Below are 127,564 nucleotides of genomic sequence, written 5' to 3' on the forward strand. Positions count from 1 at the left end.
TTCCAATTTCAGGAAATGTGTCAATCATCAAAGTTACCTGAGAACAGCAAATAACCAAGTTTTTAAAGTCACTAGTCTTAATGTTACGTAGGGTAAGTTATCTGGCCTTTTGACTATTTTAAAGTGCATTGGCTTTATCAGGGTCTTTTTTTTTTTTCTTTGATTCTAAAAACTTTTTTTCACTTCATGCTTGTGTTTTGGATAGGTTAGCCTATCTCAGTTAGATGAGAAATACATATGTATTTTAATATATAAATTTAATTTTAGATCATTTAAAATATAAATACATAAATTTATATGTATATATAAAGTTTATATATATATATAAAGTTTGGGGATTTTCATAAAATTCTAGCAAAAAACATTGTCCATTATACTTTAAGAGAGTGAATATTATGGCATATGAATTATATGTCAATTTTTTTAAAAATGCTTGTTACACTATTTAGTGTCCGTTATCAACAGGAGCCACATGATAATGGCTTAATAAAAATCTGGAACCTTTAATTCCTGCTAATTTAAGAATGCAGGCATGTTAGAATAACTTAAATATATCATGAATTTGTCCCTTAGATTTTTCTCTCTTTTAAATATCAGCTCTCAATTGACCACTGGTTACATGCTAGATCCCAATAATTTCATGCTTGAATTCTTTAAAATATACTGATTTATTATGGCAAGTGCTTGATATAAGACACACAAGTAGGAGGTGATATCAGCAGGATGGGAGAATAGAGAGCACTAGATTCTTTGTTTCCCTCCCACTAAATTAACAATATACAGACCAATTTCCTTTGTGAGAAATCCAGAAGCCAGTTAAAGAGCTTCTACACCACATGCAAGCATGAAACCAGCTATAGCAAAGCCAGCAGAAAAAGACATGGCACCCACTTTTCAGAGCTCTGCCCCCTGGCATTGCATGATTGGGGGAAACTCCCAATGCCCAGCTTCTTCCAAGGGAGGGAAAATGTTAGAAAATATACCCCACAGGCTGGCTTTTTCGGGGGCTGCTCCATGGGGTGATTTCTCTTTTGCCTGTCTCAGAGGGCACACTTCTAATCTCATTGATGAAGCCAGCATTACCCTAACATCAAAGCCAAACAAAGAAAATAGAACTACAGGCTAATATCCCTTATGAATATAGATGCAAAAATCCTCAACACAATACTAACAAACTAAATCCAATAGCACATTAAAAGAGTTATACACCGTGACCCGGCGGGATTTATTCCTGGACTGCAAGGATGGTTCAACATACAAGAATCAATCCATGTGATTCACCACTTCTCTGAAGAGGACATTCAAATGGCCAATTGGTATATGAAAAGATGTTCAACATCCCTAATCATCAGAGAAATGAAAGAGCCACTAAGAGATATCATCTCACACTTAAGATGGCCATAATTTAAACAACAGAAAACAACAAATGCTGTAAAGGATGTGGAGAAATTAGAACTCATGTGCGATGCTAGGAATATAAAATGGTACAGGTGTTAAAGAAAACAGTATGGAAGTTCCTCAAAAAATAAAAAATAGAACTATCATGTGACCTATTATTCCTACTTCTGGGTATTTATCCAAGTGAATTGGAAACAGAATTGGAGACAGAGAAAAAGAGAAATAAAAAGACACAGAGTCAACAGAGGTAACAATTCCATTGCAGAAGGGGGTAGGGGGAGTTAAGAACCTTATTTATATTCTTATAAGTCAGAGACCATGTGATTTCCACACAGAAAAATGAAGTTTGGCTTTGAATGTACTTTGATGATATCTTCTATTAGATATGTTCAACCTGAAAGAGTTTTGTGTAGCTCAACAAAAGAATGACAGATACGGATTTTTTGCAGCCCTCAGATCCTCAGAATCCTAGAATATGTATCACAACGAAATTTAAGTAAATTAATATATTATCAAATTAATAAATTAGAGGGATTTAACATTAGATTTTAGTTTTTAAAGGGCTAAAAATTTCATATATGTACTTATTCTTCTGTAAGTAATCATATTTCTAATATGCTTGATACAAACCATCTATATGTTTATTTTTAATTTTTAATACTAGATAATTTGTGGTGTCTGCCTCCCCTGGCCACAGCTGACTAGCCTAAATGGTAGACACAGTTCCAAGTGGCAGGATACTAAGTTGTCCAGGGATCCATGACTAAAAATAGCCTACCTCAAAAATTTAAGTCAAATATTGAGAAAAATTTGAGTGGATGCCATGACGTAGAGAAAAGTCCAACAAACTGTAGCTCTGTGCAGCCCAAGGTTTGAGGGAGCCAGAATTATGAGTCTAAGTGTTTCTGGAGGGTTGTCTCAATTCATGAATAAAAGAGTAAAAATTCAATTTGCCATGTATTTTAAGATACCCTTTAAAACTGGCACAGAGCTATTAAATATACATTTAAGGCATTGTATAATATATACATCTACTTTTCATTCTGCCTTTGAAAATACACACTGTTCCAAACCATACTTAAATGTCAGGAAATTCCTCCTCTCAATCCTGTTTTACTTTTTATCTTCTTTTAAATATGTAAATCCATATTAGAGATAAATGGCAAAAAAGCCTAGCAAAAGGGCTAACATAAACTTTATAGATAGACTTTTTACAAGCAATGATTTTATAGAATTATATAGAAATTGTTTTATTACGGAATCCACCAAAAGGCTATTCTTACCAACCGATGTTTGTTCTACATTTTGCCAAGATTATGCAAAAATGTCCCTCACCTACAATTTATATATAGAACTCATCTCTGCTAAACTGCTTAATAAGCCAAATTTGTCCTTGGCAACTTCCCCTGCCACTCTCTTGCTGCTGCCTTGCCATATCCTTTATACTTTCCCAATCCTTAAGCAATTGCTCTAGGATTTTCCTGACAATACTTTCCCCTTAACAAAATGTAGTCGTGCTGGGCGCAGTTTGATTGTGGGTTTAGGCATCTAATAAATATGATTTTACTTAAAGGATTGATAAGGAATAACAGTTTCAAGTGTAAGCCTTCTAGACCATGCCTAGGACTGAAATGATCTAACTGGAGGACAACTGGGTGCAAATTTCAGGCAGCATTTGGGATCCAGAAGCTTTTGGTTTACTCACAACACATAAAGATAAACATGCAATCTATGCTTAGGTTACACAATCTTAAGTACTGAAAAGAACAGTAAGATATATATTTGAAACACGATTTCTCAGTTATCTGTGTATGATATATGGAACCTTCTTCTTTAAATCAGAACATTCATTAAAGCTGTTGAACATGATTTCAGTATCACTAGACTTCTAATGATTTTATTGAGGGCTTTCCATGAACATGAGATGTAGAAGCTGCATGCAGGAACAGATGTTACGGTTATACCGAAGCCTGAAGACAGCCGAGCACAGATACACAGACATGGACTGTGCACTTAGCCTTGGTTCAAATCATTGTTATTTACTAGCTGTATGACCTCTGGCAAATGTCTTCACCAATTCAAAGTTCAGGTTCCTCAACCATGAAAAGGGACATACTAGTAGAGAATTATGAGGATTAAATGAGAAAATACATACAAAGCACTTGTCTGGTATAGTCTAAGTACATAAGAACTCAATATATGTTAGCTACCATTATTAATTAGTAGATTGTCTCATGAATATGTCTTTGACGTTTACTGTTAGTAGTGGCTTTGATTTTTTTTAAGCTAAAAAAAATAAAATAAAGCAGTACTGATTTGACTTAGTATGTTCCAGTTACTTTATTCAAAGTGAAAATGACTTTTTTTCTGATTAAAAAAATACATATTTATTGACATTCAAATCATAAAGGAAATTATAAAGCAAAATGGAAAAAATCAGTGAAATCTATACATGCAGAGAAATACATTATTATGTTAATGACATTTCTTTTATTTTCCAAAAGCAGGATTAATCTACTATCTGTGTCTTTCTGTTTTTGAAATATAATTGTAGAGCTCTTATTTCATAATAGTTTCTATTCATAAACTAGCCATAAAAATGTAAAAGTAACTCTTTTTTTGGGGAAGCAGAAAGAGTAGAGGTAAAACACCTGACACGATCTGCCTGTGTTCAAATGCCAACTTTACCACTTACTAGAACTATCATCTTGGGTAAGTCACCTAGGCTCCGCATCTTAACTTCCTTATCTGTGAAGTAGAGTTGTTATAAGGATTAAAGGAGTTATAGATAAAGTACTTAAAATAGTACTTGGTACATAGTAATACAAAAGACTTAACTATTGTTATAAAAGGTCAAAGGTACCTATGATATGTTGTTATATAAATATAAAGCAGCTCATAGAACCAGTTATGTGTATTATTCCACTTGTATAAAGAGAACAAAGTACACAATAATATATCTATTTATATATATAGATAGATAAGCATAAAAATATTTATCTTTTTTTTTTAATTTTTATTTATTTATGATAGTCACACACAGAGAGAGAGGCAGAGACACAGGCAGAGGGAGAAGCAGGCTCCATGCACCAGGAGCCCGACGTGGGATTTGATCCCGGGTCCCCAGGATCGCGCCCTGGGCCAAAGGCAGGCGCCAAACCGCTGTGCCACCCAGGGATCCCCATAAAAATATTTAAAAGATGATAACATTAAACTGTTAACATGCTTATCTCAGGAAGAATTTTCACTGGCTCCATTATAATGCTGCAATGTTTTACAAACCTTATGTAAGAAATCAATAAAAACAGTCCATTTGAAAAATGTATTTTTTTGGAGTGGAGAAAATATAAAGAAAATAGAGGAAAATAACAAAACTCTTGGTTTTCAGAAAGATGACAATAGTTATTAGTTCTTCCTGCTATTCCAGGAAAAGAGAGTTTAGATCTTACAGAGAACTAAATTCACTATTAGTGGAAGTATATTATAGTAAACCCAAAGTTATAATTTCTCTTTACTAAAGAGACATTATTTTCTGTGATTTCAAGAAAAATATTCAAAAGAAGAAAACATTTAAGTACCTTTAAAATTGCTAATAAACATCCCTAGGGTTATTAAATTTAATAGAGAGGGGGCTGAAGCATAAACAGGAAAGTGGCTGAAGCATAAACTAAACAATCCTATTTCCCCTTTATTTTACTGGGTCAAGACAAGAATGCCACATCCAATTTGAAACACCTTTAATGTCTAAACTGTATATGTTCTGTCTAATTTATAGAGGAAGAACGTCTATAAAATTTTAAATCCTGAAGCAAAGTTTCCAAATGCTGTTTAATATTGAATGACAGCTTTTCTGAGAATGAATACAGGTTTAAGTGAGAATATGCAGTACTCATGCAGAACAGGACAGCCTAAAATGAATCATCAACCTGGTTATTAATATTATTTTGTCTAATGTACAGACTGTGCTTTCAGTATTTCACAAAAATACACCGTGGCCTGAGCTGAAGTTTTAGATTTAAAAATATTAGCTCTTGGATGTTATACACACCATTTATGTCCAATATGAACTCTCTCAAATGTTACCAGTTACATATAATATCCCAAATTTCTGACCTATGCTGATGACAGATCACCATCTATTGTGATGTCATCCAGTACTGTATGGTACTAGTTCATATGATATTTTTTCTGGCTACAGTTTAAAGGGCATTTCCTGTTTGTGGAGTAAAGCCTACCACATTATCAAAATATGTAACTGAAGGATCACAGTATGACCTCCTGTGATTTTATTTCTGTATTGTTGCCTTAAATAGCGATGAGTAAATCTTCTAAATTATGTCGTAAGACTTCTTGTCCAAGAAGCAATATATTCTGCAATCTCATTGACAAAATTGTTAAAAGACCATCCTTGCAGTTTTTGGGACAGTGGGGATATCACTGTTATGAACCTAGGATTTACAGAACCCTGGCAAAAATTCTGAGGTATGTCGACTTGGATGGGTTTGACATACTACTCTCAGATTATATTGCATTTGTGGAAAAATCAGGATACCGTTTTGAACTAAATTTTAATCTTGAATTTACTGAAATATGTGTGAATACAATTCTGTACTGGGTATTCGCCAGAAAAGGTAATCCTGACTTTGTGGAGTTGCTTCTCAAGAAGACAAAGGACTATGTTCAAGACAGAAGTTGTAACCTGGCACTGATATGGAGGTAATAATCTCATACTTTCACCATAAAAGGAGAAAAATTGCTTTTTAGATTATATTACTACTTTTTTTTCTAAAATGAACATGCATAGTGGCTATATATAGATAAGGAATCCTGACTTGATTGCTCATTCATTTGTTCACTCCTTTATTACTTCATTATTTATTCAATAAATGCTTCCTTATACATACATTATTATGTGCCAATAAATTTCTAGTGGTTCTGCTCTATAAAGTTTACATGTTAGTGCTCAAGGTAAGGGCATGTTAGACAACTTAGATTTCTTTTACTAGACAAAGACATTATTTTGGGTAAAACTGTGATCTCTTCTTCTTGGAAATATTAATAATGCTAATACTAATACATATATCTATAATACGTACATAAAATGACTTTCAAGTAGAATTCAGAATACATATCCATATTCACTCAGTAGTAGTTATCAAGCATAATAATTCACTATTTGTATGTTAAACATTGATAAATTTGGCTCCAAAATCTCCATGATTTAGCATAATGAAGTCAGGTACCTGATTCAGTCTGCTATAGAACCAAATTTTCATGAAGTCTGAAATGTCAGTCTAGCTAATGAATACTACTGGGGATCATACAGAATGAAATATTTAATGTGACCTCTTTGTACAAAAAGTCAAAAATACAGATTCTAAAGTTACCTAGTTTGCACTGACTCTAATTCATGCTACAATTTTAAGTACTGGTTTGACTAGAACCAATGTGCATTTGTACGTAAGAGGCACTGTACGAGCTAGGCACAATGATAGGTGCATGTATGCACTAGAAAACAAGGCAGATAAAATCAGTTCGAGACTAAACCAATCTACATTCTGCCTGAAGCAGAGTTCTCTTGATTGTGTATCACTGTGATCCTGGAGAACCACTAGATTGCTTTCCTTAACGATCACCCAAGTACCTGAACTAGTAACTGTGGTCTGGAATATCAGTAAATACAACCCCCAAAAAGCACTTTTTGGTTGTTTTAAGGACCATTATATCTGTAACTATAGCGAAGAGCAGCTGCTTCTGAGTATCACTAGCTGGGTTAAGTAACACCTATGTGTGTCCCTGGCAGGTCCATGGGAAAGAAAAATGGAATAAAACAGAGGAAGAGAATATAAATTAAAAAAATTCTTAAATGGGAAGCAAAAGGGGAAAACTGAAAGGAGAGGAAGGAAAATGAAACAAAGAGAAACACATGCTGGGTTATGATACAGTGCCATTAACAACTGTCTTAAGTGACAGTTCTAAAATGAAGAAATTTTGACTTAGATACATCCACAAGGTAAAACACATTACTAGTCAATTCTATGTACCACAACATCATCTAGATCTTTGAGACTCATAGTTTTATTTAGATTCAGATGAGGCCTAAGAGTTCACTAGCAAACTTCCACCCTGGGCAACATCCTTACATCAACCATCCCTGGCTGATGCTCATACGGTCTCTGCTTGAACAACTCTGGTAGCAGTTACCTATTTTGTGAGGTAAACCATTCCTTTCCCCAAGGACCTGTTTCCCAGCTATACGTATCCTGTTTCCCTCAAAGACTTTACCCAGTCCCATGACTTTAGATATTATGTATGTGCCAATGACTCCCAGTCTTTCTTCCAGCCCTAACCTTTCCTCTGAGCTCCAGATTCCTTCTATATAAAGTTGTCTACTCAACATCTCCACAAAGCATCTCAAACAGAAATAATATTAACCTAACTCATTCTCTCCCTGTCAAACTGCTTCTTCCCCTGAATTCCCTACCTGATTAATAGCCCCTTTTGTTCTATCCTGTTGCACAAGAGAGAAATCCAGAATTTATTCTTGATTCTTCTCTTTCTTTCATCAACACATTAGCAAGTCCTTTTGACTTGTCTCTAAAACATATCCTAATTACACTTTTCATTTCCTCCATTTCCAACCTAGGTGAACCACATTCATCTCTTGCCTCCACAACTGCTATAGGCTGCCAAAGAGCCTTTCAGCTTCCACTCTTCCCTCTCAACCCCTGTAATCTATTCTTGACTCAGAAGCCTGAACGACCTTATAAAAATGTGAAATATGTTACATCACCTATGCTTAAAATCCTCCAAATCTTTACCACTACAAGTGGAATTAAATTCAAACCCTATACTCATTTTTTAAAAGTCCTACATGAGGGGCAGCCCAGGTGGCTCAGTGGTTTAGTGCCGCCTTCAGCCCAGGGCGTGATCCTGGAGACCTGGGATCGAGTCTCACGTCAGGCTTCCTATATGGAGCCTGCTTCTTCCTCTGCCTGTGTCTTTGCCTCTCTCTCTCTCTCCTCTCTGTGTATTCTCATGAATAAATAAATAAAATCTTAAAAAAGAAAAGTCCTACATGATCTGGTCTCTCACTATAGTAACAAAATACAATCTCATATCATTCTCCCCCTTGAACACTATATCCCAACCACACAGACCTGTTTCTTGAACATCTTCCATTTCATTCCTGCCTGAAGGTCCTGTAATGACTGTTACCTCAAAGTGAAATAAGTCAGACTGAGAAAGACAAATATATGATTTCACTCATATATGGAATCTCGAGAGCAAAACAAAGGAATAAATAGAGAAAAAGCAGAAACAGACCCGTAAATACAGAGAACAAACTGATGGTTGCCAGAGGGTAGGGGGGAGAAAAGAGGGATGGGCAAAATGAGTGAAGGGGAGTGCGAGATACAAGCCTCTAGTTATGTAATGAACAAGTCATGGGAATAAAAGGCGCAGCATAGGGAATGCAGCATAGGGAATGATATCGCAATGGTGACAGATGGTAGCTATGCTTGTGGTGAGCACAGTATAACCTGTAAACCTGTTGCGTCACTGGGTCATACACTTGAAACTAATGTAATATTGTGTGTCAACTATACTCAAGTTTTTAAAACTAGAATTAAAAAAATAATAATACAATAATAATAACTGATCCCTCTGTCTGGAAATCCCTTCACTCAGATCTTCCTAGGACTAGTTCTTTTTTATCATCTGGAACACACTATAAATGTCATCTCTTCAGAGAGGACTTTTCTGGCCTCATCATCTAAAGAAGTCATTCATTCAGTGTCATAGCACTATTTTTATTGTCTGCACATCAATCACTATATGCTCATTTGCTATTGCTCTTTTTTTTTCATTGATTTCTTTGTTCACTATCATTAAAAGTAAGCTCCATGAGAGAAGAAATCCTGACTACTTCCTCAACATTGAATCCTCAGCACATAGAACTATGTAGATACATGCAACAGCTCAGTCAAGAATTTGTTGAATGAAAAACTGAATTTTTATGCAGCTTTATTAGATTCTTACTCATCATGCACTGAAATCTGTCTCCATTTCTCCAGTTCTGCCTCCAGAGCTATGGAGAACAAAGTCTATTTTCTCTCCCAAGTGAAGACCTCTCAAATATTTGTCCTCATAATGAATACCTTGTTTCCTATTATGACCTCATAATGAATACCTTAAGTTTCCTATTATCTGTTGTTTATTCCTACAGCAGCATTTTTGTCACCTTCCCCAGGATATACTCCAATATGATACTTTCTCCATTATAATAATGAAGTATCTAAATAGGTCCCTGGATGAGAGAAGATAGAACTAACGAGGGAAAGGAACTTAAACCTGTTCATTTTTTTACAACAAACTTGCAATCGTAATCTAAATGCCATTGTATGATATACCATAAGTGGTTAAAGAGATGATGTCATTCAGTTAAGATAATCATTTATTAAGCATTTCCTTAAGTGCCAGGCACTATGTTACTTTTTGGGAATTCAAAAACAAAACAGCCATATTTCCTGATTTGCAGGATCTCACAGACTAGTAAGTGAACCATAAACATTATACTATAAGGGCAAAAATAGAAGCATGTGCTGGTAGAAAGAACAGAGAAAGAAGTTGTTAACACTATTGGAAAGCAGCAGATATCTGAAAAAGCTCTCTAGAGGATTCTTAAACTGATTTTTAAAAGATGAAAGGGAGTTTTCTCTTCCTTTCCCTTGAAGAAATAAGATCTAGGCAGAGGCAGGATGACTAAAACCAAAGGAGATAACAAACAACATGTTGATTCTAGGGATTATAGACAATTCTGCAACTGCTAGAAAGTAAGATAGGAAATCAGGTAGTAGTAAAAGATGAAGCCTGGAAGTGAAAGTGTGAAGTACTTTGTAGGACAAACTAAGGAATTTGAAACTTACACCATGAATGATGCCTAACAGTGAAGGTTAGACTTGTAGTATGAAAAGATTCATCAGTGCTCATTTGAAGACTCAACTGTAGGAAGGGAGCCTGGGACTAGAGGCAGGGAGACCAGTTAGTAGACTGCTCAGACATTCCAGGTACGGTGGCAGCTCCAGAACCTGAACAGAAAAAGAACTGTGGGAAGCAATCTTATTAAAAAGAAGTAGGCGACTGGAGAAGTTGCTTGACACTGAATTTGCATAGTAGGCACTCTGTGCTAACTTAGCTTCCATGTGTATTTATAATAGTTTTAGGGAAAGAACTAATTCTGCTCTGCCACCATCTTCTCCCAACTTCTGGCTATTCTTTGATACCACAACTGTCCAGGTAAAACATAAAGAGAACTTGAATAGCAGTAGAGGAAAGAAGAGATATTATTAAACAGAATAACAAAATAGCGAGTGATTAGAAGCAGACCATCAAAAAGAGAGGAGTTAATTTCAAATTTCTAAATTTTAAGACTTGTTGATAGCTGTATTAGTTTTCTCCTGTTGTAACAAATTGCCACAAATTTAGTGGCTTAAAATGATACAGATGTATTATTTTTTTAGTTCTGGAGGCCAGAAATCCAAAATGAGCCTACTGGGCTAAGATCAAGAGGTCAGCAGAGCTAGTTCTTTCAAGAGGCTCTACAGAAGAATGTTTCCCTGCCAGATTCTAGAAGCTTCCTGTATTCCTTGGTTCATGGCCTCTTCCTCCATCTTCAAAGCCAGCAGTGTACAGTCATAGCTCCTTCACTGGCTCTGCTTCTCTTGTTCTCTGACACATCTTAGAAGAGCCTTTGTGGTTACACTGGGTCCACTTGCATAATCTCCCATCTCAAGATCCTTACCCTTAATTACATCTGCAAAATCCCTTTTGCCAGTATGAGAGGCCATTATTCAGCCTACCACAATGGTCATGCCACAAATCTATCACGATTATTACAGAGGACTTAAAAATTCAGTTTGGGACATAAGAGTTTGCATTACCTAAGGGATAGCATCATCCTTGATGTCTCTGTCTCTTACATTCCACATCTAATCTGCCTGGATATCTGTTGGTTCTGCCTTTAAACAATATACAGAGATCTGACCATCTCTTCTGCTATTGCCTTGTACTCAGTAACTTTCCTCTTCCGATCCCATAACAAATTCTCAACAGAGGTAAGATCATGTTGCTTTCCCATTCAAAATCTCCAATGACTCCTCCATTCCATTTAGAGTAAAAGATGGAAGTCCTCTCAGTGATCTACAAGGCTCCACATAATGATATCCCATTATCTCTGTCCTTGTTTCCCACTACTCCTCACGCTTTTCATTCTTTCAGCCACGATGGCTCCCTTACTCTTCCTTCCCTCACCACTCCAGGAACACTGCTTCCTGAGGATCCTCAAATAAATATCTTCTAAATAAATAACTAACTAAATCCTAAATCCTAAATAAATAACTTCTTTATCTCTTTCTTCTTTATTCAAATGTTACCTTTCAGAAATGCCCTCTCCTATCATCCTATTTAAAATTGTAAAATGTCCTCGTACATCTGTCCCAACACTTCCATACTTCCTATTCTGGTCTATTTTTTTTTTCTTATCAAATCTTCTGACATATTATAAAATTTGCATTTTGCTATGTTCATCCTGTACTGTTTCCCCTCACTACAATCCAAGCAGGTATCTTTGTTATGTTCACTCACATATCCCAAGCGCCTAAAACAGTACTTGGCATGCAGTATCCATTCAATAAATATTTGTTGAATAAATTAATAGACAGTAATTGAAGTTATGGTCATGGATGAAATTGCCTGAGAACAAAAAATCAAAAGAAAATTAGTCAAAAGACCACATATTTACTTAAATGTTAAGGGCAGAGAAAGAGGAACCAGTAAAAGATGGTTGAAAAGGAACAGCCAAAGAGGTAGGTGGATAACTGGGAGAAAATAGCCCTACTAAGTTAGGATAAAACATGGTTCCATTAAATATCAGACATAAAATTATGACAAAGGATCTCTTAAATTTGGTGGCTAAAAACTAAAAGATAAGTAGTAGGAAAAAATAGAAATAATTAGTATAGCTACAAAACTGAATCATTCTCTGCATGTCTATATGGAAATATTATGCCCCATTTCATAACCATATATGACAGGTTTTCAGATACAGAGGGTTCAGTTCATTAACTTCACATTTAAAAACTAATTCTTGCTGTGCTTGCCTTACTCCATCCATATAAGTACTGTTATAATTAACTGTCAGTACAGATTAAGCAAATTTTGGTTTACAGTAACATGCTCTTTAAACATGAGGATTAATCATGTCACTTGGGTACAGATTAGACTTTTAAATCTCATTTTAAGCCTATTTGGGTTTTGGTTATGTTTTCAACATTTTTGGCCCAAAATTACTTCTAAAGGTAATATCAATCTTAATTATTTTAAAATTAACTAATATCTATAAATCTTACCGAGGATCACTTATGGTATCTTTGTCCCCTAAGACTCCTGAATTCCTATACTTAAAATACTGCTAGTCAAATATCTTAAGAGTGAGCAAGATCAGAGGTGGTTCAAGATGGTAGGAGAATCCTGAACTTCCTCCAATGAACCCAACAAATCTACATCTATATATGCTACAATTCCCCCTTAAAAAAAAAAAAAACTAGCTGAACAGATCCTCCACAGCAAAAGATTAATAGACTGGAGCACCTGGGTGGCTGAGTCAGTTCAGCGTCCAACTCCTGATTTTGCTCAGGTCATGATCTTAGGGTCCTGAGGTCAGAGCCCTGCATGGGGCTCCATACTGGGCCTAGGGCTTGTTTAAGATTCTCTCCCTCCCTCTTCCTCTATCCGTCCCCATTCCCCTCAAGAAAAATAAAAATAAAAAATAAAAATTATTTTATTTTTTAAAATAAAAAATTAAGTGGGCCATATTAAATGGGCTGGGGAAGCAGAGACATGGTCTAGCCAAAAACCCCACCCCCAGCATGCCAACCCACAATTAGGAGGAGTTGAGAGGGATCTCACAAAGACAGAGGCTCTCCCTGAGAAGCAAGGTGTTTATGTCCCACATCAGACACTCCAACCCTTGGGGCCTGCACTGGAGAGATGAGCCCCCAAAACACCTGGCTTTAAAACCAACAGAACTTATGTTCAGGAGAAATAGTGCTGTAGGAAATGGAGATAATACTCTTAAAGTATCCACAAGTAGACACATTCACTTTGGGACCTAGTACAAAACCTAACATTATACCTAATGAATACCTAATCCTAAGATATTTGCCAGAAGGGCAAAGCCTGTTGAAGCTCTCTAGGAACAAAGGCATCTTTTCAGCATTCTCTTTCTTCTTTCCTGGTGCTGGCACAGGAAGGTACCATCTTTGCACTATCCCTCTACCTTACTGCCTACAAGAAACTCACTTCATATGTAAGGACACACACAGACCAAAAGTGAAAGGTTGGAAGAAGATGTTTCAGGCAAATGGAAATCTGCCCACCCATCCCAATAAGAAAAGCTAGGGTAGCTATAGTTATATTAGATAAAATAGACTTTAAAATAAAGATTGTAATAAAAGACAAAAAATGGGCATTATATACAAGTAAAAGGGTCGATCCCAATAATAAGATATAACATTCTGCATTCAACACAGAAACATCTAAATATATAAAGCAAGTATTAACAGACCTAAAGGCAGAAATTGACAGCAATAAAACACTAGAAAGGGGCTTTAGTATACTACTTACATCGATGCATTGACCATTCAGGCAGAAAACTAATAAGAAAGTATCCTTAGAAGCTCAACTTTATGGTCAACTAATATTCGATAAAGGAGGAAAGACTATCCACTGGAAGAAAGACAGTCTCTTCAATAAATGGTGTTGGGAAAATTGGACATCCACATGCAGAAGAATGAAACTGGACCACTCTCTTTCACCAGACACAAAGATAAACTCAAAATGGATGAAAGATCTAAATGTGAGACAAGAATCCATCAAAATCCTAGAGGAGAACACAGGCAACACCCTTTTTGAACTCGGCCACAGTAACTTCTTGCAAGATACATCCACGAAGGCAAGAGAAACAAAAGCAAAAATGAACTATTGGGACTTCATCAAGATAAGAAGCTTTTGCACAGAAAGGATACAGTCAACAAAACTAAAAGACAACCTACAGAATGGGAGAAGATATTTGCAAATGACGTATCAGATAAAGGGCTAATATCCAAGATCTATAAAGAACTTATTAAACTCAACACCAAAGAAACAAACAATCCAATCATGAAATGGGCAAAAGACATGAAGAGAAATCTCACAGAGGAAGACATGGACATGGCCAACATGCACATGAGAAAATGCTCTGCATCACTTGCCATCAGGGAAATACAAATCAAGACCACAATGAGATACCACCTTACACCAGTGAGAATGGGGAAAATTAACAAGGCAGGAAACAACAAATGTTGGAGAGGATGCGGAGAAAAGGGAACCCTCTTACACTGTTGGTGGGAATGTGAACTGGTGCAGCCACTCTGGAAAACTGTGTGGAGGTTCCTCAAAGAGTTAAAAATAGACCTGCCCTACGACCCAGCAATTGCACTGCTGGGGATTTACCCCAAAGATTCAGATGCAATGAAACGTCGGGACACCTGCACCCCGATGTTTCTAGCAGCAATGGCCACAATAGCCAAACTGTGGAAGGAGCCTCGGTGTCCATCGAAAGATGAATGGATAAAGAAGATGTGGTCTATGTATACAATGGAATATTACTCAGCAATTAGAAACGACAAATACCCACCATTTGCTTCAACGTGGATGGAACTGGAGGGTATTATGCTGAGTGAAATAAGTCAATCGGAGAAGGACAAACATTGTATGTTCTCATTCATTTGGGGAATATGAATAATAGTGAAAGGGAATATAAAGGAAGGGAAAAGAAATGTTGGGAAATATCAGGAAGGGAGACAGAACATAAAGACTCCTAACTTGGGGAAACGAACTAGGGGTGGTGGAAGGGGAGGAGGGCGGGTGTTGGAAGGGAATGGGTGACGGGCACTGAGGTGGACATTTGACGGGATGAGCACTGGGTGTTTTTCTGTACGTTGGTAAATTGAACACCAATAAAAAATAATTTAAAAAAAAAAAAAAGACTCCTAACTCTGGGAAATGAACTAGGGGTGGTGGAAGGGGAGGAGGGCGGGGGGTGGGTGTGAATGGGTGACAGGCACTGAGGGGGGCACTTGATGGGATGAGCACTGGATGTTATTCTGTATGTTGGCAAATTGAACACCAATAAAAAATAAATTTATTATTAAAAAAAAGAAAGTATCCTTAGTTGACACATTAGACCAAATGGACTTAATAATATATATAATAATATATAATAGTTATATATATATATACATATATATATACATATATATGTATATATATACACACACACACACACACAGAATATTGCATACAAAAGCAGTAAAATACACATTCTTCTCAAGTGTACATGGAATATTCTCCAGGACAGATTATATGTTAGGCCATAAAACAAGTCACAATAATCCAAGAAGATGGAAATCATATCAAGTATGTTTTCCAACCACAATGGTATGACATTAGAAATAAATTATAAGAACACTGGAAAAAATCACAAATATATGGAGATTTAAAAATGTGGTACTGAACAACCAATGTGTCAACAAAGAAATGAAAGAAATCAAAACTTATCTTGAAATAAATTAAAATAGAAATACATTTTATCAAAATCAATGAGATGCAGCAAAAGCAGTTCTAATAGGGAAGATTATGGTGATACACACCCACCTAAAAAACAAACAAACAAGAAAAGCTCAACTACACTAACTTTATGCCAAAAGGAACTAGAAAAAGAAAAATAAAGTTCAGTTAGTAGAAAGAAGGAAATAAGATCAGAGCAGAAATAAATGAAATACAAACTAAAAATAAAATAGAAAAGATCAATGAAACTAAGAGCTGGTTCTCTGAAAAGATAAACAAAACTGACAAACCTTTAGCCAGACTCAACAAGAAAAAAAATCAGAAATGGAACAAAAATTAACAACTGATACCAAAGAAATACAAAAAGATCATTAGAGACAATTATGAACAAGTATACATCAACAGATTCAACAACCTAAAAGAAATGGATAAGTCCTCATATACATATAATCTTCCAAGACTGAATTGTGAAGAAACACAAAGTCTGAATAAGCCAATTACTAGTAAGGAGATTGAATCAGTAATCAAAAACCTCCCAACGAACAAAAGTCCAGGACCAGACAGCTTCACTGTTGCGTTCTACAAAATATTCAAAGAAGATTTAATACCTATCCTTAAACCCTTCCAAAAACTGAAAAAGAGGAAACACTTCCAAACTCATTATACAAGTTCAGAATTACCCTAATGACAAAACCACATGTGGACACTGCAAAAAATAAAATTACAGGCCAATATCCTTGATGAACATGGATGCAAAAATCCTCTACAAAATATTAGCAAGTCAAATTCTGCAATATATCAAAAGGAGGATCATACACCATGATCAAGTAGGATTTATTTACAGGGATGAAAGGATGGTTTAATACCTGCAAAACAATCAACATAATACACATTAAAAAATGAAGGATAAAAATTACATGATCTCAATATTTGAAGATAAAACATTGACAAAATTCAACATTCATTTATGATAAAAACCCTCAACATAGTGGGTATAGATGGAAGGTACTCCAACATCATAAATACTATATATGAAAAACCCACAAATAATATCAAACCCAATGATTTAAGATCAGGAACAAGACAAGGAGGCCCACTCTCACCACTTTTATTCAACATACTATTAGAAGCCCTAGATAGAGCAATTAGGCAAATAAAACAGAAATTAAAATAAATTTAAAAATAAAATAAAGTATATCCAAATTGGGAAGGAAAAAGTAAAACCGCCACTATATATAGATGACATTATATTATATATAGAAAGTCCTGAAGACTCCACCAAAATAGCTAAAACTAATAAATTCAAAAGTTGCAGGTATAAAATCAATATACAAAAATCTATTGTGTTTTTATATACTAACAATGAATTATCAGCAAAATAAATTAAGAAAACAATCTCATAAAATACTTATGCATCAAAAGAATACAATATTTAGAAGCAAATTTAACCAAGGAGGTGACAGATCTGTACTCCAAAAACTCTAAGACACTGATGAAAGAAATTGAAGAAGACACAAATAAAGATATTTTGTGCTCATGGATTGGAAGAATCAATATCATTAAAATGTCCGTATCACCCAAAGCAATTTACTGATTCAATAATCTGAACCAAAATTTGAATGGCAGGAACACCTCGGTGGCTCAGTGGTTGAGCATCTGCCTTTAGCTCAGGTAGTGATCCCAGGGTCCCACATCAGGGTCCCCACAGGGAACCTACTTCTCCTTCTACTTATGTCTCTGCCTCTCTCTGTGTCTCTCACAGTTAAAGAAATGAAATCTTTTAATAAAATTTTTGAATGGCCTTTTTTCACAGAATTAGGACAATCCTAAAATTTGTTTTGAATAAGAAAAGATCTTGAATAACAAAAGATCTTGAATAACAAAAGTAGTCTTGAAAAAAAAGATAAAAGATAGTAATCACAACAGCATGGCATAAAAATAAGCATACAGATCAAGGGAACAAAACAGTGAGCCCAGAAATAAACCCATGCAAATATGGTTAATTAATTTTATGAAAAAAAAAAAGACAAGAATATATAACAGGGAAAGGATGGTCTCTTCAAAAAATGATGCTGGGAAAATTGTCAGATGCAAAAGAATGAAATTAGACCCCAATCTCATACCACACACAAAAATTAACTCAAAATTGGCTGAAGAAACCATAAAACTCCTAAAAGAAAACACAGGAAGTTCCCTGACATTGTTCATGGCAATATTTTCTGGATCTGACTCCAAAGGGGGAAAAAAATGTCCATTCAGATTCTCTGCCCACTTTTTAATAGAATTTTTTTTTTATTGAGTTGATGAGTTCTTTATATATTTTGGATATTAACCCCTTATTAGATATATCATTTGCAGATATTCTTTTTTCCACTTAGGTTGCCTTTTAATTTTGTTGCTGGTTTGTTTCCTTCACTGTACAGAAGCTTTTTCATTTTTCATTTATTTTTACTTTTGTTATCATTGTCTTGTTGGGTCCAAAAGCCACAAAAAAAATTTTAATTACATGTACATATTTTTTCCTGGATAACAGTAAAAAAAATCAACAAATACTTGTCTACTTCAGGCTAAGCATTATTCTAGGCATTTAAGTATTTATTTATTTATTTATTTATTTATTTATTTATTTATTTATTCATGAGACAGAGAGAGAGGCAGAGACACAGGCAGAGGGAGAAGCAGGCTCCACGCAGGAAGCCCGACATGGGACTCGATCCCTGGTCTCCAGGATCACGCCCAGGCCAAAGGCAGCACTCTGCTGAGCCACCCGGGCTTCCCAGCATTTAAGGATATAATAGCAGATTCAACAGACAAAAATTGTTGCCCTTGTGGAGCTTACACGTTTATTTTTTTGCCCGTCTTGCCCACTCATTTATTTTGAAGATGAGAAAATGAACGATTAGTAATGTTAAGTTATCCAAAATGATATGGGCTTAATGGAGACCTGTGCAAAGTCATGAGAAGAGGAAGGAAAGTCAGGTCATCAAAGAAGTCTCCACAAAAGAGCTTATTAAACGGAGTCTAATATGAGGAGCAAGACTTGTCCCAGAATTGAAAAGGGATAGAAAGAACATATACAAATCAAAGAACTGTGAAAAAGTTGGATGCAATGGTGGCTTGGGAAAGCGAATATACCTGTAAGCAGGACAGGGAATCCAGAAGGAGAAGGGGTTTAGTAAGAGTTCATTTTGGGATATATATTGGATTTATGAAAAAGATGGGATGTCTCAGGCAATACTGATCCAGAGAGGATTCCAACAGAGAATGTCTATATTTATATATGGAAATTAGAAGGATACGTATAGTAACACTGGCAGCGTTACAACAAAAACTCAACTTAATTTCTAACATGCTACTCTGAACTACACCATACTATTTTTTTTATCATGAAATCTTGGTGTTTCAACACTCAATGAAGCTTGGGAGATATACTAGTTGGTCTAGTGATTTTTAAACTGTTCCCTTTGGAGCTCCTGACAAGGGAATCACACGGGGGAGGTTTTCAGGACTTCTCTCGACACACTTCACCCAGAGAACATTTCTAACACAAAACATTCTTTTTGTATAGCTAGTTTAGGTGTAACAATCCTCCAATGCTGCTTTATGCTTGTAAATGAAACATAACTTCTAATCTTTTTATTGATTAACACCTGCTAATCCTTCAAATCTTAGCTCTAGGATAACCTATAAACAATGGTTATTCCACTGCCTCTCCTCAGTGCTTCACAGTATACCAAGCATGTTTCTATCATAGCCATTATCATTTTGTATTGTATTATTGAATTACTTGACCATTTCCCTTACTAGACTGCAATAAGGTTCTTGATATAAAGGACTGTATCTTTCATCTCTGTGTATCTAGCACTCAGTACACCCTGGGCAAGCAAGTGTTAAATCAATTAATGAGCAAATGAATACATAAATGCATAAGGAAACTAAGATTCAAAGAGGCTGACTGATCCAAAATCATAGAGCTAGTTAGGAGAAACCAAACCTAGAATCTAGAACCCTTAAATTACTCCATTTTTATAGCATTATATTGTGTTGCCTCCCCTCATTAATTAAATATATCCTATATTAAATTCCTTTTTCTTTTTTTTTAAGATTTTAATTATTTATTCATGAAAGACACAGAGAGAGGCAGAGACATAGAGGGAGAAGCAGACTCCCTGTGCGGAGCCCGATGCAGAACTCGATCCCAGGAACCGGGATCATGACCTAAGCCAAAGGCAGGCAATCAAACACTGAGCCACCCAGGAGAAACTCCTTTTTGAATAATGCTCTCCTTGCTCTGCACAGTTGTTCAAAACCAGTATTTATAGTTTGTGTGCTGTTCTGAAAAACATATTAGTATCTTATTAGACCAATCAAAAGAATTCCAGAGACAAAGGATCATAAATAAAATTTCCCTTTCTTTAGTCCTAAAGCCATTTTTATTTGGCTAAATCAAGACTTGATAATATAAAATCTTCTGTGGTTAGCTATGCAATGTCCTATCTACACATTGAGACCAGTACATTAGCAAACATAAATATCTATTAAATAATTGCAAGGACCACATAAAATCAGAAAAAAAATAAAATTTTCACTGCTTAAACCTAAAAATACCAATTCTAATTTTATTAAAGTAAAAAATATATAGAATTAAGATAGTTGCACTTATTCCTTTCTCATCTAATCTCCAAACTCAATTCATGACTGACCAAGATGATGTCACAAGCATCAAAATAGTCACATAATTTTATTCTATTAATAAAGTGAAATTTAAGAGAGTGCCTTTTTACCTTCTCTGTTTTAAATTTTCCAGAGCTACATCAGTTTTCTAATACTTGTTCTAATGACAGCAGGATTTCTCCAGTGAGCAACATAGCTACTACCACTAAAAGCAAACACTTTCCATCCATTTAAATCTTTCTTTGTTTTTACAAGTGCAAAGTTTAAATGTGTAATAGGAATTTTCTTATTAACTTCCAGTTTGGTCTACATTCATGGGAGTAGAAAACTCTTTTTAGGGCACCCCAGGTGGCTCAGCGGTTTAGTGCCACCTTCGGCCCAGAGTGTGATCCTGGAGTCCTGGGATCGAGTCCCATGTCGGGCTCCCTGCACGGAGCCTGCTTCTCCCTCTTCCTGTGTCTCTGCCTCTCTCGCTCTCTGTGTGTCTCTCATGAATAAATAAATAAAATCTTAAAAAAAAAAAAAACAACCTCTTTTTAAGACATAAAGGTAAAAGTGCATTAAAAGCTATTTAAGACATTTAATACTTAAGAGAATACTATTATTTTCCCATTACTGTTAAGACAACTTACAATTCTTAGCTCTGTATTCAGTGAAGCTTTTGTTTGGTCCACAGAACTTTTACACCAGTGTACTGTCCAAGCCCACTAAGTGGCATCACACCTCTACTCTACGTAGCTCAGACAAGACAATCTAATATCTTAAAAATACTCCTGCAATATGGAATCTTAGAAAGAGAAAAAAATCCCATCAACATTGTGATAACAATATTGCTCTACCCTTCAAGAGTGAGAATAATGGTTGATCATGAATTGGTAGACATCCAGGAAGATGCCAAAACATGTTTAGTGCTGTGTTCCAGAGTGCTTTCTGCCATTTCAATCAGGGAAATAGAGGTAAGCAAAATATTATTCTTGGGTTTGGGCTCAAATATTGATCAATTTTAAGATAAAACTGTGAGACAAGAATGAATTTGATTTTTAATCTATGAATTATATCCAGTGAAAAATTAATAATTGAGTGTAGGCTTATAAATTAAAAATAAGTAAAATCTAAATTATCTTGAACATTAGTCCCTTATTTCATAATCTTGTCTTCTAAATAAATAATTTTAAAAGTTAAATTTATGGTTTATTTTAGTAGTTACTAAGTAGATGTATCTTATTATTATATTCTGATTACACAATAACCTGTGTTTATTAGGATCTCTAGGTCTTAAGAACACCCTAAATAAAAATTTAACAGAATTCTTTACAGTACAGTATTTTTAAATGAGTTGCATTTCTCCTCACAAATACATGCCAAGATATTAAAACATAAAGACTTAAAATATTTGTGCAATTGAAAATATCCATTCCTCAGTTTTGTGAGCAGAGACTATTTCATATACCCTAGCAATGATCCCAAGCATTGAGCTAAATACTTGGTGATAAGGTACTAAACATATACCAGATATTCTTTGAATAGCTTAGTACTGAATAAATAATTTTAAAATATTATATATTGGGATGCCTGGATGGCTCAGCGGTTGAGCCTCTGCCTTTGGCTCAGGGCTTGATCCCAGGGTCCTGAGATAGAGTCCTGCATTGGGCTCCCCAGGGGGAGCCTGCATCTCCCTCTGCCTGTGTCTCTGCCTCTGTCTCTCATGAATAAATAAATCAGTCTTTAAAAAAATTATATGTCATTTAAGTACCATATGGTCTACAGATTATAGGTTCTACTGCAGAAATAGCTCTGTAATACAGCAATGTCTTTTAGTCCTAAATCAACTTAATTAACATTTAGCTTCTAGAATTAAATCTTTAAAAAGGGGTACCCTAACTGAAACTTAAAAATTTATCTTTTCATATAGACAAATCTATCAGGATTTTTTTTTAAGATTTTATTTATTCATGAGAGACAGAGAGAGAGAGAGAGGCAGAGACACAGGCAAAGGGAGAAGCAGGCTCCATGCAGGGAGCCCGACGTGGGACTCCATCCCACATCTCCAGGATCATGCCCTGGGCTGAAGGCGGCGCTAAACCGCTGAGCCACCTGGGTTGCCCCCTATCAGGATTTCTTATGGTTTTGCAGCACAAAGTTTTATTCTACAATGTTTGGAATCACCTAGGGGGCCTTGTAGGATTTATGTTGTCTGTGCCTAATCTCAGACGAACTGAATTAAACTTTCTGGAGTAAAACCTCAGCATTCATATACTTTAAAGTTTCCTGGATAATTCTGGTGTATAGCCAACTTGACAACACTACTCTGGAAGGAGAAGCTGATAAAACATAAGTGTGTGATCTGTCTAAAATAAAAAACATATACACATTCATAGTTGTAAGAAATAATGTTTTGTGTCCTTAGACATATTATTTAAACTTTATATATCACTGTGAGAAATAAAAGGCAAATAAAAATACTTGCCTCAGATTAAAAAAAAAAGCTTTGTAAAAAATATAAGGGTTATATAAACTTAAGATCTATTTTCTGAATTAAAATACAAAATAAAAATGCTAATAATTTGGAATAAACAATGATTAATATTACAAAATTAAAATATTTCCTCTTCAGACGCAGCTAAGTTTAGGAAGACGCCCAATTATTTCTAATTGGCTGGACTACATTCCTTCAACAAGATACAAAGATCCATGTGAACTATCACATCTTTGCAGAATAACCATTAGGGCTCAACTACTGACCAACAATATGCTCCCAAATGGAATATTTTCACTTCAAATACCGGTTCGTCTACAGAAGTACCTGAATTTAGAAAGTTAATACACATCTTTCTCCTGAGTTCTTTAAGGATACTCACCATTGTATGGTTTAGAAGTTAATAAACTATTAACTTCATGCAAAATTTTATTGCACTGAATATTTCATTAGAAAATATAATTTCACAGGACACCATAAATCAATCCATTTTAAATCAGTATATGGCTCTGCCCATTACCTTTCTATACAGTGGAACAAATTATATGCTTTTTGTTATATTTTAGATTTACCCTTCTAATCCACTCTTAAAAGTTTTTTTTTGTGTTAGAGCATTATTGTTATCTGTGGAAATTTTGGTCATATTAATGTTCTGAAGCTCCTACCATTAGTGTGTTCTAAGCTAAGTAAATATTTTGTATTGTGTATTCCTATTAACAAGTATATTGAGTTCTTTTGCAAATAAAATGTTGTGCTTGGTGGTAAGGAATAGTTAAGGAAATTAAGATGTGATCCCTTCCTTGAGAAGCCATAGTCACAAATTATACAAGGTAAAGAATTCGTCAACTAAAGGATGGGGGTCAGGAGGAGGATGACAGAAATGGATAGTATTTGGAAATAACTAGCCCCAAATAACAATATGGAGCTTTGGTGTTTTGGTGTGTGATACTTCTAAGTACTAGATCAGTAGTGCTTTTTAAGTTGAGATATAATTGACATGTAACATTATATTACTTTCAGGTATATAATAACATGATTCAGTATATATATATATTGCAAGATGATCACCACAATAAGTCTAGTTAACAGCCACAATCATACATAGTTACAACGTTTTCCTTGTGATGAGAACACTTAAAATCTACTTTCAGCTACTTTCAAATATGCAACACAGTATTATCAGGCACAGAAATTTATTACCTTAAAAAATAAATTTTATTCTACTCCAATTTTTTAAGCTCTTCTTGAGTTAAGTAGGGTAGTAGACTATTCTCTATATAAATAAGTGGTCAAACTGCTGCAATACACAGAAGAGAACTGGGAGATAATTTTTCACAGGTTGCTTACATTTCTGCCTGTCTTATAGCAGAGGCACTGTCTTACATTTAACTACCTTTTTAAGGATGTTTGTATAATGAACAGCCTTGGAAGACAGTGATAGTGTCTCCCTCTGAGCAGAGGCAGGTCTGTTCAGTCTAGTATAATAAAGAATTATCTTCCTCTGGAAAAATAAAGGTTGAGCAGGTCTGCTAGAACCTCATTAATAAAAGGGTTTCCCTAGCTTGGGGTTCCTCAGCCATAGTACAAATCCACTGTACACATATCTAACTGGACCACTCCATGTCTCAGAGGATCAGGATACCTGAAACCAACACAAACAGGAAGCTCATGGTGCATCATGCACCATTAGCAATTAAGTCTTTTGTTTCTGACTCAAGAATCTTCTATTTTCTGATGACAAACATGAAACAGCAAACTGAACTGCTAGTTTGCAAGTAAGGTAAAAGTCTCAGATCCTTCACAGATTTTTTTTAATTGAGGTATAACTGACATATAACATTATATTAATTTCAGGTATATAACACAGTCAACATTTGTATATATTGCAAAATGATCATAATAAGTCTAGTTAACATCCATCACCATACATAGTTACACCTTCACGGTTCTTGACAATGAAGATGTTTCCCACCTCATCATTATCTATTTTAGGATCCATTTTGGTAGATTATGGCACTTACTAGCATTTTCATTGTCTACCTGCAATCTGGAGACTATCAAAATTTCGACAATTTATAGGAAAAGGGTTACAGTAAGATAAACTGTGTAATTTAAATTCCTAAAGAATAGAATAGAAAAAGCAAAGCAATAACTACTAGATCATTTGCTTTTCCTTTCCTTCCATTTTCATTCCTGTGAGGTACAAATGCATTATAAGACTGAATTTATATACTTAACTAAAAGTACATTTAATTATAATTGAGCCTATTTTAAGCTCAATTCATAAATATATAGGAAGTCCCTACTACTACACACAATTTATTAACATTTGAATTTTTTTAACATTTGAATTATTTTAACACTAGCACATAAGATAGTGATATAATTTGGTTTAAAAAGTCAGAACAGCTTTTGCTTGCTAAAGAATTAACAGAATAGCTTTAAAATTATAAAATGCATTACTCACTACATACCTATTAGAATGGCTAAAAATTAAAAAAAAAAACTGATAATGCCAACTGCTAGAGAACATGTGGGATATTCTCGTCCAAGGCTGACAAGAATGCAAAATATAAAGAGCCACTTTAGAAAATAGTTTGGTGAATTCTTATGAAGCTAAATGCATAACTTATAAAATGACAGAGCCATTCCACTCCTATTTAGCCTATGGAAAACCTAAAACTTAACACTCATACAAAAATCTATACAAGAATGTTTATAACAATTTCATTCATAATCACCAAAAACTGGAGATCCAATTGTCTTTCAATGAGTATATGAGTAAACTATGGTGCAAACCATGAAATACTAGTCAGCAATAAAAGAGGACAATGACGTGGACAAATTCTATGAAATATTATGCTGAGTAAAAGAACCCAGTTTCAAAAGATTCCATGCTATATTATTCCATTTGTTGGACATTATGGAAAAAATAAAACTATAGTGATAGAAAGCTTAATTTCCAGTGATTGCTGGGTTAAATAAAGTTAGGGGTCAGGAAAGGACCTGACAATAAAGGGACAGCACTAAGGGAATGATGGGAATGTGATGGAACTGTCTGGTATTTGGTGAAGAAACTGATTGTCAGGGTGGTTCCATGAATCCATATATGTGCTAAAATTCATAAAATTTTACATTAAAAAAGTTAATGTTATTGTATGCCAATTTTGAAATATACAAATGCACTACTTTCTAGGCATCAGTATAAGCTGCCTTTTTCTTCTGCTCCCACATTCCTTAACTCTGGACTTGAAAAAGAGTACTTTATGAGAGGAGAAAGGTGGAACAGACTAAAAAAGTGACTTTGGGGTGGAAATTAAAAGAATCTGTGACAACATTATGAACATTTATCTTAAAAGGCTGGATAATGAGATAATGATCTATAATTTTAGAGAAAGGCAAAGTGAAAAGGTACTGAAGAGTAAATAGACCTTAAAATTAAAGAATGAATTGTCTCTCTAGTATTCCTTTCTATTCTATGGTGCCATAACATAATAATTATATCTTCATTTAATTTGCTTTTTTGTATATTTTGGCTACACACAAAATGATTGAAGAAAAAGTAATTTAATTTTAAGAATATATAAACCTATTTTAATTTCAGTATTCTAAACCTAAAATAAAAGAGATTAATCAACTGGCTACAGTTTATGCATCAAAAGATTTAAATAATGAAAAATTTCTTAAAAGTCTGGTGGAATCTAAAATTGGGGTTAAATCTAAAGGGAACTTAATATATGTAAGGAAATGATATTCTGCATATTTAATACTTTGCACTTATGTCTGCATGCCTGCTTTTCTCCCACTGCATGCTCCCCTTCTGCTTTTTATTGCTTCTTCCCTTTTCTTCCCAATCTGTCATGCCCTTTTCATACCCAGTGCTTTTAGAAATTTGTTGCAAACCTAAATTATCTAACTACTTTTAGGAATGACTACATAAAATATAACTCATTTCAAAGACTGTGAGTTAAAACATGGCTAATGGTCAAATTCAAAATATTGTGGTACTTTGTAAAACATGACAATAGGGAATATAAGTAGTCTAATGGGATGTTTAACATGTATCAAATTTAAATACGAATACTAATTTATATTTACAGTTCAAAAAAGTATGTACGTCATCCAAATTACAACTTTTTCAAAATATCTTACTACTTAGAATTTAATAAAGCAAAAAATACTAGATTTCATAAAATATGCATACGTTAACAAAAAACAGGACCCTAACCAGTCTGTGAATATATTTTTTTGGCCAAATCACTATGAATTCTCCAGCTTACTGAATGTATACCCTGAGTTCCAGATACTTAATTGTCCAAGAAAAGAATAACTTCCCTATCTTGGCCCTTTGTGGTGAGATAATAAATAAGCCATCTAGTGAGATGGAATTGTAGACATAAGATACTTGAGAAGACAACAGCCCTGCTCTTTACAGTTACTGACCAACTAACTGATTGTCTTCCATTTTCTTATGTCCATTTATGAAACAAGAATGACCTTCAGGTAAACTCTGAAATCGTGGTATAAGCCACATGCCTATGGAAAAATAGTTCTATAAAATGCTTCCTGAGCCAAATGAATCAATATTATCTTTTGGCTGCTTTGGTTACTCGCCTAAAAAAGATGACCAAAAATGAAACTTGGAAAAGAGTTTGGTGAGTAGAAAATGGAATGCCTGGTATTTGGAAAACTGAAAGAGTGGGTGATGACAACTCCCCCTTCCAAAAAACATTTTCTGAATTACAAAATATCTGTTTATTATCACTCTTTATAACTATACTCAATGTCAAAAAGAATAGTCTAAAATTTCCAGTATTGTTCTAACAAACTTCATAAGCATGGAATTCTGGGGTACTAATTAAGAAATTATTGAGTCATAGGGTCTTACTGCTTCAGAAGAGAGTGCAAAAAGAACTCACCTATGATTGGAAAAAAAAATATTTTTAAACTAAGGTATTTACAATAACATTTTAAACCATAACTTGTAAGTATAAATACACCTAAGACTTAATAATATGAATTTTCATAAATAAGAAAAAAACTGTCATGTTACACTGACATTGTTCTAACATAAAAATCAGTCCTTTTAATGGTTCTCATGTTAAGTTATAACAAATATTTTCTTATACACAATATATAGATAATTATGAGGTTAATATAATGTAATTTTCCATTAAGATATAAAATTTAGCAAGTATTTTCTTTTGCTCTTAGGAAAAATGAATTCTAGCTTCCCCATATTGAGATATATTATTTCATTATTACATGATGTGAATTGTCATTCTTCAGTCTTTCCTGAAACTTGTTCAGCCCTGGAAAAATCTGTTTCATACTTCTTTTTGAGATTACTTAAATACATTCGTAAACTGTCTGGATCCAATTGAGAATTTCGAGCAGTTTGAACAAGTCTAGTAGCTAGATGGTACACAGCTCTCTGTCTTTCCATCTCAGGGGTACTCCTTTGGTTTTGCTGTTATTGAAAAAATATAGATAAAAATTAAAATATGATTACTATGACTTTGTTTTAAAATTTTAGCAATTTTCTCTTTCCTTTCATAGAAATACAGAACCCAAAGGCAACTAGTTCCTTTGGTTAAGTCAATTCCATCCAACTAGCAAAGAATATACCAGAAAAAATAAAGAAATATTGTTTTGAAAGAATAAAATTTTTCATGAATATTTACTACTTTATGACATATTCTTATATTCTTGAAATCGCTTTTCAATGAAATAAGTCTGCCAAATAGGTCAAATTTCTTACTTAACATAATAGTTCATTGCTATGCAGTACTCATTTTAAATGTCCCCCAAGTGTACTACTCTTCTATCTCCTACTTTAATTCCCCCAACAGACAAACTGGTGGACAGAACGGGTCAACAGTAAATTGCTTGTCTCTCAAGAGATTTCATACATAGAAACTACTAGGGTCTAAGACAATATACTGCCTGAGGGGTAAATTCATTTTGAAAATAAGCACCATAAATAGCTACTTGAAATTATGCCAATTCTTAACAAACTATCCTTAGAATGCCCAAGAAATAATGTTTAAAACAGGAATTTTCTAATACTTATGAAGACCTTTAGATATTCAGTCTTTGAATAGTACTTCAGAGATAGGAGTACAGCTGGAAAATTCTTCATCCACCTCATTTCCTGAGCTAGACAGGAGAATTAGCATTTTCAATCTTAACGGTTAAAGTCAGTGAATTTCCCTTTACTAAGGGAAATAAAATCCCTCCAACTCTTTCTCAATAGAAAGTAATTCAAGATATTTTTCTTCTTTCACTGTAAGAAAAATGAATACAACTCCATGAGGAAGATTACCATATATTCACCCACCTATCTATTTGATACACTGAATGATCAACTATCAGTTTATTATCTAAATAACAAACACTTACTGAATATCTATTATCATCTATATTCCAGGCCCCAAATCTTGTGTTTATGTCTATGGGGGATACAAAATTTTCTACCTGACATGATAATGGAACACAAGAGGCTCAATGAAAGAAACACATTATTATAGTGAAAGAGACATATTCATAAGCAACTGATTAAGGTAATTGTAAGTCTCATGAGAGAGATTCAAAATTCTAAGAGGAAGGGGAACTCATTTCCAGCTCTAGTCAAGAAAAGCTTAAGTAAGATGGAATATTTGGAATGACTCAGTGGATAGAATGTAGAATGAAGGGCATTCTGGAGGGAAGAAACAGCTAGAGAAGACACATTAGAAATCCTGGTACACAGGTCAAAATGATGAAATGACAAGAAAATGTGGCAGAAATATAGGTTACAGTTAAGTAGTGAAATGTTATATAAGGTTATTTAAGGGGTAGTAAACAAATGGAGATAATAAAACAGCAGTTAACAAACGTTAGTGTGTTTAAGAATCATCTAAAGACTGGTTAAAAAGGTAAATTCCTAAGCCACAGGAAATCCTCGAAAATCTAGGATAGTCCCTAGTATCGTGGGTGATTCTAATGTAAGTAATTCTAAGACAGTATTTTGAGAAATATTCATAGAAAACTTTTAACACTAGGCTAAGGAGTTTCACCTTAATTTGGTAAGAAACAACCAAAAGTTTCTGAACAAAGAAACATGATAAAAGTTTTGCTTAGGAGACAATCTGGTAGATGTTTATAGGATGGATTGAAAAAGAGAGAGAATCTACTGCATAGTCCTAATGAGGAGTGATTAAGGATTCAAAGATGATTCTAATGGGTCACTAGGAGATTTGGAAACACAAAGAAATGAAAAGATTTTTCAGATTATAAATTTAATTTTGCTCCTTATAGTAAAGAGTAAAAACATAAATTGAGATTTCAAGAAGAAATACAGACAAAAATATATAGATTCAAAGTTAAGAAGTGAAAATGGAATCTAAGGAAGGGATAACCTCACCAAGAATATAGTTTTAAACACAGAAAGAAGGGCAAAATCTTAGAGAAAATTCCATTTAATGAGTGAAATGATAAAAAGTACTAGTGAAATACATAAAAATAAATTCAAAATGGCTGAAGACCTAAATGTGAGATAGGAAACCATCAAAATCCTAGAGGAGAATACAGGCAACAACCTCTTTGATCTCAGCTACAGCAACTTCTCACTAGACATGTCACTGGAGGTAAGGGAAACAAAAGCAAAAATCAACTATTGGGACTTCATCAAGATAAAATGCTTCTGCGCAGCAAAGGAAACAATCAATAAAACTAAAAGGTAGCCTACAGAATGAGAAGATATTTGCCAATGACATATCTAATAATGGGTTAGTATCCAAAATCTATAAAGAACTTATTAAACTCACCACCTAAAAAACAAATAAACCAGTTAAGAAATGGGCAGAAGACATAAATAGATATTTCTCCAAAGAAGACATCCAGATGACTAACAGGCACATGAAAAGATGCCCAACATCACTCATTACCAGAGAAATACAAATGAAAACCGCTATGAGAGATTCCATATCACATTTGTCAGAATGGCAAAAATTAACACACAAGAAGCAAGAGGTGCTGACAAGGATGCAGAGAAAGGGGAGCCCTCCCCTACTGTTTGCAGGAATGCAAACTGGTAAGGTGTCACCACCTTGGAAAACAGTATGAAGGATACTCAAAAAGTAGGAAATAGAACTACCCTTCAAACCAACAATTGCACTACTAGGTATTTACCCAAAGGATACAAAAATACACATTCAAAGGGCTACATGCAGCCCAATTTTTATAGCAGCAATATCAACAATAGCCAAATTATGAAAAAAGCCCAAGTGTCATTGATTGATGAATGTATAAAGAAGAGGTTGTATATATATACAATGGAATATTACTCAGCCAAGAATGAAGTCTTGCCATTTGCAAGATGGATGGATGGATGAATGTATGGGACTAGAGTGCATTATGATAAGCAAAATAAGTCAGCCAGAGAAAGACAAATATCATATGATTTCACTTATATGTGGAATTGAACAAACAAATACAGGAGGGAGTAAGAAAAAAGAAAGAGAAGAAAAACCATAAGATATTCTTCACAATAGAGTACAAACTGACCGTTGATGGAGTGAGATGGAGGGGGGTGGGTTAGATGGGCGATGGGTATTAGGAAGGTGCTTATTATGATGAGCACTGGGTATTGTATATAATGATGAATCACTGAATTCTACTCCTGAAACCAATATTGCACTGTACGAATTAACTAGAATTTAATTAAAATTTTGGAAAAAAAGAAAAAGCACTGGTGAAGAAAGAAAAAAGGGGTATTTAGAGGTAGGAAAATGAAGACATCCAGGAAAGGACAATTCCACAGTAGCCAAGACAGGGAAGAATTATTAAAAGGAAAGGAGGGACAGTATCAAATATCACAGAGAGACCAAGGAAGATAAGAAGTGGGAAAAAAAAGGCCTTAAGAGTTTATTATTAATTGGTATTTTACAAAGTTTCATTGGTGTGATAACAAGAGATCTAGTTTGCAAGTGGAATATGGAAGAAGTAGTTATTACTCTTAAGAAGTTGGCAGTAAAAAGCAGAGATGTTATCTTTTGAGAAGTAAAATAATAAAGAAGGATCTCTTAGGAAAAAAACCTAAGCATATTCATTAGAAAAATAAAAACCAGTGAAAAAACAATAAGGATGCAAAAAGAAGAATGGGAACAAGGGGTGCCTGGCTGGCTCAGTTAGTGGAGCATATCCTGACTCTTGATCTCAGGGATGTAAGCTCAAGCCCCACGTTCAATACAGAGAAATCCTTAAAAAAAAAAATCTTAAAAAAAAAAAGGGACATCTGGATGGCTCAATCAGTAGGACACGTGACTCTTGCTCTCAGTGTTGTGAGTTCCAGCCCCATGTTGTTGTGTAGAGGTTATTTAAAAAATAAAATATTTTTAAAAAGAGAGAAAAGAAACTGATGAAGTTATATTTTATTGGTTATGGAAAGAAAGAAGGTAGAAAACTTAACCTCAAATAAGTTGAAAGGTAATCTCTTCCTCTGAGATAGAAAGGAAGAAAACTGGGTGAAAAACAGAAATTCCAAAATAGAGTTTTTAAGGACCAAAAGTTCAAGGATTCATCAAGATAGCCTCAAGCCTCTCAAAAAGTATAGGAAGTGAATTTTCTATAGAGAGTGAGGACATTGAGAGTTTAGGAAGAGTAGAAATGTTCTGAAAGAATTGAGGTAAAGGAACTATACAGATCAATAAAAGGGGGAAAATTACCCAATAAAATATTTGACTAAAGGTAGAATATATGAATTTGTAGTAGATAAAGTTACTTGCCTTGAATATATTTTGAGAATCATTATTAGGAAAGCTAAAGCCTCGAAAGCAACTGGAGAAGGCTTGTCATAATTGGAATTTGGCAAGATGAAGCCTGAGGAACTAGGTAAAGCACAACACTGCCAAAATTAAAGGATTAAAAGGATTCGAATGGCAGATTAGGCAAGTCAAGTCATAAAGTCAGTTCAGGAGCTCAAGAGACTGAAGGGATACAATAAAAATTGAAAGCAGGTTAAGAAAGAGCAAAAGACAAAGGCAACTGTTACTACTGAAGAAGATCTCCTAATGCACCTACCTTAGTTTGCTAAACACACTGCATTCTTAAAACATAAAGCAACCTGATATTAAGAAAAAAGGTTTCCAAATTTTGAGTCAATAAATTTGAGTTCAGTGTTGAATCTACTGCTTCCTAGCAAAACACTTAACCTCTGTGAACCTCAGCTATAAAAATGTGAGTAAAAAAACACAGCTTTATTATTAATATTATATTATAAAGACCTAACTGCTTCATGGAGAGTCATGAGGCTAATATATGATAATGGATAAGAGTTTTTTTTTTAATTTTTTTTATTGGAGTTCAATTTGCCAACATATAGTATAACACCCAGTGCTCATCCCACTAAGTGCCCCCTTTAGTGCCCATCATCCAGTCACCCCAACACCCCACCCACCTCCCTTTCCACTACCCCCTGTCCATTTCCCAGAGTTAGGTGTCTCTCATGTTTTGTCACCCTCACTGATATTTTCACTCATTTTCTCTCCTTTCCCCTTGATTTCCTTTCACTAATTTTTATATTCCCCAAATGAATGAGACCATATAATGTTGGTCCTTCTCCGATTGACTTACTTCACTCAGCATAATACCCTCCAGTTCCATCCACATCGAAGCAAATAGTGGGTATTTATCATTTCTAATGGCTGAGGAATATTCCATTGTATACATAGACCACATCTTCTTTATCCATCATCTTTTGATGGACACCGAGGCTCCTTCCGCAGTTTGGCTATTGTGGACATTGCTGCTAGAAACATTGGGGTGCAGGTGTCCTGGCGTTTCACTGCATCTGTATCTTTGGGGTAAATCCCCAGCAGTGCAATTGCTGGGTTGTAGGGCAGGTCTATTTCTAACTCTTTGAGGAACCTCCACACAGTTTTCCAGAGTGGCTGCACCAGTTCACATTCCCACCAACAGTGCAAGAGGGTTCCCCTTTCTCCACATCCTCTCCAACATTTGTGGTTTCCTGTCTTGTTAATTTTCCCCATTCTCACTGGTGTGAGGTGGGATCTCATTGTGGTTTTGATTTGTATTTCCCTGATGGCCAGTGATGCAGAGCATTTTCTCATGTGCTTCTTGGCGATGTCTATGTCTTCCTCTGTGAGATTTCTAATCATGTCTGTTGCCCCTTTCATGATTGGATTGTTTGTTTATTTGCTGTTGAGTTTAAAAAGTTCTTTATAGATCTTGGATACTAGCCCTTTACCTGATAGGTTATTTTCAAATATCTTCTCCCATTCTGCAGGTTGTCTTTTAGTTTTGTTGAGTGTTTCTTTTGCTGTGCAGAAGCTTTTTATCTTGATGAAGTCCCAATAATTCATTTTTGCTTTTGTTTCCCTTGCCTTCATGGATGTATCCTGCAAGAAGTTGCTGTGGCCAAGTTCCAAAAGGGTGTTGCCTGTGTTCTCCTCTAGGATTTTGATGAATTCTTGTCTCACATTTAGATATTTCATCCATTTTGAGTTTATTTTTGTGTCTGGTGTCAGAGAATGGTCTAGTTTCATTTTCTGCACGTGGCTGTCCAATTTTCCCAGCACCATTTATTGAAGAGACCGTCTTTTTTCCAGTGGATAGTCTTTCCTGCTTATCGAATATTAGTTGGCCATAAAGTTGAGGGTCCACTTCTGGATTCTCTATTCTGTTCCATGGATCTATGTGTCTGTTTTTGTGCCAGGACCACACTGTCTTGATGACCACAGCTTTATAGTACAACCTGAAATCTGGCATTGTGATGCCCCCAGCTATGGTTTTCTTTTTTAATATTCCCCTGGCTATACAGGGTCTTTTCTGATGCCACACAAATTTTAAGATGATTTGTCCCAACTCTCTGAAGAAAGTCCATGGTATTTTGATAGGGATTGCATTAAATGTGTAAATTGCCCTGGGTAACATTGACATTTTCACAATATTAATTCTTCCAAGATACTAGCCAATAGGATCCAACAGTACATTAAGAAGATTATTCACCATGAGCAAGTGGGATTTATCCCCGGGATGCAAGGCTGGTTCAACACTCATAAACAATCAACATGATTATCATATCAACAAGAGAAAAAACAAGAACCATATGATCCTCTCAATAGATGCAGAGGAAGAATTTGACAAAATACAGCATCCATTCCTGATCAAAACTCTTCAGAGTATAGGGATAGAGGGAACATTCCTCAGCATCTTAAAAGCCATCTATGAAAAGCCCACAGCAAATATCATTCTCAATGGGGAAGCACTGGGAGCCTTTCCCCTGAGATCAGGAACACGACAGGGATGTCCACTCTCACCACTGCTATTCAACATAGTACTAGAAGTCCTAGCCTCAGCAATTAGGCAACAAAAAAAAATAAAAGGCATTCAAATTGGCAAAGAAGAAGTCAAACTCTCCCTCTTTGCAGATGACATGATACTGTACATAGAAAACCCAAAAGACTCCACCCCAAAATTGCTAGAAATAATACAGCAATTCGGCAGTGTGGCAGGATACAAAATCAACGCCCAGAAATCAGTGCCATTTCTATACACGAACAATGAGACTGAAGAAAGAGAAATTATGGATAAGAGTTTTTAAAAACTCTTGATCTCACAACCATGACCTGAGCCAAAATCAAGAGTCAGACACAGCTGACTGAGCCACCCAGGCACCCTGTGAATTTTAATGCTTACTTTATAGAGTTTTATTTTCCCATCATAAAGTTAGTGTTAACTATAAGTACTATAGGAACTGAACTGTTTAACTTTGTCTATTATCTTATTAGTTAAATTTGTTGGGAAAGGTTGAAATAAACCAAACCAAAAAAGTTGTGCAAAATAAAAAAAGATTTGCCTTATTTAAAATTAGGTTTTTATTTTAAATGTTTTAATTACCAATATTATTATACACTTAGATACAACACCACTATAAAAATGTACACTATGGGATCCCTGGGTGGCGCAGCGGTTTGGCGCCTGCCTTTGGCCCGGGGCGCGATCCTGGAGACCCGGGATCGAATCCCACGTCGGGCTCCCGGTGCATGGAGCCCGCTTCTCCCTCTGCCTATGTCTCTGCTTCTCTCTCTCTCACTGTGTGCCTATCATAAATAAATAAAATTTAAAAAAAAAAATGTACACTAAAAGTATTTTCTTGAATAGGAAATCCAATTCTTATTGCTTAAAAGTTTCTTACCAAAATTTGTCTGGTAATTTGAGCTGTGATTTCTTTGGCATCCAAGACAATTGATGGTGGGAGTGATGACACCTCTGCAGCTTTTAATCCTAAAATTATATATAATGGGGCTTCAATGTTGTTATTGCAGGTATTATGTTTATTTTAAGCAGTAATAATATTTTCTTCACAGATTTAAACTTCTATTATACAGGCATTTCCAAACTACTTAACAATTCTCAAAATTAAGCTTTCCAAAGTTCTAGATGACTAAATATAGAATATACAATTTCCTAATTATAAGATTTAATTAGTTGCCTAAGACATGACAAATTAGAATATCAATTACCTCTCAACATACCTCTGAGACAGTAGGGAAAACATGACAGGGAAAAGAAAAGGGGTAATTAGAAAACTAAATAATAACAACGAAATTGCAACTACAAATGCAGTTGGTTAATAAAAGATCAAAGGATATGAACTTTCCAAGGGAGGGGAGATAACCCTAGTCATAGAAATAACCCTACGGTGAACGTTCACCTGACTAACAGATCACTAAGAGAAAGATTTCTCACAAGATATAACTGTAGATGACTACTCTTCATGAAAATTCCAAGTACTACCTAGTATCCTCATGTTCCCTAAGCTTAATTTTATTATATAAATGCCACATAGGCTTTCTACTGTGTGCTAACAGTTTATTCCATGTACTACTTTAGAGGCAGTAGAAACAACACTTACACATTTATTGAGAAGTTATTAATTGCTAGGTACTACGTTAAGCAGTTTATATTTAATAATTCATTTAATCCTCAAAAGCCCTACATATATGGAAAACTATCCCCATTTAATAGATGAAATTAAAGTTTATAAAAATTAAATATCTGATACAAACTAAGTTATGCAGTTGATTTCCTATCTCAAATAGCAAATCAAAGATGCTTCCTTCCCCCCTCACAAGGGTCACATTCATAGCTAAAATAATTTTAGGAACTTTATATGTATAGATCAGTTAAAAATTTTCTGAATCAGTGAGATTTTATACATGTCACATAATGATTTAGATAGAAAATATCTAATCAAGTTTACAAGTATCATATATGGTTTGATAATACAGTCCCTTTTAAGACTTTAGATTATGTAGTTCCCTGCATCTGAAGAAAACAGATGTTATTGAAAAGTGTGTAAGAAATATACAATTTCCAATTCATTTGTGACTTGCAAATATAAGCTAAATTATGTTTTTCTAAGAATAGAAACTAATACTTCTGGGACTTTCATGTGTTGTAATTCTACATAAGTATTGGTTAATATAAGTTTAAATATCAGCTTATATGCATAAAATCTGAGCTTGACACAGAAAATACAGTCTTATAGCATAAACACTGAAATGAATGACAGGAAAAGTTGCTTAGCTTGATAGCCAAGTAAAGGGGAGAAGAATTATGAGAATATGTAGAGTTTCAATAGTTATTACATAATTTCTATATGCAATACCGTAATTTTTCTCTTCTGTGAGTCCCTTACAAAGTTTGTAGGTATACAAGATTGCTTCTTTATTTCTTGAAGTGTCCTTTACATGCTGAACTTCAAAATGCATGTTTTCTACATTAGGATACAGGGCCTCTATATGACATAGTTCCAGGAAATGCGTAGCAAACAGTGTAAATGCCTAGAATATATAACAATGAATGTCAGTATTTTTTAAATGAACTAGAAAAAAACTTTGTTTGATTTTTCAACTAGCTTGGCAGAGATGTAGGAATGAAACTAATAATGGTCAATTCATCTCAAATGTTTGCAAATTTATATTCAATGAAAGAAACATGTTTATTATGTTTACACATCACATATATGTTACATTACAGGAAAGAGAATAAACTTAAAAATAAAATCCTAAAAAAATATCAAAAGTTGAGGCTTACCAGAAATAAAGCTGTTAAGGTAATCATTTATTAGAAAAGTAATCTACAAACAAAATCACAACATTTCTTTCAACTTTTAAAAAAATCTTTAGTTTAAAAGTAGCTTCCCATCATATAACTATTTTTTGGAAAGTACAATCAATGGTTTGTCTTAGGTATTCGAATCACAAAGGTTTTTATTTTTTATATTTGCTTTGTGTTTGGGTTAGGTACTTAGAAGGAAAAAAGAAAAGACTGAGAATAATGTTTAGGACAATGATTCTTAAACTTTAGTAATCCCCTGAGGAGCTTGTTAAAGATGCAAATTCTTGGTACTTATCCCTCCCACCCCACCTCCGCCCCAGAATTCTCAATCAATAGTTGTAATGTGGAGTCTCAGGAAACTACATTTTCCAGAAGTATTTTAGGTGACATTGATGCAGATGGTTCAAGTGACTTATGACCAGCACACGGTTTCCAGTCCTGAGCTACTAAACTAGATAGAGATACGAATAATTGATTATGTTTTAATATATTACCAGGAAAATTATAAATATGTGATAAGTGGAAAAATAAAATGTTAAGATATTAAAAAGAAAATATTTGGCCTGGCAAATAGCTGATGTCATGTAAGGTGGGTGGAAAGATGTATAGGACAGAAAAATGAAAAAACTACTTAATAAACAGGAATATAAAATCAAATTTATAAAGCAACAGGAAAATATTTAGAAATTCAGTAAACCATTTAGAAGCTAAGGACCATGTTCATAATAACATTAATATCTTCAAAATTTGTGTCAAACCAACTATTACTCTTTACTACCAGAAATAGAGTCATCAGTATCTTTAAATCTAATCAGATTAGAGGTGAAGTGGGGGCACCACGGTGCAGAGACCCGAACGCTAGCTAAGAGGATGCCAGTGGCTGTGGGGACCTACTGACAGTCCCAGCCAAGGTGCTTCAACCGCATGAAGATGGGCTTTATGATGAGCTGTGCAGTGGGCATGGCAGCTTGCATGCTCTTCAGTACCTTTTCCTGTCTCAGGATTGAAATGTGAGATTGGGAGCCGATGGGTGGCATCAGAAAAAACATGATGTAGAGTGGGCACCATTAGCGTATTCATGGCCATTAGGATGGACATCCAATACTAATCAGGGCCATGGTTTTTTACTATATCTACCCTTTCCCACCAGTCCCAGACATGCACTATAATAAAACAAGTCTGAGTAAAATAATGAAAATAAAATAAATCTAATCAGACTAGAGAGTCAATTCCAGAAATCCCAGATTTGATTCAGAAAATTCATCCTTAAAATTTTGTTGCTCTAGAACCACTCTCAATACCAAAATCTGTAATAGTCAGGCTTTTCCAGAGAAACAGAATAGGGTGTGTGTGTGTGTGTGTGTGTGTGTGTGTGTGTGTAGAGAAAGAGAGAGATTGATTGATTTACTATTAGGAATTGGCTCATATGATTATGGAGGGAAGAATCCCCAGGTCTACAATCAGCAAGAGCCCCAGGAGAGCCGATGCTGTCATTCCAGTCTGAGTCTAAAGGCCTCAGAACCAGAAGAGCAAATGGTGGTATAGTTTTGGTCCTAATGCTGGCAGGCTCAAGATCCAGAAAGAGCTGACGTTTCAACTCTAGTCCAAAGGCAGGAAAAATGATTCTCGACTGAAGGCAGTCAGGAAGTAACCCTCTAACTCCCAAGATGGTCAGCCTTTCCGTTCTGTTCAGGTATTCACCTGAGCCCCACTCAAAATTGTTTGGATGAGAGGAGCTGGAAGTCATGGACATAGAGCAGATGTGAGCCAGGGTGCCTATGCACACGCGAGCACACTCCTGGCCGGCCCAGGCCCACTGTGGTAGGGGCTAGAGGAGGTGCAGCATTGGCCACACTCTTCTAGCAAGGCGGCCCTGGTGGTGTGATTGAAGGCATGCCCTGATGTGGGCTCGAGGCCACCATTCCTGGTCCTCCACTGTGACTGTGTATGCGACCCCGCAGAGGCAGGTTGGCCTTACCTCTCATGGACGACTAGAGAAGATAGGCATCTGACTTTGACTCCGATGATGTACCCCTTGCCCTCCTTCTTCTTGGCACTGCCCCAACCCCACATTGTTCCAGGGACCAGTTCCTCCCTTACTTCCCAAGTTCCTGGCTGAAATTCATGAATACACAGTATGCTAACAGAGGATCCTATTACCACTGGCCTTTCTCCCTCAGTCTATGACATGATATGTCAACTCAAGTTTGAAGTCAGAGAAAATTGTGATACCAATAGCATTGTAACTCAGAGGGATGAAGTATGCTGGAAGACAATCACAGACTCTGGGATTTATATAGGATCAGGCCAGGGTCTGCATTACAGGGAAAGCCTGAGGCTGCTGGGCCCTGTGTGTAAAGCTGGTCCACTCACATTTGTTATCTCTGACCAAGGGGCAGTTTGAAATTCAATATACACCATGGCTGTAATGGAAAGCTTTTGCAGAATTATTTCTTGAAATATTTGATGCTTTGGAAAGTCTTCAATCTCCTGCTATTTCTCTTAGCTTAATGAAACTGACAGCATGTTGAGAACAGGCTTTGGGTGATATATTTTTTCCGAATGGCAAGGAATGCCCCTTTCTTTTATTTACTTTTTTGAGAGAGAGAGAGCATGCCATGGGGGAGGGGGCATAGTAGCAGCAGAGGAGAAGGGAGAGAATTCCAAGCAGCAGACTCCCCGCTGAGTGAGGAGCCCCATTCAGGGCTCTATTCCAGGACCCTGAGATCAGACCTGAGCCAAAATCACGTCAGATGCTCAAGTGACTGAGCCACTCAGGTACTCCAGGGATGCCCCTTTCTTCTTTTAAGAGATCTGTTTGCATCTAAGCAGCTTGCTCGGGTCTTCGGGCAGTCCGTGGTGGAAAAGTCTTCATTGGATCTCTATGTGGACTCAACCTACATAACATCTTATGGCATGGGTTTGCATCCCATCAAGAAATCCCTTCGAACTACTGTTCAGTGATGATACTGTTGACAGTGGGATTGGGTCAGCTGAAGAGTTACTTGCAACAAACTAAATTTCCATTGGCATACCGACCTTTCATAGCTCTTACAAACCTTTTGGCTATTTTGCCTGACGTTACTTCTGAGGTACTTTCAATGTTAAAAGAAGTGATGAAGAAATACACTCTTATATTTAAAATCATGTTGCCATACTGAGAAGTTGCATTAATCAAGCCAAGTCACACAGGTTTGCCGATGGTGCATGCTGTTATTGACACAGCTAGAGATGGGACTTAGGAGAGTTTTTGCCATTAACAAATGTCCACAAGACTTCTGATTGCTGAGTCAACAGCTCTTTATACCACCTGTGAGGAAATATTGGCAAAACACTTGAATGATGGTAAAAATCAATCAAATTCCTCTTTTCCTTGGAGAGCCTGCAATGGAATTTATTTGGGATTTCCTGAACCATTGAGGAGGGTCCCCATAGAAGAGATCATTTAAGCCATGGGAAAATCAACTTACCCAAATTTCCAAAAGAAGCAATAAATCAGTTGCTTGCATTTTCCATTGTACTTTTACTCAGATTCATTGACGAAGATCTATTAACAATGTTTAAGGAAAAAGCAGTGATAAAACAATTGGTTCGTTTTGCAGAAGACTACAGTGGTCTCTTCCATCCAGTTTCTTAGCTTAAAAAACATGCTGAGGGACGCCTGGGTGGCTCAGCAGTTTAGCGCCTGCCTTCGGTCCAGGGTGTGATCCTGGAGTCCCAGGATCTGGTCCCGCGTCGGACTCCCTGCATGGAGCCTGCTTTTCCTTCTGCCTATGACTCTGCCTCTCTCTGTCTTCTGTGTCTCTCATGAATAAATAAATAAAATCTTTGAAAAAAAAAACATGCTTATCTGTGAGAAGGCATCATTAGAGTTTGGCCCCTCCTGCCTTTGCCTGAAGAAGCTGAGGAAGCAACCAAATTAGAAAGTAATTCTGAAACAAATGCCTGTGGCTCTTTAATTACAAATATCATGTATGAGCTGTATCACCATATGAGAATCATTGTGTTGTTAGTGACCTGGACAGTCTTCCCACTGAGAAGTGGCCCCAGGTGATCTGCCAATTCTGTGGCACCCCCGTCCCAACTTTGTTCTGTCTCAGAACCATTCTCCAAGTTTTCACTGGGCTTCAAAACATCAGCACACACTGCACCCACATGTGCAGCCAGCTTGCTGCCTCTGTGGAGCTGAGATACCAGCAGTGGGTAGAAAGGGGGTTGTGCTCCAGGCAAAGGAAGTAGTAATAAGCTTCTGTCTCCTGTGCTTTACCCAATTTTATTGCTGATTGCACTGGAATTGGTCCACATTCATGTAGTTCATGGAAAAAATACTAATGGGTATCAATTCTTAAAGCTCTTACATTACAGGGAGAACATGATAGCTTACACCAGCCAGCAGAAGAACAAGTGGAACAAAACTATCAATCTTACATGTACAGCCCTGTTTAAAATCTGACTTTTACTGAGAAGAAACAAATGTGAATATATTTAGTCAAGAAATCCACAAGTATGGGATGTCTGGGTGGCTCAGTGGTTGAGAGTCTGCCTTTGGCTCAGGGAGTGATCCCAGGGTCCTGGGATGGATTTCCGTATCAGGCTCCTCTCAGGGAGCCTGCTTCTCCCTCTGCCTGTGTCTCTCATGAATAAATAAATAAAATCTCAAAAAAAAAAAAAAAAAGGAATCCACAAATAAGGGAGTCTTATGAAAATACTTAATAAGTCAAGATGCTTTTGGCTACATCCAAAACCAAAGCCCAAATAGGCTTTGCCAACAAGGAAATTAAAAGTCCAAAGGCTGGGTGGATTCCAAGGTCTGACTGATGAGAGATGAAGTTCCATCTCTTTGTTGCCTTCTCATGTGCTGTTCCTGAGTTTGTATGAACCTCAGGGTGGGTTCCCTCCTGGAATCAACTGGCCACAGAAGTTTGATCCCTCCATTATTATAGTGTCCATAGGAGGGGAAACTTTTCACCCAGATGTCACCCAAAAAACTCTTGAAAACTGTCACTGTGGTCAAGACCCTGCCTCCTGTACTCACTAGCCAAGCTGGGTAGGCATCCACTCCTGAGCCACCACTGGGGCACAGAGAGAGAGCTTGGGCCAATCTGGCCTCATCCCTGGAGCTGAGAATAAGGTTGGGTGATCTAGATCCCATAGGATAGAGTTGAGAAGAAGCAGCTCCTGGAAGGTATGGTGGGTCGACAGGTGCCAGGCAGCAAGACTGCTGGTCAGTGGGTAGTCAGGAAAGCAGGAGACCGGACATGTGTCTGGGTATGGAGGGTTACGTACAGGAGCAGGGAGAACTGGGGGAGTAAGGGTCAGGGGTACAGCTGCCCCAGTCCAGCTCGGAGAGCCAAAGTCTGAGATTCTCAAGAGCTCACTGGTCCCCTGGAATTGTCTGGAACATCTGGAAAGCCTCTGCTGTCTCAGGTGGCAGCAACAAAGCCAACAGCTCTCAGGATCCCCTTTGAGGCTGTCCTGGACCCCAGGTCTATCTATGCACTAGGCCTCACACAGTGAATCATGGCCTCTTCTCTACCTTCCAAACCTCCCTGGCAGGTTTTAGCCCACAGCCCTCCAAGGAAGGGCATTCATCATGTGTATTTCTGGCTTCTCTGCTGTCAGAGAACAGTACCAAGGAAACCATAAAGGAAAGGGATGGCGCTGTGGGATGACAGATATTCTAGCACGTTCCATCCACTCCTTTGCCAACTCAATAACTACCACCCCCTTTTAAACTAAACTCCTTGGTAAAAACAGAGAACACTGAGCTTCTTTCCCTGTAATGCAGCCTTCTCTCATCCAAGTGTAGACCCCAAATTCCATATGTCATGTTTCTGCTCCTGGGACATGTTCTTTTACAGTGTCTCCACTGGACTCTAATTTAAATGATTTATAGGATTAACTACTCTTAACCCTCCTTATGTTGGAGCTGTAATGGAACAGAGGAAATAAAAATTGATATTTACCAAGCAATCTGCTTTACTCTGTCTACCAGTTCAAATACAAATCTCATTCAGAAACCCTTACAGATAAACTCAAAATACTGCCTGACAAAATGTCCAGTACTCTGTAGTCCAGTCAGATTGACATACAAAATTAACCACTGCATATACTAACTAGCTCTTAACCCTAACAAGTAATACATGTATCTTATTTCTATGAGAAATTCTGATCGACTGACATAGATTCAGTATTTTACAGACTAATGTTATCTCAACATTACTTTTGATTTATCATATATCTTTCAAGTATAAGTAAGATTTTTCTCATTCTCTATAATAAATCATTATGGACTGTCATTTAATATGAAGATCATCATCTGAGGGATATTTCAAGGTACTTCAAATATGGAAAAAATATTTTTAAGTTTTTTCATACGTGTATATATTTTGAGTGATCATCTAAAAAGATATTTTACAAATTAGCTTAATAAAATAGAGCAAAAATCATAGTCTGTTTCACTTGATTTGTGAAAGATTTGTTTTCCTTAAAGAAATGAAATCTTAGTTGGATAAGTAAAATAAATTTTTTATAAAGTGACCTCAGATGCCTAGTGTTTCACTTCATGTTGTGACATCATAGTCAATGTTATTATCCATGGAGACAATTATTGAAATGTTTTCATGTTTTGCTCTTTAATTTGATTATATTAAAGCTAAATGATTGGTTTTGAAATTGTTTCTTGATTTCCTCCTTTGTCTACATCATGAATATCATACTAGCTGTTCCTGCTTCCATCAGAAATGAAGTAATAGGGCAGCCCGGGTGGCTCAGAGGTTTAGCACCGCCTTCAGCCCAGGGCCTGATCCTGGAGACCCAGGATCGAGTCCCACATCAGGCTCCCTGTATGGAGCCTGCTTCTCCCTCAGCCTGTATCTCTGCCTCTCTCTCTCTCTCTCTCTCTCTCTCTCTCTCTCCCTCTCATGAATAAATAAAATCTTAAAAAAAAATGAAGTAACAAAAATATAAATGCTATGGTATGCTTTTGTTACCTAAAATTGCTTAAAGAGCTATTTGTAGGTGCCTGTAAAATCCAATCATGATAAATATATAAAGGATACATCAAGGGGTGCCTGGGTGGCTCAGTTAGTTGAGCATCAGACTCTTGGTTTCCACTCAGGTCACTGACTCACAGTTGTGAGATCAAGCCCTAAATCATCTCTGCACTCAGCAGGTTATCTGTCTCTTCCTTTGCCCCTCCCCCTGCTCACACATGTGTGAGCTCTCTCACTCTCAAATAAATAAATACTTTTTAAAAAAGGACTCAAAATTAATACACTTAAAAGAGAAGAATACCTTTAAGCTCAGCAGATATTCACAAACAGCATAACAAATGCCAATACCTTCTTCTGTACTGGTACCTCTGCCAAGTTCATCAATTAATATGAGTGATTTGTTATTAGCATTATGTAGAATATATGCTATCTGAAAAATATAATTTTAATATTATTCATTGTAACTAAACAGCTGTCACTACCATTTTTAGAAATGAGGAAAAATCTAGTCATACTCTTTATTGGTTCATCCGAAACATTTTTTATAAAGATATCCAGCTGAGTAGAAACTAACACATTGCTTTTCTTCTAAAAAATCTCATGACTAATAATTTCAACAGAACAGCTGATATGTATATAAACAGACACACACATATGTGTATGAGACAACACAGAGTAAATGACCATTATCTAAAATATGCATATTTTAGATACAGTGAAATAAAACTAAGTATGTATTAAATGCTTAAGTAAAGCACAAAAATGGTTATTTTCTTCTCCACAGATGACTGATCAATTGTCATAAAATACTCAAAACTATTTCTCAAGTTGCTATTGAGATTGCTATCTAAACAAATAAATTTAAATCCATGCTCAACAAAAAACAAGAATTGACAGAAATGCTCCTTCTCCACTGAAGAGTATTACCCTCTCTCTCAAAAAATATAATTAAACCCACATTACGTACTGACACAATAGTATTTCACAGCCATTTTACCTTTCTATAGGACTAAGCTTTTTGAGAGCTATGACCATTTAAAAATACACCTTGAGGATCTAGTATTTTGCTATATTGTCCCACAGATAATACAAACTAAATAATTATGTAAGAGTCATATACAGTGGCACAAATAATAACTATTCTTTCCCTATCTACAAAAAGTTATCCAGCTCTACAGTGATCCATTAATTCCCACCTACTGAAGATAGCCCAACAGCTATAATGAATACCTTTAGCCCTTCAAGTCTATTTGATATTTGCTCAGATCAGAAAAACAGTTATGGAAAGTGAAAATTCTAAAGGAGTGCACAAGAAGGATGATTTTTAAAAGCATTCTAACACAGTAATCTTTCATTTTAAAATCAAACCTAAAAGGAACAATAAGATACGATGCAAGATGGTCCTGAACAGGTCATTGTTTTCTGAAAGACTTTTCTATATTCCATACAAGAACATGAAAGCATGGTTTTTTGTTCAACAGCACTAGCTTTTTCTTTAAAACCATATTTTTCGAAGAAATCTTCCATTTCCACATAAGACAGAAATTAGAAGCTGTCTTTGACTGCCCTCTGGCTCTTGCAGAGGAATATAAGCACAGCTGCATCTTTTAGTATAAGGATACTATCTTACATAATAATTGACTATTAGTGGAAGAATTTAACATATGTTTAACATGAGGAAAGTCTGGGTACCTCTTTCATTTCCTTCATGAATGTTGATGAATTTGTTTCAATATCATCATCGGTACTGATTCTTGTAAAAATCTGTTCAGCAATTCTAAAGGAAGAATATTCTGCTGGAACATATGATCCTGTAAAATATAAGGTCAATGTAAATTGAAATGCTTTTATAAAATATAAGTACTAATATTTTGTACTTTTCACTAACTCAGATTATTTATTAGCCTAGCTAAGGATTACATAGTAGAAAGATCACTGGATATAGTTAGACGACATGGCCCAGGTTCTGTCATTTATCGTACATCCTGGGGCAGCAAGTAGACTCTCCCAGTCTCATCTTTCTCACATATAAATGGAAATACTTGCCTTTACTATTAGACAAAGCTATATTCAAAATAGGAAAATTCGAAGGAAATGTTTATGAATCTCAAGTTGATAAAACTGTTACAGAATGATGTATTAGGAAATATCTGTTATTAGACATGTACAGAAATATCCAGAATCAGAACGAAAACAGAACATAATTTTTTTTAAAAAGGTGAGTCTTCATCCATGAGACTTTTTCTACCTGAGAAGTTATCATGTTAACCAATCGAAAATATTCACCTTTTTTTTTTAAGATTTTATTTATTTATTCATGAGACACACAGATACAGAGGGAGGCAGAGACACAGGCAGAGAGAGGAAGAAGCAGGCTCCACGCAGGGAGCCCGACGTGGGACTCGATCCCGGGTCCCCAGGATCACCCCTGGGCCAAAGGCAGGCACTAAACCGCTGGGCTACCAGGGCTGCCCAATATTCACCTTTTGAAAGCAAATCAACCTGATTAATACACTTACCTCTATATAGATTGGGACATAAGAGGCATTCTAAAATCCTAAGAGGATAAAAATATCAAGCATATACAACAAAATGGTGAAATAATGGGAGTGAAGAAGCAAAACCCTGATTATTCCAGGATTTAAAACCAAAATAAGGATGAAGAACAGGATCAGTCTCTAAGGGAAAAAGGAATAGCAAGAAAAGAAAGCAAAAGCTAGGATAATACTAATAAAAATAAAAGTAACAATAATAACAATAGTAATTATAATGATGGCACCTCCAAAAGCAGATCTCTCAAATACAGCTTTCTCACAGGATTTCCAGAAAGATAAAATGGGAAAATAAACGTTAAAGTACCAAGGAGAGGATATAGCATATATAGTACATGTTTGTACCTTCTCCTTAGTTCATTTATATTTACCTCCACCAAAAAGGCTCTCAACATTTTTAAATATAAATTATTATAGAAGCCCCCCCCACCACTGATATTCTGGTCGGCTCCTTCTCTAACAATACATCGCCAGAAGAATCTGTGTGAAAGGCAAATCCAATCACGCCATTCTCTTATTTAAATTTCAAGATAGCTCCCTACAGATTTCTGGATAAAGTTTAATCTCTTCAGTGAAGTACCTAAGACCCTTCATGATCTGGCTCCTGCGCATGTCTCTGGCTTTATATCCTATCACTCCTCACAGCCACTGTTCGCTCTACAAAGAAATAAAGACTTCTGTGCTTTAGAACACATTCTTACCTCTACCTAGAAACGATCCTTCTTTCTCATACCCTTCCCTACGTCCACAGTATTTTATTTACATTATCTTACTTAATCTTTACAGTAATTCTTAGAATTAGGTACTATTACAATTTTCATTTACAGGAAAACTAAGGAAGCTAGGTAACTTGCCTAAGATCACAGAGCTAGTAACTAGACAAGATAGGTCTAGTTTCAAAGCCTATATTCTTAATTTCCATGCCTCTCAAATTCTGTTTATTTAAGGTCAGATTATATGAGATATTGTATATACTTTTAGGTATTTTAGAGATTTAAAATGAGTGACAAGAGAATTAGAATAATTTTCTTCTAATATTTCAGGGGCTATTATTAAAAGACATTAAGTTATTCTGTGATGCAGAGAAGATAAGAATTAGGACTAATGAGTAAAAATTATAAGAAGTCAGATTTCAAATCAGTGTAATGAATGCTCTAACAATTAGAGATGTTCAACAATTGCATAGCCCCCCCCCTTTTTTTTAAAAGACAGGGCTCCTCTTAACTATTCTAATAGAAATAAGATTACCATCACATATGAATTAGATAGTATTATTTAGAAAAGCAAGGAAATTAACTATGTCCTTTTTTTCTTTTGGTCCTTTTCATTCCAATGCAACTATATACCCAATAAAATATTTACTCTTCACCAATTCACCTCTGATTTTCTTTCCCAGTAGTAAGGGTAAATCTGCACTGTATCACCAATATTATTTTTTTTAATATTTTATTTATTTATTAGAGAGAGAGAGAGAGAGAGAGAGAGAGAGAGAGGCAGAGAGACACAGGCAGAGGGAGAAGCAGGCTCCATGCAGGGAGCCTGACATGGGACTCAATCCCACATCTCCAGGATCAGGCCCTAGGCTGAAGGCGGCCCTAATCCGCTAAACCGCCGGGGCTGCCCTGTATCACCAATATTATTATTGCTGTATTCCCCTTACAATTTGTTACATTAGGCCAGGGTTTCTCAACCACCGCACTACTAACATCTTGGGATGGATAATCTTTCTTACGTGTGTTGGGGGGAGGGAGGAATGTCTTGTGCATTTTAGGATGTTCAGCAACACTTCCGGACTCTACATTCCCCTTAGTTGTGACAACCAAAAATGTCTCAGACTTTGCCAAATTTGGGGGGCAAGAGTGGAGTGGGGGTGGGACCAAACTCATCCCTGGTTAAGAATCACGGTTTTAGGGCAAATCATCTCATTTCCGATTCATAGAGTTCTCAAGGTACCCCAGTTTTCAGAGCTAAACTGTGCCTCTTTTTTTTTTTTTTTTTTTTATGATAGTCACAGAGAGAGGAGAGAGAGGCAGAGACATAGGCAGAGGGAGAAGCAGGCTCCATGCACCGGGAGCCTGATGTGGGATTCGATCCCGGGTCTCCAGGATCGCGCCCTGGGCCAAAGGCAGGCGCCAAACCGCTGCGCCACCCAGGGATCCCCTAAACTGTGCCTCTATACCAAGAAATAAATGACAATGTTGAGCCAATGACAACTTTATATGTGTGAGTATGCACACATAATGTGTTACTGTATCAAGTGCTGTGCCCGAGTTACTGGTAGCCCTTCAATTTAGTAAAAGATGTTTCTTTCCCCAATGTTAAAATTGGGGGAATTAATAACATGGGTTATTAAAAGCAGCAGCTTATCCTACTTACTTCACTTCTCATAAGAAAGTTTGGTTTTGAATCAGAAATAATGATATGATTCAGTTTAGTAATAATTGATACAACAGTAATAGTTATAGTAAGGTAGTTTTTGTTTCTGTTACATCTTACAAAAATTTTAGTACAATGCAATCCAAATTGGATGTTGCTTAATCAATAGCAAACATTAAAAGTTATGGTCTACAGAACAGACCCTATTATACTTTTAGGTAAGAAAACCTACTCCAAACTGTTTTGGTGTTACTTAGGCACCGGAATCTAAAATATTAGGCATAACACATTTCAAATGGGGAGAAGAATTGCTAAGTATAAAGTAAAGCCATAACTTACCAATCTGGGCCATAATCTGACAAAGAGCAATCTGTTTTAAATATGTGGATTTCCCACTCATATTAGGTCCAGTTATGATCAAAAAATTACTTCCTTCTGTTATATAGGTATTGTTGGCAATAGGTTTTTCAACAGATATTTTTTCAAGAATGGGATGCCATCCCTGCTTGATTGCTAAAGTATCAGTAAATTCTGGCCGAACTAAAAAAAGAAAAAAGGTTTTGTAAGATTAATATATTTATGTTTAACAGTCTGTGTGGTATATATGTGGGATTTTATTAGGGTCAATTTGGGACAATAACATTATTTTATCCTAAATCCCTCTAGATTATAACTAATGCATTCTATTTTTTTCTTAAAGATTTTATATATTCATGAGAAATACAGAGACGTAAGTCAAGGGAGTAGCAGGCTCCCCGTGAGAAGCCTGATGCAGGACTCAATCCCAGGACTCCGGGATCACGACCTGAGCCAAAGACAGATGCTCAACCACTAAGCCACCAAGGAGTCCCTGTAACTAATGCATTCTAATCACCATCACAACTTTTTTTTTAATTATTTATTTATTCATGGGAGACAGAGAGAGAGAGAGGCATAAACACAGGCAGAGGGAGAAGCAGGCTCCACACAGGGAGCCTGACATGGGACTCGATCCCGGGACTCCAGGATCACGCCCTGGGCGGAAGGCAGCCACTCAACCACTGAACCACCCAGGCATCCCACCACCACAACTTTTATTCACTTCCAGGGAACACTATGGATTTAGTTCTTTGTCATTGTCCTGGGCTCCAAAACAGCAACATTTTCAGGTTTGTATAGATTAAAAAGAGTCAACTAACCACTGATATACTTTTTTTTTAAAAAAAAAAAAAAAAGGGAGAGTGCAAGATGGGGGGAAGGAGGAGAGGAGGAGAGAGAATATCAAGTAGACTCCCCACTGAGTGCTGAGCCCAACACAGGGCTCAATCTCATAATCCTGAGATCATGACCTGAGCCAAAATCAAGAGTTGGATGCTTAACAACTGAGCTATTCAGGTGCCCTGATAATACTTTGAAAATAATGCTTAATTGCCAAAACTACAAAATTGGACATTTACTCAATCCCACCTTAAGCATTATTTCAAATTTGGCATAATTAGCTTTTCAAGTGAGGTATGGATATTGAGTAAAACCAAATATGTCCAGACCCTTACAGAAATTTTGTTAAAAGGGATACCCAGATGACAGACAAAACAGATGCAAAATATTTTGTTAATTTAAAACACAAATAATGATTAGGTCTCTATGAATTCCTTCCAAGGTAAAGGGAGGAAGATGGCGTAGGGACAAGTAAACACTAAAATCCTACACGCCTTTAGAGGAAACACAGGTAACTCAAAAGCATTCATTATAAAAAAGAGGTTCGTTAGAAAAAAAAATTTTCAATTACTTTAAAAGTATTTTTAAACACCCAAAGACATTATTTATAGGTTTGAAGTTTCAGGATAATCCCTCACAAATTAAGATGAAGCAACATCAAATACCTTAACAGTCAAGAAAACTATTAAAATAGTTGATCCTTAAGGTAAGGTTTTGACCCCGAAGGAGACCTAAAAGACTAGAAACTTTTGGCTTATAAGATACCAATTGAAAAAGTTAACATTTCCATAAGAAATATAAAAATATTTTTAAAAATCTTTGTAAGATCATTATTTCCCATTGACACTGTATTTGAGAAATGCTACTGGAGATTTTAACTAGAAATTTCAATGTTATTAATGACATTAAGCCCACAATTATTCAACCTTAATTATCACATACTAATTTCATAAATTTGCATATAGGAGTATGGTTATTACTGATAAGTTGGATAAGAAATTTCAAGGGGTTAACTTGAAATATTCATTTAATATTAGAATATTACTTAACATTTGTATTCAAGGGTTACAAAAGACTTGGGATACAAAATTATATGATACAATCCCTTACCTTGAGATACTCACATCTCAGAACATTAGAAAAATGTTCATTTTGGAGATTCATTTCTCTCATCTATTAGTTACAGTGCTTCCAATGAGTCTTCAGATTTGAACTTTATCTATTTGGATCATTGTCATTTCCACCAAGAAGGCAGTTTTTCATTCTTTCCTATTTGGGGAACCTTTAAAGTTTCTTGCAGTATTTTCTTTCTCATTTGTTAATTTCTCAGTAAACAATTTTCTGACTTTTAAAATAAATTTTAAGGGTAATTTTACTTTTTCTATTCTATATCTTGGTCTAAGACCATAAGCAAGAGACCATATTTAAGGTAAAAAAAAATAAAAAAAGCAAAACATTCAGAATTGTTATGTAAAATTGCTTGAATAGAATATAAATTTCAGTATGCAACATATTTATTCCAAAGAAAGTAACTTACCATAGTCAGAAAGAGTGCAGGCATGAGCAAATGACAGTAGCATATCCAGCATCGACACAGTGTCAGATAGTTTATATAAGCAATGAATATGTTCATAAATCTCACTAAGCAGTTTGCACACAATCCTGAAAGCATATGTTTGGAAGTCAGGTAATGCTTTAAAGACTGACATACAATGTAATTGGAAAGCAATATCAAATTCATTGCCTAAGGCAAAGTAGCATTCACAGTTCCGTTGCACACTACAGATAAAGTCTATTGCTCTTCTGCCTCATTTTAGAGATGAGGAAATTGAAGTTCCTTGAGTTCACAGCACTTGTAGCCAGAATGCACCTTCTGGTATTTTAACACTACATTTTTGAAGTGACTGCTGTTATTAAATACTAAAAGAAATTAATTTTCATTAATAAAATTATTTTTATAAGTCAAACAAGATCTCCCTATACTTCAAACAGCTTCCAAATGCTAATAATTTTGCGTTTTTTGCAAATGTTAAATTCAATGGAAAAGTTACTATTTTGTTTCTCTCTCACACACACACACGCATCCTAACAACAGAATTATTTAGGCTTTTATGTGGCAGTTATTATACTGTGACATAATATAAAAGGTTTTCCTTGCAGCCCATGGCTGGCTCAGTTGATAGAACATGTGACTCTTGGTCTTAGAGTTCTGAGTTCAAGCTCCATACTGGGTGTAGAGATTACTTAAAAATAAAATCTTAAAGGGTGCTTAGGTGGCTCAGCTGGTTAAGTATCTAAGACTCTTGATCTCAACTAAGGTCTTGGTCTTTCCCTTACTAGTAGAAATACATTCCCCAAACCTACTATATCTCATAATCTCTGTGGTTCATGCCCTGAAATTGTTTTGAAAGTTAAAAATTTATCTTTATAATCTCAGCTCATCAATTATGAATGATCTTTTTTTGCCCCTGCCCATGTATGAAATATGAAATATTTCATATTTCCCGATGTACGGCTACTGTTCCATGAACAGCAAAAGACTGGCAATGGATACACACACACACACACACACACACACACCCCTACATACATATGCCATGAGAAGTTGAGTGCTTACATATCATAAGAAAAGAATAAACTGAATCAAGCCCAAGATAAGCCCATGATGTGCCAAATTCAACATCATGGTGGAATGCATACTACAGAACTATCACATAAATGATGTGTTTTTGTTTTGTTTTGTTTTTGCGATTAGATTTGCCCTGAATCTTCTGTGAGGCTGAGTGATCACAATCACAGTGAGATTTTTAAAGTTTTAATTGCTCTTCCAGGAAATGTTCTTTACTTGCTAACATTCATAATTTTACAATTTTCTGCAGTCAGACAAAAAGCCAATTAATGAAATTTATTTCAGTGCCTCAAACTGAACCACTGTAATATTCAAAAACTTCAAATGTGCTTACATATAAGTCATGTGATAGATTTCTCTCAAAGATTCTTGACATCTTTCATTCATTTTAATTAAGTCTGCTGATGTAAAGGTGTAAGAATTTTTCACTTTGGATATCTGCTGGGAAATTAACAAACAAATGTCAAGATGTATGTACATTCCTATAAAATAAAACGTAGAGATTTTAAACAATATAAGTATTTAGGTTAATTACTTTAATTTTTGAGATAAATGATCACAAATAAAATCTCTAATAATGTCTGCAAAAAAGAAAAGATCACGCCTAAAGTTAAAGCACTTAACTTAACCTACTGTATTCCACAACTATTTGAAGAGGTCTTAAAATAGCTCTGCAGAAATGTCAGACAATACATCTTATTACCAAGTACTATGCATGACAGGTATCAGTAATTTTCGCTCCACCTCTGACCTATCTTAGCCCTTGCCCCATATCTGAACCTCACTCAATTTCTAATCCCATTACTGTGTCTCAACCCATTCTTTACTTCATCCATCGCCCATTACCTGGTAATACAGTGTGTATTTAAAAACTCTAAAAGTTAAATGGTTTGTTTTGTCGAAAAGTACTCCTTGAGAGCAGAGAAAGCAAAATCAGAGTAGGTTAGACTTTCCCAAACTAGTATATCATGGAGACATTTTGTTAATATGTATTTCAGGAAAAATATTTCCCTGGTCCAAGGGTTTAGCAATATTGGATTTTAAAATGTTAGCAGATTTATTTCATGATTTTTAAACCTTTAATAGGCAAGTGTGCATTGAGAACCACTTACAACAGGAGACGGTACAGTATTTTCCAAATTCCTTTAATCAAAAATATCTTTTGAACTTTTTTTTTTTTCATTTCCCTTTTTTTACACATACCAAGGTTCCAGAACTGTGGAATGCAATGTTTGATGTTTCAAAAAAAAAAAAAAAAAAAAAAGTTCTACCTCACCCTTAGATTAGTGTAACTGTTAGGTGGTTTGACAGGAGTAGGAGAAGCAATACACAGAACATTCAGAAATTTGGATGTAAAATTCAAGGAATGTCTGAAATATGCAAAATGTAATTCTGCAAAATCAGAAATAATAATTTCCAAACCAAAATTTCAAAATGAACCTTAATAAATTCTGAAGGAAGTTGATTATTTGGTAGGGCTGTACAATCTATAGTCATCTGGATGAAAAATCCTCGAGCAGAGCTAAAACTTGTCCTCAAAGGAAGATTATATTTTTCTGCAAGCTGTGATATCATTCCTAGTGACCAGAAACAAGAAAAACAAAAAGAATTTTAATGAGAAAATTACTCTGTTTTTTAAAAAATCACTTTTTTTTTTTACTTTATATATAAACAGGAAGGTCTTGTTAGTATTTTAAACTGTAAAGACTTTTATTTTTTTATTCTTTTTTTGAAGAATTTATTCATTCATTTGAGAGAGTGAGCATGAAAGAGAGATAGCTCGAGCAGGAGTAGAGGGAGAAGCAGACTCCCCACCGAGCAGGGAGCCTAACATGGGACATGATCCCAGGACTCTGAGATCATGACCTGGGCTGAAGGCAGACACTTAACCAACTGAGCCACCCAGGTGCCCCAAACTGTAAAGAATTTTAATGTCTAACGTATATAGTGGTCAAGTATTCTTTTAAGAAAAAGATTGGTAGTACAAAGTCAGTCATTTTGACAGGTAGTTTGAAAGTAAAAAAACTATAAAAATTAAAATAAAAAACTAAACTAAGACTATTTTATACTCTCTGTATTAGAATATTAGATTTTTTCATTTGTTATTCATTCAAGTTTTTTGAAAAGAGAATCATATGAATTATTATAATCATTTAGTTCAAAGAAATTCTCTCTATATAACATTATTGCAAAACAAAAAATTCCAAAAAGAAAATGGTGATTCAACAAATACCTAAAAAATCTAAATCTTCCTATCAACTCCAAACTTATCAGAGTTCTAAATTTCTATTTTTAACTTGATGACCAAAAATGCTTTGAACATTACTTGTTCAAATTAACATCTTTATTCCTCAAAATAGTTCCTCCAACAATTTTCCTGCTTCTTTCAGCAATACACCACTCTCAGGCTAGAAATTTCAATTAGCACCAATTTCCCTTTACCGTGGCCATAACTATTCAATTATTAGCTCACCATCTCTTCCTTCAACCTCTGTGTTTCTCTCTTCTCATGTACAGGGCTATCACTGAAATGCTTTGTTAACTTCTAATAGTTTAAAATGGTTTCCCTGTCTTCATTGCTCCACTCAGATTCATTCAACCTACCTTGATCAATTTCACTCCACAGAGCAAAAATATCTCTGTGCTTCTTCATTCACTTAGGGAAAAAACCCAAACTCCCAGCCTCCAAAGACTAAATTCTGGTGACTAGTCTCATTTCTGATCTTACTTCTTAGAATAGGGAATGCCCTATTCCATCCTTCTAACCAGTTTCCTTCCTATGCCTTGAGGTTCAGTTTGTACCATTGCCAACAGGTAAAATTCCTTTCTTGGCTATCCAATCTACTAGAAACATTTCCATCCTCTATGCTTCCACACCCAATCACTCTCTGACCTCTCTAACATATTTTTCATCATATATCTTATGCCCATGTGATATTTCATCGGCTATGTGATTGATATATGCACCTATCTATACATATAAACTCACACAAACATACGTGCACGTGCATGTGTGTTTCTTTCTTGTCTATCTTCCCTACCATAACATAAGCTCCAGGACGACAGGCATTTTGTCTTGTTCACTATATATTCCCTAGTACCTGAAACATTGTCTAAATTTACAAGAAACTCCATAAATTTGTTAAATGAATTACTGTACTTGCTCAAATGCTACACCTCTGTCTCTGAAACCACTTAATGATGATAGTCTGCATTTTTCAACTAATTTATACACAATGTTATATGAAGGTAAACAAATATCTCCTGGTCTTCAGGTAGCTATAGGTTTGAAGAAACTCTATATTTAAGTTTGGAGAAAAGAACAGACATATTATGATAGAGATACTTATTTTTAAAATAATATTTTAATATATTTTAAATGACAATATGTGTTACCTTATCTGTTTTGGTAATAAAAATTTAATTAAAACAAGCATGACTAGTTATCACCAGCAGAAAAGCACAATATGTTCTAAAAAGGTTTGATTTCTAAAATTAAAAAAAAAAAACAGAAAAATAGGCTGAAGTAATTAAATCACCTGCTATGTCATCTACAATCTCTGTATATGTTCTTCTAGCTATGTCAAGAAATTCATTGATGTTGGATCTCACTGCATAGCACTTCTGAGTCCTCATGTTTAGGCATCCTTTCATGTATCTTGTGTCATCATTAATTACTGTTTTAATCTTTTCAAGTATGATTCCAAACCTAAAAAAGAACATTATAGGCAATAAAGCAAGCAATCATTTTAATTCACAATCTGAGTCACAGTTAATGATATATTTTCTTGGAATAATATAATTTTAAATATAACAACATATTTTCTTGAAATCTACTGAATATTATTTTGAAAATGAATACTTCAGTTATATATATCTTACGTAAGTTAGAACCATGACTATGTCAATTTTAAAATATTTTGCCTAAAGTAACATGAAGCCACCAAGAACAATTCTATAAACTGCTAATAAGAAGATATCCCAAATTATACCCTCTGACTCTGTGTCTATGAGTATAAAATAAATTCCTAAAGAACTATTATAAAAATTCTGGCTTCATGTTCATTGACTCAATCAACATTTACTTATACCATGTATGATCACTATTGTAAGTGTTCAGATTCTAAGAAAAATTAAATGTATGGTCCTTGCCTCAGGTGGGGCCAAACAGACTAAACACATATTGTAAGACAGTGTAACAGAAACTTCACAATAATCCGTAATTAAGTGCAGTGATCATGCAAATCAAAATCTGGTAACATCTATTTTCCTAACCTTCTGTTTTATTCTGTTCTGTATTTTATTTGTAATTCTATTTTTATTAACCTCAATTTGTGGCTCACAAAAGATGTGAATCCTGAATCAATAAAATAACAGTTCTTAAGTATCACAAGTCTTTTTGGTCAAAAAGGTGCTATTGCTAAAAATGATATTAAAATTAAACCGTATTTAGATCTCTTATTCAATATTTCTACCTACTATTTTTTTGTTACATTAGGCCTTTTATGATTTACAAAAGAGAAATATGTACTTTTATACTTGCCCATCTTTCCATGGGGAATGGCTAAAAAAAGAAATATTAAAGTTGCATATTTCAATTTTTAATACTATTCTAATTAGTATTATTTGTGCCTAATAACACAAATACTCAATGTGCTGTTACCCTATTTATGGGTATTTATAAGATGTAATGTATAATTAGGACTTTGATGAATAGTTTAAAGGTTGTTAACCAGAGTTCAAGTAATTGTTCTATTGATTACAGTTAAGAGTCCTTAAAATCATTTATGATCAGGAAGAAAGGAATAATTAGCACGGATATTTTATTAACAGTTGAGGGACAAAGACCTTTTATCTTCCAAGGAACCACAGTAAGCTCTTAATAAAGGTGTGTTGTAGTTCTTCAGAGCAATCTGTGAAAAAATACAGTTAAAAATAATAAATTATATTACTACTTAAACACGGCATTTTACATTTGTCTAATACTTTACAGTTTACCAAGGGTTTTCTTGCTTCATCTTCTCATTTGTGTACTCATAAAAGATATTTTAGGTATGTAGGTAGGACAAATGGTACCTTTCCCATTTTCCAGATAAAGAGCTAATAAAGGGCTCTTCTATCCATTGCTTTACTATTATGGCTTTTTCTTATTTCTCAACTAATTCTTAGCATTCAACTACTTATTAGAGGTAGGTATTTAAATAGCTATTGTTGTACATTTAGAGTACTCTACATGTAATTCCAAAACTTGGGTTTTAAATATACATGAAACTAAAAAAAGTACTTTGCATATTTACAAATAGACCAATTTCTTTCTCCATTCTTACATGGTAAAAGTAGAGGTTTAATTTTGCTTAATGGGAACTACGAGTGGTTACTATTTAAATAAATAGAAACATGAGGAAAACACATTTAACCTTTTTAAAATTAAAAAAAAAATTTTCATTTAAGTCAATTAGCATTCAGTGTATTATTAGTTTCAGAGGTAGGGTTTAGTGATTCATCAGTTGCATATAACTCCCGGTGCTCTCATTACATCATGTGCCCTCCTAATGTCCCTTTCCCCTACCCACCTCCCCCCACAACAACGTTCAGTTTGTGTCCTATAGTTAAGAGTCTCTTATGGTTCGCCTCCCTTTCTTATTTCATCTTATTTTATTTTTCCTTCCTTTCCCCATGTTCATCTGTTTCTTAAATTCTACATACTAGTGAAATCATATGATATTTGTCCCTCTGACATTTCACTTACTGCAATACCCTTTAGTTCTAGCCACATCATTACAAATAGCAAGATTTCATTCTTTACCATGGCTGAGTAATATTCCATTGTATGTATGTATATGTGTGTGTGTACATATATATCCATATATATATATATATACACATTGTGGACATTGTTGCTATAAACATTGGGGTCCATGTGTCCCTTCGAATCACTATATTTGTATTCTTTAGATAAATACCTAGTAGTGCAATTGCTGGGTCATTGGGTAGCTCTATTTTTAACTTTCTGAGGAATCTTCATACTGTTTTCCAGAGTGGCTATACCAGTTTGCATTCCCACCATCAGTGTAAGAGGGTTCTTCTTTCTCTGCATTCTCACCAACATTTGTTGTTTCCTGACTTGTTAAGGTATTTCATTGTGGTTTTGATTTGTATCTCCTTTATGCTAAGGATGTGAAGCATTTTTTCATGTGCTTTTGGGCTACATGCCTGTCTTCCCTGAAGAAATGTCTATTCATGTCTTCTGCCCATTTCTTGACTGGATTATTCAGTTTTTGGCTGTTGAGTTTAATAAGTTCTTTATAGATTTTGGACAATATCCCTTTATTTGATATGTCATTTGCAGATGTCTTCTCCCATCCCATAGGCTGCCTTTTAGTTTTGTTGACTGTTTCCTTTGCTATGCAGAAGCTTTTTTTTTTTTTAAGATTTTATTTATTTTTTCATGAGAGACACAAACACACACACACAGAGAGAGAGAGAGAGAGGCAGAAACACAGGCAGAAGGAGAAGCAGGTTCCACACAGGGAACCTGATGTGGGACTCGATCCTGGGACTCCAGGATCATGCTCTGGGCCGAAGGCGCTAAACTGCTGAGCCACCCAGGGATCCCCAGAAGCTCTTTATCTTGAAGTCCCAATAGATCATTTTTGCCTTTGTTTCCCTTGTCTGTGAAGATCTGTCTAGCAAGAAGTTGCTGCCGCTGAGGTCAAAGATGTCACTGCCTGTGTTCTCTTCTAGGATTTTAATGGATTCTTGTCTCACATTTAGGTCTTTCATCCATTTTTAGTTGCTTTTATCACTACATTTTCCTTTTCTCCCCTACTTAATACTACATCACAAGCATTAGAAACTCGTAATAGTATAAATTTTTATTAAGTCATAGTATTTCACCATCTAGAAAACAGTCTCTTCCCCCAGTTATTAGAGTTCTGTGCTACTTATAATTTCTTACTAATATAAATAATGCTGCAATGACCATAACTAAGCATAAATCCTGGTCAGTATTTCTTAAAAGTTCTTTTTGGACAGATTTCTAGTAGTATAGCTGCATTAAAAGATAGATGTTATAAAAAAAAAAAAAAAGATAGATGTTATAAAACTTCCCCATGAAGTATGTACAATTTGTACTCCTACCAGCTGCCTATGAAGTTGTCTGTCTCACTGTTCTCTCAGCAGTAAGTTGCATCCATTAAAGGAAAAAAAATCTTTACTTCTTTAATATATAAAAAAATGACTTTAATTTTTATTTCTTTGATTAATAGTAAGGCTGAACATTTTTGGTATTATTTATTAACCCCCTTGACTTCCATTTTGGGGGTATTTTCCATATTTCTATTGGTATCCCAGTACTCTCTTATGAAATTTCATGAGTTTCATGACAGAAATTAATATTTTATCTGTCAAATGTAATAAATTTTTCCTTTCTTTGGCCTTTACTTTGCTTCGGACATATCAAAGCTTGAAATTTGTGATTTATCAAATCTATCAATTTGGGGGGATGATTTATTATTATACCTCTTTCATTCTAAGAAAGATGACATTTTTTATTTTTATTTATTTATTTTTTAAAGATATTTATTCATGAGAAACAGAGAGAGATGCATAGACACAGGTAGAGGAAGAAGCAGGCTCCATGCAGGGAGCCTGATGTGGGACACTATCCCGGGAATCCAGAATCACGCCCTGGCCTGAAGACGGCGCTAAACTGCTGAGTCACCCAGGCTGCCCAGATAACATTTTTTAAATCTTTTGCCAAAATTACTTTATTAGAATGAACTCTGTAACAAAATTCTTCCAAAAAAGTAATGAAAGTAACAAAATACTTTTTCCTTTAAAAAAGCAGTTCTTCTTCCTCATCACCTTAATTTTTAAAAATATTTTGGACAGGGGTTCCAGGCTAGCTCAGTCAGTAGAGCATGAGACTCTTGATCTCAGGGTTGTGAGTTAGAGCCCCATTTGGGTGTAGAGATTACTTAAATAAATATATATTAAAAACGTTTTGCATAGTATAGTATTTAAAAATAGATGAGAAAATTACATCAGAGATATTTCAGGTAAGAGTCATCAATGAATATTTAAATCATTGAGTGAAAGTTTAATGGATACTGACATAGTCTAAAAGTATCACTCCACAGATTACAGTGAAGAATATGATCAAAGTTAGTATCACCAGAATGAAGAATGACATCATGTGCCTCCTGATGTGATGTACTGAAAAAGATACAACATTGCTCATAAAGTATTACTGCCAAATATGTAAGCTGAACTTAATCATGAGAAAATAATCATACAAATTGAGGAATACTCTATAAAACAACAGATACTCTTCAAGATGTTAATATCATGAAAGACAAAGAAAGGATAAGAAACTTCCAAGATGAAAAGAGGTATAAAGAAATGACAGTAAGGGCACCTGGGTGGCTCAGTCAGTTAAGAGTCTGCCTTCACTCAAGTCTGATCCCAGACTTCTGGGACTGAGCCCCACATAAGGCTCCCTGCTCAGTTGGGAGTCTGCTTCTTCCTCTCCCTTTACCCCTCCCCCTGCTCATGCTCTCTCTCTTCCTCATTCTCCCTCTCTCAAATAAATAAATAAAATCTTCTTTAAAAATGACCTAAAATATAATGCATGGTCCTGGACTGGACCCTGTATCAAGAAAAAATCCATAAAAAACATTATAAAAACAATTAGAAAATTTTGAATATGGACTACACATCATATAATAGTATTGGGTCAATGTTAAATACCCTAAATTTTTAAATAATTGTGGTTATGTAACAGAATATCATTGTTCTTAGGAGATATACACTTTAGTATTCAGGTATTACAATTTTTAAATATTTAATAAGAATAAGAATAATAAGGACATAATATGTAGTGTGTGCTGTGTGTATGGAGAGAATCTGGGAATTCATTATACTATTCTTGTAACTTTATCTAAATTTGAAATTTTTAATATTTTTGAATTGAAACAAAAAGTTTTTAAAAAATTGACGTTAGTCATGTTTTATACAGTATACACCCACATAGCTTACCTTTAGAGGATCCACAAGTTCCAAGGTATGTTTTAGGTATATTAAATTCGTTATCTTTGATTCAGCTGCATTAACCTATTAAGATAAGGAGCCAAATGCGGACAGCATAAATATATGAGAATGCATTTTCCTCCTGAACACTCTACACTTATCATATTCATACTTTTATATATCAACCTAGCCAGTATGCCACCCTATACAATAGTTAAAATTACTGACCCATTATTAATAAGCCTAGTGTACTAGTTTCCTGAAAGTCTGACAATGAGAAGAGTTCATCTCATTGTGTCCAAATTCCATTTCTACTTCAGTTCCTCAGGTCCAGCTTAATCTATAGTAGTGATAGGAGATACAGTTCAATCCTGAGCAGTACCAAGACTAACTGAAAAAAGTACAAAGGGTATTTGTGAAAGATGATATTCGAAAAGCTGAATCTGACTTTTCCAGGTAGTTACAAAATGCCTCATTGGCTCCTGTTTGTGCAAGGAAAACCATTTTCATAATTCAAGTTATCCAAATTAATTATAATTTTTCAAAACAGAGCAACATCAGCACTCAAAATTTTATAAATAAACTTTTAAAAATCAAATTGTACTATCTCTAGAAACAAACAATGGAATTAAACCTTGGGAAATGAAGACTGTTTTGTGAGTGGACAAATATACCAATACTTATTGATAAGGAGTTTTAGAATAGTACATTATGATATAATATACTTGATAAAGTGCTCTTTCTTTTTGAAATCTCCTACCTACATTCCTATTGCACAATACCTGGACTGACAGTATGAGCCAATTTAGAAGAAATACCAAAATAAATGTTGTCAGCCCCAAACAAGTTACTCTGCAGACTCTCTTACAATGGATCTCTGAAACTGGAACATTAAAAATAAATAATATTCACCAAACAGAAGACAATTATCATCCCTATTACTGAAGGAGAATATTTTTTTTAAATACCAATTTACCCTTGAAGAAGAACAAGGTAGAAGGACTAACTCTAATGAATATTGGTATTAGTACATGATAAAGTTAGAGTAATTAAGAAACTGTGGTATTAGCACAAGGACAGACAGAACAACCAATGGAACAGAATAAAGAGTCTAGAAACAGACCCAAACATATGATTTAATCCAAGCATTTGATTTATAACAAAGATTGACTATAGAGTAATGAGGAAAGGACAGTTTTTTCTATAAATGGTGCCAATAAGATTATGAATCTATACAAAAAAAAAAAAGGAAATGTGGCCCCTTCCTCACAGCACATACAACTATCAATTCCAGATAGATTACAGATCTAAATACAAGAAATACAACAATAAAATATCTGGAATATAACAAAAAAGAGTATCTTCAATAGCTGGAGTGTTCTAACAAACTTTTATAAATTTGATAATTAATTATCTGACATACATTAACCACAGGACCAAAATAATGCCCAAAGTCATTTATATCTCCCCCATAGTTTGGCTTTTGTGGATACACAATTTATCATATTACAAACCCTGCAACCACAAACTCCAATATCTGTGTTTTGCTTCCTACTAGTAGGGGACATTCCCACTTAATAACTACCCACTACTGTAGTAATAAAGACTTTTGTGATGTTTTCCCCTCATTCCTTCTGGCTCCTGACCATGTGACCCTTTATGGCATGATCTCTCCTCTCAGAAATTTTAAGTAATAAAAATTGTTTTAATGGCATCAGCATCTCCATGTCATCACTTAATCATCTCCATAAATTAAAATCCTACGGGTACAATCAAGACATTGGGGTAGGTGAAGACTTCTTATGCAAGATACAACAACCACTATAAAGGGAAAAAATAAACTAGACTAGATTTAAATTAAGAACTTCTAGTAAGTCAGACAGAGGAAGATAACGAAGATCTTACTTACATGTAGAATCTAAAAACAAATAAAAAACCAAGCTCATACATACAGAGAACAGAATGGGGGCTGCCAGAGGCAGGGGTAGGGAGTGGGTAAAATGGAGAAAGGAAGTTAGACGTTCAGTTGTAAAATAAGTAAGTCATGAGGATGTAATGGAAAACATGGTGAAAATAGTTAATAATATTGTATTGCATATTTGAAAGTTGCTAAGAGAGTAGATCTTAAAAGTCCTCATCACAAGGAAAAAAAGTTTATGTGTATAAGACGAATGTTAACTAGACTTACTGTGGTGATCATTTTGCAATACATACAGATACCAAATAATAATTAAAAAAAGAAATTCTATCCACCAAAAGGCACCCCTGACCCAGGACAGGTTCTCTAAAAGCCAACTCTGAGAAATCAGAATTTGAGGACAAATAACTCATTGGAAAAGTAATAAGTACAGGTAAAATAAGGAAGGAAGGGCACCAATACAGGATACTGCATGGTACTGTGGCTCATTCCTGCTGAAGACCTCTAAGAGATGGTATTGAGTAAGCTTCAGAAGCTATCTCCAGGGGCAGCCCCGGTGGCTCAGCAGTTTAGCGCTGCCTGCAGCCCAGGGTGTGATCCTGGAGACCCAGGATCGAGTCCCATGTCAGGCTCCCTGCATGGAGCCTGCTTCTCCCTCTGCCTGTGTCTCTGCCTCTCTCTCTGTCTCTCTCATGAATAAATAAATAAAATCTTTAAAAAAAAAAAAAAAGAAGAAGCTATCTCCAGAGGTAAAGAAAATGGTGTATTTATTAACCAAGTCCTGTTTGGTATTAGTTAAGACCTACTGCTGGGCAGTCACTTCCTGATTACCCTCCAGTTTCTCATATGGCTGGAGAAGTCCTCAGTCAGAGTTCTCGCTGCTTGCCATAAGAAGCCTTCCCTGTACGAAACTGAATGCCGAAGGGATGTGGGTGGAACAGCAACAGCATCTACTCCCAATACTGAGTAAAAAAGTCAACTACAAAGTGGGAAAAGAGGTGTGCAACACAGAGAACCAACAAAGGAGTTATAAAAAGCTCTATAAACCAAACAAGAAGACAACCCAATAGAAAAATGGGCAAGAAAATGAAGCTTTCACAAAAGAAGGTATTCTTAATATACATATGAAAGGTTTCCCAACTCATTAACAGAAAAATGCAAATTAAGAGCACAATGAAGTACCACTAGCTACCAAAAGCCATGGCTAAAATTTTATTTATTTTTTTTAATTAATTTTTATTGGTGTTCAATTTACCAACATACAGAAAAACACCCAGTGCTCATCCCGTCAAGTGTCCACCTCAGTGCCCGTCACCCATTCCCCTCCAACACCCGCCCTCCTCCCCTTCCACCACCCCTAGTTCGTTTCCCCGAGTTAGGAGTCTTTATGTACTGTCTCCCTTCCTGATATTTCCCAACATTTCTTTTCCCTTCCTTTATATTCCCTTTCACTATTATTCATATTCCCCAAATGAATGAGAACATACAATGTTTGTCCTTCTCCGACTGACTTACTTCACTCAGCATAATACCCTCCAGTTCCATCCACGTTGAAGCAAATGGTGGGTATTTGTCGTTTCTAATTGCTGAGTAATATTCCATTGTATACATAGACCACATCTTCTTTATCCATCATCTTTCGATGGACACTGAGGCTCCTTCCACAGTTTGGCTATTGTGGCCATTGCTGCTAGAAACATCGGGGTGCAGGTGTCCCGACATTTCATTGCATCTGAATCTTTGGGGTAAATCCCCAGCAGTGCAATTGCTGGGTCGTAGGGCAGGTCTATTTTTAACTCTTTGAGGAACCTCCACACAGTTTTCCAGAGTGGCTGCACCAGTTCACATTCCCACCAACAGTGTAAGAGGGTTCCCTTTTCTCCGCATCCTCTCCAACATTTGTTGTTTCCTGCCTTGTTAATTTTCCCCATTCTCACTGGTGTGAGGTGGTATCTCATTGTGGTTTTGATTTGTATTTCCCTGATGGCAAGTGATGCAGAGCATTTTCTCATGTGCATGTTGGCCATGTCCATGTCTTCCTCTGTGAGATTTCTCTTCATGTCTTTTGCCCATTTCATGATTGGATTGTTTGTTTCTTTGGTGTTGAGTTTAATTAAGTTCTTTATAGATTTTGGAAACTAGCCCTTTATCTGATATGTCATTTGCAAATATCTTCTCCCATTCTGTAGGTTGCCTTTTAGTTTTGTTGACTGTATCCTTTGCTGTGCAAAAGCTTCTTATCTTGATGAAGTCCCAATAGTTCATTTTTGCTTTTGTTTCTTTTGCCTTTGTGGATGTATCCTGCAAGAATTTACTGTGGCCGAGTTCAAAGAGGGTGTTGCCTGTGTTCTCTTCTATGATTTTGATGGACTCTTGTCTCACATTTAGATCTCTCATCCATTTTGAGTTTATCTTTGTGTATGGTGAAAGAGAGTGGTCCAGTTTCATTCTTCTGCATGTGGATGTCCAATTTTCCCAGCACCATTTATTGAAGAGACTGTCTTTCTTCCAATGGATAGTCTGTCCTCCTTTATCGAATATTAGATGACCATAAAGTTCAGGGTCCACTTCTGGGTTCTCTATTCTGTTCCATTGATCTATGTGTCTGTTTTTGTGCCAGTACCACACTGTCTTGATGACCACAGCTTTGTAGTACAACCTGAAATCTGGCATTGTGATGCCCCCAGATATGGTTTTCTTTTTTAAAATTCCCCTGGCTATTCGGGGTCTTTTCTGATTCCACACAAATCTTAAAATAATTTGTTCCAACTCTCTGAAGAAAGTCCATGGTATTTTGATAGGGATTGCATTAAACGTGTAAATTGCCCTGGGTAACATTGACATTTTTACAATATTAATTCTGCCAATCCATGAGCATGGAATATTTTTCCATCTCTTTGTGTCTTCCTCAATTTCTTTCAGAAGTGTTCTATAGTTTTTAGGGTATAGATCTTTTACCTCTTTGGTTAGGTTCATTCCTAGGTATCTTATGCTTTTGGGTGCAACTGTAAATGGGATTGATTCCTTAATTTCTCTTTCTTCAGTCTCATTGTTAGTGTATAGAAATGCCATTGATTTCTGGGCATTGATTTTGTATCCTGCCATGCTACCAAATTGCTGTATGAGTTCTAGCAATCTTGGGGTGGAGGCTTTTGGGTTTTCTTTTTTTTTTTTTTTTTTTTTTTTTGCTTTTGGGTTTTCTATGTAGAGTATCATGTCATCGGCAAAGAGGGAGAGTTTGACTTCTTCTTTGCCAATTTGAATGCCTTTAATGTCTTTTTGTTGTCTGATTGCTGAGGTGAGGACTTCCAGAACTATGTTGAACAGCAGTGGTGAGAGTGGACATCCCTGTCTTGTTCCTGATCTTAAGGGAAAGGCTCCCAGTGCTTCCCCATTGAGAATGATATTTGCTGTGGGCTTTTCGTAAATGGCTTTTAAGATGTCGAGGAAAGTTCCCTCTATCCCAACACTCTGAAGGGTTTTGATCAGGAATGGATGCTGTATTCTGTCAAATGCTTTCTCTGCATCTAATGAGAGTATCATATGGTTCTTGGTTTTTCTCTTGCTGATATGATGAATCACATTGATGGTTTTACGAGTGTTGAACCAGCCTTGTGTCCCGGGGATAAATCCTACTTGGTCATGGTGGATAATTTTCTTAATGTGTTGTTGGATCCTATTGGCTAGTATCTTGTTGAGAATTTTTGCATCCATGTTCATCAGGGATATTGGTCTGTAATTCTCCTTTTTGGTGGGGTCTTTGTCTGGTTGGTGGGGTCTTTGTCTGGTTAAAATTTTAAAAATAATATTAGGTTTGGCAGAAGAGTTAACGGGAATTCCCATACACTGCAGGGAGCCTGATGTGGGACTCGATTCCTGACCCTGGGATCACAACCTGGGCCACCCAGGCGTCCCCCTGGATAACATTTTAATTAAACCTTGAGAGACCCTATGCAGAGAGTCAAACTAGAAAGTTCATAGACTCCTGACTTTTCAGAACTGTGAGATAATGAATACATACAGGTTTGTTGTTGTTGTTGTTGTTAAGATTTTATTTGTTTATTCATGAGGGGCAGAGACATAGGCAGAGGGAGAAGCAGGCAGGGAGCCCAATGCAAGACTTGATCCCAGGACTCTGGAATCACACCCTGAGCCAAAGGCAGACATTCAACCACTGAGCCACCCAGGCTTCCTAGCACGTGCAGTTTTAAACTGCTATGGTTGTGGTAATTTGTTATGCAGCAATAGACAACTAACAGAATCTCTTTGCAACTTGCTTCTTCAAAGCCAACAAGAGAGACAGTCTCTCCATGAGAACTGGGAGACAATTCTCTATGGCTTTTTGCATTTTTGCACATCTTCTGAGCAGAGGCACCGATTGTCTTTGTTCTGGATAGTCTCTTCAAAGACATTTGTATGGTGAATAGCCTTGAAAGATATAGTGTCTCCTAGAGCAAAGCTTGAGTATGCTTACAGTCTTGGATGATTAGGATGGTATCTCCCTTCAGAACAGCCGGCAAACATTCTTATTGTCTAGTATAAAAGATTCAAGTTCCCTAGGCTCTGCAATTCTCTCCTGCAACACGCTGCATGTGCAGGTTTCACCTGGCCCTCTTCACATCACTCTGTAGGAAATGGAGTTTGGGGAATCAGTCTAAGAAAATGCGAATACTCTAGCTACTTCTTGTTCTAAATACTAAAGTCCTGTTTCTTGAATCAGGAGTCTTATATCTTCAGTCAGCATCTATGAAATTGGCAGGCTAACTTGTTAGCTTCAAGTAGGGTAATGAGATCCCTTGGAGTTTCTTGTAATACTAAGCTGTAATTGCTTTTTTTTTTTTTTTACCCAAATCTCACATTGGATTATAAATTCCTTTGGATTAGAGACTTACTTCTTATATCCCTACCACTGTTGCAATGCTTAGTAAAATAACTTGTTAAATGAATTAAAGAAAAAGCCATGTATTAGATACTCTATATGGCAGTCTGAAATCAATGCGGAAAAAATTACAAGTTATTAAAAATAAACCAAAGGGAGGCAACCTGGGTGGGTTGGTCGGTTGAGGGACCAACTCTTGGTTTTGGTTCAGGTCATGATCTCATGACCCATGAGATCAATCAAGCCCCATGGTGGGCTCCGTGCTCAGCAGGTAGTCATCTGCTTAAAGATTTTCTCCCCTGCCCCTCCCTACTCACACACATGCTGCCTTTCTCTCCCCCCTCAAAAAAAAAATAAATCTTAGAAAAAATAATAATAAAGCAGAGAAATTTGGGCAAAAACTTAGGAAAACTTGCTTTAAAAAAAAAGGTTTAAATAAGTCTTTTTTTTTTTTTTTAATTAAGTAAACTCTACGCCCAATATGGGGCTTGAACTCACAGCCCTGAGATCAAGAGTGGTGGGCTCTCACTGAGCCAGCCAGCTGCAGCAGAAAAAACAGTTTAATGTCAACATTTTCAAATGTTAGAGGAAGTATTTTGAATGTTTATAATGGAAAACAAAGCATTCTTTGTGTAATATATTAAAAGTAAGGTTATAAATATTATATAGAAAGAAAATACATTCAGTTTATCAAAATAAGAAACTTAAGTTTTATTCTCAGAGAATATTTATGATCTAGAAAACACCATTTTCTAAAATCAACATTCTTAAGTAGAAAGTATAAGAACTCATGTTAGGCAAACAATTCCTTACTGGAAATTTTCAGAGAAAATTTAGTTCATTTAGAAGTTTAAGATAATCATATAATTCAGCCAACAGAACATTTAGTTCATTCACAATTTTTAGAAAATCATGCAATTTAACCAGCACAAGTCTGAACTAAGTTAGCAAATATTGTGTTTAATTAAGAGATATATGTTTATATCAAATGAGGAAAGAGCCTAATTTAAAGTATATCTCCAGATGGTTAAGAAAACAGCAACTAAGAAACAGTATAGGGAATTCTGAAATTCATGAATCATGTATGAAGTCAATATATTGCTTACGGTTCCTCAAAAGTTAGTAAATCTGAAAAGTATTCTAAAAGCCTCTACAAAAGACAGATGTGCTAACTATGAAAGTATTTACAGCTATGACTAGTCCCTCCAAAACTAAAAAGGATGGGAAGTAACAGACTATTAGCTATGGATCAGTTATGACTGATCCTTAAAAGCCTTATGGAACTAGCTATCTACTGCCTTTTCTGGACAGGAAAAAAAGATTCCAGATTCTCAGCTTATAGAATTACATTAAACTGGCCCAGCTAACTTTTCTAAAGTCTGAGAGTCAAAGTGATCACAAAAGCTGGCTAATCGGGACCCCTGGGTGGTTCAGTGGTTGAACATCTGCCTTCGGCTCAGTGTGTGATCCTGTCCCAGGGTCCTGGGATCTCACATTGGGCTCCTCTAGGGAGCCTGCTTCTCCCTCTGCCTATGTTTCTGCCTTCCTCTCTGTGTCTCTCATGAATGAATAAATACAATTTTTAAAAAATCTGGCTAATCATGGATATTTCTGAGAGAGCTAGTTGGCCAAAATGATGTTTCCTTCTTAATATAAACAGAAAAGGTCTAATGCAAAAAACATGTATGTTACTAATTCTTATAGCTAGTGACACTAAATTATGTAGCTGTATGGTTGTATAATATTTTACATTACACAAGTTTATAACAAAGAGACTAGTCTCAGGTAATGGTTGATTCTCTACTGAATCCTTTTTCTATAAAGGACATGGTTAGCACAATAATAACTTGAATAGGATCTGAGGCTTAAATGGTATTATATTGTTAATTTCTTTATTTGAAGGTTTATTGTAGTTGAATAGAAGAATATCTTTGTAAGAAATTCTAATGTATTTGAAAGTGATAGAGCATCATGTTGGCAACTTACTCTTAAAATTTTACAAAGTTAGTTTTTTTGTAATATACATGCAAGTTTTCTGAAGGTTTGAGATTTTATTTAATTTTTATTTTCACATTTTTAATTGGTTGAAACTGAAAGATCTTATATGCTTCCAGAGAATGGAAGGGGGGAAAGTCAGTCATATCCAAAATTGAGGAAACCTCAATGGTTTCAACTTCTCAATAGGAACATTACAAGCTACAAGACATAGAGAAGTGCCCCCAAATTCTGAAGGAAAGTTATCTTGTGACCAGAATTCTATTTCAGCTAAATTATCAATCAATTATGAAAGAATAATAAAACATTTCAGAAATGCAGTCTCTTTCTCAGAAAGTTACTAGAAAATGTGCTCCACAAAAGAGAGTAACCAAAACAGAAGATGACTTGGGACACAAAAAAACAAAAAACGCAACGTAAGAGAAACAAAGAAAAATGCTCAAGAGAAACCTAGGGTCATTGCAGTATACTAAGCAAAGAGGGGCAACCAGTCCAGATTGGAACAGGCAAAAGCTTATGGGGGAAATGGAAGAGATATCTTCAAGAGGTTGAAACTGACTGAGTAGCTGCAGTGAATAAATAGACTGAGAGCATATTTTAAATATACTAAAAGGATATTTAGATAATTGGTAGGAATATCTATAAAGCACATGGTAAACCATACAAATACAAAAAACAGTTATTAATTCTGGGGAAAAAAACACAAAAAGTTGTGTAAGTTCAACTCTGTGTAGCATGGATAATTTTAACAATTTTGATCTAACTAAAATTATGTCATAACCCTACTGTGTGATAAGAGGTAAGGAAATGTCCATGTGGGAAAAGAGACCAAAGAGAGCTAAAAATTCATCCTCCTGTCAGGAACTTAACACATAATGTCAAAGGATATCATCAAGAAAGTGAAAAAATAACCTAAATAGGGCAGCCCCGATGGCACAGTTTAGTGCCACCTGCACCCAGGGTGTGATCCTGGAGACCTGGATCGAGTCCCACACAGGGCTCCCTGCATGGAGCCTACTTTTCCCTCTGCCTGTGCCTTTGTCCCCCCTCCCCCGTCATTCATGAATAAATAAATAAAATCTTTTTAAAAACTAACCTAAATAATGATAGAAAATACTTGCAAATCATATATCCAAAATAAGGGACTTATATCTAGAATATATAAAGAACTATTAAAACTCAATGCTAAAAAGACCAACAACCCAATTAAAAACTGGAAAAAGTGGAAAAAGTGGCTCAGCTGCTTGAGTGTCTAACTCTTGATTCTGGCTCTGGTCATGATCTCATGAGACTGAGCCCTGCAGCTGGCTCCAGGCTTGGTGTGGAAACTGCTTGAGTTTCTTTCCTCTCCTTCTGTCCCTCCCTGCATGCACTCTCTTTCTCTCTCTCTCTCTCTCAAATAAATAAATAAATAAATAAATAAACAATCTTTTTAAAAATTAGAAGAGGATATGAATAAACATTTCTTCAAGGAAGATATACAAAAGACCAATTAGCACACAAAAAGGGGCTCAGTATCATTAGTTACCAGGGAAATGAAAATAAAAAATGAGAGATATTGTTCATTCCCATTAGGATGGCTAGAATCAAAAAGTCAGATATTAACAAGTGTGGACAAGGATGTAGAGAGAGCAGAAACCTCATAAACTGCTTGATGGCAATACAAAATGATACAATCATTTTAGAAAACAGTCTAGCAGTTGTTCACACAATTAAACATAGAGTTATCATATGACCCAGCAATTCTACTCCTAAGTATATATCCACAATAAATGAAAACTTACATCTATACAAAACCCTGTCCATAAATATTCATAACAAAACATTCATAATAGTCAAAACTGGAAATAACTCAAATGTTCAACTGATGAAGAGATAAATGAAATGTGCTATATATATATGCAATGGAATATTATTTGTCAATAAAAGTAATGATATATTAATAATATGCTACAATATGAGTTAACCTAAAACATTATGCAAAATAAAAAAAGCCAGTCACTAAAGACTACATATTGTAGGACTCCGTTTATATGAAATGTCCAGAAAGGACAATATATAGGGACAGATAGTAGATTAGTAAAAGCCAAGGACTGACCAGGGAAGAAGGTGGAGAGAAATGGGATGTGATCGCTAATGGGTACAGGTTTGCTTTTTAGGGTAATGAGAATGTTCTAAAATGGACTGTAGTATTTTTGATACAACTCTGTGAACATACTAAAAATGACTGATTTTTACAATTTAAACGGGCAAAGTGCAGATTTTGTGAATTCTATCTTAATATAGCTGTTATATTTTAAAGTAATGAACTGTGTGGGATATACATAGATGTAAAATGTATGACAAAAATAGTCCAATAAGAAGGAATGGGGAATGGTAGCATACTACTGTAAAGTTATATTCTGTTTATTTCAGCTTTATTGAGCAATAAGTAACAGATAAAATTGTAAGATATTTAAAGTATACATCATGGTGATTTGATATGCACATACATTGCAATGAATCCCCCCCACAATTAGTCACCTAAACATTCATCTCAGTTTTTTTTATTTTTTGGTGAGAACTTTTAAGTTCTACTCTCTCAGTAAATATCAATTATACAAGATAGTGTTACAACCTATAGTCACCATGTTTTACATTAGATCCTCAGACTTTATTCATCTTATAGTTGAAAGTTTGTACCTTGTACCAATTTCTCCCTATTTACCCCACACCCTAGTTCCTGGCAAATACTTTTCTAGTCTCTGTTTCTATGAGTTTGGTCTTTGTGCATGTGTTTGCAATAACCATGTATACATGTATCATGTGTGTATATACATATTCAGATTTCACATGTAATCCATACCATTCATTTAAACTTCATATATAACTGATACTATGCAATATTCATCTTTTTCTGTCTGGCTTATTTCACTTAGCATAATGCCCTCAACGTTCATCTAAGTTGCTGCAAGTGGCAGGATTTCCTCCTTTCTCACAGTTGCCTAATATTGTATTGTCTGTGTGTATGTATGTACTTGTGTATGTGTGTTACATTTTTTCTATCCATTCGTACATCAGTGAACATAAGTTGTTTCTGTATCTTGGCTATTGTGAAGACTTTCCTGATGATTATTGATACTGGGCACCTTTTCATGTACCTACTGGCCATGTACATGTCTGCTTTGTCAGTTCTTCTGCCCATTTTTAAATCAGATTGTTTTCTTGCTATTGAGTTGTAGGAGTTCTTTACATATTTTGAATATTATCTCCTTATCACATGAGTTGCAAATATTTTCTCCAATTCTATAGTTGCCTTTTCATTTTTTTGATCATTTCTTTTGCTGTGAAAAATAATTTAGTTTATCTTTGCCTCTGCTGCAATAGTGAATGATTTTACGCCCCGTGTGAGGTGATGTTATATTACCTGAAAGTGGACTAAATTCCGCTAAAGATGTATCCTAGAAGTCCTAAAGCAACTGCTAAAATATCAAAATAATGAATTCTATCTAATCAACAAAGGATACAAAATGGGGTCATAAAAAATACTCAATCCCAAAGACGACAGAAAAAAAGGAAAATGGAAACATGAAATAAACAGAAAAGAAGTAATATGATGGCAGATTTAATTAAAACACATCAATAACCTCATTAAGTCTAAATGAAATAAACACCTCAATTAAAAATAAGATATTCTGATTAAATACAAAGGACCCCAAAATATGTTGTTTATAAGAAACCCACTTTATTTTTTTAATGTTGTTATTTTTTTCTTTAAAGATTTTATTTATTTGACAGAGAAACAGAGAACACAAGCAGGGGGAGCAGCAGGCAGAGGGAGAAGGAGAAGCTGGCTCCCTGCTGAGCAAGGAGGCCAACTCAGGACTCAATACCAGGCCCTGAGGTCATGACCTGAGCCAAAGGCAGACACTTAACCAACCGAGCCACCCAAGTGCCCCAAGAAATCCACTTTATTTATTTATTTTTCATCATAAATATTTTTATTTCAATGTCTTCCTTAAGGTTGGAAGTCCTCATCCTTACCTATTAAGTACCTCCTTTTATATATATATATATGAATTTATTTTTTATTGGTATTCAATTTTCCAACATATAGAATAACACCCAGTGCTCATCCCATCAAGTGCCACCTTCAGTGCCCATCACCCAGTCACCCTCACCCCTTACCCCCCTCCCCTTCCACCCCCCCCCCCGCCCCGTTCGTTTCCTAGAGTTAGGAGTCTCTCATGTTCTGTCTCCCTTTCTGATATTTCCAACTCATTTTTTCTCCTTTCCCCTTTATTCCCTTTCACTATTTTTTATATTCCCCAAATGAATGAGACCATATAATGTTGGTCCTTCTCCAATTAACTTATTTCACTCAGTATAATACCCTCCAGTTCCATCCACGTCGAAGCAAATGGTGGGTATTTGTCATTTCTAATGGCTGAGGAATATTCCATTGTATACATAGACCACATCTTCTTTATCCATTCATCTTTCGATGGACACTGAGGCTCCTTCCACAGTTTGGCTGTTGTGGACATTGCTGCTAGAAACATCAGGGTGCAGGTATCCCGGCATTTCATTGCATCTGTATCTTTGGGGTAAATCCCCAGCAGTGCAATTGCTGGGTCGTAGGGCAGGTCTATTTTTAACTCTTTGAGGAACCTCCACACAGTTTTCCAGAGTGGCTGCACCAGTTCACATTCCCACCAACAGTGCAAGAGGGTTCCCCTTTCTCCACATCCTCTCCAACATTTGTGGTTTCCTGTCTTGTTAATTTTCCCCATTCTCACTGGTGTGAGGTGGGATCTCATTGTGGTTTTGATTTGTATTTCCCTGATGGCAAGTGATGCTGAGCATTTTCTCATGTGCTTGTTGTCAATGTCTATGTCTTCCTCTGTGAGATTTCTATTCATGTATTTTGCCCCTTTCATGATTGGATTGTTTGTTTCTTTGCTGTTGAGTTTAATAAGCTCTTTATAGATCTTGGATATTAGCCCTTTATCTGATACGTCATTTGCAAATATATTCTCCCATTCTGTAGGTTGTCTTTTAGTTTTGTTGACTGTATCTTTTGCTGTGCAAAAGCTTCTTATCTTGATGAAGTCCCAATAGTTCATTTTTGCTTTTGTTTCTCTTGCCTTCATGGATGTATCTTGCAAGAAGTTACTGTGGCCAAGTTCAAAAAGGGTGTTGCCAGTGTTCTCCTCTAGGATTTTGATGGATTCTTGTCTCACATTTAGATCTTTCATCCATTTTGAGTTTATCTTTGTGTATGGTGCAAGAGAGTGGTCTAGTTTAATTCTTCTGCATGTGGAAGAAATCCACTTTAAATATAAACACACAAATAAGTTAAAATAATGGTAAAAACTGTATCATGGAACACATCAAAAGAAAGCTGGAGTGGATATACTAATATTAAACACAATAGATTTCAGAGCAAAAAAATATTAATGGGGAAAGGATTATTTCATAATGATAAAGTGGTCAATTCATCAACAAGACATAGCAATCTTAAATGTTTATGTACCTAATAACAGAGCTCCAAAACACTTTTTTTTTGTTGTTTAAATTCAATTAGCCAACCTACAGCACATCATTAGTTTCAGATGTGGAGTTCAACAATTCATCATTTGTGTATAATATCCAGTGCTCATGACATCACGTTCCCTCCTTAATGCTCATCACCCAATTACCCCATCTCCCCACCTACCCCCTCCGGCAACCCTCAGTTTGTTTCCTATAGTTATGAGTCCCTCATGGTTTCTCTCTCCCTCTAATGATTTCCCATTCATTTCCCCTCCCTTCCCCTATGATCCTCTGTGCTGTTTCTCATATCCCACATAGGAGTGAAATCATGATAACTGTCTTTCTCTGTTTGACTTATTTCGCTCAGCATAATATCCTCCAGTTCCATCCATGTCAGTGTAAATGGTTAGGTATTAATCCTTCCTGATGGCTGAGTAATATTCCATTGTACATATATACCACTTCTTCTTTATTCATTCATCTGTCAATGGACATCTCAGCTCTTTCCATAGTTTGGCTACTGTGGACATTGTTGCTATAAACATTGGGGTGCAGGTACCCCTATGGATCATTACATTTGTATCTTTGGGGTAAATACGTAGTAGTGCGATTGCTGGGTCATAGGGTGGCTCTATTTTTAACTTCTTGAGGAATCTTCATACTGTTTTCCAGAGTGGCTTTACCAGTTTGCATTCCCGCCAACAGTGTAAGAGGGTTCCACTTTCTCTGCATTCTCACCAACATCTGTCATTTCCTGCTTGTTAATTTTAGCTATTCTGACTGGTGTCAGGTGGTATCTCATTGTGGTTTTGATCTGTATTTATCTCATGCTTAGGATGTGGAGTAATTTTTCATGTGTCTGTTGCCCATTTGTATGTTGTCCTTGGAGAAATATCTGTTCATATCTTCTGTCCATTTCTTGACTGGATTATTTGGTTTTTAGCTGTTGAGTTTGGTAAGTTCTTCATAGATCTTGGATACGGCCCTTTATCTGATACGTCATTTGCAGATATCTCCTCCCATTCCATAGGCTGCCTTTTAGTTTTGTTGACTGGTTCCTTTGCTGTGCAGAAACTTTTTATCTTGAAGTCCCAATAGTTCATTTTTGTCTTTGGAGATCTGTTTAGCAAGAAGTTGCTGCTGCTGAGGTCGAAGATGTTGCTGCCTGTGTTCTCTTCTAGGATTTTAATGGATTCTTGTCTCACATTTAGGTCTTTCATCCATTTTTAGTATATTTTTTGTGTATGGTGTAAGAAAATGGTCCAGTTTCATACTTCTACATGTAGCTGTCCAATTTTCCCAAAACCATTTATGGAAGAGATTGTCTTTTTTCCATTAGACATCTTTCCTGCTTTGTTGAAGATGAATTGAGGGTCCATTTCTGGGTTCCCTATTTTTTTTCATTGATTTGTATGTCTGTTTTTCTGCCAGCACCATACTGTCTTGATGATTACAGCTTTGTAATAAAGCTTGAAGTCCAGAATTGTGATACTGCCTTTTGTTTTTCTTCTTCAACACTGCTCTGCCTATCCAGGGTCTTGTTCCATACAAATTTTAGGATTATTTGTTCCACCTCTGTAAAAAATGTCGATAGGATTTTGATAGGGAATGCACTGAATGTGTAGATTGCTCTGGGTAGCACAGACATTTTCACAATATTTATTCTTCCAATCCATGAGCATGGAATGTTTTTCCATCTCTTTGTGTCTTCCTCAATTTCACTCATAAGTGTTCTGTAGTTTTTAGAGTACAGATCCTTTACTTCTTTGGTTAGGTTTATTCCTAAACCAGATTTGGATGCCTTTTATTTCTTTTGTTGTTTGATTGCTGAGGTTAGGACTTCCAGTACTGTGTTGAACAATCGTAATGAAAGTGGACAGCTCTGTCTTTTCCTGACTGTCAAGGAAAAAGTCTTAGTTTTCCCCATTGAGTATGACATTAGCTGTGGGTTTTTCATATATGGCCTTTATTATGTTGAGGTATGTTGCCTCTATTCTTACTTTATTTTGAGTTTTTATCATGAATGTTGTTCTTTGTCAAATGCTTTTTCTGCATCAATTGAGAGAATCATATGGTTCTATCCTTTCTTTTACTAATGTGATGTATCATGTTGACTGATGTGCAAATATTGAACCACCTTTGCAACCCAAGAGTAAATCTCACTTGATAGTGGTGAATAATTCTTTTAACATACTGTTGGTTTGAGTTAGTAGTATTTTGTTGAGAATTTTTGCATCTATGTTCATCAGGCATATATATTGGCCTATAGTGGAGTCTTTGGTTTTAGAACCAAGGTAATGCTGGCCTCATAAAATGAGTTTGGAAGTTTTCCTTCCATTTCTATTTTTAGAATTGTTTGAAAAGAGTAGGTATTTCCTCTTCTTTAAATGTTTGGTAGAACTCCCCTGTGAAGTCATCTGGCCCTAGACTTTTACTTTTTGGGAGACTTTTGATTACTGATTCAGTTTCTTTGCTGGTTATTAAAGTTTTGGATTTCTTCTTGTTTCAGTTTTGGTAGTTTATACATTTCTAGAAATTTAACCATTTCTTCCAGATTGTCTGATTTGTTGGCATATAATTTTTCATAATACTATAATTATATTTCTGTGGTATTGGTTGTGATCTCTCCTCATTAATTGTTGATTTTATTTGTTTGGGTCATTTCTCTTTTCCTTTTGATAAGTCTGGCTAAATATTTATCAATTTTATTAATTCTTTCCAAGAACTCTTAGCTTCATTGATCTGTTCTACTATATTTTCCATATATATTTATTTCTGTTCTAATCTTTATTATTTCCTTTCTTTTGGCTTTAGATTTCATCTTTTCTTTCTCTACCTCCCTTAGATGTAAGCTTAGGTTGTTTGAGATTTTGCTTCCTTCTTGAGGTAGGCCTGTATTCCTATATACTTTCCTCTTATGACCACTTTTGCTGCATCCCAAAGGTTTCATGTTTTCATATTCATTAGTTTCCATGTACTTTTTAAATTTCTTCTTTAATTTCCAGGTTGACCCATTCATTCTTAGTAGGAAGTTCTTTAACCTCCATGTATTTGTGGCCTTTCCCAAGTATTTTCTTGTGGTTGACTTCAAGTTTCATAGCATTGCAGTCAGAAAACATGCACTATATGACCTCTGACTTTTTTGTATTTGTTGAGGCCTGATTTGTGACCTAGTATGTGATCTATTCTGGAGAATGTCCCATATGCACTTGAAAAGAATGTGTATTCTGCTGCTTTAGGATGAAATGTTCTAAATACATTTGTTAAATCCATCTGGTCCACTATATCATTCAAAGCCATTGTTTCCTTGTTGATTTTTTTTTTTTTTTTTTGCCTAGATGATCTGTCCATTAATGTAAGTGGGTTGTGAAAATCCCCTACTATTATTGTTTTATTGTCAATGAGTTCCTTTTATTTTTATTATTGTTTTATTTATTTGGGTGCTTCCAAGTTGAAGGCATAAATATTTACAACTGTTAGATATTCTTGTTGGATAGACCTCTTTATTATGATATAATGTCCTTCCTTCATCTCTTATTACAGTCTTTGGTTCAAAATCCAGTTTGTCTGTTATAAGTATGGCTGTTCCACCTTTCTTTTGACATCGATGTATGTGATAAATGTTTCTCTATCCCCTCACTTTTCAATCTGCAGTTGTCTTGAGGTCTAAAATGAGTCTCTTTTAGGTGGCATATTTGGATCTTGTTTTTTTTTTAATCCATTCTGACACTCTGTCTTCTGATTAGAGCATTTAGTCCATTTACATTCAGAGTGATTATTGATAGATATCTATTCAGTGCCATTTTATTATTTGTTTTGTTGTTTCTGGAGATTTTCTCTGTTCCTTTCTAGTCTTCATTGCTTTTGATCTTTCCTTCCCATTCAAAAAGTCCCCTTTAATATTTCTTGCAAGGTCGGTTTAGTGGCAGCGAACTCCTTCGGTTTTTGTCTGGGTAACTAACTATCCTTCTATTCTGAATGATAGTCTTGTGAGATAAAGTATTTCTGGCTGCATATTTTTCCCATTCAGCATATTGAATATATTATGCCACTCTCTTCTTGTCTGCCAGAATTTTGTTGCAAGACCTGCTGCTTTTTCAGTCTTCTCTTGTTAAGTTAGGGACTTCTTTTCTTTTGTCTTGCTGCTTTTAGGATTTTTTTTCTTTATTAGTATATTTTGCAATTTAACTACAATATGTCTTGGTGTTGTTGATTTTGATGGGAGTTCTCTGTGCCTTGTGAATTTGAATGTCTGTTTCTTTCCCCATATTAGGGAAGTTTTCTGCTATAATTTCCTCAAATAAACCTTCTGTGCCCTTTCCTCTCTTCTTCTTCTGGGACTCCTATGATATGAATAGTATTACATTTGATGGAGTCACTGAGTTCCCTACATCTACTTTCATGATCCAAAATTTTTCTCTCTCTTTCGTTCAGCTTCATTACTTTACATAATTCTATATCATATTCTATTTTCCACTAGCACTGAAGCTTTGTAAAACCCTTGTAGTCAGTAGACATGGTGTCTGTGAGTTTTGTGCTGGTCTTCTGAGGGAGTATTAGGCACACTTGCCAAAGAAAAGCAGTCCCAGCAGAACACACAGGGGTAAAACCTGGAGTAAGCAGGTTAGGCACCCATTGTTGGGGCTGAACTGTTTACTGAAGTTGGTTAATGCTGAGGGGCAGGAGGTGGGAAATGGTGCCAGTCTGCTCCACTGTCCCTGGAGAGGGGAGTCTGTGCTTATTGCTTTCAGAGGAGCAAATAATTTCCCTTTGTGTTACAGGTACTTTTCAGATCACTGATTTCACACTGTCTCTGGATCACTTACTTGCCAGGAGCAGCAGAGCACACTTTGGGCTCCACCCTAGCCAGGCCTGCTGAATTTTAAAATTACAAACTTCAGGGATCTGCTGTGGCAGGGATCTACTCTTTTTCTTTGGGAAAAGGTTTCGCTGTGCTAGGACTGATGCAATTTTGACCCTGAAGGGCAGTTGTGCCAGAATGCAGGAGTGTGGATTTTAGAGTAGAGTGCAGCGAAGAGCCAGTGTCCAGGTTAACTACCCTCAGTAGGTGCCTCTGCACCTATGCTGAAGGGTGAGAAAGAGAAATGGTGCCTGCTGGTTCTTTTGTCCCCAGGGACGCAGTGCCCAGGGAGTCTCTCTCCAAGCCCCTTAGGTATTTCTCAGATCATGCAGTCTGCCCAGCATTGTTTACCTGCCTCTTCTCCAGGAATAAGACAGCTTCCTCAGGTCTCTAACCCAGCTGAAGCTGGGAACCTTTATAAACTCCAGTCTTTGAGCCCCACTGTGTATAAAAACTCATGAAATTCCAACCCTCTTGTCTTCCCAGGCAATGACTGTGGGAAAGTGTTCTCTTTGTATCCCTGTGCACTCCATTCTCACCTTTCTCTGTGATAAAGGCTCACTCCCTTCCACAGCATCTGTAGTTTGTTTCTCCCCTAAACGATGACTCTGTACTTCCTACCTTCTTCGAAGTGGCTTCTTCTCTCCCTCCAGTTCTGCAGTATGTTCTATAGTCCTCAGACCAATTTCTTGAGTATTCAGAATGATTTAATAGTTACATAGCTGTGATTGAAAGACAAGGCAAGCCTAGGGTCCTCCTACTATGCTGCCATCTTAATTCATTATCTCTTCCCTTTGAATTTCCAACAGTTTTTATTTATTTTTTTTTCAGTTTTTATTTAAAATTATGTTTTGGACTTCTCAAGATACTAGCCAACAGGATCCAACAGTAGATTAAAAGGATTATTCACAAAGATCAAGTGGGATTTACTCCTGGGCTGCAAGGGTAGTTCAACATTCACAAATCAATCAACGTGACACATCATATTAATAAAAGAAAGGACAAGAACATATGATCTTCTCAGTTGATGCAGAAAAAGCACTTGGCAAAATACAGCATCCTTTCTTGATCTCCACCGTGTAGGGACAGAAAGAACATACCCCAAATAGCTAAAGCAATCTTGAAAAAGAAAACCAAAGTTGGAGGCCTCATAATTCTGGACTTCAAGTTATAGTACAAAGCTGTAATGATCAACATGATATGGAACTGGCACAAAAACAGACAATGGAACAGAACAGAAAACCCAAAAATGGACCCACAGATATATGGTCAAGTAATCGTCAACAAAGCAAGAAAGGATATTCAATGTAAAAAAGACAGTCTCTTCAACAAATGGTATTGGGAAAACTGAATGGCTACATGCAAAAGAATGAAACTGGGACACTTTCTTACACTATACACAAAAATAAATTCAAAATGGATAAAATACCTAAATATGAGACACAAAACCATCAAAATCCTAGAGGAGAACACAGGCAGCAAACTCTTTAACACTGGCCATAGCAATTTCTTGCTAGATACATCTCCTGAGGCAAGGGAAACAAAAGCAAAAATAAACTAATGGGACTTCATCAAGATAAGAAGCTCCTGCACAGTGAAAGAAACAACAAACTAAAAGGCAACCTTCAGAATGAGAGAAGATATTTGCCAATGACATCTGATAAAAGGTTAGTATCCAAAATCTATAAAGAAGTTATAAAGCTCAACACCCAAAAAAACACAAATAATCCAGTGGAAAAATGGGTAGAAGAATAGACATTCTTCCAAAGAAGACGTACAAATGGCTAACAATCATAAGAAGAGATTCTCAACTTCACTCATCATCAGGAAAATACAAATTAAAATTGTAGTATCACCTCATACCAGTCAGAATGGCTAAAATTAGTAACACAAGAAACAGTAAGTGTTGGTGAGGACATGGGAAAAGGGGAACCTTCTCCTACTGTTGGTAGGAATGCAAATTGGTGCAGCCACTCTGGAGAAGAGTATGGAGGTGCCTCAAAAAGTTAAAAATAGAACTACCCTATGTCCCAGCAATTGCACTACTAGGTATTTACCCAAAAGGTACAAAAATATTGATATAAAGGGGTACATGCACCCTGATGTTTATGGCATTATCAACAATATCCAAATTATTATATAAATATAAATTATTATAACAAACCCAGAGATCAACTGATGAATGGACAAAGAAGAGTTGGTATGTATACACACATACACATACACAAACACACATACACACACACATACACAATGGAGTATTACTCAGCCATAAAAAAGAATGAAATCTTGTCATTTGTAACAACACAGTTGGAGCTAGAGTGTATTACACTAAGTGAAATAGCCAGAGAGATACAAATACTATATGATTTTACTCTTATGTGGAATTTAAGAAACAAAATAGATGAACATAGAGAGGGAAAGAAGAGAGGCAAACCATAAAATGGACTACAGAGAACAAACTGAGGTTTACTGGAGGGGAGGTTGACAGGGGGACGATTCAGTGGGTGATGAGTATTAAGGAAGGCACTTGTGATGAGTACTAGGTGTTTTATCTAAGTGATGAATCACTGAATTCTATTCCCGAAACTAATAATATTACACTGTATTTAACTAACTGGAATTTAAATAAAAACTTGAAAAAGAAATAAAAAGAATGAGGGGGGAGGAAAATGATTTTGAATTTTATGTATGCAAATTAATAATAGAAACAGAATGTCCACTATAAAAAACAAAAAAGAACTTTCAAGAGAAATAGACAAATCCACAATTATAGTTGGAACTGTCAGCATCCCTCTCTCAATAATTGACAGGATAAATAGACAAATATATATATATATAAAGACTTGAAGAGGGACACCCAGATGGCTCAGTTAAATGTCTACTTCTTGATTTCGCTCAGGTCATGATATCAGGATAGGGGGATTTAGCCCCTTATCAGGCTCTGTGCTCAGTAGGGTATCTGCTTCTTTCCCTCTCCTCCATTAATGCTCTCTCTCTCCACCCCTCTCTCTAAACTAAATAAATCCTTTTTAAGAATTAAATAAACAAATAATCTTAAGAAAAAGACTTGAAGAACATTATCAATCAACTTGAACTAATAGATATTTATGGAAAATCACATCCAATAACAGCAAAACATATACTGTTTTCAAGTATACATGGAACATTTCCAAGATTGATCATATTCTTGACCATAAAAACAAGTCAATAAAGCTCAAAGGATTCATATTAGACATGTCTTTGACCACTACGGAATTAAATTAGAGATCTGTAACAGAAAGATATCTGGCATATTCCCAAATACTCGAAACTAAATAACACACTTCTAAATAATCCATGTCAAAGAAAAAATTAAAAAGGAAATTAGAAGGTATTTTTAACTCTTTTGAATGAAAAACACAACATATCAAGAACTATGAAATATAGCTAAAGCATTACTCAGAGGGAAATTTATAGCACTAGATGACTATATTAGAAAAGAAAAAAAACAATGATCTCAGCTTCTACCTTCAAAACCCTGAAAAAGGAGACTAAATTAAGCACAGAGTAAGCAAAAGAAAGAAAAAGAGAAAGGGGGTGGGGGGACAAACCATAAAGTATTCTTAATTATAGAGAACTGAGGGTTACTGAAGGGGAGGTTGGTAGGGGATGGGTTAAATGGGTGATAAGGATTAAGGAGTACACTTAGTTGAGCACCGGGTTTTGTATGGAAGTGCTGAGTCACCACTTGAAACTAATATTACACTATATTAACTAACTAAAATTGAAACAAAAACTTGGAAGAAAACAAGCAAACAAGCATTCACTAAAAAAAAAAGACTGATAAAAGCAGGTATCCATGAAATGGAGAACGAGAAAAAAAAATCAATTAAATCAAAAATTGGTTTCTTGAAAAGACCAATAAAATTGATAATCTCTAGCCAGGATGACTAAGAAAAAAAAGAATATTCAATTATCAACATCAATAATAAAAGAGGTATATCACTACAAACTTTACAAATATAAAAAGGATAATAAGAAGGTCATTATGAACAATGTAATGCCAATAAATTCAACAAGTTGAGTGAAATGACAAATTCTTTGAAAGACACAATCTACCAAAGCTTATTCAATAAGAAACAGGTAACCTGAAGAGGTTGTATCTATTTAAGAAGTTGGAATTTATAGTCAAAAACCTTCCTAGAAAGAAAATTCCCAGGTTCTAAAGGCTTCATTTGTGAATTCTACCAAACATTTAAGGGAGAAATAACACCAGTTCTATACAAACTGTACTAAAAAGCTAAAGAGGAGGGAATACCTTCAAACTCACATTATGAACATAACTAATTTTGTCCCAGACGTCAGTTATCAGTTGCTTTAGGCTACTTCCCACCTACATACATTGAATTATAAAGTATTTCAATTATTTAAGAAAACTTCTAGTTCTGTGTGTATACAACAGCCAAAGCTTTTCTATCCATCAGATGTTTTTATTATAAATGAAACTAAAGAGTGTTATCTCTATAATATAGAAAGACTTTTGAAACATAATTAGATTTCAATGGATTTACAAAATAATCAAATTTTAAATCAAACTCTACTGATGTACAAAACTCCTTTCCATTTTAAGTATATAAGCAAAAATATGCATGTATTTCATTAAGGTAAATATTTTTTTAATTCACCTTAAAGAAAAAAAAACCCATCTATCACTTTCTTTATAGGATGTCCCTATAAGCGCTAAGCAATTTTGAAAAATATCCAAAAACATTGTTTCACCTTAAAGTATAAGCTTATTTGAATGCTAATCAAACTTCACATAATGTTCACTTTTAAGAAGCACCCATAATCTTTGGATCTAACAAAGTTTTTATTTAGTTATTTATTAAGCAAATATTGTAGTCTAAGTTTTTAAAAAATTATAAACTTTTTAAGCAAGTATTAGATTAATGAAAATATACCAATTCCTCAACTAAGAAACTTCATTTTTACTGTAACATAGAATAGGAAATTGGGGGGAAAGTGTTTCCTTAAAAAAAAGCATAAAAATGTTCCAGATATTAATAATGAAGTAATTTACAAAACATTTTTATATTTTCCATCTGCTTTATCACATTAAGACAAGTTATATCATATAAAGTATAACAATATAACATATAATATATACATACATACCGTGTCCTGCTTTGGAATTTGAACTAAAACAGAAAGAAGCTGCTCTGTATCAAGAAATCTTGATATAACTAAAAGGAAAAAAAAAGTGCATTTAAACTTTGTGTTAGAGTTCAAAATATAAAATATGTAAAGTGTTATCCTCAAATAATAAAATAGAACAGTTCTACTGATAAACATTACTTATTTTAATCATCTTTATCTATCTTATATATGCCAGGAATAAGACAATGAATTCTGTCTTTTCTTAATTTTATTAGTTATAATCTATCTTCAAAATCTGACACTGTTGATCACTCTTTCCTTCTAAAACTATATTTCTCTGTTTTAGATGTTATTTTCTTCCCACCTTTTTGATGTGTAACTTTTTTCCCTCCACACAGGGAGCCCAATGTGGGACTTGATCCTGGGATCCCAGGATCACAACGTGAGCCTAAGGCAGACGAACTGTATTACACAGAATGCCAGGTAGAGGTAAACCAAAAAGATGGTACTATGAACAAGAAAAGGATTACAATTAAAAATGTCCTCTTTGTGGGGCACCTGGCTCAGTCGGAGGAGCATGCAACTCTTGATCAGGTTTTTGAGTTTGAGTCCCAAGTTGGGTGTAGACATTACTAAAAAAAAAAATAATTTTAAAAAAATTGCCTCAAAAAAATATATATATCACCTCTTTGTAGCTTTCCCAATGCCTTCTAGATTCTCATGTACCACTTCAGTTTACACTACCAGAACAGGTGGGATGGCTGGAAGACCGTAGGTATAAAAGATTAAGCTGCTAGCAACCAGGAATTGGACTAGGAGCAGTCCATATCTACTGTTTTTCCACCTATAGATTTAGAAGAGAACTGTACTACTATGCAAGTGAACAAACAGCCAGGTGCCAAAGGCAATTCTCTTACCTCATGTGATGGGAGTTGAATTATGTCCCCCCAAAAGATTTTGAAGTTCTAAACCCTGATATTCGACCTTACTTGGAAATTGGATTTTTGCAGATGTAATCAAGTTAAGATAATGTTATCAGGATGAGCCTTAATCCAATATGACTAGTATTCTTATAAAAAGACAATGTATTTTTTTAATAATTCGTATTCATAAAATTAGATGATATTCATTTACCTGACTGAAGTCCGAAAAAGAGTTCCCCATCTTGAAGTAGTTCTTGAACACAATCTAACCTCATGTTAATGGTTTCAATATCAACTAGAGGTTCTAATATATTAGAACGAAGTCTTCTACTTCCTCCAGGAGTCTTAGTATAATTTAAAACACCAAAGAGCGTATGATTATTCCTTTGAAAACACAAATTAGGAAAATTTCATTAAGTATACAAGGGAAAATCCAAAAGAATTACCATTTCACTTTCTAAATAATCCTGTAATCTATAGTAGTGATTCTCAAACTTTAATGTGCATACAAATCACACACGGAATTCTAAGTCTGAGATGAGTTAAGTCTGAGATAAGGCCTGAGAATATATATTTCGAATATGCTTCCAAGTATGCTATCAATGAATAATGCCTTAATTAGCAAGGGATAGACAGTATCTTCTAGCATTTACTTCATGACTTTTTTCATGAGAATATTCAGGCAAATATAAAATGTTCTGGTCCTTGGCATTCCCTCAATAATAGCAAGATATCAGTAATATATTCTTAAGGGGGAACAGAGCTTTCAGATTGAAAAAAAAATGAGTATTTTTTTTTAGACTTTATTTATTTATTCATGAGAAAGGCAGAGACAAAGGCAGAGGGAGAAGCAGGCTCCATGCAGGGAGCCCAACGTGGGACTTGATCCCAGGACTCCAGGATCACGCCCTGGGTTGAAGGCAGGCGCTAAACTGCTGAGCCACCCAGGGATCCCAAAAAATGAGTATTTAATAGAATCACTTTGCTCTAATTTAAGAAGTTAGAGAATTATAAATAAAAGAGAAAAAAATCATTTCAAATACAGAAAGTATTAAACAGGACTGTACAGAGAATGACCAGGAGGATTGCTTTAGTTAAGTTGGTTGAGAAAGACCTGTATGTGCATTTCACAGTTTAATTCAAAAGGTATGCAAAGATGATGATGGGATGCAGATGATATTGACAACGATGGTGAGAATAGGAAACAGACATTGAACACTAAGTATGTCCCAGGCAGTGTTCTAAGCACTTTACATATATAAACTTATTTAATTAAAATAACCACAGTGTGAGGTAGATGCTATATTTAACCACATTTTACAAGGGAAAGAACTGAAGTAATGAAATAATATGTCCAAAGTTTCCTAAATAACAAGAAGAGAGTTATCAGTTAAAAAGGGCCAAGCAGGGGCAGCCCCGGTAGCTCAGCAGTTTAGCACCGCCTTTGGCCCAGGGGGTGATCCTGGAGACAGGGATCAAGTCCCACATCGGGCTCCCTGCATGGAGTCTACTTCTCCCTCTGCCTGTGTCTCTGCATGTCTCTGTCTCTCTGTGTGTCTCTCATGAATAGATAAAAATAAAATATTTTAAATACATAAATAAAAATAAAAAATATAAAAAGTCCTTATCTGCTAAAAAAAAAGGGGGGGGGGCGAGCAAGCAGAACAGTAATTTAAGCCATGGAAGCCTTTCTGGATCATTGTTGGTAGAACTTTGCAAGTGAAAGAAAATGGAGGGAGATGAAGAAGTTGATAGTGGCCAGGACACAGAAGTCCTTGGAGGCCATGGTAAAGATTCTGGATTCTATTCTAAATGTAATGGGAGCCACTGTAAGATTTTCAGCAGCAGAGTTCTAAGATCTGATTCCTAGTTTAAAAGGATCACAGTCTGCCCACTAGGTGAAGAATAGACTAAGTGTAGAAAAGTAAAAAAAGAAGGCAGAGAAATAAGTTAGGGGCTACTATAGTAGTCTAGGCCAAAATTATGGAGATAGTGGTTTCAGCTACAGCCTTGGAAATGATAAGTTGTGTCCAGAATCGGTATGTATTTCAAAGATTGAATCAAGGGGATCTGCTAGTGGACTGAATCTGGATTGAGAGAGGGTAGAAAACAAGAATGAGTCTTAGCCATCAGGCTAGCAGCTTTTTTGGTATATCAATTTATTTCTTTTTTTTAAAATAAACTTTACCCCCAACACAGGGCTCAAGCTCACAACCTTGAGACCAGGAGTGATATTCTCTACTGACTGAACCAGCCAGGTGCCCCTGGTATATCAAATTAAACAAATGTCCAGACAACTACTCAAATCAAGTCCTGTCCAGAGGCAAGGGTGGCATCATTACAGGCATTTACTTTTTGAGAACTGGACTTCTGTAGGAACAAAGGAAGTGAGCAACACACCCAAACCTGCCATTTGCTATAGAAATCAAAGGGTGAAACTGCTCTGAACAGGTGACAAGTCTACAGAAGCGTTAGAGCTATTCAGATAGTTCAGCAGGTATAATACCCATCTTTTAACCTAATACGCTTTGGTTCAAGTCTGTGAAAAGACTTCTCAATTACTCCTTTTCAACTATAAATGAACTCCTAGAGGTCAAATATCCTATTATTTAATATAGAGCAGGAATTCAAGCAATATTTGACAATAATAATGATAAATAATGAGGAACTATGAAATGTGACAAAATATAAAACACTCTGTAATAATTACCAACCTTGGTTATTGACTTTCTATGTTACTCTATGGTATTACAACATAGAAAGCAAATGACAGAGTAATTTTTCCAGATAATATTAATCCTTTTTAAGTAGCAAGAAGAAAAAATATTACTTATTCACTAAGCTGAAAGGGAATAATAACTCCAATTAACTACAAATTCTTTAATGTTGTAATTTTAGACCATCATTAGTCAATGGAACTGCAAGGGAACTGAGGCCACTATACTGATAGATAACAAAGTATTATACACAGTACTACTCTTACTCAAAGTAGTATCAACAGTACCTATACTTAAACTGCTGTTGATGGTTAGAGTATAAATAATTCGCAAAATTAGATAGCCTATGTTTCTAAGTTCGCAACAGCAAATAATGTCTGGCAATTTTACATAATGGAAAGTGAAGCTAAGATAGGAATATACAAATAGAGATTTTTAAACAACTTTGGTTTTAAATTTGTACTGATAAAATTTGTTAAACATTTTAAGCTTATCCCTTTCATTGATATCTAATGTTATATCTAATTACCAAAAGATGATATATAACTACTCTAAGCTTGCTTATTCCCAACTTGCACTTTACCAATGAGTAGTACTAAATAGCTTCAGTTTCCTTGCACATACCATGTTGTTATATTGAAAATCCTGCTTTCAAGATTTGATTTTTCATGGTCTCACTACCTTTTCTACTTCATCTGGATAACTTCCATTCATATTTCAAAACTTGCACCCCAGGTTTTATCTCCTCTAGACAGCCTTTCCTTTACCCTTAACCCAAGCCCAATCAACTCTCTTTCTGCTATTGATCCCACCATTTTTATGCAAATGTTATCACCAAACTTAGTACATGTTAATAATACTGTCTACGTGTCTCCTCCTCTAGACTGTAATTCATCAAGGAGAAAAACCATGGTTCATTAATTCTCCATACCAAACCAAATCCACATTAATGAATTCCTGCCTCACCATCACCATGTTGATTGCATTATTTTCTACTAACATTTTAATTCTAGTTTAAGTACCTCACTATGAAATCTATAAACACCGTGTGTGTGTGTCTGTGCCTCTCTCTCCCTCTTTCTTTCTCTGTCTCACGCTCACCATCAATATTCCTGGTACTCTACCTAAAGTTAATAATAAACCCATAAAACCAGCAATCTAGTCATACACCACAGACCAAATTGATTTAAGTATTTTTACCTTTTCAAATAATATAGCCACTTAAATTTCCTGTACTTGATGCTTTTAAGGCTGGTTATTCCAATTTTGTGGTAATCTGGATACAATATCTTCTTATTGTGGTAAAACACACATAACATAAATTTACCATTTTAAGCACACAATTCAGTGTTGTTAGATACACCTGCAATATTATACAACCACTGCCACTACCCATTTCCAGAACTTTTTCAACATCCCAAGCAGAAACTCTGAATCCACCAAACAGTAACTACCCACTGTCTGCTGTTCTATGTCTCTGATTATTTTTGTCTACTTTGTCTCTATAAATTTGTCTAGTATAAATATCTAAATGGAATTATAAAATATTTTTCCTTTTGAGTTTTGGCTTATTCCATATATCTCAGGGCATATATTAGAATTTCACTCATTTTTAAGGTTAAATGATATTCTGTTAGTCACTATGTGTATACCCTATTTTGTTTATCTAGTCAGCACTCATGAATAGACATCTGGTTTATTTCCACTTTTTGGCTACTGTGAATAATGTTGCTATGAACATTTGTGTGCAAGTATCTCTTTGAGTCTCTGCTTTCAATTCTTTTTGGTATGTACCTAGAAGTAGAATGCCAAATCATATGGTAATTCTATGTTTAACTTTTTTTGAGGAATCATCATACTGTTTCCCAAAATACTGTACCAATTTACATTTGCATAATAAACGTACCAGGGTTCCAATTTCTCCACATCTTTGCCAACACTTATTTTCCGCTTATTTGATAATAACCACCTTCATAAGTGTGAAGTAGTAATTGTGGTTTTGATTTGCATTTCCCTAATGACTAGTGATGCTTATTATCTTCTCCTGTGCTTGTTGGTCATTTGTATATTTCTTTGGAGAAATGTCCATTCAATCCTTTGCCTAGTTTTGAAACGGATTGTTTGTTTTTTGTTGTTTCACACAAGCATCTTTTTAAAATCTGACTTTAGTGAAACATCTGAGCAGTTCAGGAACAATGGTACAATGATTAAAGGTCTGTTTATTCAATATTTCTACATCAAACAATTTAAAGAAATGTAAAGTAGCCATTCATAGAAAAATAGGACATAATAAAATACATTTTTACATTTTATAAGAAAAAAATTAGATGATCTTACCTACAGTCTTGATTATTAATTAGTAATTCAAGGTTCTGGGCTGATGATGAATCTATCATGGCTGTCTGTTCACTACCCTGGAAACAAATCTTCAGCGATTTTGGTGCATAAACTGAATTTTGAATAAATTCAACATATTTTAATAAAGCTGCAACAGCTGCAAGGCAGTAATACCTGTAAGGTGACCAATGACACATCACTATAAATGTTTAGAATAAATAAAAACTATTGCTATGCAAGGAAACATTTATTTCACCTCATTATTAGGAAAATTATAAATACTTGCATAGCATTGCTTAAATTCAAACAGAAAAAGCACACCAAGTGCTCTTTATTTTTTAAAGCTAGCTACACAACTTCTAAAACATAAAAGTTGATAGCTTTCTGAAGTCTGACACTTAAGGACTCCAATAAAGAATTGTGTTAGAAGACAATTTTCAATGGTAATTTGTGTCAATGTACCGTTCTAAGAATTCAAATAATGTTGAAAAGGTCTGAGAGTTAGGAGGTTCCTAGGTATAGAAAACTGTGTTATGGTCCTGGTAAGCATAGTCACTGTGATTAACAAAATAAACAACTAGTCCAACCTGGTTCAATAAAGTATCTATTTCATACTTTCTAAAACATATCCTTTCTAAAAGTATCATTCCCTGTCTTAGCTGAATCTCTTAGGAGTACACTCATGAAGTTACAGGGCCACAGCTCTGTGTTTCACGTTTCTAGGTTACTGTAGTTTCTAGGTTACTCCAAAGTAAAGTAAGCAGCAACCATAATACAACAGATAATGTCCAATCTGGAAAAATGCTATATAAATTAAGCTGGCAAAATATTCCATGCATGTGAATTTTAGTTAACTATATCACTATTTCACTAATTACTGAGTGTGTATTATGAGCCAGGCACTTTTCTAGAGATACAGCAGAGAACAAAACAGACAAAAGACCTTGCCCTCATGGAACTCACACTACCGATGTATTACTTTCCTTACATCATAACTTACTTGGACTGGACCTCCATTAGGACAGTGCTGAATTCTGTTATGCATAACTGTTCAATGTACTCTAGTCCTTTGGTTTCATTGAAGTATTTCCTTTGGATAGTAGTAAAATTAACATTCTGAAAGAAGTTTTAATTTCAAAATAAATTTTAAGTTTCATGAAGTTGCCCAAAATTGCTTTCTTAAACACATGCAGGTACATGGGTAGATGGCTTCAATATCATATAAAGTTTATTTTTTATTATTTATTGTTTTCCAGAGTTAAATAGGATATTTTCTTAATGATTTATACGAAGAGCATGATTATCTGTTGTGCTAAGTGAATTAGTAGATTGGTTGAGCCAATAAATAGGATGAGTAAAATTAGTATAGGAGCTCATGTTCGTCCTTTTTGGTTATGGATAGTTAATATTTGCTTTGATGTTAGTTGAATTAGTCATTGTTGGATGGAGATGAGATGATTATTGATTAGACAGTTAGGTAAGTGAAACAGAATACTTGGAAATATAACAATTAAGATTACAACAGAGAATCTATAGCAGTCTACAGCTCTTATTAGACCATATCCACATGACATTTAAATGAATATGGTAGGTATGATCATAAAGAATAAACATGACCATCTTTGCTTTCAACTAATTTTATTTTACAGCAACATCACTACCCAGATTTTACATTTGGTCTTACATATTCTATCATAATTGAGATAGAGTAGATTCTTTCAATGTATTAGTTGCAGAGGAAGAAAACATCAATTCCAGCTACCAAATCTATGAGACGCTATATACATGAAGTAAATTTATTTAGAATAAAAGAATGGAACTTTTTTTAAAAGAGTACAGAAAAAAGCATGAAGTTATAGAGTAAAAGGTTTACTTACTCTGAATAAAAAGAGTACATAAGAAAAGATAACACTGGACTATGAAAGAGTTATAAGAAAAAAAACTCATGAGGAGATAGGGAATTTGTTATGCAGCAAGATTGTTTTAGGTTAACTCAATCTCCACAGTAACTCTATGACATAAGTCTTGTATTAACTACAATTTCCTTACAAGTAAAATTCCAAAAAGTCAAGTAGCTTTTCTAACATCATACATTTAATATGTGCCAGAGGTGAGACTTGAATTTAGATTTCTCTGACTACAAAGCCCTTTCACTAAATAGTGCTTCTCTTTTAATGAAGGTTTTTTTATGGTAAGTATGGTAATATGATAATAATAGTAACACTGGTTTTTCCCTATACGACTTTTTCCCTATAAGACTTTTACTCCAAATACTTCGATAGCTCTGTTTCTCACTTCCTTTTAGGACTTTGCCCAAAAGTAACCTTATCAATGAGGTCACTTGTCTAATTAAATACCAATTCTCTAGAAGGAAATTACTTTCCCTATTTTACAGATTAAAAAAAAACTAAAGTAACTTAACTTGCACAAGACCACTTAGAATCAAGATCTGAAACAAGCAGTCTGACTCCTGTATTCTTAAGTACCATGCCACACTGCCCTACATCTCAAGTGAAGTGGATAGATGCTGTTTTTGCCTTTGAAGGACTCATCTATTTTACATTCCATGTGGTTTTGGTAGAACTGTCCATTACAGTGCTTTGTGCTCCACAGAAAGCAAAAGACCAGGGATTAATTAATCATATTGCTTCTAAAAAAAATCATATTGCTTCTACCCTGAGAAATAGCGATTAGTCTAACATGTAGAAATACGAACAAAGCAAGGCCCACCGGGGTTCTTCCCTAGAATTTATATGTGGATTGGATACTGGAAGAAAGAATGTATTTTTCCTCTGAATTAACTAAACTGAGATGATATTAATCTGTAGCCATCATAATCATCTTAAACTTCACAGAAGTAATCTACCTAACAATTAAAAAAAAAAAAAAAAAAAGATGGGGATGGGGATGAGAGTAGGGATAAGATTTATCCAACCATTTGGCTTCTCAGTTACATAAACCAATAAATTTTTCTTTTTTTCTTTTTTTTAACTTAAAACATAAAAAAGGCAGTATATAAGAGACCTGTATAATAGAAACAGATTGACAATAAGGGCCACGTCTGGCAAAAGTCAAAGACAGCTGACCTACAAAGGATCTCTAAGAGCACGACAATAAATCTTGTATGATTGCAGATGCTGAATATATTAAGACTAAAGAACTATAAAGAATATACTAAGAATAAAGAATAAAGAATCATTGGATTTTAAATCTCAGCTTGATGTCAAATGTGTTAAAGATAAGGCTACAAACATAAGATAGTATATTCTGAAAATAATTTGCACTCTTCAAGCGTTATTCCAACTGCAATGCTTCCTACTTGGTTCAGAACTACAGCCCCCATTCCACAAACATTTGCTAAAGGAAAGAAATAAACTGCATGCTGGAAAACCTCTCACTTACAGGGAATGCATCCATAAGATAAAGTTCCAGGGCACTTCCTTGGCACAGTCCCACAGGTGGAGGCTTAGAGCAGCAGGCTAACTACATGCTACATGCTACCAGGGGAAGCTGAAACAATTCTGTACTATAGATCAAATTCTCTAAAATAAAAAGCACTTGCTGATAGTGCTATCCCCTAGAATACGAACTTCGATTTCAACTAGTCTGGCAGCACAATAACTAGTTTCCACACAGCTATACCTAAGGGAATCTACTTTTTCTCTAAGGGTCTGCCTTGAGTATACTCTGAGAAGCCTCCTTTATTATCTGAAACAGTTTCCCTTTTGTTTAAAGTAGGGCAAGGATACCAAATCAAGTAAGTGGATGCCCTGTCATTTTTATTTTATGTATTAATAGTCCATTAGCTTAGGACTTGTATTTAATCAGTACTTTAGGATAAGTGTAAAGTCATTCACGTTATTTTTCTCTAGAATGCTATTACAGAATGGATTTTAAATCAAGATTTGAATGTTACTATTGAGAATAAAAATCACTTACCTTGAAATTTTCTGTGATCAGAGTAAACAACTTAGTTGAATTCCCCACAACACAAGCAGTATTTGACATTATTATTTCCAAAGGTGATAAAATTTTGAGTTTAGTGATCACCTAAAATCATTTGAATAAATAATTTTTTAAATGTAAGCTTAGGATTCTCTAAAACCAAGCAAGTGGCATATTTTTCTGAGAGGTAAGTACTTAAAATTAATTCACAGATACACAAAATTACAACTGTTCTAATTATAGATGTCAGTTAAAAATATTTTTAATAATGATATATTAAACATATTCTACAGGTATATATAAAGATATATATCATATATGTAAAATATCATAAACATAGGTTATATTTTACCTCAAAATTATTTGTAACAGCTTTAAGATCAAAAATTAATTTGAACTTATCAGATACATATTCCTAAAACAAGATGTTTTAAAATAAAATCTATTTGGTATCTTGTCCATCTCCATAAAAAAATACATTCAATACTATGACTATGATCAATATGATCACACTGGTATAGCTTAAAAGTTGAACAGTATAGAAACAGAGATGAGAAACACATATTTTACAACTTACGCCTTTCACAGTATAACTGCATTTTTTGTAACTATCCCAGACACAGAAATTCTTAGCCAATTTGCCAAATATTTCTGTTTTTAAAAAAGCTTTTTTCCTATTTTTTAAAAACTGCATAAAAATGTGAAATACCCAGAGATAAAGTTAGCATGCAGTACTAGTATCATGTAGGTTGTTAGGTATGTTAAAAAAATTAATTATTAGATAGAAAAGTAACTCTATGTACTGAGAAACCATAAAAAGGAATTAGAAAAAAGGAAAAAACAATAAAATGCTACAAATAACATAGTATATATTTTTAATAATAGAAATTGGGTCAAATAACTTTTTAAAATACAGAGATTTGAAGATTACCTCCATTTTTGTTTTTTTTTTTTTACCTCCATTTTTGTAATTGACAAAAATTCCCATGACAATAGGCCAATGGCCCAAATTAATGCTAAGTGATAGGCAGTAAAAGCAAGAAGTTGTTAAATTATGACTGCCCTAAAAGATCAGGTTCCCTGAACTCTGGAAAACAAAATTCTAATACTGTTCAGGAGAAACAACCCTTTGGCAATAGCATTAATATATAATCTTTGGAATGAGTCCAAGAATTATTAATTTGAAGATGTTAATTTTAGAAACTAACAGTAATCTGAAATATTCATATTAACAGCAAAGCATATTATTTTTAGGACAAAATACATTCAAAAAATTAAAATCCAATGTAAAACAATTTTATTTCAGAGCAGCCTACATTGGTGCAATTGTGATTAATCTTTATTCCACAAAAAAGTAGACTAATTAGGAAAGCAGTGACTTGAAAATCACATAGTGCTCACTCAATCATTTTCTAAGAGTATAAATACTTACCTTTGCATACGTTGTGTTATCTGCAAACTGAGATAATATAATTTGTGGGCTTCTTAAATCAATACTTGCCATTCCGATTTCACCTCTGGCATGTCCTCTACCTTCTACAACAGCTACAATAACTGATGGGGAGTGTGTTGAAACTGCAGATGATGATGTAGCTGTTAAAATTTTTTTAAAAAGAAAATGTATAAACATTAATAACAGTATGTTTTCACATTTTCTTATAAGATCTCAAAACACCAAGTTTAGGACATGACTCTCACATATCCAAGGAAATAATCTTTTTCCTTAATAAAAAAAAAAAACCTTTTCATATCCAGACCAAATAAAAATGTTAATTCTCAAAAGTATTTTGCCAAAACTTCACCTCAAAATTAGAAATAACTTATACATTGTCCTATTTTGCATTTTATTCGAATGGAGTTATGAAGGAACACTGAATTTGGGATCAGAAAGCCTAGATTATTTATCCTTCTCTATCATCTAAAAGCTGTATCAATTTGAGCAAATTACTTCATAATAAATAATCAAAAATCACAAAATGTAGTTACTGCCCTGCCTAATTCAATGGGATTATATGCATTTTATAAAGAATAAAATATTATAACTATAAACTCCAATTAGATGTAATTATATGTGTAATGTTGGTTACTTTTTCAATGTGCCAAGAATGTTCTAAATTCTTTATTTGGATTAATTCATTTAATTGTCACAATTCTAGGGGGCCTTGGGTGGTTCAGTCAGCTAAGAATCTGCCTTCAACTCAGGTCATGATCCCAAGGTCCTGGGATCAAGTCCCACATCAGGCTTTCTGCTCAGTGGGGAGTCTGCTTCTCCCTCTCCCTCTGCCTGCTGCTCTGCCTACTTGTGTTCTCTCTGTCAAATAAATAAGTCTTTTAAAAAACTGTCACAATTTTATCATATATATATCGTTATTTATTCCATTTACCTATAAGGAGATTGAAGCATGGATGGTACTAGTAAAGTCAGACTTTGCACACGCGCAGCCTGAGTCCAGATCTGCCCCTCCTAACCTTTACATATTATTACTGATTTTGAGATCTGTACCGATAAGTTGTAACCTTTACAAAACTAACCATTTATTCATCTTTAAAGTGGAAATACCAAACTTTTTTCACAAAGTTGTTGTTAAGAATTATATGCAATAATATAGATGGGGTTTTTTGTAAAGTATATGAAATTATTTAAATATGAGACATTATTCATGGATGAAAAAAATGTCAGACTAAAAATATGTAAAATTTTATTGTCCAAAAGCAAACATAATTTTGATATCCTTGACAATCTTTCAACAGAAGCCATTTCCTCTCTTTTTTCTCCTTGACCTAGATTTTTTTCTACTCTTCTAATACCTACAAAATTATACACTTACATAATCTTAGTAGTCAATTTAAGAGTTCATTTAAAAATTTATTATGTCTAGATCTATAAACTCTCTTGGCCATAAAAGCCATCTTATTTATACATTATAACTGAGTTTATATTAGATCTATGAAGTCAGTTTAAGTTCTGCAATAGAATAAGGCCTTTCTATTTTTAATTGGAAAATAAATACCAAGTTCCAGTGGAAATTCAGTACACTCAGAAGACATCTCCATTAAACTTCTAAAGGAACACTTATACTGTTATCTCTGTTGTAAGTAATGATATAATGAGCATCCTAGTGCCTAAAGCTTCTTTGTGGGTCTATTATTTCCTTAAAGTGAATCCTTAGAAGTCAATTACTGGAACAAAGGAAAACCACCATCTGTTAAGGATCTCATATATATTGCCAAATTTCTTTCAGAATTCTACCAATTTTTTTGAAGCTTATTTTAGTAATCTCTACATCCAACATGGGGCACAAACCCATGATGAGGTTAAGAGACACATGTCTATTCACTGAGCTAGCCAGGTGCCCATATACCAAGTCTATTTTTTCCAATTTTTGATACATCAGCAGTATATGGGAAAAACCAATTTTATTGTATGTTTACCCTTACTGCCTTCTGAAATGTATTATATTATTATTACTGAGTAATTTAAAGTACTGACACTTAAATTCGTATTTTTGAAAATTACTATCAAAATTGAACATAACTTAGTATATGCATTTGTTTTCTATATTTCCTTTTGAGACGTCTATGTCTTTTTATATAGGTTTTTACTAAATCTTAATTTTTCCATCTGTTTATAAAAATTTTGTAAATCAATGAAAATGATTTGTAGTTGCTACCAATCTTGATCTGATATCGTAAACACTTCTGCTTTTGTACGATCTTCTTCCTTTATAATTTCTTCCATTGCTTTTCTGCCATGAAACTTCTCTTTCACTGAGCTACTTGATATGCATTGCTATTCTAATTTTTTAAGCTGTTTTGTTCACTTTGATCTTTTGTAGAGAACTCTGAGCAATACCTTTAGTTGTCCACCACATCTGGAATGAAGTAGTACGGTACCAGAAATACAGATTTAGACTCATTCATACGTAGTTGGTAATGCTCTAGCTGGATAGTTAGGGACTTGGAAGAAATAAGGGTGGAAGAGAGTAACAAGAAAAACTAGGGAAAAAGTATGCAGATGGACCCTCTCTGAATGGGCATAAACTTTTAAAATATTTGTGTCTCATACAAATGCCTACTAAAGGGCATCTACTATAGAGGAGACCCTTGATAATCAGGTAAACAAAAATGATACACTCTGTGGATGTCAATTAGCCTCTTATCTCAACAACCCCAGGCATCTTTAATAGGCCTAAGAATAAAGCAGCCATGGTGGCAAGGATATGCATGGCTCAACATCATGAACTTCCTCTTACCAAGGCCAACCTGGTCAATCACACTGTGGGTACCTAACCTGCCAAAAGCAGAGATGAACATTAAATGCCCCATATAGCACCACTTCGAAGGGAGACAGTAGACTAACCTTTGTCTGGCAAATCTGCACCCTCTGCCATTTAATAGGTTCAATTTCACTTTCTCCAAGGAAATCTATACCCCAGACTTGGGAGATGAATCCTGAAAAAGTATTGCTTTTTCATACTTGCTTCCAATTCCAAGTATGATCCCTTGGGCCCCTCCTCAGCTATACGGTAAGCTATAAGCTTTCTTATATCCTATAGTGATTCTTTTATCATAGTTTAGTGATTCTTTATATTAAACCTCCCTTGTTTAAATCACTATATAGTTCTACCTTCCAATTAGATCCATACTGCTATAGTCTCTGCCTTCATGGAGTTTACAGCACAGCAAAGAGGAAAGACAATTAAAATACCAATATTATTAGTAAAATGCAAAGTGAAATGGGAGCACCTAGCAGTGAGACTCAACCTAGACTTGCAGGATAACAGAAAGCTTTCTGAAAGGAGTGACACTTAAGCTTAGTCTTGGGGAATAAATAAGAGTTGACTTTATGAAGAGGGGAAGAAAGAATTCCTAAGCATAGGAAATACGACGTACAAAGGCCTGAGGGTAAAAGTTTAGAAGTCAAAAATTTTTTGAATATATATCATATAGGGCAGCCCAGGTGGCTCAGTGGTTTAGCGCCACCTTCAGCCCAGGGTGTGATCCTGGAGACCCAGGATGGAGTCTCACATCAGGCTCCCTGCATGGAGCCTGCTTCTCCCTCTGCCTGTGTCTCTACCTCCCTCTCTTTCTCTCTGTGTCTCCCATGAATAAATTAAATCTTTAAAAATATATATATATATATATGTGTGTGATATATATATCATATAAACACTAACCTAAAGAAAAGGAATCGCTATATTAATAGTAAACTTTAAGGCAAAAAGTTTATTTAGAGATGAAGAGAGTCATTTCATACTACAATAAAACAATGCTAAATTTTTCGGCTCCTATAAAATAGCTTCAAAATAAGCAAAACAGGGGATCCCTGAGTGGCTCAGCGGTTTGGCGCCTGCCTTTGGCCCAGGGTGTTATCCTGGGGTCCCGGGATCAAATCCCACATTGGGCTTCCTGCGTGGAGCCTGCTTCTCTCTCTCTCTCTCTCTCTCTCTCTCTCTCTCTTTCTCTCATGAATAAAAAAATCTTTAAAAAAATAAGCAAAACAAAAGATTAATAGAACTACTTAGAGACATAGGTCCACAATCATAATGAGAGATCTTAATATATCTCTACAAAAAGTCTCTAGTCATACAGACTTCAACAACATGATTAAAGAAATGACCTAATAGGGTACCTAGCTGGCTCAGGGGATAGATAATGTGACTCTTAATCTCAGAGTGATGAGTTTAAGTCCCACACTGGGTGTAGAGTTTATTAAAAAAAAAAAAAAAGACCTAATAGACATATATAAAACACAATTGTAAGATACTTATAAGTGAAGACAGAACCGTTACTAAAAATGTATAAAATGAAGAACTTCTGTTCATCAAAAAAATCATAAAAAAGGAGAAAGACAAGCCACAAACCTAGAGAAGATATACACAATATATGTACTCATCAGAATATATATTCAGAACATGTATTCTAAATATAAAGAATTCTACAAATCCAGAAAAATAAGCCAAAGAAAAATAGTAAAATACACCAAGTCATTTCACAGGAAAGAAAGAAAGAAAGAAAGAAAGAAAGAAAGAAAGAAAGAAAGAAAGAAAGAAAGAAAGAAAGAAAGAAAGAAAGAAAGAAAGAAAAGAAAGCTAGCTATATAGTCAAAAAGCACACAAAAGATACTCAACCTCATTAATAACCATGAAAATGCAAAATCAGGCTACAGTTAGTATATTACAACTGTTAGACTGGTAAATATTAGGGAGTCTGACAATACCAAATATTGGAGAGGATGTAGATCAACAAGAACTCTCACACGTTGCTAGTAATATTATATACTGGTAGAAGTACTTAGAAAAACAATAGATCATTATTATCTTGTAAATGTATACATTCACATATTTTGTATCCAAGAAATTCCACTGCATGTACCTTAGAGAATACTTACACATGAAGACCTATTTCATCCCTTTTCCCAAGAAAATCTAGTAGATTTAGATAAAAACCAAAATTTAAGTATAAAAAAACCCTGCACAATAGTACTATCAGGATCAACTTCCAGATTAAATAAATATCATGTATAAAAGGGAGAGTTTCCTCCTTTTTTTTGTCAGAATAGTAAAATAATGTAGACCTGCACTTATTAGCAAAAAATATCAGAAACTATGTAGCATTAACTTAACCTCAAATTATGGATATGGGTAAAATGAGGTATTTTTCTTTCAGTCATCTGTATCAGCTACAAATACCTTCAAATGAACTTAACGACCCTAATTAATAATTTACAAACCTTAAAATTTTCAAAAGGTCATCTAGGTCAACATTCCATTCATTCTCATTTTACCTGAATATCCCATTTGTGGTGTCCAACTTTTATAACCTGATCTCTGAGGATTCCCAGCAAACAATGGTGTTTTTAGTATTTGAGGATAATTACTATCTCGTGCAGAAGATGAGCTTGTACCAAAAGTAATATCTGATGCAAATGTGTTTTCTGCATTAGATCTTTTGTTTCCAAAGTATGAACCTAAATTCAGAAAATTAAATATCAGTTACTAAAGATTCAGAATTATGCAATAATGTTTTTAATCACTGTAATTTATATCATGTTCACTTTCTATAAAACTTTACCTGATGACTTTTAAAAACACAGCAAATTATGACAAATTTAATGGCATTGTTGATAAATAGACTTGTACTAAAATATAAGGAAAAGTGCTTGTTAACATGCTTCTACAAGCTGAGACTACTCTTGGTAGAATCATAAACTAGCTCCTAACCTTTAAATATAGCACGTAGGTTTACTTTGTAGAGCAATTACAAGAACTCTTTTCCGCGTTTAACTTGATGAAACTCCCTCCTTCCATGCAAATGGTATAAAAAAGAGTTTTAGATTCACTTGGATTCATTTCCTTATTTAATTTAGGCACTTTCCTATTGACATAATTTTACAGAATTGTCATAAAATTAGAAAGAATATACATAAACAGCCTAGTTTAATGTCTTGGCAAATAAACATTCTTAAAAATATATATTGGGGCTCTTCTCCTATTCCCCTTCACTTCCATGACAACTCTGATTCTCCTTAAACCATTTGCTTTTAGTTCACTTTGCCCGATTCTTTTTCCCGTCTGCCTCTGAACTGTTGGCTTCCCAGGGTTCCACACTTTTTCACCTTTTTTCTCAAATTAGCATTATACATCTTTCTGGGCATCTCATTTATTATATTGGTTTCTATTAATATCTACTTCTAATCATCTATACCCCTCATATATAGCCCTAACTTCTCTCTTAAACTGTAAAGCACAGTTTGGCAAACTTTTTAATAAAGGGCTGGATGGTAAATTTTTGGCTTTGTGGGCCATATCGTCTGTCATAATTATTCAACTCAGACACTATGTTGAGAAAGCAGCCATAGACGATAGTACATGAATAAGCAGCATGGCTGTGGTTCCATAAAACTTTACGTCCAGACACTGAAATCAGAATTTCACATAATTTCCACATGTCGCAAAACATTCTTTTACTTTTTCAGCCCTTTAAAAATGCAAGAACCATTCTTAAGCCTGTACCTGTGTTGTTTAATATAGTAGCTACCGACCACACGAGACTATTGAAGTTAAATAAAAAAATAACGAAAATTAAAAATTCTGTTCACCACACTAGCTACATTTTAAATGCTCAAAAGCCATGTTTGGCTGATGGCTACCATATTAACGCAGATATGAAATATTTCTATCATCACAGAAAATCCTACCAGTGTGGCTCCAGGTCCTTAGATCTATCTTTCGGATGTAAGCTTTTTAGATTTCTCTCCAAAACTTTTAAATGTTCAAAAATGAACTCATCTTTCCCTCAAAACTTATTACCAGTACTGGCCTACTATTGTCACTTAAGTTTTAAAGTCAGGAATCATTTTTAATTCTTTAATCAATCCTCACACCCAATTAGAAGTCTAGTTAAAAAAAATTTTTTTTAAAGGTTTTTTGTTTTGTTTTTATTTTTTTTTTTAATTTTTTAATTTTTTTTTTATTTGTTTACGATAGTCACAGAGAGAGAGAGAGAGGCAGAGACACAGGCAGAGGGAGAAGCAGGCTCCATGCACCGGGAGCCCAACGCGGGATTCGATCCCGGGTCTCCAGGATCGCGCCCTGGGCCAAAGGCAGGCGCCAAACCGCTGCGCCACCCAGGGATCCCCCCAAATTTTTTTTTTTTAATACCACTAAAATTTCCCTCCATCTCCACTCCTATTAGCCCATTTTAAGCGCATTATCCTCTTCAGGCCTGCAAGTCTCTCAATTGTTCTCCTTGATTCTAGTGTTATGCCTCTCTAATCCATTCTTCCCATCGTCACCAGTGATCTTTTCCGAAAAAGAAATTTTCTTTCTCACCATTCCTCAGTGTCTCCCCATACCCATCCTGCGATAAAATCAAACTCCTTTATTCAGGTACCAGCAGCAACTGGACGACAGATTCAAACTAAGATACTCCAAGAAGTCTGATAAAGATTTGCAAAGGTGTGGACAGGGTGTAAGGATATCATTATAAAGAAGGTGTACAGAACCAGGACAGTGTGCTCCATTATGTAGACGTAAAGGAACAACGGAAGAGAGTGGTTACCAGGAACTAGGGACAGAAAGGGTTGTTTTCCTGTTCTCAGGTTACTTTTAGACTCTAAGCTCCTTCTGGAAACTTATTCATCTTACTTGCCCTCCAATTTCCTTGACCTTCCTTTAACTGTATCTTATCGTCTTCCTTCCAACCTCAAACAGAGGAGTAACTTCCAAACCTGAATTTCTCCTAAGTTTCTCTTCTTAATCCAAAATCCATATACTCAATTGCCTCAGCGTGACCCCATGGATATCCTAGAGGTTCTTCACATTGAACATGTCCGTACACAACTCATTTTCCCTCTAAGTTGCCTCTCTTACAAAACCCACTTAATCTGGAAATAGTACTACCAACCGGCCAGTCACCAAAGCCAGAATTTGATGCAATAATTCACACATAAAATAATGAGAGGCATATAATAATGGTACAGACACAAGGGAAAAATAATTATTTAAAAGATAAAGATGGGCAGCCTGGGTGAGGCTCAGCTGTTGAGTGCCGCCTTCAGCCCAGGGCATGATCCTGGAGACCCAGCATCGAGTCCCACATCGGGCTCCTGGCATGGAACCTGCTTCTCCCTCTGCCTGTGTCTCTGTCTCTCTCTGTGTGTGTCTCTCATGAATAAGAAAAAAATAAAATTAAAATAAATAAAAATAAAATAAAATATAAAATAAAATAAAATATAAAATAAAATAAAATAAAAAATAAAATAAATAAAATAATAAAATATAATAAATAAAATAAAATAAAAAATAAATAAAATAAAATAAATAAAATAAAATAATAAAATAAAATAAAATAAATAATAAAATAAAATAAAAAATAAATAAAATAAATAAAATAAATAAATAAATAAATAAATAAAATAATAAAATAAAATAAATAATAAAATAAAATAAAAAATAAATAAAATAAAATAAAAAATAAATAAAATAAAATAAAATAAATAAAAAAAGAAATAAAATAAAATAAATAAAATAAAATAAAATAAATAAATAAATAAATAAAAAATAAATAAAATAAAATAAAATAAAATAAAATAAAATAAAATAAAATAAAAGATGGGGGACACCCAGGTGGCTCAGTTTTAGCCCGTCTTCAGCCCAGGGTGTGATCCTGGAGACCCGGGATCGAGTCCCATGTCGGGCTCCCTGCACGGAGCCTGCTTCTCCCTCTGCCTGTGTCTCTGCCTCTGTCTCTCTCTCTCTGTGTCTCATGAATAAATAAATAAAATCTTTAAAAATAAAAATAAAAACAATAAAAGATAAAGATAGGACCTAAAAGACAAAGACAGGACTTCTTAACTGGCTGGCTGTTGTGAGTTACCTGCTGAAGTCTTACAGGTCTCTAACTCAGGCAACGCGGTGGTGGCGGAAAAGAACCGGTTTAGGGGCTGGGGCTGGATTTACCCGTACAGGAAGCCAGGTGTGCACCGGCCTCCCGCCAGGTCTGAGGAGAGCGCCAAGTAGGAACCTGGCGCCTGGCGGGTCAGAGCCGTGGTCACAACCCACAAGTGGCCTAGAGAAAGAAACTCATCTCTAAGGCCAAAGCGCAACTTGGGAAGGGCGACAGGCGCGCAGGGCAGGTCTCCGGAGGGTGAGAGAGGAACAGGGCGGAGCGGCGTTCGGGAAGCCCGGAGCCGGGAGAACACCGGGACACGGGCGCCCCGGAAGCCAACGGCGGAGCGGCCCGTCACCTCCTCGGCTCCTCGGCCCGCCCCGCGCCGCGCGTGGGCACAGCCCGGAGTCCCGACGTCCCGACACGAAGGCGCCAGCCGAGCTGCGCGGGAGGACGAAGGACGCGCATGTTCAGGTGAGAGGCCCGCTCACGTGTCCTGCCGCCCCCCCGCCCCCACCCCACCCCCCGCCGGAACCCTCCCCCCCCCCCCCCCCCCGCGCTCCTCGCCTGGCGCTGGCTGCGGGCGACACGGGCCGGGGCCGCGGGCGCTGCTGCTCGGGCCCGGGGGCGACGACGAGGACGAGGCCCGCGCGCAGGGGCGGCTCCGAGGGGTCTCCCGGCGCCCACCGTCGGGGCCAGCGCCCGGGGGCCCCGCGCCGCCCAGGGCCGGGGAAGCCGCGGGGCCCGACGGCGAGCCTGAGGAGCCCTCGGGCCTCAGCATCCGCACCAAGCTGCCCAGGCAGAGGCCCGACATGTCGGAGCGCGCCCTCGCCCTCACCGGCCGCGCGGGCGTCGCCGCGAAAGGGCGGGAACGCAGTGCGCAGCCGCAGAGCCGGCAGAGCCCGGCGCGCAGGCGCAGCGGGTCCCAGCGTCGCCCCGCGCCCCGCCCCCCCGCCGCAGGCTGCGGCCCTGGGCTTCGTGGGACATCGCTCTCCTCAATCTGCAAGGGTCACCTGATGGAATTCTTCAGAGCCCATCAAGGACCATCCACCTTGGTACACCAGTTATTCTCACAGCACTGTATTTTACCAAGTGTTTGGTGCCTTTTAGTATCTCCCACACACCCCCAAACACACTAAGCTTCTTGTTTAAATTTACGCAGTGTCCATCACTGGACACCCAACGCCCATGACGGTGTAAACAAATTCAGTGTGCAGCTCACTTAGCTGCTCTTACAGGGAAACGCAGAAAGGAGCCATTGGCCTCCTACAGCTTATGTATCAAGGCGGTTATTACAAGGTATTTCCCATTAAGCGTAGGACTGTATGCACAGCACCCTAAGGACCAAGTCAAGAACGGAGAACGCTCTCAGTTCCCAATTTCTCATATTAATTAATTAATATAATTATTAATTAATACAAATTAATCAGGAAGAGACTTTTTGCAAATCCAAACTGCAAAAAGACCTTCAGGAAATTAAGTTGTGCCTACTTGTCTTGAGTACGGATAGTACCAACTTCAGAAAAGCTGGGACTGAGAAAGTAAGTACTATACTGTACACTACGTATCAACCCTACTTCAATTTAAAAGACCTGAATTCATGCAATTGCTAAATTCTCAATATATGAGGTGTCTAGAAGAGCATGGTGACTGGATTCCTACATAACTACCCACATGACGACTGGATTCCTCAAAACACCTTCAAAAGATTCAAATACCACTTACATAAGATTATGTTCAGGGCACCTGGGTGGCTCAGTCAAGCATCAGCCTTCAGCCCTTGTCATGATCTCCAGTAGAGCCCATGCTGCATCGGGCTCACTGCTCCTTGGGAAGCCTGCTGCTCCCTCTCCCTCCCTCCACCTGCTGTTCCCCCTGCTTGTGCACTCTCTGATAAATAAGATCTCTTAAAAATAAAAATAAGGTTATGTTCCATCATCCAATTCCAAACTTTCAGAAATAGTGCAATTCACCCTAAACTCTTTAAATCAGTGAACTATCAGGACAATGGTAGACATTTCAAGAATCTCACATAAGCATCTTTCAACAATGTTAAAATTTATCTTGGTGAGTGATGTCCAAGTGAACTCTACCCTCCCTGTGGGGTTTGAATTAACCACCCCAAGACCAATAGAGGCAGGACTACCAACTAAGCCAGCCAGGAGCCCCACTAATCATTATCCTTAAAACTACTAGTCATTGTCAACACGCTTGAGAAAATTTCGGCTTCTATTTCCAGAAAAATGTTCACCGAACTACTTTATTTTCACCAAAGAATGTAAAACTCTCAGAATACTTATACTCATTTTAGTCTTTTGAAAAAAAGACTCAAACAATGTTGTGGAAAACTATCAACTTCTATTTCCTTAAAGGCTAACAATTCCCTTGGTACTTAACTGGTATATTCTGATATAAAACATTTTAAAAACAAGAAATGTAGTCTAGACTGCAGTCCTATTCTAAGATGGTGAAATGAATCATTAACTTAAATTAGTGATCAGTTCAGAGTAACCATTAACTTATGAAACAGTCCCAAATTTCAACAGCCATTTATTCTGGTCAATCTTTTAATTCATATATGGATAGGTTTATCATTTTTACCAGTTAACATTCTCATTGATATAGGTCAATTTACATTAACCATTATTATATGACATGAAAGAAGCACATGGGAAAATCAAGAAGAACACAGGACTTAAACTTTTAGTCAATAGTTTGCTGTTAAGGAAACATACAAATAAGTACACTTAAGCAGAAACAAAATACTGTACTCAGGATAACAGCATTGCAGAAAAAAATCTAAAGCTGAAGATAAAGATCTTTATTTTACAGTATGTATAATTACATAATTTATTAAAATTAATACAATTCATATACAAAATAGTGACACAGTAGTCATTAAATTTGATAAGCACTTTACAGAAATGTTAAGATGGCAAAACTATACTAAGCATTATCTCGTATCTCCATCAATGTCTAGCTCACTAGTTCAGGCTGAACATTGACTCTCCGAAGCACTTCTTCAGGCATGCAAAAAACAGGACTAACAGGTTTAATCTGTTCTTCTCCCAAAAGTGACAATCCAGCAATTCCAAATAAAGTATGAAAAGGATCTACCTATTTAAAAAATAAGAATTTATAGAGTATTACAAAAACGAAAACTTCTAAAACCCTACTTCTGAACAAATTATATTGGGTTCCATTATATTTTTACTTAAATAATTGCTTAAAATTTTCTGAAATAAAAATGATGGCTTTAAATTTTTTTTTTATAAATATAGAACCTTTACCATACTTTTTGACAATTTCTATGAACTTGTTTTATACCCTCATATATTCTCCAATAAAAATTAAACAGAATAGTATCCCGCTTTTTTAAGCAACACTTTATCAACCATTTCTAAGTCTGTAAATGCCAGAAAAGTAACTTAAACCAACATAACTATTATATGAACATGTCAGAATTATACTTGCCATGTCTCCTGGTCGGTCTGCAAATCCTCCTGTTTCTTCATCTTGACAGGCTAAAATGAAACTTCGCAGTTTCTCTCTATCAATCCAATGAAGCCTTCCAATTATCTTTAGGGAAGCCAACACCCACCATGAATAGCAGACATCTGGTAACTAGGAGAAAAAAAAACCACAGTCGCCACCATTTTAGTTTCTATTCCAAACGTGGGGTGGTGGTGGTGGTGGTGGGGATTAGGGATATACTGACATGCAGTTCAAGATGCTAAAATCCATGAATACAATTTACAGAATTAAAGATAATCACTGGAAAAAAGACCAAACATTTCAATCCACACCTATGCTAAATGTTTCTTAGTTTAGGTACTCAGTGACAACCCTCCCTATACATTGTATCTGCAATGAAACCAAGAAACTGGTGGTTAAAACTCATGAAATCCATGGTGACATATATTCTGTTTCCCTAAGCAGAGCATTTTCAACAAGTGCTGTCCAGACAGGCATATACTTTCTTAAAAATAATCTAAAGCTTGGCTCCTCAAAACACGGGTCACTTGAGTTTAAAGTTGCAGAGTATCTCATTTTTGATTCAAGAATCATTTCAACAAAATCAATGGGTGAGGGCAGCCCGGGTGGCTCAGTGGTTTAGCACCACCTTCAGCCCAGGGTGTGGTCCTGGTAGACCTGGGATTGAGTCCCGCTTCGATGGGCTCCCTGCATGGGGCCTGCTTATCCTTCTGCCTGTGCCTGTCTCTGTCTCTTGAGTAAATAAAATCTTAAAAAAAAAAAAAAAAATCAATGGGTGATTCACAGGCACATTAAAAGTTGTCCTACCTAAGTGTAGATTCCTGGCAATCCCAAACCTGATCCATTTTCTTTTTTTTCCTGATCCATTTTCTAAGTGTTGAAAGTTGCCCAGGTTTTTCATTGGACCTTAACTAGCTAGAAAACTAGCTAGAAAATAGCCTGTGGCTATTTCCCCACTCAACTTATTCCTAAATATTAAGCAAGCAAAGCTAAAACAAAAATACAATTCCAGATAAAAGCACCACCATGCCATATCATATTCCTGGCCAAGGATCCAGCAGGATACAGCCCTGAAGTCAAACCTAGACTACAACCAAAAGTTTCTTTATAGGTTTAAGTGGTTTTTTAAAAATACAAAATCTTAAAAAAACACCACCACAGTCTTGTAATAGGAAAATCGTAAGAAATTCAAATGTATCCATATAATTTTACTGAAACACAGGTATGCCCACTGGTTTCTTATGGTCTATGGCACCATCTGCTCTTCAGGATAGTTACGTACTTGCCAACAAGATTGTATGTTCTACAGAGCTGAAAACATTTACTACCTGGCCTTTACAGACCCAATTTCGAACATAATGTGTGAGAGCTAAAGAGAACTGCAGACTTGGAAAGGAAGGTTTAATTTCCTTTTCTCCAAATCAAAGTGTCAAAATTGGGTTTTTCTAAAAAAATTTAATAAGCATTTTAAATACAAATTTTGTGACATAATTTTAAAAAAATCATTGATTTGATAAATTGTCCTTTCACATCCATGAGGAGACATGGAGATTTCTGTACAAGATACATGTGTTCATTCAACAGTACTTTTGGGGTCCCAGATGTAAATAAAGCTTTTAATGTAGGACTGATTTCTTCCTGGTATAGGTCTAGAACTAAATGTTCAAAGAAATAGCTTCGTTTCATTCATTTTTTTTTAAGGCCTCTAAAAACAACATTTATTGTCTTATTAGGGACTAAACGAAGAAACAAGTTCCCAGGCTGATCCTTCCGCTTTCCTAAGTCCATATGGTCATGGTTCATGATTCAAAAGTAGCATGTATCCAGGGTGGGGTAGGGAGGACAGCATCATTCTGGAAGTGCCCACCACCATAGATCTCCATCTCTGCTCTGGGGTGTGTCCAGAGCTGGATGGATGTGGCTAAGAGCCAGCCACCGCAGGTAGCTGTCCAGTGTTCTGTAGTGCCCTGTTCTCTGGAGGCTGACTGACTGACTTCTGGCTGGTGGATGATGGCTCCTACGCAGAAAGGTCTAAGTCTGTTTCCCAAGTGTTCTGGGCTCTAGATGAGTAGCTGTGTTGAGAGCAGGTCCGGCTCAGTAGCCCAGACTAGAAAGTAGTTCCCAGTTGAAAGATATACTGTCCCACCAGGGCTCCTCCAGCTTAGGGTAGAAAGGGAGGAGCCATGGCCCCAAATCTTTTGAGCTCAGAGGCAAAGGCAGCGGACACCACCACTTCTGCAGACTCCCAAGCCTTCTTCACACAGTGGCAAATTTTTATATACTTTAAAAATTCAAACTATGTCTGAATACAAATATAAATAAAGCTAAGAGCATTTGCCATTTTTTTGGTTTTCCTTCAGATAACTCCAGATGCTACTTCAGGACAGGAAGATTAGAAGACAGCTTTGTCATAAAAAGAGCTATCAGAAGGTAGCAAACCCATCTTTGCCTCAACAGTCTTAGAAGTATCTCCACTCTAGTTGTTTTACTTTCGCCCAGGGCATTTTTTAAGAAGTACAACTGAAAAATTGCAATGAGGGGAGGGAAAGCACGTTATCAGTTTACAAGAAGCTATTGGAATTATAAAGCTATTAGAACACAGTGTATCTTATGAAACAATACCTTCTCGGGCCTTCCATTGAGTCCACCTGATGGTAACTGTCGTTCACAAAGCCACCAACCGAGTAAATCAGAATTTACTTGATGCAACTGGCTAGTAATAGCCAGAAATCCTGTGCAACAATAGATCTAAAATTACAGACATAAAGTATATGTGTATGATAATTTTTCAATTGTAATATAGTGATAAAACTACTCAATTAAAATGCCATTTTATGTCATTTTTTGTCTAAAAATCTGCTATTAACAAGTCAGAATTGCAAATATATCTGAACAAATCCAAACATACTAATTCTAGGATCCAAATCTGTAATGAAATTCTACTGTCAACATTTCCTCATGGCTAAAAGCAGTTTTTTTAAAAGGTTTTTGGGGCGCCTGGGTGGCTCAGTCGGTAAATGTTTGCCTGCCTTTAGCTCGGGTCATGATCCTAGAGTCCTGGGATCAAGCCCCAGGTCAGGCTCCCCCTGCTCCTGCTCTGTCAAATAAATAAAATCTTTAAAAAGTTTTGTTTTTTTTTTAAAGTAATCTCTCCACACCCTACATGGAGCCTTGAATTTGCAACTTCAAGATCAAGAGTCTCATGCTCTACTGACAGTGCTAGCCAGGTGGCTCTTAAAGCAAATTTTATTTTACCTTTTACATATACAATATATAATAGTACAAATACTATTTATCTCTCTAGCATAAGCAAATAAGTGTTCAGGATAGGTAGGGAACAGATTGTTCCATCTACTTAATTAAAAACTAATGGTCCTCTATGGTAGAGACCTTTGATAATCTTCAAGCCAAGTGCCAATAGAGGAAACTTAATTTTGTTAAAAAAAAAAAAAAAAAACTAATGGAAAATAGGAACATCTGGATGGCTCAGTTGGAGCACAGAACTTGATCCCAGAGTTGTTGAGTTTGAGCCCTATGTCGGATGTACAGATTACTTAAATAAAACTTGGGGGGCGGGGCGAGGGAGTGACTAATGGAAAATAAAAACATCTCTCTTTTTTAAAGATTTATTCATGAGAAACACAGAGAGAAGAGAGAGCCAGATACACAGGCAGAGGGAGAAGCAGGCTCCACGCAGGGAGCCCAATGTAGGACCCGATCCGGGACCCTGGGATCATGCGGAGCCAAAGGCTCAACAGCTGAACCACCCGGACATCCCCAAAATGTTATCTTTCATGGTAACAAATCTACTTAGGTTTGCTTGGGCCAAAAGCTTCCACCAACAGGTAATGTATATAAAACAAGCTACTGTAAAAATGCCTTCCTTTATCTGCATTTAAGCAATTCTTACATAACATCTCATGTTACATTAATTTAATTTCATTCATATATAACAGACACCCAAACTGCTTTTAATGTATTTTCCCAGTTTTCACTACTTATCCCTTCAAAACTGACATATTTTAATCTGCATTAATAAATTACCTGCCCAGCATGGGATTCAGAACCTGGCCTGCAACCAAATCCACCATCAAAGTTCATACACGATAAAACAAATTCAATGGCTTTTTCCACATTAATAGCGTCTAGCTTCCCCTACAAACAGAAAAAATAAGCCTATTGAATTCCAAAATAATCACGGCACTTTAATTATTCCAATACAATATTCAAAACTTACCAACAGAGCCAAGGTTGCCACCGCACAAAAAGAGAATCTTGTATCTATTTCTCCTAAAAGAAAAAGGAATCAAATGAAAACTAAGTGCTCCCAGAGCTATCTGATCCTAGTACGTAATGCCAGTTAACTAAAAACAAACTGTACAACTACCATGGTTAAACTTCCAAGAGTTCAAGCTTAACATTTATGCCAGGAGGAAAGCTAAATCACAAGTAAATGACTTCTAAGAAAATCAAGAACTAGAAAATTGTCAAAAATACAGCAAATTATCTTAAGTTGCTTAGAGCATCCAAAAGGGAAAATAACACAGAACCAAAAGGACTATTCAGTTTCTAAGAGGACAATAAACTTACCCTATTACATAAAAGTAGATTTTCACATCCCATGAAGCAGCTGGTCTCTCCGGCCTGCACTGTATTCAGCCCTAAAGCAGAGATTATCTACATTTATCAAGTATAGTACTATTCCCTCCCTCCACTCAAATATCTAGTAAGTTTGTAAAGTTTTTTGAGTATTTCTCCCTTGTCAGTAAATAGTTTGTGTAAAAAAAAAAAAAAAAGAAAAGAAAAGAAAAAAAAAAAACTTTACAAAGCCACCAAATATTGGGGGAAAAAATTTCACCTACCTCATCTCTTAGACTGGCCCCCTCTGTTCCAGTTCTCCTGTATGCTGATATAACTAGCACAGTGCATGCTGGAACTTCCAGCAGACCATTTAACTTCAGTAAGACCAGCTGCTTAGTGGGACCTGAAAAGATCAAAAACTTAAAAATCTCCTTATAATTATTAGCAAAGCCTCCTTAAAAACTTCCAACAAACCTTATCACTACAATAAACACCAAAACAGAGATTCTAATACTGGTATTCTGGGTAGCATGGATTAGATGGACATTACCCCATATATCTCCAGCAAAAGAACCATCTTCTTTCTGTAGACTCTGAACATATTCCACAACTTTATTTACATCAATAACATTAATACTATCATACAGAGTAAGAATCTGTAATAAAAAAAAATAAGTAAATACTTCAACACTGCTAAGTTTGTTCTGATTTTCAACTACCTTTTCAATCTTCAAGCGTAACTTTGTTCATACATACTATGAACTTTTTAGAAATGTGCAGACCTTTCTACTTTGCCACATTACCAACCCAAACCAGTAACATAAATCATTTATTTCCTACATATAAATTGTAACTTAGCATTGCAAAACTTTTATATTTTACTAACTTACACGTACCGAAGTAGACTTTAAAACCTTAATTCTGGGGCAGCCCGGGTGGCTCAGCGGTTTAGCGCTGCCTTCAACCCAAGGGCCTGATCTTAGAGACCCGGGACCAAGTCTCGTGTCAGTGTCAGTCTCCCTACATGGAGCCTGCTTGTTGTCTCTGCCTATCTCTCATGAATAAATAAAATCTTAAAAAAAAAAAAGCATTCTTAAAAGAAACAAACATAAATAATTCTGGATCTTCACGATTATCAAAATTAAAACATTTAACTCCACTTGGTGATTTTCAAATTATTTATATATACTGAAAATAAACATTTTACCATTCAAGGTCTCAGTGTAATCTTACAATTGACATCAACTTTGGATTCAGCTAATACATGCCATCACATCATTGACCTTGTAGAATACAGGCTTTGTTTGAAAAGATTAGGGAAACTTTTTGACATTAATTTTGTCACGTTACTAATACCCAATTCAATTTCTCCATTCTCAGGTAAGAGAATACAGCAAGACTGCTAAATCTTAGGAAGTATTTACCTGGACAGCACTTAGAGTGTACAAAAGATGGGGGTCATGTCCAATACTAGCACTTATTCCACCACACTCATGTTGACATGACTTAATGAAGGTCAGAATTTCTTCTCTGTTCATCCGATGTAGTTGTCCCATCAGATCCATCACAGTCAGACCCCAATAGATCCCACTCATTCTCAAATATTCAGACATACAGTATTCCTGAAATACACAATTACTTCAATGTGCCAGTTTGAATCGATGCAGGGTCAAAGTGATAAAACACATAAAACTAGCCACACTTACTGTTTAATTCAATTGATCCTAACATCAGTATTTATTTTAAATTTGTGGCTCTCAAATTTGGGGGTATGGGGAGTAGTATCAGAGATGCAGATAATAAACACATCTGTCAATGACCAGACAAATAGGACTTTAATTCCTAAGAGCCAACCAGAAGTAGAACTCAAAAATATACCAACCTTTCTCAAGTTTGGGGAGAAAGTATTTTCTTTCAGAGTATCCACATCATATTATTAGACATCCATCCTACTAATATATGGACTATGGACACAGCCTCATCTACTACCTATTAGTAATGATACAACCTCTTGAAAACCAAAATGGCCATGGTATGCAGAAGTCAGACATAAAAACTGATAGAGACTAGTCCAGAAATAAATTTTTGCTAGTCCCATGTTACAGTTTTCAATCAGGTGAATAGTCTCAATAGTTTGCTGTGAACCCATATTCTGGGTTTAGTCAGCTGGTGAGCACTAGATAAAAAAGGCAGGGATGGGTCAAGACCTAACCCTTTAACTAAACATCCAGGGAAAAAATAAATATGATCCTAACAACTCCATCAAGGTTATGGGAATTCAACAAGTCACAAATTCATCAATACCAGAGGTTTCCCAACATGGTAAATTAACCCAGTTGTTTAGATACTAGAAGGAAAAATACTGACTTCCAGCTTCATTACTTTTTTTTCTAAGAATGTCCCAGAAAAGAAGTTTGAACTGAGGGTAAAACTTTTTCAAGGTCTCAGCGTAATTCTAGAGCTTGTGTTATCACACATCAGCCGTTTAGTCAGGTAATACATGCCAACACATCACTGACCTTGCAAGTAATACCTCAGCTACAAAAGTACAGGCCTCTTCTGTAGCTCAAACCTCTTTTAAGAATCTGGGCAGATGGGGAATCTATTCTGTCTTGCAAAGCCTCTAAGACCCATGGCTAATTCTGATAAACCCTCAACCCCAGGTGGCCAAAGCTACACACACAGCACTTCAAGGATCTTCAGTCCTCGGCAAGCAAGAGTTAGGATTAAAAAAATAAAAAATAAAAAAAAACAACACATGGACCATAGGGCAGCCTGGGTAGCTCAGTGGTTTAGTGCTGCCTTCCGCCCAGGGTCTGATCCTGGAGACCCGGGATCGAGTCTCACGTTGGGCTCCCCGCATGGAGCCTGCTTCTCTGCCTCTCTCATGAATAGATAAAATCTTAAAAAAAAAAAAAAAAAAAAACCATGGGCCACACATACAGACCTACTTACTGTTTGCGCACTCACTTCTTCAAAATAAACTTTCAACATGAACTCATACGTACATAATCATCTTTCTTGGAGCCATAGGACGCGATATAATCCGCATGCTTCTCTAACAGCAGCGTGTCAGGTGCATCTGACTTGATGGTAACATCCTTCTGTGGTGTGCCCTTTCCAAATAAAAAGCAGGGACTTAATAACTTGTCCTCTTTTAATGCCTGACCCCAGTGCACATACCCAATATACATCAGAACTTTTTTCACTCGGATCCCATCTTGCACACACCAACTTTGTTTGAAAAGCCGCCACTTCATCTGCCTCAAAGCAACCTGAGCCCTGAAGCTCCTGCAAAGATTCGGGTATTTCTCAGGTCTCAGAGTAATTCTAGAGCTGAAGGAGTAATCACCAACTGCAGATTCAGAATACATGCCAGCTCATCATCGACCCAAGACCATTTTCACCCTCCTCTGCGGCTGCTTCTCTCTCACTTAAGAGTCCTAGTGGGGGATCCCTGGGTGGCCCAGCAGTTTAGCGCCTGCCTTTGGCCCAGGGCGCGATCCTGGAGACCCGGGATTGAATCCCGTGTCGGGCTCCCAGTGCATGGAGCCTGCTTCTCCCTCTGCCTGTCTCTGCCTCTCTTTCTGTATGTGACTATCATAAATAATAAATAAAAATTTTAAAAAAAGAGTCCTAGTAAAATCAACAAACACCCAAAAGGACGTCCAAGCTTCCCAGTTGAGGACGACCTAACAGCTTGCACGCGGCACCAAGTGGCAACCCTACAATCAGATCGTGGCCAGCCCAGGATTTACAGTCCAGTTCTCTGGGGACCATTCTAGGGATCCTCGCCTATTCGGTTCATGCTCAAGCTCCTCGGGCCTCCTCGCCCCCAGCTTTTAGTCTTCATTTCTTCGTGTGCAACAAGCCTTCTGGAAACCAGGCTGCTGCTCTGTGGTCGCCCGCTCACTTCTCATCCTAGCTCCCTGTGATCGAGGCAGCAGTTCAACTCCCTGCACGTGCATCATGACGACCACCGGGAAAAAGAAAACCTGGTGGATTGCCATCGGATCCCGTTTAAAATTTTTTTTTTTATTTATTTATGATAGTCACAGAGAGACAGAGAGAGAGAGAGACAGAGACACAGGCAGAGGGAGAAGCAGGCTCCATGCACCGGGAGCCCGACGTGGGACTCAATCCCGGGTCTCCAGGATCGCGCCCTGGGCCAAAGGCAGGCGCCAAACTGCTGAGCCACCCAGGGATCCCCCGGGTGGCTCAGCGGTTGAGCACCTGCCTCCGACCCAGGTCGTGACCCCTGGGGTCCTGGCATCGAGTTCCACGTTGGGCTCCCTGCGTGGGGCCTGCTTCTCCCTCTGCCTGTGCGTGTGTGTCTCATGAATAAAAAATAATAATAAAATTTAAAAATAATAAATAAGATAAAAATTACCGCATCCTTCAAAGACCGTACCGGTGAGGACTTTGTAGATTCTGAACCCACAAACACATAGGAAAAAAAAATTTTTTTAAATTAAAAAATTAAAAAGGAGCAGCAGCACCGACTGTTCAAGGCTTTTCTTTTTTTTTTTTTTTTTTTTTTTTTGAGTTGTTAAGAAATCGGGCCGGCGAACCTTGAGGCCTGCCTGTTAGGAGGAAGCCTAGATAAAATTAGAGGCCGCGAGGTCCGCAGGAAACGCTGAGTAATACTTCACCCTCCCTGTGCCCGGAAAAAAGGAAAAAAAAAAAAAAAAAAGCAAGTTCCAAGGCCCGCGCCTCCCCCGACCGCTCCCGACACCCGCTCGACCACCCTCAGTCAGGGACCGGCCGCGCGGGCCCGCGGCAGCCACACCGCCCCGGCAGCGCCGCGCAGCACCACCTCACTCACCATGACTGAGACCGGAAAGAGAACCCGGGCGCGCTCCGCGGCGGATTTAGGCGGCGCGCGCCTGCGCAGAAAGCTCCCGCCGGGGCCCTCGCGGGCAGCGGCATAGCTGACCGCGCTCCCGCCTGCAGCGAGGAGCGGCTGCGCGGCTGCCCGAGGACCCCGCCGGAGGCGCGGGGCTGTCCTCGCCGCCTGAGCGCAAATCCTCGGGCACCTGCCTCCGCCTGGCTCGCGGTGTCCCCGCGCCCTTGAGCCGTCGCGAAGTCTTAAGCGATGTTTAAGGGCCTGAATGGCCTTTAAAAAATAAATGAATAAGTTTGTTCTTGAGGCCCCTCGTGACTCCGAAGATCTGAAGTGGGTGGTAATTAGGAGGATTTTTGCACGCAAGGGATTGATCGATAAGCCCAGTAACTTCGATTTTTCTCGGCCCCGGCTGCGGCTGTCTCCCCCCCACCCCCGCTCCCTCCGTGTGTGCCTCGAGGGCTACGACCTGCACGTGCTGTGGATTGCTTTCTGCAAAAGAAACACCCGCGTGCTTTCCGCGAGCTTTCCGCGCAGTTCGGGTTTGCTGGGCGTGTAGGTCGGTGGTCTTCCTAGGTGCCCCCTTCGGGCTTCTCCCACGTCTGCATTCTGAGCACCTGTCAGGACACCCGGCCACCCCGCCCCCTGACCCTTGGTGTGCGCGGGGAGGATGCACACCTTTATGGGCCGGACGCACTGGCCTATAGGGACCATCAGTAACGAAGAGTGTTGGATCTGCTGCGATGATAGAGCTCTCTCCTCTCTCTCTCTCTCTTTTTTTTTTCCTCCCTGTAACTCTGTGATTGTTCCATTTATAGTTTGAGGCCACTTTATTAAATGCGCGCAAGTTGGGGATCCCTGGGTGGCTCAGCAGTTGAGCGCCTGCCTTTGACCCAGGTCATGACCCTGGAGTCCCGGGATCGAGTCCTGCATCGGGCTCCCTGCACGGAGCCTGCTTCTCCCTCTGCCTGGGTCTCTGCCTCTCTCTCTCTCTGTCTCTCATGAATAAATAAAATCTTTTTTAAAAAATGCGTGTAGGGATCCCTGGGTGGCGCAGCGGTTTAGCGCCTGCCTTTGGCCCAGGGCGCGATCCTGAAGACCCGGGATCGAATCCCACATCAGGCTCCCGGTGCATGGAGCCTGCTTCTCCCTCTGCCTGTGTCTCTGCCCCTCTCTCTATCTCTCTGTGACTATCATAAATAAATACAAAAAAAAAAAAATTTTAAAAAAAAATGCGTGTAAATGGAGCATTTCTTTCTGGTGAGTTGATACTTTGACCATTTAGTGAGGACGATCTCTAGCCCTAATACTTTTTGTCTTAAAAAAAAAAAAAATCTCCCCTAAAGGCCTGGATGGCCCAGTGGGTTAAGTGTCTGAGGGCGGTGAGGCTCAGGTCTGGACCTCAGGGCGCCGGGATGGAGCCAGCGTGGAGCCCCAGGTGAGCCCCAGGAGCCCGGATCCGCAGGTGCGCTTGCGCATGCGCTCTCTCCCTCTCCCCTTTCTCCTATCCCCTCTTCCAATAATGTCCTTAAAAAAAAAAAAAAAAAAAAAGGTCTGCCCTAAATAGTAATGCAATTTCCCCAACTTTGTTTTGCCCCTTGCTCTGCAGGGAGCCTGCATCTCCCTCGCCCTCTGCCTCTCTCACTCTCTCTCTCTCTCTCTCAAATAAATAAATAAGATATTTAAAAAACAAACAAAAAAGCATAAAAAGTACCATTGAGGGATCCCTGGGTGGCGCAGCGGTTTGGCGCCTGCCTTTGGCCCAGGGCGCGATCCTGGAGACCCGGGATCGAATCCCACATCAGTCTCCCGGTGCATGGAGCCTGCTTCTCCCTCTGCCTGTGTCTCTGCCTCTCTCTCTCTCTCTGTGACTATCATAAATAAATAAATAATTTTAAAAAAAAAAGTACCATTGAGTCAATAACTGCTGAAAGAATGAAAAATAGGCCTTACGTCTTACTTCATAAATTCATTCAATGAATATGCACTGGATGTCTAGAATGTGCCAAGTATTATCATAGGTTCTGGGGTACAATGGTGAGCAAAATGGAAATATGTATAGGAAACATAAGTTCTAGCAGTTCTTATAATTACATTCAGTAATTCTATTTCTAGGTGCTTATCCTACAAATATAGTCCTTTCAGTATGAAGTGACTTATTTGCACAACTATTCATAGTGGCAGTCTTTATAATAGCAAAAGATTGCAAATATCTTAATGACCACCAAAAGGTTGAATAAACTATACTGTATTCATTGTGCAGCTGTTAAAGAGAATGAGGAAGCTCTGCAGACATTGCTATGGAAAGATCTCCAAAATATACTAAGTGAAAATAAAAACAGAAAGAGCCAAACTAGGTATAGTGTGCTACTATTTGTGTGGAAAACAAAGGAGAAGAATGTATGGATATATTTGCAAATACACAGAATTACTAAAAGCAGCTGCCTACAGGAGGTGGGTAAGCAGTGGACAGGATTAAAGAGAGGCTTATTTTTCACTGAATATCCTGGTACTTTTATATTTGGTATATTTTACCTCTTCAAAAAATAAAAATATCCCCCCCTCCCAAGAAAAGTAGCTACAAAAACATGCCAAAAAAAATGGTTTAAGACCAAGCTCATCTTGGAGCACCTAGGTGGCACAGTCAATTGGGCATCTGGCTCTTGGTTTCAGGTCAGGTTATGATCTCAGGGTCCTGGATTGAGCCTGGTGTTGGGCTCTGTGCTAGTGGGGAGTCTGCTAGAGGATTCTCTTTCTCTCTCACTTACCTTCCACCTGTTCTTGCTCTCTCTCTTTCTCTAAAATAAATAAAATAAATCTTTTTAAAAAATCACACACACAACAAGCCAAGTTCATTTCTGCCTTTAAACCTGTGCTGTGTGATACAGCTAAATGGAACACTTGCAATATGGCCAATCTGAATTGAGATGTGTTGTGAAGTATAAAATACACACCCTATTTCAAAGACTTAGTAGGAAAAATAAAGTAAAATATCTCATTAACAATTTAAATAGTACTAATTGTTGAAATAATATTTGGGCATATTGGGATAAATAAAACAAAATTATTAATTTCATCTGTTCCTTTTTCCTTTTTTCTCTCTTTTCATTTCTTTTTTTGTTCTGTTTTCTTTTTTCTTTTTTTTTCTTTTTTAGTAATCTCTACACCTTATGTCCTTATGTGGGGCTCAAACTCACAACCCTGAGATGAAGGGTTATGGGAGCTGTAGAAGCATCTGCTTTGTTCACCATTACATATTATATAAATGAAAAAAAGTTTCTCTTTACCCATAATTTTGTTCAAAGCCCATATTGTGACTATGAACACAATTTCATCACCATTCAGCATCTAAACTGTTTCCAGTCTGTTCTAACATCATTAAAATGTCACAGAATAGCATTTCCAAGGGACAAACAATACCATATTTTACCTAAGATGCCATCGATTATAAGATACATCCCAATTGCAAAGATAAAAAGTTTGGAAAAAAAAACAACCGATGGCTAGTAACATAAAACCTTATCCAGATTTTGAGATGTTAAATATGAAAAAATGTGCACTTTGCAATCAATGAAATATAGTAATTGAGTCATTCTGAAATAGCAAATGTAGAAGTAGAATATTACATGCTCCATACCCCATATCCCCCTTCCAAAATTATATTACTTTCTATATATTGTATGATGTTTCTGGTATCTCTGCTCTTCCATTTTCTGATTCAGTTTAAGCAAATGACATCTTGTCTAGTCTTAGAATTACATGTCTTCATAACTAAGTACTACCTACAGTAAAAGGAACTGGATAGGTAAGGTGCAGGTATGGAAGAAGTAGAATTAGAAAACCATTTATTTTTTTAAGATTTTATTTATTTGTAATTTATTTATTTATTTATTTATTTATTTATTTATTTATTTATTTGAGAGAGAGCAAGTAGGTGGAGGAGCAGAGGGAGAGGAACTAGCAGATTCCACGCTGAGCTCAGAGCCAACTCAGGGCTCAATGTCATGACCCTGAGATCACAACCTGAACCAAAATCAAGAGTCAAATGCTTCTTTTAGGTGGAAAACAATAACTTTATTTGTAACAAGAGCTTATATTTGTCCAGGATACATTATAATTTACTCTATTTTGTAGTGAATTGCCATTTCCTGTTCACTTGTATTTTTCTCTTGGTAATTGGGTCTACGACACTGTGGTATAATATATGCTATTATCAAAGCCTACTAAGACAGCTCAGTTATATGTATGGTTTATATTTTGTGATATGTGATTTTATGCACTAATACTTATGTATTATAATCAATTAATTTTCTTTCTTAAAGCTCTATACATTAAAATATGTATGTCCTTCAAAAAAAAAAGTCCATGCTTAAGTCGCTGAGCCACCCAGGTGCCCCTGAATCCATTTAGAAGAAACTTTTTAAGTAAAGTTGGAGATAAAAAACATTTAATACTATAAAATCCTGAGGTGGGAGGGAATGGGTTAAATAGGCGATGGGTATTAAGGAGAGTACTTGTGATGAGCACTGGGTGTTGTATGTAAGTGATGAATCACTAAATTCTACACCTGAAACTGATATTATACTGTTTTTTTTTTTTACTAACTGGAATTTAAATAAAAACTTGAAACTAATTAAATAGAAATAAAAATATATAATTCTATCCTTTAATTATAAACTGTAAAAAAAGACGTTTAGCTGTTCAATATATGAGGCATCTAGGTTTTAAGGTTTAAATTGGTTTTATGGGATCCCTGGGTGGCGCAGCGGTTTGGCGCCTGCCTTTGGCCCGGGGCGTGATCCTGGAGACCTGGGATCGAATCCCACGTCGGGCTCCCTGCATGGAGCCTGCTTCTCCCTCTGCCTGTGTCTCTGCCTCTCTGCCTCTCTCTGTGTGACTATCATGAATAAATAAAAAAAATCTTTAAAAAAAAAAATAAATAAATAAATTGGTTTTAATGTCATATTGGTTCCCTCTGAGATTAATGACTTAAAATGTTTCACATGTAATTCTATATTTATATGCATCACTTTTTACCATTCTGAAAATTATAATTTATCAGATTTAGAAATCATCTATTTAGATAGCCAAGTAGATCAACAGAAAAGGCCAAGCATCTGCATTGGGCTCCCTGCTCAGCAGGGAGTCTGCTTCTCCCTCTGCTCCTCCCCCTGCTTGTGATTTCTCTTTCAAATGAATAAAATCTCTAAAAATGTATGTATAAACATGGCGAAAATTGTGTGCTTTATACAAAGAACCTGGAGATTTGCCAATGTTGTGTTCCTCAGGGGAAATAATGGTTAAATTCTCGTGAAACAGTTAAGTACTGTGCTTTCACAGAGATTTTTTTTTTACTTCTATTCTATTATTGGGTTTAGTAATTACCTATAACCTTCAATCATAGTCATTACAATGGAGTGAATATTTCCATCCCCCCCAAATTTATACATTGAAATCCTAGTCCGCAGTGTGACAGTATTAGCAAATGAAGGCTTTGGGAAGTAATTAAGTCACATAAAAGTGGATGGGATTAGTGCCTTGTAAAAAGGGACCCCAGAGAGTGCTCTGACCCTATTTCTGCCGTGTGAGGATATAAGAAGTCAACAGTCTATTACACAGAAGTGGGCAGGTGCTCTGATAACGGACTTTCCAGCCTCCAGAACTTTGAGAATTCAGACATTGGTCATGTAGGCCAGCCTATTGTTTTGTCATTGCATCCTGAACTAACAGTCATCTAAGGATAGTTTCTGTTTTACTCTGATACCAGCTTGAAGGCTCTACTCTAAGCTACAGGCCAAAGCTTGTGCTTTCAGGGACAGTCTCAAAGTCTCAGGGGCAGGATCAGATACTTTGAACTATTGATAGATACTTCCGTAGTCTGTACTTTTGGGTACAGACTTCCAAGTGGACATAACTTAGACAAATTTCTCAGCACACCATTATACTAAGTCAGGATTTCCAGGACTATTTAGTCTGGAAGAGAAGTTTCTTCTTCTTCTCCTTTTCCTTCTCCTTCTCCTTCACCTCCTCCTCCTCCTCCTCCTCCTCCTCCTCCTCCTCCTCCTCCCCCTCCCCCTCCCCCTCCCCCTTCTTCTTCTTCTTCTTCTTCTTCTTCTTCTTCTTCTTCTTCTTCTTCTTCTTCTTCTTCTTCTTCTTCTTTTTGGTATTAATTTTTTTCTATTTTCTGTATAACTTTAAGTACATAGAGGTTTATTTCCACAGACCTCAGGAAATGGGTAGAAGTCAACAGGACGATCTCTCTTCCCACCAAAAAAGTTGCATATTTTGGGAAGTGTCTTAGAGAGAAAAACTAATCTAATTTACATCAGCAGTGCTGTGCAAGATTCTTACATAAGACCTAAAACCAGGTTGCGGTGGAGACTTTAGCCCTTTGATCAGGTGCCTGGACAGAAACCAAAAGCAGTCGAGCATGACAGGGCAAAGGAGGCAATGAAGGTGGACAGGCATCTAGCATGGAAGGAGGAATGAATTCCAGATTCTACGGAATGGTGTGTTTTCCTCTTTTTTTTTTTTTTCTTGTCTAAGTTGTCTCTATAGGAAGGTGCTGGGCAGGGAACCCAGTGAAAGGAAGGGGCCAAGACTCAGGCCCACGCAGGATGGAATGCAGATGAAAAGGAATGCTTAGAGGAAACAATGTTGCTGGGAATGCTAGATGGCCAAGCTTCAGCCTTTGGTCCAGGGCAACCCCTGCCTCACTGGTCAGCCGTGAAAAATTAGTTTGGTTAGAAGAACTGGCTAGAATCACACCAGCCTCTGCTACCTTCATGCTCAGTGTTAGAAAAAGATGAACTTGCGTGAACATTCTGATGTGTTAATCCCTGGGGACTGCTTTATTCTTCCGGAAAGACTGTTTGTTGGTCAAATAACCCCCCAAAGTCTGAAAG

General features: G+C 36.2%; 3 protein-coding genes, 3 non-coding genes and 2 pseudogenes across 6 annotated transcripts; 3 read left to right on the top strand and 5 right to left on the bottom strand.

Annotated features, from left to right (window-relative positions):
- The first annotated feature begins 5,713 nt into the window (after positions 1-5,713).
- On the top strand, positions 5,714-23,560 carry ASB17 (ankyrin repeat and SOCS box containing 17). Its single transcript, XM_041747805.1, has 3 exons — positions 5,714-6,114; positions 21,416-21,695; positions 23,354-23,560. Exons 1-3 carry the CDS (start codon positions 5,714-5,716, stop codon positions 23,558-23,560), a joined length of 888 nt encoding a protein of 295 aa, XP_041603739.1.
- Positions 23,561-28,493: 4,933 nt separating this feature from the next.
- MSH4 (mutS homolog 4) lies at positions 28,494-108,521 on the bottom strand. The gene is made up of 21 exons (XM_041748584.1): positions 108,308-108,521; positions 107,840-108,181; positions 104,136-104,318; positions 98,781-98,941; positions 97,343-97,453; positions 94,404-94,519; positions 93,404-93,577; positions 88,561-88,733; positions 87,445-87,512; positions 63,130-63,204; positions 58,939-59,003; positions 57,630-57,799; positions 55,531-55,667; positions 54,425-54,528; positions 52,999-53,123; positions 50,604-50,804; positions 47,029-47,147; positions 45,638-45,766; positions 37,890-38,064; positions 36,414-36,502; positions 28,494-28,685 (listed from the first exon to the last, which is right to left on the bottom strand). The coding sequence occupies exons 1-21, from the start codon at positions 108,519-108,521 to the stop codon at positions 28,494-28,496; spliced, it is 3,123 nt and encodes a 1,040-aa protein (XP_041604518.1).
- Positions 39,212-39,449, top strand: LOC121486394 (annotated as a pseudogene).
- LOC121486396 lies at positions 40,497-44,013 on the top strand (annotated as a pseudogene).
- A 1,752-nt stretch (positions 108,522-110,273) lies between the features above and the next one.
- Positions 110,274-120,701, bottom strand: RABGGTB (Rab geranylgeranyltransferase subunit beta). The gene is made up of 9 exons (XM_041750288.1): positions 120,642-120,701; positions 118,825-118,932; positions 117,241-117,438; positions 116,367-116,472; positions 115,473-115,525; positions 115,280-115,390; positions 113,858-113,983; positions 111,215-111,364; positions 110,274-110,857 (listed from the first exon to the last, which is right to left on the bottom strand). The coding sequence occupies exons 1-9, from the start codon at positions 120,642-120,644 to the stop codon at positions 110,717-110,719; spliced, it is 996 nt and encodes a 331-aa protein (XP_041606222.1). The 5' UTR covers positions 120,645-120,701; the 3' UTR covers positions 110,274-110,716.
- Positions 117,029-117,100, bottom strand: LOC121488538. The gene has a single exon (XR_005987152.1). It is a non-coding gene; the product is annotated as a small nucleolar RNA SNORD45 (small nucleolar RNA).
- On the bottom strand, positions 118,255-118,336 carry LOC121488539. The gene has a single exon (XR_005987153.1). It is a non-coding gene; the product is annotated as a small nucleolar RNA SNORD45 (small nucleolar RNA).
- LOC121488540 lies at positions 119,130-119,208 on the bottom strand. The gene has a single exon (XR_005987154.1). It is a non-coding gene; the product is annotated as a small nucleolar RNA SNORD45 (small nucleolar RNA).
- Positions 120,702-127,564: the final 6,863 nt, after the last annotated feature.

This window comes from Vulpes lagopus, chromosome 3 (assembly GCF_018345385.1).
Source record: "Vulpes lagopus strain Blue_001 chromosome 3, ASM1834538v1, whole genome shotgun sequence".
Classification (NCBI taxonomy): domain Eukaryota; kingdom Metazoa; phylum Chordata; class Mammalia; order Carnivora; family Canidae; genus Vulpes; species Vulpes lagopus.

What these genes read in the sequence shown, in the direction of transcription:
- ASB17 (XM_041747805.1), top strand. Translation starts at nt 5,714, where the DNA reads ATGAGTAAATCTTCTAAATTATGTCGTAAGACTTCTTGTCCAAGAAGC. An exon ending in AACCTGGCACTGATATGGAG is followed by an intron (nt 6,115 to 21,415) that starts GTAATAATCTCA and finishes TTTGGTCCACAG; the next exon opens with AACTTTTACACCAGTGTACT. An exon ending in TTTCAATCAGGGAAATAGAG is followed by an intron (nt 21,696 to 23,353) that starts GTAAGCAAAATA and finishes TTTCCTCTTCAG; the next exon opens with ACGCAGCTAAGTTTAGGAAG.
- MSH4 (XM_041748584.1), bottom strand. Translation starts at nt 108,521, where the DNA reads ATGCTGAGGCCCGAGGGCTCCTCAGGCTCGCCGTCGGGCCCCGCGGCT. An exon ending in TCAGATTATGGCCCAGATTG is followed by an intron (nt 47,148 to 50,603) that starts GTAAGTTATGGC and finishes TATATTTTACAG; the next exon opens with GATCATATGTTCCAGCAGAA. An exon ending in CACAGAAGAGAAAAATTACG is followed by an intron (nt 36,503 to 37,889) that starts GTATTGCATATA and finishes ATATAATTTTAG; the next exon opens with GATTAAAAGCTGCAGAGGTG.
- RABGGTB (XM_041750288.1), bottom strand. An exon ending in GCTCCAAGAAAGATGATTAT is followed by an intron (nt 117,439 to 118,824) that starts GTACGTATGAGT and finishes TGTGTATTTCAG; the next exon opens with GAATACTGTATGTCTGAATA. An exon ending in TTTTGCTGGAGATATATGGG is followed by an intron (nt 115,526 to 116,366) that starts GTAATGTCCATC and finishes TTTTTCTTTTAG; the next exon opens with GAGAAATAGATACAAGATTC.